The sequence below is a fragment of the Rhamphochromis longiceps genome, linkage group LG23, assembly GCF_057381845.1.
Source record: "Rhamphochromis longiceps isolate RC_006_pf linkage group LG23, R_longiceps_female_GT1.1, whole genome shotgun sequence".
Taxonomy (NCBI): domain Eukaryota; kingdom Metazoa; phylum Chordata; class Actinopteri; order Cichliformes; family Cichlidae; genus Rhamphochromis; species Rhamphochromis longiceps.
The window spans coordinates 20,026,247-20,148,142 of record NC_140578.1 but is presented as its reverse complement, the minus strand read 5'-3'; the positions used below and the strand labels follow the sequence as shown (position 1 = coordinate 20,148,142).

At 40.4% G+C, this 121,896-nt stretch overlaps 8 protein-coding genes across 11 annotated transcripts in view; 4 read left to right on the top strand and 4 right to left on the bottom strand.

The window, feature by feature from the left end:
• The first annotated feature begins 1,884 nt into the window (after positions 1 to 1,884).
• Positions 1,885 to 10,587, top strand: bco1l (beta-carotene oxygenase 1, like). The gene is made up of 11 exons (XM_085399724.1): positions 1,885 to 2,010; positions 3,123 to 3,251; positions 3,350 to 3,479; positions 4,115 to 4,262; positions 4,460 to 4,607; positions 5,042 to 5,262; positions 7,769 to 8,035; positions 8,115 to 8,220; positions 8,292 to 8,386; positions 9,627 to 9,738; positions 9,848 to 10,587. Exons 1-11 carry the CDS (start codon positions 1,947 to 1,949, stop codon positions 10,006 to 10,008), a joined length of 1,581 nt encoding a protein of 526 aa, XP_085255850.1. The 5' UTR covers positions 1,885 to 1,946; the 3' UTR covers positions 10,009 to 10,587.
• Positions 10,588 to 15,850: 5,263 nt separating this feature from the next.
• eif5b (eukaryotic translation initiation factor 5B) lies at positions 15,851 to 30,370 on the bottom strand. The gene is made up of 26 exons (XM_085399691.1): positions 30,224 to 30,370; positions 28,300 to 28,407; positions 28,151 to 28,214; positions 27,888 to 28,055; positions 27,294 to 27,798; positions 27,081 to 27,220; positions 26,919 to 26,996; positions 26,664 to 26,814; positions 26,487 to 26,582; positions 26,310 to 26,396; positions 26,157 to 26,216; positions 23,104 to 23,387; positions 22,911 to 23,018; positions 22,707 to 22,817; positions 22,562 to 22,629; positions 22,343 to 22,484; positions 22,113 to 22,244; positions 21,409 to 21,591; positions 21,162 to 21,323; positions 18,907 to 19,038; positions 18,677 to 18,808; positions 18,497 to 18,573; positions 18,068 to 18,232; positions 17,451 to 17,589; positions 17,206 to 17,367; positions 15,851 to 16,700 (listed from the first exon to the last, which is right to left on the bottom strand). The coding sequence occupies exons 1-26, from the start codon at positions 30,256 to 30,258 to the stop codon at positions 16,593 to 16,595; spliced, it is 3,597 nt and encodes a 1,198-aa protein (XP_085255817.1). The 5' UTR covers positions 30,259 to 30,370; the 3' UTR covers positions 15,851 to 16,592.
• A 1,374-nt stretch (positions 30,371 to 31,744) lies between these two features.
• lipt1 (lipoyltransferase 1) lies at positions 31,745 to 34,390 on the bottom strand. 3 transcript variants are annotated; one of them, XM_085399732.1, is made up of 4 exons: positions 34,311 to 34,390; positions 33,202 to 33,736; positions 32,414 to 32,635; positions 31,745 to 32,332 (listed from the first exon to the last, which is right to left on the bottom strand). In XM_085399732.1, exons 2-4 carry the CDS (start codon positions 33,707 to 33,709, stop codon positions 31,920 to 31,922), a joined length of 1,143 nt encoding a protein of 380 aa, XP_085255858.1. In that variant the 5' UTR covers positions 33,710 to 33,736; positions 34,311 to 34,390; the 3' UTR covers positions 31,745 to 31,919. The 3 variants fall into 3 exon arrangements, with proteins under 3 accessions (XP_085255858.1, XP_085255857.1, XP_085255859.1); XM_085399731.1 differs by having other exon boundaries at positions 34,223 to 34,371; XM_085399733.1 differs by lacking the exon at positions 34,311 to 34,390 and adding an exon at positions 34,162 to 34,303.
• A 4,326-nt stretch (positions 34,391 to 38,716) lies between these two features.
• On the top strand, positions 38,717 to 46,507 carry LOC146641801 (uncharacterized). Its single transcript, XM_085399751.1, has 13 exons — positions 38,717 to 38,927; positions 39,043 to 39,459; positions 39,544 to 40,281; positions 40,552 to 40,589; positions 40,684 to 40,786; positions 41,051 to 41,399; positions 41,599 to 41,674; positions 41,760 to 41,899; positions 41,991 to 42,094; positions 42,943 to 43,000; positions 43,093 to 43,178; positions 43,318 to 43,431; positions 46,097 to 46,507. The coding sequence occupies exons 1-13, from the start codon at positions 38,802 to 38,804 to the stop codon at positions 46,130 to 46,132; spliced, it is 2,385 nt and encodes a 794-aa protein (XP_085255877.1). The 5' UTR covers positions 38,717 to 38,801; the 3' UTR covers positions 46,133 to 46,507.
• Positions 46,508 to 49,730: 3,223 nt separating this feature from the next.
• Positions 49,731 to 55,168, top strand: LOC146641800 (required for drug-induced death protein 1). The gene is made up of 2 exons (XM_085399744.1): positions 49,731 to 49,973; positions 54,359 to 55,168. Exons 1-2 carry the CDS (start codon positions 49,761 to 49,763, stop codon positions 54,497 to 54,499), a joined length of 354 nt encoding a protein of 117 aa, XP_085255870.1. The 5' UTR covers positions 49,731 to 49,760; the 3' UTR covers positions 54,500 to 55,168.
• Positions 55,169 to 56,288: 1,120 nt separating this feature from the next.
• LOC146641799 (solute carrier family 22 member 6) lies at positions 56,289 to 70,392 on the top strand. Its single transcript, XM_085399723.1, has 10 exons — positions 56,289 to 56,623; positions 58,341 to 58,438; positions 59,476 to 59,630; positions 60,931 to 61,099; positions 61,182 to 61,284; positions 64,117 to 64,262; positions 65,905 to 66,116; positions 66,493 to 66,601; positions 67,532 to 67,783; positions 68,012 to 70,392. Exons 1-10 carry the CDS (start codon positions 56,327 to 56,329, stop codon positions 68,091 to 68,093), a joined length of 1,623 nt encoding a protein of 540 aa, XP_085255849.1. The 5' UTR covers positions 56,289 to 56,326; the 3' UTR covers positions 68,094 to 70,392.
• On the bottom strand, positions 69,853 to 81,954 carry sh3yl1 (SH3 and SYLF domain containing 1). Of its 2 annotated transcripts, XM_085399734.1 has the most exons (11): positions 81,796 to 81,954; positions 77,951 to 78,061; positions 77,690 to 77,803; positions 75,880 to 75,944; positions 75,529 to 75,641; positions 74,194 to 74,322; positions 73,944 to 74,088; positions 73,442 to 73,523; positions 73,270 to 73,335; positions 72,052 to 72,084; positions 69,864 to 70,992 (listed from the first exon to the last, which is right to left on the bottom strand). In XM_085399734.1, coding segments are annotated over exons 1-11 (1,068 nt in total). In that variant the 5' UTR covers positions 81,797 to 81,954; the 3' UTR covers positions 69,864 to 70,783. The 2 variants fall into 2 exon arrangements, with proteins under 2 accessions (XP_085255862.1, XP_085255860.1); XM_085399736.1 differs by lacking the exon at positions 73,270 to 73,335 and having other exon boundaries at positions 69,853 to 70,992; positions 73,415 to 73,523.
• A 25,624-nt stretch (positions 81,955 to 107,578) lies between these two features.
• LOC146641797 (ALK and LTK ligand 2-like) overlaps positions 107,579 to 121,896 on the bottom strand; it is a 23,790-nt gene continuing 9,472 nt past the window's right edge. The window contains exons 3-6 of the mRNA XM_085399741.1: positions 119,980 to 120,033; positions 116,963 to 117,043; positions 114,554 to 114,629; positions 107,579 to 108,195 (exon numbers count right to left, since the gene is read on the bottom strand). Coding sequence (XP_085255867.1) covers positions 114,565 to 114,629; positions 116,963 to 117,043; positions 119,980 to 120,033 — 200 coding nt within the window. The 3' untranslated portion in view covers positions 107,579 to 108,195; positions 114,554 to 114,564. The remainder of the gene's footprint in view (positions 108,196 to 114,553; positions 114,630 to 116,962; positions 117,044 to 119,979; positions 120,034 to 121,896) is intronic.

Here is a 121,896-nt window from a genome sequence, read left to right as displayed (position 1 = left end):
AGGGTTTGAAGATCTAGGAGCCAGGATTCCCACTGTGTGCTGAGATCATTTGAGAGTGGCTCGTCCCATCCAACTTTCTCTTGACATAACTGTTGCAGGATTTGCTTTCCTCTTAGGATGAACGGTGCCACAAATCCCAGTGGGTCATACACTGATGCTATTGTGCGCAGAATTCCTCTTCTTGTCATTGGGTGCTCTTTTACAGTTATTCTGAACTGAAATTCATCAGCAGAAACGCACCACTGAACACCAAGAGCCCTTTCCATTAATGGCTCTCCAAGTGCCAAATCTAAATCCTTAATACTTTCTGCACACTCTTCTCTCGGCAATGACTTTATCACATTTTCACTGTTTGATATGAACTTGTGTAATCTTAGTTTACCTGTGCTACACAGTTCTCTTGCCTCTTGGACTAGTTTTATGGCTTCTGACTCTGACATAACACTAACAAGTCCATCATCTACATAAAAGTTCCTTTGAATGAACCTTACAGTGTTTGGAGTGAACTTTCCCTCACCTTGCGTGGCTAGATGTTTTAACCCAAAGTTGGCACAGCCAGGAGAAGAAGCAGCGCCAAAGAGATGAACCTTCATTCGAAAGACTGTCATTCATTATATAACAATCAAATGCTGAGTCAAAGCTTCTAATAGGTGTTAGACTATGATGTATTATTCTAGGTTGAGTAATTTCTAGGACACAGTGCCAGGACACACTCTGACCTGGAGAAATATCCCGATAAGAGCATTTGTAAAGTTGTAAACTGATTTAAATGGTAAATGGTAAATGGCCTGTATTTGTATAGCGCTTTTACTAGTCCCTAAGGACCCCAAAGCGCTTTACACAATCAGTCATCCACCCATTCACGCACACATTCACACACTGGTGATGGCAGCTACATTGTAGCTACAGCCACCCTGGGGCGCACTGACAGAGGCGAGGCTGCCGGACACTGGCGCCACCGGGCCCTCTGGCCACCATCAGTAGGCAACGGGTGAAGTGTCTTGCCCAAGGACACAACAACCGAGACTGTCCAAGCTGGGGCTCGAACCGGCAACCTTCCGATTACAAGGCGAACTCCCAACTCTTGAGCCACGATCGCCCACATCTGTTACTTTACATTACACGCAGGTGGAGGTGATAAACAGGATGTGTTGGACTTTTTATAGTGTACAAAGTCAAAATGTGTTTCAGCTGGATTATGATGATTAGTGCTGCAATGATTTAATTAGCACCCAATGCTGTAATCAACTGTAAACAATTATTGTTTCTAAACCAAAAAGATCCAAATGTTTGCTGTTAGTCAAAGTCATGCCTCTTAGTAAACTGTAAAAGTGAAATATATATTTCTAGCTATAAAGCTAGACATAACTATTGAACAACACAGCAATTTACAGTTCATATTTAGATAATGAGAATTCTTATCACTGGCTTACAGATTATCAATCAGACCTGAGCTTAAAGATTCATCCAGCTACAATGCAAAAGAAAAATTGGCAATAAGACAGTTTAGAGATGCAGTGATAGTATAAAACATTCAAATAAGTTTGGATTTTTAAATTAAAAAAAATATGTTGTTTCAATTGAATTTTGTGTAAAAACAAAAAAGTGACAGAGCCTATAGATCAAATTAAATAAAAATGTAAAATATAGTTAAAAATTATGTTTTAGTTCTTTTGATTTGTCTGATTTGATGAATGTAATGTAGCTGTGGACAACATAAGCCCAGTTATTAACATCTAAATGGTGCTTGAAGTAAGCCAACAGGCAGACTTTTATTATGAAAAGCCGAGTAAAGTCCATTCCAGCTTACTTACATAATCAGCTGCACTTATGTTTCCTGAAGCCTGCAAGTATCACGTAGTCAGCTGCTGTCTGTGTTTTCAATCAGAGGTGGGACTCAATCGGAGCAGTGCACTCTGGGAGGCTTGTAGCTCAGGAAGAAAAGCATGCAGTCAATTATTTCAAGAAATGGATGTGAAACTCCAGAGCCAGTGAAAACCGAAGTGAAAGGTGAGTTTGAACCATTAAAGAGTTTGTAAAATGTTGAGTCTGTTGGTTTAAAGAGTCATTAATAAATTCAGCTTGCTCTTTTGGAAGGTTTCCACCTGAACAAACAAAAAGAAAACACACAGCTCAAAAGGTTAGAATAGGCTTAAATAGACTGTCTGCTGACATTACCAACATATTCTATTGCAGCAAGTAGAATGTGACACCGATAAATGCATAGCAAACAGGGAGCAGTGCCAAACTCTGAAGACTTGAACCTCCACTTGTTGCAAGTGTAGGTTTAAGTCTCTGTAGAATAAAGTATTTTCTAGCATCTGCCTCCAGAGTTATAATGTTCATTTGTTGTTATGTTTTGTTTATGTTAAATTAGAAACTTTGCAGCTTTTATTGGTCATATAGAGGAAATCCTGAGTAGATGTTTGTTGTATGTGCTTTGCATGTGTCAGACTGAATGGATGACTCAAGTCATAAGCTCTGTATTTATTATTATTATTATTATTATTATTATTATTATTATTATTATTATTATTATTATTATTATTATTATTATTTACCTGTTGTGTGGCACTGGAGTTGCTGACCATTTAATGATTATAATCATGGAGTAGTTTATTAGTAGTTACATTTCATTATCCTCCAAAATTACCTCACAGTGAAAATTCTTCAATACAAATGTTCCTTTATATCAATACCTTAACCAGAACCATTTTCCCATTTTATATATAAGAATCATGACTGTGGTATCTTTAAAACATGGATTTATGGAGATATTTAAAGGACACATGGGGCTTTAATTTTGCATAAATTAATTTCTGGTGGATCTGACTTTGCTTCAGTTATCACTGAAATTAGGATTGTGGCCCTCTATCACTTATTTTTACTGAGCTCTTCAGGTTAACAGTTCTTTCTTAGCCTAACGTCCATTAAAATTTCAAGTTAGGAGTTTACAACCTTTTGATCACTTCACAGTAATCCAAACCCCAAATGTGTAGTAAGATAAAAAAGTTCCACAACTCCACAATGGACCTTTTGGTTAGATTGCTGTCACAAAGCTTCTGTGTTAAGAATGGATTTAAAGCCCATTAACAGTGGTGTTTGTAACCTTTGACCTGCAGGATCTGTCCCTTCCTGGCTGCAGGGCACCCTGCTGAGGAACGGGCCTGGGCTTTTCTCTGTAGGTAACTCTGAGTACAACCACTGGTTTGACGGCTTGTCGCTCATCCACAGCTTCACCTTCAGCAATGGTCAGACTTTGATAAACCTTCAGCATCATTTAACTGTTGACTGTCAGTTGTCCATCTAACTGCTGAATATGTTCAATGTTCTGATATTGCTATTTCAGGTGAGGTGACTTACAGAAGTAAGTTTCTGAAGAGCGACACCTATAAGAGAAACATCAAGGCAAACAAGATTGTTGTCTCTGAGTTTGGCACCATGATCTACCCTGATCCTTGCAAAAACATCTTCTCCAGGTAAAGCCCATCCAGATCATGATCTTACAGAATATATAATACTCAGATTTCAGATCTTTCTAGTTTCAGTCCAGAACAGACTTAAAAAGCTCAAGTTCAGCCCATTCAGCTTTTGTCCACTCTAGCTTTCTATGTTTAGTAGACATAAGAGATTTTAAATCTGGAACCGAATAGTGTAGTACATCTAAAGTCTCTGCTTCAATTTATCATGGATGGATATCACAGTTCTGTGTTAGTTTACCTAGCATACAACAAGAGCTAAATGGATGGATGGACTGATGGACGGATGGATGAAAATAGAAATCTGAATCAAACCTTACAAGTCTTGTGTTATTGGTCCATTTGGGGTTTGATGATTTCAGATATGTACAGACCACTTTAAGTAAACTGGGACAGACTAACCAAGACACTTGAGGTTTTTCTGATGTTTATTTTTTTTAATCAGAATATCTGCTTCAATTCATCAGTTCATGAAAGTGCAAAATGCAATTCTCTGGGTTAGTAAGAGGTTTACTTGCATAACCATTACCTAAAGACGTTTGGTTGATTGGATATTTGTTTTCTTAGGAATGTATACCAATACTGAATTATTTCAGCTGTGTGCCCCAAAAAACCCTTCCACGCTCTCTCACCAGGGCATTCACACACCTCCAGAATGTCATTTCTGACTTTACTGACAACAACTTGATCAACATAATTCGTTATGGTCAGGACTACTACGCTTCCTCCGAGGTCAACTACATAAATCAGATTGACCCTAACACCCTGGAAACTATCGGCAGGGTAAGTTAGTCTGCACATTCTGCCTGGGAACATTTTAAAAAGGTTCAGGTTTTCGTTAAATGGTCCACTGTTGAATACCCAAAGGTAAAGAGTAACTATATGAGTTTCGTTTAGCACCACAGTTGGATATAATGGCAACAAGCATCTCTGTGAAAGATTTGTCCTTCCTCAAATGTACTGCCCTGTATTAATTTCAGAAAAACTACAGGAACCACATTGCCTTGAACCTAGCAACGGCTCATCCACACTACGATGAGGAGGGCAATACGTACAATATGGGAACTGCTATTATTGGTTTTGGCCAGCCAAAATATATGATCTTCAAAGTCCCAGCTGATGCCTCAGGTGTCTGCAGTAATTCATTCTGTCCTGTTTATTTCTGTTCCTAAACTTTAAATCCTCAAGATAAATTATTTAGCAGTAATTAGATATCATTCTGAGAATATAGTAAACCTACGCACAGCAGTAAAGTTACTTATTTGCCATTGTGTGCTCCATGAGCCACGTATTCATTTGATTACAACTTAGGTTTAATTGATTTATGACACCACAATCAGACCTCTCAAAGATGACAGTTGATATGAACTGTTACACTATCATTTACAAAGTGTGTGTCACAGTAGCTCACTTTATTTTCATTTGCTTCATTTACTTTCATTTACTTCATTAATGATTTTTAAATTATTGGTTCTCCCTTTTTAAAATCAAGAAATGAAGACAAGTGAACAGAGTAACAAGCAATTAAAGTGAAGCTTACAACACTGTGTTGACTGTTTCAGATAAAAATCACAAAAAGTCAGCGCTGAGGAAAGTGCAGCAGATCTGTTCAGTCCCTTTTCGCTCCTCACTTTTTCCAAGCTACTTCCACAGCTTTGGCATGACTGAGAACTACATTGTGTTTGTGGAGCAACCTTTCAAACTGGATATTGTCAAACTTGCCACTGCCTACTTCAGGGGGGTCAACTGGGGAGGCTGCCTCAAATTTGATCAAGATGATATGGTAAGTCTTCCACATTTTTATCAACTCCTAATAGTGAAATTATATATAAGTTGTCATTTAAGCTATTAAGAAAAAATCTACTCAGAGAAAAACAATGTTCCCTCTAATTTTTCACGTGTCTAAACGAACACACTAACTCCCTGAGCGGTCCCTTGGACCACTGTGAGCAACAGCAGACGTGTGCACTGTGGTCACACATGGTTTATTAAAATAATTACGGTACGATCTTGTCACTGAAGTGGACGCGCAACGGGACATCATAGCGTGGCTCAAGCATGTTCATCATAGTTTAAACCCCTTGTTTTGCACAAGGGAATATGACCTCCCGTCTGCAGCTAAACACCCCAGTAGCTTTTGTAATAGCTTTAGCCTGGTCGGATTGGACAGCAAAGGGCTGCTTAAATGCCGCAAACTCCTCTGCTCCTCCACCTGGACCGCTAGCACTGATCATAACTATGGCTTGACAGACTGACCACCCACACTATACACATACTTTTTTTCCTTCTTTTTCGAATCTTCATATCACGTGCGTGTCGAACCGTGGAGTGGGATCGGTTCGGATTATGGATCAACCGTGATCCGTTACACCACTAGTTAAAAATAACTTGAACTCCAATTTTGAAAATACAACTTTCTTTTCTTTATAAAGCTCTGACTTGTGTATTATAAGTATGAGTCTGTGGTCTGGGAGAGAGTCCTGTAACTCTGTCTGCAAAATACAGTGTATAATGACCAATGTTGGGCAATTAATTATATAGTTGTTTTCAAAAAAGTAACTGAGTTTTGCAAACAACAAAGGTTTTTGCAGCTGTTTACCTAAAAAAGCAGCCAAGGCGGTTTTTTAAATAAACATTTCAAACTATTTACAGAACAATCAGCTGTTCTGCATCAAATTTGATGCCACACAAATTATTTGTGCCACTCCAAAAATAATTTCTGTCCACTATGAGCTAAAGGAGAAAAACAGCCTGATACCTGCAGGCCTGACAACAGGAGATGTATCACTCCTGTATCACCTGTAACATTCAGCAGTCGCCTCATTGTTCTGACACACACAACAAAAACTACACTACACACTAACTACACAAGATTTGCGCTAAACGTCACAAATATCTCACATATCAAAACACCGCCGTCACTCCTAAAACTTCCCCCTTCCTAAACAATAAATGCCATGTTGCCATATTATTTTTTTGATTGGTGACATGGTACATTTTTCCACCAACAGGAAAGGGTGGGGATTTTTTGGTTTTGTTTTTGCTCACAGGCGGAGAGTGCTTTCGAGCGTTTTACTTATAAAACGCTGTTTTTACTGTTTCTTCCCACAGTAAATATAAACAACGACAGTATTCAGGAAGAAAACCAAACATTGCATATACTTTTATCATAACTCTGATTTTACGTGGCCTATCAACACGATTTAAAAACTGGTGTAAAGTCCACACTTTCTCCGTCAATTGTTCCGTCTGTCCTGCTCACATCTCCAATTGTTGTACATGTTGTCATTAACGTGGCTTCACTCCACATCAGCCACGCCGCTTTGCTCGCTAAAACACCGGTGTCGCACATAAGGACGCTGTCATAGCCTGTCAACAACGTTGATTAGCTGCATATGAATGTAAATCGCATTATTGGCTGGACTATGGGATAAGGTGGCATTGTTGTAATCCCATACGGGAGCAGCCAGTCACTCACTGACTAACACTGCAAAACAGAATTGTTAAAGTCTTAATTTTAATTTCAATTCAGGTAGATTTTTTTTTTTTTTGGTGCGCAATGCAGATTTTCTGTGCGCAGAGACCGTGTCAGCAGTGCGCAATTGCGAATGCGCGCAGCTTAGAGGAACATTGGAGAAAAACTACACCGACAGTATATACTGATTATTTGTGGGATTCCACCTGGCTCTCTCCTTGGCCCTTCACATTTGTAGTTTAAGGTGCAATGTTGGTTCTCTGTGCCACTGTGGGCACCAGAACAAATTGAAAAACATGAAATGTTACATACCATCACTCTGTTAAAGCATGCTGCCTCCTTAAAACCAAGCAGAAACGTCTGGGCTGAAAAATGAAGCCAGTGGTGAAGTACCAAAAATTGCAGATCTTCTTTTTGCAGATCTATTCTAGCCTGAACAAATGCCAGGAAACCAACCAAATAATTGCATGCACTGCCATCAAAAATAGAACAGGCAACAGTGTACTACAAAAGTACACTGCACAAAAGCACCACTAACATAGTATAAAATTATTTATACAAATTTAAATCATCTTAAGATATGAAATAACACAGAATAGAAGCGATACTGCAAATACCGAGTTTGTCATTTTCTATTTTGCTGGATTTACTTATTATGTAAAACTAGACTCTGATTTAAATTTTCCACAACAAGAAATTGCTCATTGCTGATTTGAAGTCTCCCAAGAAACCAAAAAACAATGGATTAGTACATTTCTGGTTATAACAGGTATTTGAGGTTTTCCGTAATACTGTTACCTGTTTTCTTTTCCAGACTTTTTTTCATATCATCAATAGAAAAACAGGAAAGGAAATCTCCACATGTTTTCATGCCGATGCCCTGGTGGTTTTTCACCACATCAACGCCTATGAGGATGACGGCCATGTGGTGTTTGACCTGATCAGCTACAAGGACAGCAACCTGTACAACATGTTCTACCTGGAGAACATCAAAAAAGAGACTAGCAACTTCATCCAGAGCCATAAGAGCTTCTCCCCACCATCCTGCCAAAGATTTGTTATTCCGCTCAACATCAACAAGGTATAGTTAGTATTTAGTGAAGATTCACTCACACTTACATTCTATTTCATCAATAAATAACAATGTACCTGTTCTTCAGGAGTCTCCCAGGGGATCTAATCTGGTGACTCTGACTGACACAACGGCTCAGGCAATTTTGCAGGAGGACGGATCAATCTATTGTCAGCCAGACACCCTTTTTATAGGTTAGTCATCCACAAAGTGACTGTCATTAAACGCTGTCTGATCCACCTAACGAGTCTGATTCCTCTTGAAGGTTTGGAGCTGCCTGGGATCAACTACAAATTCAACGCTAAAAAGTACAGATATTTCTATGGGTCCAGGCTAGAGTGGTCTCCTCATCCCAACAAGGTGAAGCAACATTATTGATTATCGATTTATTAAATCGCTTTTGATTGCTTTTGGGGTGAACAATTATACATACATGAACCACATTTCCATGTAGTTAACATTGGACACCAAATGTGATTTTTTTCCTAAACATTTATCCTTCTATCTTCTGCTTCTTATTGGGGCCTGGGTCATAAGGGTAGGAGTCTAAGCAGTTGAGCTCTCGCTCTACTGGCCACTACCTTCATCCTTCCTAGGGGGAATATCAAGCTTTTTCCACACCAGCTGAGAGAAATATTCTCTCCAGCACGACCTGGTTCTGCCTGCTGGTCTATTCCAAGTTGGGCATGCACCTAGAAGCTTTTTTGCCCAGGATGCATGACTAAACCACCTCAATTAGTTCCTTTTAATGTGGGCATCCAAGCTCCCCACTCTTTCTGGAGGTGAGCTCAGTTGTCACTTGGAGGAAGCTCATTTCAAATAATCAAGCTTTTAAATTGTCAAAATGCATCCATAAAGCATCTGAAAATGAAATTTCATGGTAATAATGAAGCAGCTAGTCTAAGACATGAACCCCAAAGTCCTGAGTTTGACCAGTTTTACGCCTGAAAAAATAATGGTCTGGATTTTGTTTTTAAGTAGGATTCCCTTAAGATCAACTTGCGTAAAATGCAAAGCCAGAGACAAAGCATTAACCAGCTCCTTCTTCCAGCCTTAAATGACCTATATGCAAGCAGGACAAGACAAGCAAAACATTTTAATAAGCATTCAAATGAATTAAAGCAAGGTCCCTCCAATTTAAATGTACCCAATTTCATGGATTAATTATGGTCCAGGCCTCCATTTCAACATCGGAAACAGGGGGATGGGGGTGGGGGCAGCTTTGGGTAAAGTTTTGTAAGTTTTGTAGGAAAATTGAATTGAATATCAGTCAGTAACGCAAATTCTGTTTCTTTACATGAAAACGACAATAGGTATCTTCAAGTGCTAGAAACAACTACGACGCTGGCTGTATTTTATGCACTATAACTTCCACAGATGCACATATGAGGATGAACAATCTTAATCTTAATCTTAGACTAATCAAGCTAAATCATTCAGTCAGCATTTTCAAACAAATAAAGTGAAAACGTCAGTTACTGTTGGCCTAGTATGGTGCTGAATACTCAAATCTGTGAGGACAGTGAATGCCTGAACCAAAATTAGGATGATCTATTCTAAGGTTGTTGAGGTCTGCTACTTTAACACTATGACCCAACAGATCGCCAAGTTTGACATTGTTGAAAGGAAACACGTTGAATGGGTGCAGAAAGACTGCTATCCTTCAGAGCCAGTGTTCGTCGCATCTCCCGGAGCTGTGGAGGAAGATGATGGTGAGAGCTACGCTGTCAAGCACACAAACTTATATATTTAGAAACCACAATAATGGTTGATGTGCATAGAGCAAAATGTGTATTTCCATTGTATCTTTTCCTTATCCAGGAGTCATCCTGTCATCCATTGTTTCTGCGGATCCCAGCATTTCTCCGTTCATGCTCGTGCTCGATGCCAAAACGTTTAAGGAGATCGCCCGAGCCTCCATCCCCACCACTGTCCACATGGACCTCCACGGACTTTTCATTCCCGCTGCTGATTCATCATAGAATTGAATCTTTTAAGTAAAGTAGACAATGAAGTCAAACTTATTTTTAAAAAACCTTTTAAGCAATGTCCAGTGTTAACAGTGGACACAAAAAATCTACTGTTACTCGCTTTACCTTTGCTAATCTTAAAGCACTTTAAAAGACAGGTTTAGGGGAATGTATAGCATTAAAAATGCAAATGAAGTGAGATCAGCAATGTTTGAAAATCTCATTATAGCTGCACAAAGTTTCCACCTCAGTCACGTGTAGAAACTTTTATGGTAAGTTAACATTTCTTTTTATTTCCAGAGATTTTATTTTGTAACATAAAAATGTTGAGAAATTAAGCATAAAACACAATTACTTTAATACATAAAAGCTCTAACTACTCAACTTTTAGACTGAGATATGTCTTCTCATGCAAACAACAAACTTACTGTTTGCTGCCCTAATTTAAAACCTAATGACCTGAGGGGTCTCAAGAGAAAATGGCTACTGTGTGTTATGTTGTTATGATGTCCCAAATGAACCAACACGAGATACTCGTCAGACCCCAAATATTGCCCTGTGGTTGGGTGCCCCCACCAATCAGTCAAGTTTTCCTCCATGTTTCCTTTTGAGGTGTTATTTCCTATTCTTCGTCGAAATCAAGAGTCTAAGGATGGAGGCTTTTGTTGGCTGTACAGATTTGTATTTTGTGATACAGAGCTATATAAATAAACTAATCTGACTTAAATGTAAGTTATTTTGTCTTTTTTTCCTTCTGCTGTGTTTCCATATTATTTATGCATGACCATATTTTGATATTATAGTCACAACAGCACCTGATGCTTCATTTATTGATAATGTGGTGAACTGTACAATAGAGATGCTTCAAACAAAATTCCAGTCAGGAGCTCGGCACAATTTCAAACTGGTAGAGAAATCAGCTCCTGAGTTATGGTGCAGATTGATATCAAGGATGGTAGAACGGATTCATCCTTGAGTTTGACATAAGAACTAAATTACTCACTATTCACTATATAATGGACTATTTAGTGACTTTGACATTTTGTGGTACTGCCTGAATATAAAGAGAGTTTTACTATAGTTTATATCCAACGATCACTTTAGGGGAGAGCGGGGTAAGTTGTCACACGGGTAAGTTGTCACACTGTTCATAACTCCAACACTAGAGGCTCTATCTCAAAAATGAAATAGCCACTTTGTGTGACTTCTTCTTCTATAGTCAACCTCCTGTTCACATGTAGTCAAGACTGCTCTAATCTGAGGTGAGCACATCTTTTTTATTTTTTTGACCTAAAAGGAAAAATAAATCACTTTAAATTTTCGTCAGTACAACTTTGTTAGGTATAGATGTTACAAATTATTATTTTACACAAAATAGAGGAGACATTAACGTGTCTTTTGATACTTCAGCTGATGTGCTATGTTGAGCTAACCCTGACATTTAGCCAAAATTAGCATAAATGTCAGTTTGGGGCAAGTTGTCTCATTAACTTTGGGGCAAGTCGTCACATGTGACAACTTGCCCCAGTACAAATAAATGCTCCAAAAAATTGATATTGTAATTCATTTGTATTTGTAATAAGGTTTTTGAAGAAAGGAAGGAGAGGCAGGAATTAAGGAAGGAAGGAAGAAAGTAAGATGGTTCGAAATTATCAACGAAAGACAGAGCGTGGCAGAACACCACCTGACATTATGTTAAAGGCAGTCAGGCAGGTAAAGATGCAGAACAAATCAATCAGAAGTACAGCAAAGGATTTTGACATAAATTACCGTACTCTAACTCGGTATTGTCAAAAGATTACCAGAGAAGAAATTGAAAGTCAGACAGCCATGCCAACAACAATGGTTGGTTATACAACGCCAAGGAAGATTTTTTCCCCTGATTTGGAAAAGCAGCTTGTTGAATATATTACTAGGTCAGCTGACATTTATTTTGGTCTGTCACCAAGTGAGGTCAGAAAGCTTGCCTACCAGTTTGCTGTGGCACACGAACTGAAGTTTGTGCCTTTGTGGGCAGAAAAAGAAAAGGCCAGCAAAGAGTGGTTTACAGGCTTTTTAAAGCAGCATACAACATTGTCACTGAGAAAGCCAGAAGCAACTAGCCTTGCCAGGGCAAGTAGCTTCAACAGAGAGAATGTCAATGCTTTCTTTGACAACTTAGAGAAAGTGTTATGCAAATATGAGTTTGGACCAGGAGACATTTGGAATGTTGATGAAACTGGGGTCACCACTGTACATAAACCAGACAAAGTGTTGGCCAGACGTGGATTCAAACAAGTAGGGTCATTGACCTCTGCTGAAAGGGGAACCCTTGTCACACTGGCCTGTGCTGTCTCAGCCATAGGGAATAGTTTACCTCCATACTTTATTTTCCCACGTGTCCACTTCCATGACCATTTCCTGATCAACGGGCCACCCGGCAGCAAAGGAGGGGCAAATTCCTCTGGATGGATGAAAGACACACACTTTGTTGACTTCCTGCAACATTTCAATGAACAGCCGAGTTTGCACCATCCTACATCACAGATCGCCCTATTCCGGACCCTGCCCTGCCAGGCTCCAGCACCAACTCTGCACTGCCAGGCCCCAGCACCAACTCTGACCTGCCAGGCCCCAGCACTACCTCTGCACTGCCAGGCCCCAGCACTACCTCTGCACTGCCAGGCCCCAGCACCAACTCTGCACTGCTAGGCCCCAGCACCAACTCTGAACTGCCAAGCTCCAGCACCATCTCTATCACGAGCTCACCCTTACCCAGCACTGCAATTACTGACAGCGGACTACCAACTCCAGAGGACATCCGGCCATATCCAAAAGCTGGCCGCCGAAAACCATCCAGCAAAGGAAGAAAACAACGCAAATCAGCAATTCTAACCGACACGCCAGTGAAGCAGCAACTAGAAAAAGAAAAGAATAAGGCTGAATCTAGCAAAAAGCTGTTTCAAAAGAGAGGGACGCGAGGGGGGAAAACATCTGGACCTATGAAGAACAACGCAGCTAAAAGAAGAAAAATAATTCAAGAGTCATCATCAGATGATGAAGAGTGCTTCTGCCTTGTCTGTGTGGAGCCATTTTCAAACAGTTGTCCAAAAGAGACCTGGGTAAAATGCGTAAAATGCAACTAATGGGCCCATGATGCTTGCACCTCAGGCCAGGCAATTTATGTGTGCCAGAATTGTGACTCTGAAGTTGAGTCTGATTAATCAGAAATAGGGCATCTGTTTTGTTCAGAGGATAAACATGTTAAGTAAAGCAAGTTATTTGCAGCATTCCATTCATTTATGATGGATTTATGTGCAAGCCAGAGAACATTTGAGTTTAAAGTTCAAACTAAAGTTTTCTTTCTACTTAATGTTTTGATTAAAATGTGTATTGGATTGAAATAATTGTTTTTTTTCCAAATTCTCTTGGCATAATTGTTCAAATTTCCAGTTTTGGTTTGAATTTAACAATTAAAATCAATAATCACAATTAAGTATTTGTGTTCTTATTTTAAGATAATCTAGTGTGACAACTTACCTGCCGATGGGGCAAATTGTCACAAGTACACATTCTCCATTCAACAGTCTACAACTCCGTAATGAGATAAGATATGAAAATGTAATGAATACATCATATGTGCCCGAGACTTCCTTCTTTCATTTGGTGAAACATTTATTACGTTGTGATGTATGGTGCTCAGTAAGAGTTAGTCAGTGTGAAAAGTGTGACAACTTACCCCGCTCTCCCCTACTTGGTGTACTGCAGTTGCTGCAGATTTTTTTCAGCTGTTCATCCATGATGCAAATCTCCCGTTCCAACACATCCCAAAGATGCTCTGATGGTTGTAGAGGCCATTTAAGTAGAATGAAGTCCTTGTCGTGTTCAAGAAACCAGTTTGAGATGATTTGAGCTTTGTGCTATCATGCTGGAAGAAGCCATACAGGGATGGTCAGCAAAAAATATTCACGTAGGCTGTGGTGTTTAGAAAAAGTGCCAAGGAAATAACCCCATGCCATTATACCACCACCAGTCTGAACCTTTGATATAAGGAAGGACGGATCCATGCTTCCATATTGCTCAAATTCTAACCCTGCCATCTGAATCTCACAGCAGCGTGTCTCATCAGAGCAGGCAACAGTTTTTCCAGTTTTCCCGGTCTGGATGGGCCTGGGCCCCCTTTCCCTGGGGGGTCGCGGAGTATGGGGGTGCCTACTGGGGTCAGGGAAGGAAGGGAGGGGAGCTGGCCCCAGGGAGGGGTCACTTGCCCCTCCCTTCCTTCCCTCCCCATCTCCAGCTGCCTCCCTCTTCCCGCTCCACCACAACCACCCACACATGCAGGACCTTGGAGTAGGGGTATGTCACCAGGGTGCAGAGGAGGCTACCCCCCCCTCTGTCCCCTTCTGGCTGCCTCTGCCTCAATTTTATCCCACAACTTAGACATTCACATTACTCACACTCTCATTACACATACATATAGGATCTTGGGGGTGGGCACGATACACGGAGTCCAAATTACCATCAGGGTGTACACCTCACCCCTGGCATCGTTGCCCACCTCTCAATTTTAAATACACGTAGACATTGAGGGCTAGCAGGAGGGACCATGCGCTTACCTGCTGCTCTCTGGCAGGTAGCTCCATGCCCTCCTGGGTTTTAAATGCACCTTAGAACACACATGCATCAACATTACAATGAGCGGGTGGAGGGAGGTTTGGAGTCTTCTCTCACCCCCATTCTCTGCGACCTGCTGGAGCGGGGGGGCTAGGAGGAGGAGTTGGCCGTCCGACTGCGGTCTGGAGTGTGGGGCCTCCCTGCTGCTGCGGAGCATGAGGGTGGGAATGGATGTTTGTGTCTGTGTGTGCCTATTATAAATAGATTGTAAACATTAATTTTGATTCTTTCATTAGCACACTTACTTGTTTAAGAGTACAACATTAGAAGTGTTTTAATTGAACAGGACGAGCCCTGATTTAGACATGGTGGCCTGCCCTGTTACAAGCATTCATGCTTCCATTGGTTCATTATGTGTTAATTCTTTTGGTCATCTCTGGGTGTTTTATATGCGGTGGCAGCTGAAACAAATAAAATGCAGGGACTTTTTTCCCCTCCTGGGTGCTTTGTCTTTGTTATGGTCAGTTTTTCCTTCAGAGGTAGATATTTTTATTTTCATTCCCTCACCTTCATTTCAAGTTTCAGCAATTGCTCTCCAGGAATTTGACAGTTTTGAATCCTTATTTTGATGCTATAATTGTTACTCTATATGCTGGAGAATGATTGATCCTCTCACTGATCAATTCAAAAACTGCAGTAAAAAAAAAAAAAAAGGAAATGCAAAGAAGACAGATGGCACTGAACAGGTGTATAGTTACATTTTCAGGAAGGTGCACATCAGGTTATACCATGAGGTTTCAGAGGGGTTCCCAGTTATGACATCGCTACAATGTACATTTCCTGCTGAAGCATAAACCCTCAGTAACTCACTGGAAATGTGACTGCTTGGCTAGCAGCACAAGATTGTAAATGTTTTCAACCATTCAATCCTCTGACCACTTGTGAGGCTAATAAGTCACCATCTACAATGAAAACAATCACACATAAAACACAAAACAGTGCAACAATAATTTCAATACCTGATAAAGATCAGCTGCTTTTAGTTAGCTAGCACTGAGTTAGTTCCGACACCACTGGTACTAATTAAGCGTCCACTCCAAGATAAAGACCACTGAAGTAGGATGTACACCAGCCTTCATGCAACTTTTTAACCATTAGTTAGAATATACGATCAGAAAAGTCCCACGTATCAAACTTGTACACTTATATTAAGAATGTTCTGCAAACAATACAGCATCATTTTGAAAGGAAAACAACAGTATTTTTAATTCTAATAATTATTTTTAATTACTTTATTTTGGCATCAGCAGACTTCCATATAGACAGATTTGTATCTTTAGTGTTTGTGGCACACATGAACCGAAAACTCTGCATGTTTCGTCAGAATCATGGGAATTTATTACATCAGCAGTTGCAGCAAAAACAGTTTAAAATCTGTCATTCACCCCATCATCCCACGCCACCCTGGCCTCCCAACATGGCCGCCGAGCAGGACAGCAAAGAGAAAGTCAACTCTTCAATGTCTGTAAAGTCGGCGCCGTCCTCACTGATGCTGAAAGAAGAAACAGAAAAACTGTTTCCCTTTTGAGGCCTGGCGCTGCACAGCACAATCCCACAATGCACCTGTTCAGGTGGCACATCAGCCTCATTAAGCTCGTGAGCCTCAGTCTGGGTAAGAAGGGGCGGAGCCTGGGTACGAAGCAGCAGCCACATATCAGAGCAGACAACAAGAAGGAAAAAAAACCAAAAACGTTGATGCTGAAGAACAGGCACGTTGGAATACTGTGTGTGTGTGTGCGTGTGTGTGTGTATTATGTCTAAACTATCACTGTTTACAACAGTGGAAAAAACTGTTCGTTTCTCACAGAAAAACACTGTCACGTCTTTTATCTGCTTTTTTTTTCTCTTTTCAATTTTTTCTCTTTGTTCCTCCGTTGGTCGCTGCCGCTGCCTTGTCGTCTAATGGAGGAAGAGCGAGTGTGTGTCTTTGTAGTTCAGGTCCCTCAGATGATCTCAAAGGTCTTCTTCAGCTCCATGATCAACTGCCAATCAGATTTCTGCATCTCGTCTCTGAACCAGTTCTTCAGAGCGTCGATGGACGCCCGTGTGATCTGAAACAAAAACAAAGAGGTTGTTAAAATAACCAGAAACAGCCTTTCATTCTTTGCTCTAAAAGCTCTGAGCCCACATTTAAGTTTGCCTGCTGCTACAACCATTTTTTGACAGTAAAACCAAACAGAAATTAAAGTGAACACAACGTAAAACTAGTTTAAACACAGTTGAAAAACAGCACCAGGTTTTATTTCACTGTCTGGACGTCTCTGCTTTTGTTGTACAGAAAACAGAAAGACTACATGAAATTCTTGGCCTGACTAACTCGAAAGACACGAAGATATTCTTACCCTTCCTCTCCTTCTTTCCCCTTATTTAGCCTCTATTTAGGCTCGTTATTTCTTCCTTGCTTTTCTGTCTCCTCTTCCTAACACTGCTACCTGGACACTGACTGAAATCGACCTTTTAGCGGCGGAGTGAACAGCAGTGTTCACGGTAATTGTGATTTTTGTGAAGCCTCTCGTCTAACGTTCTTCTGTTCCTCCTTTAAGGGCGTGTCCTCACCTTGCTGACGATGATGTCTGTGGCTTCAAAATGGCGCCCGTACATCTTTGGCGACTCTCCTGGGATTGGCTCAATCTTGATGCAGATCTCCTGGCCCTTCTTCGCACTGTCAACGGGCTTGTGATTTATCTCGATGCTGGTGACCACACCGATGTCCACAAACTGACATGTGAACACAAAGGGTTAGTTTACAGTTCATTTTATAATTCACACAAACATCCACAGAGACTGTAAGCGGGTCTTACCGCTTTGCTGGGGACGCAGAGGGGCGTTCCCTGTTTCAGGACTCCAGCCTCCACTGTGACCCCCATCACGATGGGATCTCGGGAGTTAAAGATGAACTGAGGAAGAACTCGCAGCTTCACTGGGAACACGGCAACATGCCTGATGACACAGATAAAAAACACATTAACCTTCGAACAACCCATAAGTTAAATTAATCGATCACAGTCACATTGTTACTGAAGCCTAATTATCACACTGATCTGCTCCATTTTCAGCGGCACGCTGGAAGAATGTGAAAATAAATCAAGAGCATCATCTGCATATAAACTGACTTTTACAACCAATAATAACAAATAGAATCATCTACAAATGTATTATAGATCATTAAAAACACATAACAAAACACAGGGTTAGTTAAACAGAAGTTATTCTGTGAAAGGACACCATCATATATTTGCATATATACAAAAAAGGCTTATTAGCTGCAATGGACAAATAAAAGCCTTTTGGACTCCATCAACTATTTAATTAGAGTTTTTCACTATGTTATAGTATGTTGCTTGTTATTCCAGTCAATAAAAAGTCAAAAACACCCAAAGAAATCTGAACAATTAACACAAACGTGAGCTTTTCTTACCTAAACTCGTCCTGTTTGGCCTTCTTGTAGTCTTCTCTGTACTTGGTGAAAGCATCAAATAGGTGGTAGATGATTTCAGCAGAGAAGATGCGAACTCCCAGACTGTCAGCCATCTCCTGACTCTCCCGCTCCACCTTCACATCGAAGGCCAGGATCACAGCGTACCTGCCAACACCAACCCCCCAAAACTCTGTCACATCTACAGGTTCTACACCAGTGCTCCACCAGTACTAATTTCAACAGAGATACAAGGACGTCTGTGAAATGTATTCAGATTTTTTTTTTTGGATCATAAAATATTTTAATAGTTGTCCCAAATATTTTTAAATTAAAATTAGCCAGATATTTGTGGGTGCAGATTCTACAGTGTTTCTGCACTAACTAACTTGTGTTCATTTTGGCTGAGTGTGTGTTTATACTGTGACGTACTGCGGGTCGTGCTCCAACATGGTTGACGCCTTCATCACATCCTTCTTATGAACTGGGCCAATGTTAATGCCAGCGTACTGCAGGGACACACACACAGAGTTCAAAGGTCAAGGACTGTTAGTTTCTACTTCCTGTAGATTTTCAAAATAAGAGCTCTCAGCTGTACTGTCAGGTACTTACAGGGACTTTGGATGTCCGCAGGAACTCGAGCAGAGCCTCCAGCGATCCCAGCGTCGATGCCTGGACGTAAACACCTTTCTCCTCCAGTTTGATGGAGCTCAGAGTCTGCTTAAGCTCTCGCACCAGTTCATCCTGAAAACCAGCACGTGTAAGCAAACCGGGAGTCTTACAGGACCAGTTCAGTCCTAGTCTTGGAGTTTAACTTGGACTAAAGGGAAAAGCACTGTTACCCTTAGGACGGGGATCTCGTCATCCTTGTGAGCCACCAGCAGGGGGAGCCCGGCCAACGTCTTCTCCAAGTCTTTCCCCAGAATCTTCACTCCCTGAGCCGTCGACACTTCCTTGTGCTTCTCGTACTGGTTCTGCACACGACAACCAATCAACACGTCAACCACATTTATGAAGTCCAAAAAGCAGAGACTATGGCCATGAAAATGCATCTTTTCTTCTCAGTTTTGTCCTCCCGTCCACACGGCGTTTTCAAATATTTTGAAAATGCTCTCCAAAGCGGAACATTTGAAAACGCCGTTTTGGACAGCGAACCCGGAGCCTTTTCGAAAATGATGACACATTTTAGTCATGTGACCAATTACGCTAAGATAGCGGAGGGCATTATACAGCAGTTGTTTTGTTTGCTCTGAATCTTGACAGCCCTATTAAAGATTAATATCAGTCTGTACATGCTCCAGATGGCTTTTCTTCAAATTCTTTAACTCTCACTCGCTTTTGCAACTTTGTACTTTTGTGTTACTCGCAGAAACAACTCCACCTCATTGTTAGTCCATTTAAAAAACTCAACATTCTGCTGCAACGTTTCAAAGAACCAGAAAGTAAAGAAACGGCAGACAGAAATGAGGCAGGTCGAATCTTCTTGCGCTTCACGCATGCGCAGTACAGGAACGTAAGCGTGTTCGGGCGTTTCAATGTGGACGCACAACTCTGTGAAAACAACTGAAAACGCTTTTTCAGATAAAAACGCCGTTTTCAAATCTATCCGGGCTGGTGTGGACGTAGCCTATGAGTAGAAGTGAATTCATGTCTAATGATAAAGTGCACTTCTCCATCATTCACCACCACTAAAGCTTGATCTTGTTTCTTCACACATAGTCCCTCATGCTGAGTTTGGTAAACCTGAGTGCTTAAAAACATTAATAAGAACAATGAAGTGTAAAAACAATTAAAACCAGGATGGTTTTTTGGATTGCAGAACATACTTGACTTGTCTTTTTTTTTTTTTTAGACAAATGTCAAAAACACATGTTTATGCTGAAAAACAATGCATATGTACAAGAAGTTAGAGCTCCATAATGAAATCCTCGAGCTTCGGCCGCTCTTGTTTTTCTTTCTTCTCTTTCATTTTTTGTTTAAATAAATAATTAAAAGTGATTAAAACTCTCAATGTGAGAGAATAAACAAAGCTCTGCTGGAAATTTACAGCACAGTCTTATTTCTGACAGGAAAAGGCCGCAGGCTGACTTAGATGAACAAGCCTTCAATGAGAGGGATTTGATGCACTTGGAAAAACAACAACAGTGTGTATAGTTGGTCTTCTGCAGTAAAGGCAAAGACTGTGTGACCTAATCTGACATATGACGTGTGTGTATGCAGTCATTAAAAACCATTTCATAACAAAAGTGTGCATTTTGCATGAGTTAATGTGACCCCATTAGTAAAACTCACCATATAACTCACTTTAAAAGCATCATTTTAGAAAATTCAAAGTAAAGTCTTCTCATTCCTCAATCTTTTAGATTTAGAGGAAAATATAACAACTATTATTGTGGGCAATTTTATTTAGGATTAGTCTGTACAGGATAACGTTTTTAAATCAGCGTTAAGTTTTTGTTTTAAAGAAAAATCTTTTACGAACGCCAAACAATTTTTTGTGCGTTTAGTTTTATATCAAATATGAAAAATAATCACACAAAGACTGAACAAATGCGGAGAAACAAATGTATAATGTGCCAGCAGGGGGAGCCCCATCATCATATATCAAAGGAATCCACATTCTATTCATGGTTTGTACTGGTCAATGAAAACAAAGAAATAAAAATAAAAAGTCCTAAATCTGAGGAATAAATCAAATAAGGACAAAGCAGGCCCTTCATAAAAATGACCCAGTCGAACCACACATCTTTTCTAAAGCCGACATTTTTCCCCAGTTTTTATTTATTTATTTATTTATTTTTTAAACGTTGACTGTGTTACTTAAATTCCTTTTTTAATGCTTTTAATATAAAGCGCTTTGTCTGGGAAAGTGTCACACAAATCGTTATCTGCTAAATAATTAACTACAGTCACCTCCCTCATATACACGTGAGGGAAGCTGCATGAAACAGATACAAGCAGCTCTTTTTGTTGAACTGACTGCTTTAAACACCATGAGTAATTTAACTCAAAGCCATTATAGTAAAAAATCTTCCCGCTACATCTGAGCCAGATACATGTTTAAAAGCTGCTCTAACAAAATTTTAGACATGTTTACCTTCACTCGGAGTTCCTTCAGTGGAGGTGGCAGCAACAACCCCCTGATCTGCGTGACGATGGGCCCTTCCACCCCTGGTACGATGATGGTCTCTCCTTCCCGCAGACGACCGTTAATCAGGATGACATCTATCGTTGTTCCCATACCGGGCAGCGCTTTTACCTAAACACACAAAGATCACATGAAGTTAGTGTCTGGACGGTGGAGGAATGGAAAAAGTAGAGACAACAGATAAAATTGAACTCACCTCCATGACCTGAGCTCGCAGCTCGTCACAGTGCGCTAACCGCCGGGCCAACATTGTTTGGGTGAGCTCGACCAGAAGGGCGATGAGGTTCCCCATACCATCACCACTGTGGGCTGACGTAGGAACCAACGATACAAATGTACGGGGGTCCTTATTCTCATAAAACAAGGCGGCGTTAAGACCCTGAGGACAAACAGCACACAGAAAACAAAGTTCAGGGAAACTGAGCTTGATGTCGTCTTTGGTGTTCCTCAAGCCTCAATGCTGGATGCTCTAAACTACAAAATGTTATTTCAGACTGTGAAAAAGATTACTATATAATGCAGCTTCTGAACTTTTTAGGGAGACTTTATAATATAATAAAACTTGCTGAGAAGCTTATTTTGTTGAATAAAAACAGTAAAAATCTTTTGTTTTACCCATTTGAATAACATTTTGATTATATTTAATTATAAGTAGGATAATATTCTAAGTAGTGAGTATATATTACATACAGTATATACATAAATACAAAATAGATACTAAGTACATTATGTATTTTCTTGTCTAACTCACGCTCTTTAATGAAACATTAGAAAAACTTGCTATTGGACTGTTATCATCTGAAATTGAATGGAAGTAAATGGCACAATGACCATAATGAATAAGTATTTCTCATTGTTGTGCTGTGATTGGCTGATAAATGATGATGTAATGCTCAACACCTGTTGTGCGAACTCCACAATGATGGCCTTGGCTCTTTCGTCAAACTCGTCTTTTGTGTTCTTCTTCTGCTTCTTTAGTGTAGCCACGACATCGGTTTCTGGACTCTTCTTCCAGTCGTAGAGGCGGTCGATCTGGTAACGGCAATAAAAAAAAAATTTTAAAAATCAATCTCAGAAAATTTGCAAGAGAAGAAGAAAAAGGTGAGGCTGATGTCGAGGAGCTGGCAGACCTTGTTGAGGGCAACGATGAAGGGGCACTTCTTCTCCTTCAGCAGGTTGATGGACTCCAGCGTCTGAGGCTCCAAGCCGTGCATGATGTCCACCACCAGGATGGCGATGTCGCACAGTGAACTGCCTCTGTTCCTCAGGTTACTGCAGTGAGAGAGGTCAGTTAGTGACAGACAGAATCAGGTGAGTGAGACAGGCAAGTCAGGAGAGACGGGCGTTACCTAAAGGACTCGTGTCCAGGTGTGTCGATGATCAGCATGCCAGGGATTTTGATGCTTTCTTTGTTGAACTGCACAAACATCACAGGGGTTAATACACAGTAACCATAAACACAGTTTATTCATCGTTCAGAGTGAGATGGCATACGTTTTTAGCCATCTTTGTCTGCTCCTCGATGGTCTCCTTCGGGACGTTTGTGGCGCCGATCTGCTGAGTGATTCCTCCGGCCTCGCCATCCTGAACGTGGGTGTGTCGGAGCTGCACGCAAACAACAAAACAAACAACAATAAGTAAACGTTGTAACGTCAGTAACAGTTGGTAAAAATTCTGTAAGCAGAGAGTAAACGTCACCTTGTCCAGGATCTTGGTCTTGCCGGTGTCGACGTGTCCGAGCACACACACCACTGGTGCCCTCAGCGTTTCCAAGTCGATGTTCTTCATGTTCTCCGCTCGGCGTTTCTAAGGAGACAAACAGAACCTGTCAGTCAGAGATGGGTATAGAGAGAGATCCTGTCACTCCCCCTGATTTTGCAGTGTCTCTCACCTCTATCCTCCTCTTGGCGCGGTCGTACAGTCGCTCCTCTTTCGTCCTGCCATCATCGTCCTCGCTCTCGCTGCTTTCATCCTCGCTCGGCGCCCTCCTCTTACCCTGGCTTGCGACCGTTGGCTTCTCCACTTCAGCTTCTTCCTCACTGTCCTCATCGTCTTCATCTTCCTCCTCGTCATCATCATCCTCATCCTCTTCTTCCTCCTCCTCTTCATCCTCACTAGCAGCAGGCTGAGGAGCAGCAATGTCCTCCTTCACCTCAATGTGGACTTTTTTCAGCTCTGAAAGGTGACAGATGGAAGTTTTAATTCTACTGCTATAACATTTAATGCTTCAGTTCGGTTTTGTCTTAAATTTAACATGTTTGTCTAAAATGAATGTTGTCATAGTGAAACAGACCGAGCTCTACCATCACGTGACTAGTCAATGCCAGCAAACGCCCCCCCCCCCCAAAAAAAACAACAACACAGGCCTTGCCCATACAGTGGGGCAAAAAAGTATTTAGTCAGCCACCGATTGTGCAAGTTCCCCCACCTAAAATGATGACAGAGGTCAGTAATTTGCACCAGAGGTACACTTCAACTGTGAGAGACAGAATGTGAAAAAAAAAAATCCATGAATCCACATGGTAGGATTTATAAAGAATTTATTCGTAAATCAGGGTGGAAAATAAGTATTTGGTCAATAACAAAAATACAACTCAATACTTTGTAACACAACCTTTGTTGGCAATAACAGAGGTCAAACGTTTACTATAGGTCTTTACCAGGTTTGCACACACAGTAGCTGGTATTTTGGCCCATTCCTCCATGCAGATCTTCTCGAGAGCAGTGATGTTTTGGGGCTGTCGCCGAGCAACACGGACTTTCAACTCCCGCCACAGATTTTCTATGGGGTTGAGGTCTGGAGACTGGCTAGGCCACTCCAGGACTTTCAAATGCTTCTTACGGAGCCACTCCTTTGTTGCCCGGGCGGTGTGTTTTGGATCATTGACATGTTGGAAGACTCAGCCTCGTTTCATCTTCAAAGTTCTCACTGATGGAAGGAGGTTTTGGCTCAAAATCTCACGATACATGGCCCCATTCATTCTGTCCTTAACACGGATCAGTCGTCCTGTCCCCTTGGCAGAAAAACAGCCCCATAGCATGATGTTTCCACCCCCATGCTTCACAGTAGGTATGGTGTTCTTGGGATGCAACTCAGTATTCTTCTTCCTCCAAACACGACGAGTTGAGTTTATACCAAAAAGTTCTACTTTGGTTTCATCTGACCACTTGACATTCTCCCAATCCTCTGCTGTATCATCCATGTGCTCTCTGGCAAACTTCAGACGGGCCTGGACATGCACTGGCTTCAGCAGCGGAACACGTCTGGCACTGCGGGATTTGATTCCCTGCCATTGTAGTGTGTTACTGATGGTGACCTTTGTTACTTTGGTCCCAGCTCTCTGCAGGTCATTCACCAGGTCCCCCCGTGTGGTTCTGGGATCTTTGCTCACCGTTCTCATGATCATTTTGACCCCACGGGATGAGATCTTGCGTGGAGCCCCAGATCGAGGGAGATTATCAGTGGTCTTGTATGTCTTCCATTTTCTGATGATTGCTCCCACAGTTGATTTTTTCACACCAAGCTGCTTGCCTATTGTAGATTCACTCTTCCCAGTCTGGTGCAGGTCTACAATACTTTTCCTGGTGTCCTTCGAAAGCTCTTTGGTCTTGGCCATGGCGGAGTTTGGAGTCTGACTGTTTGAGGCTGTGGACAGGTGTCTTTTATACAGATGATGAGTTCAAACAGGTGCCATTCATACAGGTAACGAGTGGGGGACAGAAAAGCTTCTTACAGAAGACGTTGCAGGTCTGTGAGAGCCAGAGATTTTCCATGTTTGAGGTGACCAAATACTTATTTTCCACCCTGATTTACGAATAAATTCTTTACAAATCCTACCATGTGAATTCATGGATTTTTTTTTCACATTCTGTCTCTCACAGTTGAAGTGTACCTCTGGTGCAAATTACTGACCTCTGTCATCATTTTAAGTGGGGGAACTTGCACAATCGGTGGCTGACTAAATACTTTTTTGCCCCACTGTATGTTTTTAATATTGAAAGTCTTAAGTCCAAAAAGCCTAGTGCATAAAAATAAAAGAACTCTCAGTCTAGTCAGTACCTAAAAACAAACAAAAAAATAAAGAAGGCTAGTCTGTGCCAATGAAAGTACATCCTTAGTTTAATCAGTACCAAACAACAGTACTTGCCTCGGTTAGTTGGTAATGAGCAGAAAGAACTTGTCTAAGTCTGGTCAGTACCAAACAGAAACACCTCAATCAGTAAGTGCTGATAAAAGTATACACGATTCTCTCCAAGTCTATTCAATACCAAAGCACCTCAGGCTTAGTCTAGCCATAAGTAGGAAAAAACACACAATTAGTCTAGCCTTTCCAAAAAAAACCAAAAAAACAACACACACACACAAAAAGGGGGGATACTAAGTCTCTACCAAAAGAGCCTGTTTTAGTACGACCATTTTTGCTACTGAAAAACATCACACATGCCTAACCCATACTATAAAACAGCTTGCACATGCTTTGTGATACCAAAAGGGCACACCTAACACACACCAAGCTTAGACCTACTTTGATGTTTAAGAAACACATATGTGACATGCCTAGTTGGTACTAAAACAAGCACAAATCTAAGCCATGCCTTTCGGGTACTAAAACAAGCATTTGCCTGCACAGCACAGTTTCAGTACCTGCTTCTCGTCGTGTCCTGCTGAGCCCCATTTTCCTTTCTTTTTATTCATGAAATAAAAGCAACATATAAAGAATTTAGGTCCCTCAAAGCCAACAGTCACACATGCTACAGCTGCTTTTTGGACTTCAGTATATCCTGCCACGGACATTTTAACTCAAAAGGCTGGGAATCGAACCACCGACCCTCTGACTGGAGGTGAAACTGTCTTTTTTTCCCTGCAGTGTTTTTCTCCCCTTCTTTATTAGATGTGAAAACAGAGGAAAGAATCTAATCATTTCAGGTGACCAAGGCTCTCACCTTTCTCCTCGTCACTGGCAATGGCCTCCCAGTTATCCACAGCAGCTTCTGGCTTCACCTCTAAACACAGAGACAGAACAGAAACAAGTTAACTTCTGTTCAGCGCAATAAAACACCACCCTGATACCTCCACTTCACACCTGCAGCTCTTACCTGGTTCTGCAGGCGGTGCCTCAGCCTCTGTTTCCATTGCAACTGGCTCTGGAGTCTCTGAAGTCGGCGAGGTCACTTCTGATGTTTCTGGGAAGGGGAATGACAAAATTATTTTTATTATATGACCAGCAGGAGGACTGTAGCGTCTCTCGGCTGGTGCGAGCAGCAGCGCTGTACCTTCAGGAGTCTGGGTGGCGGGCTTCTTCCTCCTCTTGTCTCCATAAACAGGTTTCTTCTTTTGCACCTCTTTGTCTCTGGATGGCACATCAACACCTGCACACACAGAATCATATTAGCTGTACAGAGCTGACTGTACTGGAATGACTGCATTATACTTCTGCTCATAGCACCCACCCTGAGCCTGCAGCAACATGAGCGTGGCCTCAGCACGAGCTCGAGCTTCCTTCTGGGCCTTCGTCAGCAGCTTCCCCTCCTTCTTCAGGCGCTCCTTCCTCTCCTTCTCCTTCTGCTTCTTCTTCTCCTTGCGCTCCTGCTCCAGGCGCTCCTACAAGGGCAGCAAAACCGATGCCACAGCGATTCGCGATGAGACGACAGGAAAGACAAAAGTGAAGAAGAACAAGAAGGAGGTGGTGGAGCTTTGTGTTTTACCTTTTCCTGCCTCTCCTTCTCCAGCTCCTCCAGCCTCCTCTGCCGCTCCTCCTCCTCTTTCTTGGCTCGCTCCTCCTCCTGCAAAAACAGTTTAATCATTTTCAGATATCAAGCACCCATCCCATCATGATCTCCATGACTACGTCTCCCACAATGCCCCACCTCCTTCATCTTGGCCAGGGCCTCCTGCATGGCCTTCACTGTGGCCTTGCTAGGTCCCTTCTTCTTCTTGTCTTCATCCTTGTCTTTCTCTCCTTTCTTCTTCTTCTTGTCTTTCTTCTTTTTGTCGCCCTCTGGCTCCTCTGCAGAAGGAGAAGAAACCCGTCACACTGAATGGCATCACACGATTTCTTGTTTTTCCTGATAATAACTTACCCTCTGCTGCTGGCTCTGCCCCTTCCTGTTCTTCCAACACTGCTGCAGGAGGCGCATTTTGTGGAGGCGCGGACTCAGTCTTCTTCTCTGGCTCTTTCTTTGGCTCCACGCTGCCCTCCTTCTCCTTCTGCTTCTTCTGCTTCATCCTCTCCTCCTCTTTCTTTTTCCTCTCCCTCTCCTTCTTCTCTGCTTTCTTCTGTGCAGCCGTCTTGATTTTGAAGGTGCCATCGTCCTCCTGCTGCTCCTCCTCGTCTTCGCTCTCGGCCTTCAAAGGCTTCCCTTTCTTCTTCTTCTTGTCTCTCCTGGAGGTGAACTCCTCATCGTCTTCGGAGTCATCCTTTCCAACGCTGCCTCCTTCTTCTCCTTTCCTCATACCTTTGTCCTGGTCCTCCTCCTCGTCGGACACTGAAGGTTTTTTGCCTCCTTTCTTTCCTCCTTTGGTCTTCAGGCGAGACTGTGAGCTGCTGTCATCGTCAGATTCTGAAGCAGGAGTAGGAGGTGGGGCCTGGAGGAGCAAAGAATAGAAATTTAGACACTTTCTAAAGAGTCTGTGCTCTTATTTCTATGATATGACGTTTATGTTCATTATTTCACCTTCTTCTTCTCCTTTTGTTCTCCATTCCTTTCTCCATCAACATGACCTTCAGCATCATCACCCTCCTCATCCTCGGGGCTGGCTCCGCCCTTCTTTCCTTTTCTGGTCTTCTTCTTCTCCGGTTTAGGGGGCTCGAAACTCTCTACTTCTTCTGTGATGTCTGTTTTCTGCACAGAGAGAGATTCTTTGTATCAGAACAAATCTTCAATCTCTCTGACTGAAAAAGCATTTTTTAGCTGAAGTGCCCCTCGGATGCGTTTACCTTCCCCTTTCCTCCTGTGCTCTCGAGCGATAACTCCTCGAGCTCCTTCATGATGTCATCCTCACTGGAAGAGGAGGAAAGAACTGTTTTAGGAAATTTCAAAGCAGTAAGCTTGATTAAAATAAAAACGATCAGGAAGAATGTCTCACTCAAAGTCATCTTTCTTCCCTGCTTTCTTCTTCTTCTTTCCCTTTGGCTCTTTGGAAGCTCCGGCTCCTTCGATCTCCGCCGCCAGAGCGTCGATGTCATCTTTGGCACTGAGCACAGATTTGAAAAACGGTCAGAGCACGAGAGTGACACCCGACTAAAACCTGGTCAGACACTGAGAACACGGGCTGCGAGAGGAGACCGAGTTAGACTGTGTTTCTCTTTGTGTCAGAAGAATGTGAATGTGAAGAGCTGCTGACTCCTCATTTCCTTTCATTTCCCATCAGCCCTCTGAGGCACAGCGAGCACAGAGCGACAGCAGTGCTGTAACCACGGATTGCGTTCCCTCAAGTCACTGTAGATCAAATATCATCTGGCTTCAGACTCACAAAGGAAGACATCTAATCTGCTCTGTGAAACTGAAGATGAAGTATGGCAACAGCAAACCGCTGATTTATCAATTACATCTGAGATTTTCTGGCATTTTAGATCAAACTTTCAAAGTTTAAATTCATCTACAAAGTGAGCTGGAGGCACATTTGGATTACTGAGTAGGCCTCAAAAAGCTGCACACAGACTGTTAATATGTTGTGAGGGAAAACCTTAGAAGAGAGTTCATAAAGAGACTAAGTGTGCAGAAAAAGATGCACAGATGCACAAAAAGGTAAAACAAAAATTACAAAGGAACCAAACGTTAAATGCAAAGTTTAAAATAAAGAAAAAAAAAACCTCCTCAAGAATGAAGAAAAATGGAAAAAGTTATGACGAGAAACTTTAAGGAAAAACTAGAAAAAATGAAGTATAAAAAAATAATGGTAACGTGCACAAATAGCGAGTAAAGAGTCATAAACAAAGACGAAACACAAACAAATAAAACGAAACAAACAAACATAAAACCTGCAAAGGTGTAAGGAGAAGTTCAAAAACACAGACAGACAGTAAAAATCAGCAGACAAGAAACTACAAATGAATTTAATATAAGTTTTTGCTAGAAGCGGCATTACTACCTCAATACGCTTTAACACAGAAAACAATAATATTAAAACCCAACATCTGGCAGGAGTTTCATGCTCCATCTGTGACGTCAGTGTTTGCATCATCACTCCCGTTATATCTATATTTGAGTTAAATGTTTATTTCAGCTAATTAGTGTGAGTTTCCCTCCCTGAGCCGTTTAATCTGATCAGAGCGTTTCTCGTGCAACGGTGTCCATGGAGGGTTAAAACTAGTTTGAAGCCTCTCGACTATTATTAGTGCATTATTAGTATTGATTATAAATGAAAGATTAGGTGATCGGGTTCATCAGCGTACCAAAACCCGATTAAACTTTCCTTTCACAAGCAGGTGATCGCTCCCAGACTGTGGCGTGTCTGTACCTGCCTGCTCTGTTTATATTTACTATAATCACGTTTTAGAGTTTACTCGTCAATAAAGGAGCAACAGCAGCACATCTGTGCTGTACCTGGGGATAGCCGTGACCGCAGCGGCTCAGGTGATTCAGCCAGGCTTGCGTCATCGAGCAGGTCTTTGCTCACAGGTGATGTGTCTCCGTTACAGCAACTGCAGGCCGCCTCTTAGAGCAGCCGGCTCTGAGGCGGCTAACGCGGACACATGTGGCTCCCGTGAGCCCCGCAGCTGGCGGCGGGAGGCCCACCCAGGCCTAGGGTAACCCGGATTCGCCCGTGTCAGCCCGCCTGCTGTTCTGTAATTCTCCTTAAGCCACATTCAGGCTGTTTAAAGCTTCGCTGCCTCACTCCCTCACAGACTCGTGGTTAGCATCCGCTAGCATGGCTAGCCATTAAGCTAACAGTGTAAGCAGCGGGAAAACGGGCCAGTCTGGGGGTGTTCACGGGCCGGGAGAGCCCCGATGGGGCTCGGTGTCAGTGCGGACCAGTGATGTTTATCGGTAGCCGGTGCGCTCCCTACCTGTCCTCTCCGGATTTCTTCTGTTTCTTCCCCATCTTGAAGCTTCAGGTCTCCGCTTACTTTGCTCTGTGTTGGCCGACGTACACGACGACTCACAGCGGGCAAAGATCTCCTATTGACCGCGAAGAGGGGCCACTCCGCTCCTCCACCTCTAATGCCATACATCCTAGGGTGACCAACCGTCCTCTTTTTGCACTTGTTGACTTGTAAAAGCTTATATGACATTTTTTATTTCACCTTTTATTAACCGCACAGAGAAGGCATCGTTTAAATATGTTAAAGTTTTCTTTAAGCAAACAGTAAGTTCTCCATGTCTGGGCCAAGTGTCCTCTTTTTTGGAAATCAAAATATGGTCACCCTAGTGACACATTTCCACAAGAGTTTGGGTTTATTTTCCACAGTTAATGATTTAATTAACTTTTACTATCAAAGTTGGAAAATGTCAAAACGTCTAAATACTTAAAGTGGCGAATAAAAGTGATGTATAAATGCCATTCCTCTCCATACAACAAAGATTTAATTACGCTATTATCAGTTTCTATTGCTTATCTTATTATTTTATTTAATACCTGCTTCTCTCCTAAATAATGATATCACGTGACCGTCTGTTCACGGAGAAATTGTCAGAGTGACACCTCCTGTTATATTCCCCTCCAGTGATTGGTCAGCACGCGTGGCTGAATCGGTACTTTTGCGCATGCGTTGTACGCCTTCGGTCTGACGACTTACAATAAAACTGTATTATTGATGATGCATTCGTTTCCTTCAGCCACATGCTTTTCATCATTATTAACTTTGTCCCACAGACATTTATTTTGAAAGTCTGATCATATTTTTGTGCTTGAATTGATATTGGTTCAAATACATGTAATGATATGGTGTTTTAGGCTGATTTTTACCCGACAGTATACACATCAACTTGCATTTAAATATTTATTTAAGAAAATGAATATATACGATAACAGTGCTGGCACATTTATCGGGAGAGTTAGGTGTTATTTTACAGTACATGCTTAATAAAATAATAATAATAAAATAATTAAAGTTAACGGAGAAGGTTACAGTAAATTCATTTTTACCTGTATGTTTTGATTTGTGTGCTTAAAAACTGTTTGATTTATTGTTTTTGTGAATTTCCTAAAACAATTGTGTTTTCGTCTAAATATTTAGATGTTAAATACTAAAGTTATGTTAAAGTTAAATGTTTAGGCCTCTTTTAGATCTTGTTTTGCTGTATGAAAACCTTTTCAAATGTAGTTTTATGCATTTATAAAGAAAAAAGCATTAGCTGATGAGAAAAATGAAGGCGATAATAACATATGAGTTTTTGTATTTTTGTTGTAGTTGTTTTTGTATTTTACCAAATAAAATATAGAAAATAATAACCTGTGTGAATTTTCATGAACAGTTTTCACAGCTGTGACTAAATTACAGCAGCTCCTTTCAAGCATTTCAAATGAAGTGAAAAAGCAGCTCTGTTCACTCAAGAGGGTAAAAAATGAAAACTCAGATGTCCGTAAATGTCTGTTCCAGGAAAACCTCTCAGCTGTGACGATCATTTCCTTTATTAATTGATTAGTTTTTTGGCTCAGATGATCTGCCCATCAGACATACAGACATCTCCTCCATTTCTAAGGTTTTAACCGGCTGTAATGTGGCCTGCAGCCTCTCACTTGTGTTTCATATTTGCCTCGTCTCAGCCCATCACAGTGAGCATGGCATCACACAGGCGGTGCAGTCGTGTGTGCGTTGCCCCACTCTCTGAGCGTAGCAGTGCGCTGAAGGCAGCGGCGGCTCGATGTGGACAGAACCTCTCTCCAATCAGCACACTGCTTAGCTCGCTGCTTAGCCGCACGGGGACCCACTCCACAGGGACGTCCAAGTGGCAGCTCTCGATTTGCCCGTTCTTCACCTCCATTTGCAAGCGAGCAGAGCAGCGAGCGGGCGGCTGCTCATTCGTCAGCTCCAGCTGCGTCTCCATGGTGAACTTAGGCGTCTTCCCAAATGTCCAGTCCCAGCTCCGCAGCTCCATCTCCATCTCACCGACACCAGGAAACATGGACTCGTTAGTTGGGTCTATGACGGTCAACGCAGAGTGCAGGCCAAACTCTGAAACAAGACAAAAATAAATAAAGCAGAAACGTTTGAATACAGACAGAGCGTATCCTTTGGGGTGCAGGAAGACCGTACCTGTGTTATACTGCTGCACCAGAGCACCCAGGAGCTCCTCCCATTGCAGGGAGGGGGCATGGTCTAGGAGGTTGGCAACAGGCGAGGGGACGCTGGGAGTGGCATTGCTTTGGATGCCGGGGCAGGAAGGGCGGAGCACAGAGGAGAGGGCGGAGCGATCGGCAGAGTGAAGCAGTGTGCAGTGATGGTACGACGACTTCCTGCTCAGTCTGGATGCGGTGCCTGAAAGTAAACAAAATAACAAATAAAAAAAAATAAAAATCAGAAACATGAATGTAAACATCAAAGCTACACAAAAATAAACAGAGAATAGGCAACAAACATGAACAGTAACAAACACAGTAACAATTCTGGATTCTGAATTTGCTATGAAAGAGGAAGAGCTAGCAGCATGTGACCAATCAGAAACATGGAAACATCTACTTTTAGTTTTTATTAATCCAGCTGCAGAGTCGGTGTGTTTAATAGTCTGAGAGCAGATAAAGAAAAATATATTAAAACAACATTTAAAAACAGATATAAAAAAATATGAAGGAATACAGTTGCGTCAATAATCTTTATTTATTGCTCATCAGGCAAACATGAAGACTTTAGACCCTCCAGCTCTCTACACTGTAATAACCACCACCATTGGGTGCTGCCAATGAAGTGTTGATTACAGTAGACCAGGGGTTTCAAAATCATTTATCATTAATTAGTCTGTATGTCTTTTATTTCTACTGTAATTAATTAATCTTCTTCCCTTTTTTGCTTTCTTGTGCTTTGATTCACTCCCTCTAGCCTCGTACCTGAGATCTTGTATCGTCCGTTTAGTAAGATGTCAAACCTGTCGGTGGCCTGGACGTCCAGTCCGGGCCGGAGGCGCCTCAGTGTGTCTGTGACCACCTTCAGGTTCCTCTGCCGATCGTACGCCTTCTTGGAAGTGAAAAAGGTCAGGTTGAGGTTGCCCAGGTCATGGAAGACCGTCCCACCGCCGCTCCGCCTGCGAGCCAGAGGGATGCCCGCTCTCCTCATGACCGGCAGGTTGCACTCGGTCCAAGGGTTCTGGTGGCGCCCGATGACAACGGCGGGCCGATTCCTCCATAGCAGCAAGATGCCACGCCCCTGCAGTTCTACGTTGGCGTCAATCCAGTCCTCCAGAGCCAGATTCTGGTACACATCGGTGGAGTGAGACTGGAGGACCAATCCTGCACTGTCAGAGTCTGTGAAGAAGCTGGAGCTGGATCTGGAGCAGGCTCGCTGGTTTAAAAGAGAAAACGTCCTTTTGATCTGTGACATCATTGTGCTTTCTGACATCACTTCATGTCAGGAGGTCAGGAACATCTAAAATGTCAAAATAAAAGCAACAGGAAATGAATTTTTGTCTTTTTGTGTGTGCACTTTTTCCATCATAGATATTATTGTCAACGTTTCAGGTGGAAGGACAAAAAATAAAAAAACTGATGGAAAACTCACTTAGCTTAAAATAGCTATCATCTGTAACATTTCACTAATATCTCAATATTTTTTATATTTTACTCAGAAAAGGAATATGAAATATATTTCTGGTAATTGATTAACTGTTTGAACCTTGTCATTTGGCAGAAATGGAGCTCTTAAACCTTTTTCTTTAATAACTTTGAGACATTTCCTTTTAAATTTGGAAACAAAGTTATTTTAATGACAAAAACCATAAAGGACCAGAAGCAGCAACATAAACAGACACTTTGTATCATTGTTTTTTAAACTGCACCACGTTCACGACGTACAACGTAACGTCTGACGACACAGACCCCTGCTTCTCCGAACGTCCTGTAGCTGTTAGCTTACCACTAACTCCTCGCGCTGTTTTTAAAACGCGAGCTGCAGCTGTAAGTCATTTCACGTGCACAAACAGCCACTCACAGACCGTGCTTACCGGGATTGAAAGCGGATGCTGGTCTCCGCAGACCCGGACCGGAGATGAGCTCCTGGTACGGACACGAACTGCAACCAACTTCAGCTTCGAACTTTCAAAGTAAAACTACGCAAAGCCTTACACAGATTTTTATACACCTTATTTTATTGTCACAGTATATATTTGGTTTTATCCTTAAACAACAAGAACAACGAAATAAACAACAAACAATATGAATAATCATAACAAAAACTAATTAAAAATACATAATTGATATTTAATAATAGTAAATAAATAACTGAATAAATAAATATATAACTTAAAACAATAATTACAAATTTAAATATCTGTGACAACAAGGAAAAAAACACAATCACAAAATAATTCATTTAACTGGTTATGAATTTGCATGTCCTCCATAATTTAATATTAGGGAAGTTCCTGGCAACTAATTTCTTAGTCGACTAAATGAGAACAAAACGCAGAGTAAAACTAAGGAACACTCAGATATTAAGCAAAATTAGGTCTAACAGGTTTAGACATGAATTGAACACAAATTCCACTTATGTCTGTTTAACATTTTATTAAGAGAAAATACTAACTTGAATGTAACTAATGCATTTATGAAATGAAAGTTTTGATCTGACTGACTTTTATCACGTAACAAAAAACTAAGACAAAGGACTTCGCATCCTACTGCGAAAAAAAAAAAGCCTTGCCACAAACTGTCAAAAGGGTAGCAAGGAAACTAATATAGTTACGAAATCTAAATCTAATTTCTTTTAAAAAAAAAACTTTTATAAATGTGTTTATACGTGATGTTCTAACACTTAAAAATTGCTGACAGAAAGAAGCTGAATAACTGCTTTTATTTTGGAAATACAAAGCGTTCAGATTTATGTATTTCCGCCTTTCCTGAGACTTGACTTGAACTCAGTCCTTCACTGAGAAAGCGGCCGTGCTGCACTGCAACATAGCTGACAACAGTTCCACCGAAAGTTTAGTATTCTGTTTATTTATTATCTTCATTTTCCCGAATTAAAATGTACTTTATGTGCTTTAACTCTAATTAACACAGACGTAGATAGTAGAATACAGACAACTGAGGTCTTGTTTTATAACACAGAACTATATATACGTGTATATATTTTTTTTTAAATGCCATTATTAACAAAAATTGCATATGCAAAAATATAAATATAAATGTTCTGAGTGCTTGATTATTCTCAAAGTAAACTTCAGATTAGAATAATCTGTGCAGTTTTACTGTCTTTCTTTAATCTGGACTCAGACGTTTCAGGAAGCACCAACATGGTCAACAAAGCCGCCAAAAAACAAAGTGTTTCGAACATCTGCAGCAACATCTGCTGAGATTATAAAATTATTTTACCCACTTTGTTGTAATAGAATAAAGTTGTTAACCACATCGATTCAGTCAGCATTAAGATTGAAAAATCTTCATTTATTCACATATTTTGCGCTCTTTAAGATTCTCATTTGATAGTTTTTGTGTCTTACATTTCCTTCTTTGAACGCGTTGGTCTCCTCGGGCCTCTAAACTCGTAATCATGAGGAAGAAGCGCAGAGTATGAAGAATCGACCAAAGAGAGGAAGAGAGTGTGACCACATCCTGACACACACATACACACACACACGGTCAGAGTCAGTCAGTCTGAGTGGATGATGTTTCAGGTGAGCGCTCATTTTTGCATTTCAAACAAAATGTTTGCTGTCATTCTTCTTGATTTTTACTTTCCGTTTGTTCGTTTGTAATATTTACTGTTGTGCATCTGTCACATTAACCTTTTCAGCATAGACGTTTTCGCTCTAAATGATGCATAGGTTTACAGTTAAGGTGGAAACTCTCTGTCTCTATATAAAAATGTACATGTTTTAAAAGGCTTCATTATCTTTTCTGAAAAAAAAAACATTAAAAAAAACCCTAAAATCCAGATGTGAAAACAGAAGAAAAAGAATGAAATACAATGTTGGTGTTGACCTTCATGTAAAACTTGGAGGTGTCACTTTAAGAAAGGATGAATTTTAATCATCTCTGGGTGTGAATTCTTAGAAGTGTTATCACACATTCACACTTAGTCATATAGGCACCGTGTGGTCTACTTAGTAATGACAGGTCTACTTTGAGTTTAGTTGAATCTTCCATTGCACAGTATAGGTCAGCAGAGCCTTTCTACGCACACTAACAGTGCTTAAACACAGTTATTTCTGACTGCTAACTTTCTTTTCGTACAGGGTTTCAGCCATTGAAGAGGCAGCATTTCTTAACAAGAGCTATATTTGTTAAAATTAGGAAGCTATAGTGTGACCTGATGACGGCAACAGCTAAAATGCTCAACACGTGCCCTATACCATAACAACAAAGAAGTTAGAAATAAGGATTTTCACTTGAAACATGCAATTCTAATTGGACCATAATTTCCAAAGTAAGCTTAAAGTTTGATTATACTGAAAAGAAGACTTGATGGAGTGGACTTGAAAGTAAGACTGACATATAAACTCATTGGAAAAGTGTTCACTAAGCTCAGAGACCAAGTGAGCTGTAGACTAATTTTTCATACACGTCTATAAAATCAGGCTTGTGCTGGAAAACAAAGTTGTCACATTTTTTTCTGAGGTCCTCAGAATATCACCCAGAAAAAATTATTAGATCCAGTCTGGGAGAGATGAATGAGTTCATGGAGTATCTAAATGGGTGTACATACCCACCAAGCACTGGACCTCTACTGATGATGTTTTCAGGGCCAAATTTAGGTAGCATTTGTGCAGCCCAAAAGTAATTGGAAATTGGGCTGTGTTTAGTACATCTGATTTGAACCAAATTTCAATCAAGGTGGTCATATTATGTGGGCATTTTCAGGTTGTTGTAAAGACTCTTAGAAAATGATGTCTTGCAGCTACAAGGGCTTTGAATCTGTTGATGAACTGGGGACTTTCTTGTTGGAATTTGTGGAGGTGTTGCAATGTTAAAAGATTTGTCTGCTTGCGTGGGTTAGTGGTGTAAAGTAACACAAATAAGCCACAGTCTACAAGTTGCAAAGGTGAAGGCACAACAAATCTCAACCCCTACATGGATACTTGTGGTGGGCACTTAGCCAATGATTCAACTAGCCATGTTTTCTGCTCTGCTAAAGTAAAAAACTATCCTGATGGGTCCTATAGAGTTCAACCACTTTAATCTTGCAAGGTCTTAGCATTGCTTATCCAAACTAATAGAGAAACAAACAAACAAACAAATAGAGAACTAATGTTGTGTTCTAACATCAAAGGTACAAAACAAGTTTAAGTCATCATCCAAAGACAACAACATCTTGTGTGAAACTCCTCACAATCTTGGCGCTCAAGAAAAACAATTAAAATGAGTTTAGGCTTCAGCAAATGCAAGCTAAGTTGACCACTGGCAAGTTCAAAAGCTCTAACCTTACCAACTGGTTTGAATATCCCGGATGAGACCCCATATACCAGAAACTGGCTCTAGGTATATGGCAAAGAGTGCTTTACTTAAAATAGAATTTATCAGAAATAAACTTCCTTCCTTCCATGTCAGCCAGTTATCAGGAACTGTAAGCCAGGACCACCTGCAATACAGTAGGACTGCATTGGACTGTGTGGAAAGGCTTTATTACTAAGAAGAAGATGGATGGAAGGGCAGACCTTTCTCTTTTCTTGATATCTTTTTAGTGTAAAGAGGAAATGCCTTCTCACGTTTAAAAGTTGTTGAGTTGTTGCTCCTGATGTTTTTGCTTTGTGGGATGGAATCATACATTCAAGGCTATATTAGGGCTCCAAAAACACATCAATCTTTGTCTAAATTTGAACTAAACTAAATACTGCCCAGTTTTCAGTGACTGTTTTACAGTTAAATAAAGGCTAACCAGATGTTGCCCCACATCTGGTTTTTAGTATGTCTGTGTGCCTACACAAACTCTCATTAATCATTCATTATCACTTCAACTTAATGTTATTTGACTTCAAAATTTATTTCAATGACAGAAACATTTCATTCTGACCAAAAACTTTTGAACATTAGTATAGCTGCATTTCGAACTCAGCAGACAACCCCTATCAAGACAGATTCAGATCTACTGTAACAGTAAAGGTTTTCAATTGATATTGTGACTAATAAACAACAATCTAGATGTAAAAAAAGCAAAAGAAATGAATTAAATCTTTTTTTTTTTAACCTCTATTATATATTCTCAAAATAAGACCACACACACTCACAGAAAAATAGACATCAAAAGAGTTTGCTAATAGAGTTTTTTGAGATTTTCCACAAAACAGTAAGCAAATTTTCCTCTTCCTTATCTTTTCTAAGAACACATCTGCATTCATTCTCTGCACAGAACCCAGAGTGTCACTAACCAGGCTTCAATTGCATCACTGCAGATTCTCATGAAGATGCCATCCAGATAAAGCACCATCTACTGACCACAATCATGCACAGAAACACACACACATTCAGGTCAAACAAGTGTGCATGCGCATGACATCATGTCTGACTGTTGGACATATTCTTCATCATCTACCCCTCCTATCACCTACCACCCCTCCCAGACCCCACCTTCCCTCTCCTCCCCCCACTCATTCAGGAACCATGGAAATCCTCCACACGCCAAGGTCATCATTTTTATTTTTTCTTTCCTTATTTAGATAATAATTATTACTGTTAAAAAAATCATCTTACTAACTTCTACTCATCAATTTACTCATTTATTGATTTCCTCATCTTCAGGTTACGTCCCCTCACCTCTTCCCCCAGCAGCAGGGATCCTCTTCCCCTTTCTTCCATCAGCCTCAGATAAACTCCCCTCAGACTCCATCCCCTCACCTCCCTCCTCCCCAGCTGACCTCCCCTCAGTTTGCTTATCCTCCTGTCACCTCTCCCCACCTTATACCCCATGCTCAGGTGACATCCCCTCATCCTGAACAACAGCCACTGATAACCTCCCCTCACCTCCTCTCCCCAACTCAGCACGCCCTTTATCCTGAACTGCAGCCACAGATATCCTCCCCTCACCTCTTCTCCTCATCTCAGCACAACTTCTTCTGCCAGAATCCCGATCCAGACTTGGATCATTCAAACTGGGCCAAATGCGAATCCAACTCTGAACTTTCCTGCCTTCTTAATGGCAACAGTTTCTCCTACCAGGTAAGAAAACAGAAACGGAACTATTTTCTCTCATCCTGAACACAGATTGATCAATAACCTCTCTCTATTTCTGATCTAAAACAGAACCAAACCTCAGCTCATCTGGATTTTCAGAACCAGAACCAGTTCAGTTCTGGTTTACCTCAACATGAAGATTCCTTGGAGAACACACATAGATCTTACGATGCTCAAACGCTTCTTTTCAGTGGTGTGTGCACACATAGTGACACGTCTAATCCAGGTGAGGACAGCTGGAGGCACCTGGAGCCAACCGTTTCCCAACTTCAGTGTGCCGCATTGGACTCCATATCTGCAGGAGCCCATCAAGCTGATCCATCTCCCCACAGGCTCTCTGTGGGAGGGTGGAGTGCCACAGAGCTCAACCCGGCTGAAGACTTCTCCAGCACCCAGTTTTTCCAGGATGGCTACCTGAATGCTCCGCAGCCTTTCTGTAGCCCCACAACTCCTGGTCCAAGTCCTCATTACCCCCAAACCCCAGCAGTCTCCAGCCCCAGTCCTCAAATGCACCCCAGGACGGAGAGAACAGGTTTTCACACCCAGATAAACAGTGATCAGACCTCTGATCCAAGTCAGTACCACCAGCGCCTCCTCTCAAGCCAAACAGAGCAGATGCAGAACCTGACAGGCCTACTTCACACTGCTGGCACGTCTGAGACCAGCTTGTCCACACCAAGACGGGGCCAGCATGTCAGGAATGCTGCCCAGTCTATGAGCCTCTCTACTGGGCTGAACTGGACAGAGGAGTGTGGAGGAGGGAAAGGAGGGAAAGGAGGAGATGATAGTCATGCAGACTGGAACTGGGTATGTTGTTATGCTAATTTAATTTATATTAAAGATTATAGTAAATATGGAAGTATGTACAGTAAATATCAATTTGCTGAAGACAGTAGGTAAATAAATCTCTGTAACTAATATGGGTAAAACAGTCAAGTAACAGACACCAACTATATAAAAAAATATAAAGTTAATTTTAAAAAAGTAGGTGTTTAAAAGTAGAAACAATCAAGAAATAAATAATAATGTCACCATACCTTTATTCTGTTGTTTTATTTTTCTTCTGTTAATTTTTAGATGCAAAAAGAGCATACCGCTGAGAGTCTTGACACCAGGTAACCCCAATCCCTATCAATAATAAGCATGTTTATAGTTTTAAATCTTTATTTATACATTTTAATGTCAATGATTCCAATATGTGTGTCACAGGCTGCTGTGTATGGTGTGTAAGCGTGACTTCAGGAGCCTGCCAGCATTAAATGGTCACATGCGTTCACACAGTGGATTCAGATCATCTACATGCTTGAAAAAGGTCCTCAGTAACATCTAAAAAAATAAATGAAACAAATCAAATCTATAAATCATATATAGAAAAGATACCAACAAGTTAACCAAGTCATAATTCTGAAATCTAATTATTTATTTTATCGGGACAAGAGAGTCAGGTCCCCACACTGCCATCTATACATTGTCATCTAGGCTGCCCCTAGTGGGCTCTTCATGCAAAACAATACAAAGTAAGTCTTTAATATTTATGGATGGATTATTTATTAATTTCTTTGTTACATTTGTTTAGGACTCTGCCCCATCGGTTCAGCGCCCATTCACCATGGTGCTGCCTGTATCTGTCCCAGTGAAATCACGAAGTGTGTCAAAGGCAAGTAGGGGTGGTCAGACAAGAAGCAGCCGCCTCCCTCCAGCTACTGGAAGCACTGCACTCTTCCGCAGCCTGATGCGCCCGCAAGATGAGGAAGATGCTGCCAAAGGCATTAAAGATGGTGAAAAAAGAGTTGCTTCTGCACCTAACAAAGGCACCCGTCACTACACCCCTCCACCCATGCTGTGTCCTCAGAGGGCGGGGCCAGGGTTGTACTGCTCCCTTACCACCAGGAGGCAGCAGAGAGTGCAGACTGTTCAGCTCCACAGTAAGTCATAAAATCGCATTGACGAGCACCTGAAATCTATAACCATCTAATTTTAGCCCATTTCAGCCTCCAAACACTCAACAGTTACGATAAAAACAAAAGCATCGCACTCATCCTGAGTCGATGAAAAAACAAACAATGAGCAGTATGATTGGATGATTGTCATGACACAATGCTAAAGTTAGCATCTGACTGGCAGATGGAGCCAGGGACCTTGGTGCCAAAGAGACTGCCTTTCTTCCTCCTGGAACACTAACATCAGGAATCGTTAAGCCGTACGTAATGTTTGCTTCTTACCAAAAGATCTTTGTTATTGTTCTATCTACTGATTGTCTGGTAACCTGGTACTGTCTATCACAGGCAGATCAATTTAGGGCGGGGCTTCCAAGCTGAGATCCCACCGCTTCAAGACCAAAAATATGCCCACTCTGACTCCCACAATGCACTGCTACAGTGGACTCCATGGGATGATCTAGAGCGTCCCGTCAATCAGCACAGAGGTACACAAACACATAGAATGCACAGAAATCTTGCTGTTGTTTTTAGATGATCTTGGAACTAATCTTAGAAATGGAACCACTTTTCAAACAGTGGAAACTCTGCTTATGATGGCTCGATCCAGCGTGGTCCCAGGGGGTGGAGCCAGCGCAGAGTACACTCTCCAAGTCTTATCAGAGTGCAAAGGAGACTTTCTGGTAAAATCTCTTTGACTATTTGGTTCTTCAGTGTGGGCTACATAAAAATGTGTTATTATTGTTTAGAATATTAACATGAAAAATACAACATTCTGAATAGATTACAGAATGGGCCTTTTTTTCTACAGCACCAGGTGAACCAAAATGCTCAGATACACAACAAAAGCCTAAAAGCTTCAAAAAACATCACAATGAAGGTGAAAATAAAACATGCTCAGGAAGAACAAGAAACAACGTAATTGGAAACCCTGCAAAGAAACAAGAAGACCACAAAGAAACAAAAAATACACAAAAATGTCAACAAAGTCATAGAAATAATCACAAAATACAACAAGACACCAGAGTCTAGATTCTACCACAAAGACACAAACATGATCGCATATACATAATTAAAACCACACCACGAGACAGAAAACAACCACAAGATACATAAAGCTCCTACAAAATGACAAAAAAAATCCCCACAAAGAGACAAAAACATCAGAGAGCCACAAAAAGCAGTTACTAAGACAAAAAAGTGACAACAAAGACATATAATCCAACTGCAAAGAGGCAAGAAACAAGAGACAAAAAAACAGACAAAATCCACCACAAGGACACCAAAAAGAGGCAAAAACAACCTTAAAGACACAAACAGCTACTGTAAAACAAAACAAAACAAAACAAACACACAAAAAAAAGACCCAAATAGACTCAAATAACACCAAAAAGACAAAATCCACAAACCAAAAAACTATTTAAAAAAAGTATATCTGAAAAAGCAAAAATATTAATGGGACTATAAAAATCTACTTAATCTTACCATGTCAGGCATGACTAAAATGACATCACTTTATTATGTCTTTCAGCTGACGGTAGAGAAGCTGCTATCGACTCCTGAACCCAACAACCACCGTCACCACACAGGTCAGCTGTTGTTCCATCTAACCACAGACTCAGAAATTCACAGATATAAAAAACACAGCACATTTTAATTAATATCCCTATTTATACTGTAGGTGTGAGCTGGAGTGCAGCAGAGAAAAGGTCACTGGTGAAATCTCTGCAGCTCCATCAGAAAGACTTCAGTAGCATCCAGAAAACTGTGAGTTCCTGCTAACTAGTGTTAATGTCTTTCTGCAGTGCCACCAGTGGGTGAACCAAAAGTGACAAATTTTGTAAATTACAATTGCTGTTTGTCTGTAACAAGTAATGATGTATCTCCATGATGTTTGTATCCTCAGGTTCAAACAAAGTCCCTCTCTGAGTGTGTTGAGTTTTATTATCTCTGGAAGAAGAAGCTGAGTCTGAGCACCAAGACATCAACTAGCCTGACAGTCTCTTTGCCCAACACAAATGTAAGGAACAAAAAGTCTTTTTTTTTTTAATGATTTAAATCAGAAGGGTTATCATAGCTGTAGTGGCCCTTTTAGTATATCTGAGTTACTGAAATGGACTGCTGTGACCCAGAAGTCTTTTCATTCCCCTAAACTTTATGGACAAACCAATGACTGTCTGCCACTGGTTTGTAAAGTCCAATTTTTAAATTCCAACTTTAACATATTGTGAACCCTTTGATCCCATTAAGGAAAGTGAAGTCATACGTTATTAGCTTATGCTAGCAAGACACATACGCAGATATCCGCTAAGTGTTAAAATCTATTTGAATGTTACTTTACTCATCACAACTGGGACACTTCTGGATGGTCTCTTAGTAAAATAAACTGCAAAGCAAGACATATTATTGGTTAGATAAGTACATTAACAAGTCTGATCATCTTAAGCTATTGCTATATGCTGATAATGTGATTCTTTATATTCCAGAATTACACAAATCAGTTCAAACAGAAGAACCAGTTCAGTTGTTGGCATAATAAGATATGAGGGTGGATGAATGGGTTGATTAAAACATTGGGCTTTAACATTGATGACTGCAGTTTGTTTGACCCGTTTTTCAGAATTAACAATTCAGCTTTTAAACCTTACTTCTCTAAATCAAACAGTAATGTAGCAGGACGTCTACCCTCATTCAAGTACTTATTTTATACCAATTTATCTTTTGTGTCTTTGGGAATTGACTCAGGACTTACTGGTATTTAGCCTGATTAGGGATTTGTGATGTTTTCATGGGACTAGAATTAGGACTAATTTAGACTTTTAAGCTGGACTTTATTGGAGTTAGCTATGCTGTCTTTTAATTGCTCTAAAGTTCTCTCTGTTTGTGTGTGGGGGTTTTTTATAATCAAGTATGGAAAAGAGTCCTTTTGTAAAGATTTGGGCTTTCAAAGTTTACTTAAATCTTTAACCAGGCCCTTTCTGTAATCTTAGTGATCAGTCAGTAAAATGTCAGGTGCAGTTCCTGTAGAGTCAGTCGCCTCAGAGTTTCAGGTCAGTGAACAGATATGAAACTAAAGGCTGTGCGAATAAAAACCACAGAAACCAAATTCCTGTTATCACTCCACACACACACTGCAGCACAAAACACACACAAAAACACACACCGGACAGCCACTTCCTGTCAAGAGCCGTCACGTTTGTGAACACACTGTGACATGACATTTCAAATAGCCACCGTGTGAGTGTGGTCAGAGCTCAGCAAGTTTCCATTGGTGTCATTTAGAGTTTTATCATCGGCTTCGTGTTTTAGATTTCCATCAGTTTGATTCATTTCAGCTTCCTGTAGGTACACTGTGGTTTTAGTCTGTTTCATGAATCTGTAAATGTGTCTTTACTTTGTTCCATGTTACTCAGGAGGCTGATCTTTTGAACACACACAGTGACATCTTGTTCAGAATCCAAGTCTACAGGCAGCACCTGAGCTGTGTGAAGTTTCTACAGGATGTTTTTGGAGATGAAAGACTGCACACTTTACAGCTACAGATATTTGAAGTTGGCAGGCCACTAGTCAGAGTCATGATAGATAATTAATATGCCCCATACAGCCTTCTACTAGGTCTGCCTCATTGTAGCTTGATTATTTACCATGATGATTTATAAATATCAGCTGGTTATTGAATATAAAAATATATGTTTGTAAAGGGGATTTCCTACAACTACAAATATAATTCTAATTTAAAAAGTGGTGAGACTGGCGTGGGGCAATTGGTCATGTGATATGGAGTTACGATCTGACTGGGGGTCTTTTTCTTATCATAATGCCAATCTAATGAGTGCTCTAGTGGAATCTATGCAGTCCTATGAAAAACTATCTACACCTGAAGATTCAGTACCTCTAAGAGCCATCTTTAGCTGCAGCAATTCGCAGTAATCATTTTCTGTATAACTTTAACAATTTCTTACATCATTATCAAGAAACACAATCATGACTGCAGCTTTTTACAATGGTGCTTCATGCAGTTATCGAAGCTTGTGGGCATTTGTTTACGCACGGCTCTCTTAAGGTCCCACCACAACATTTAAATCAGATTCAGATCTAGACTTCGACTCAGACCATTGCGACATCTTGAATCTTTTCTTTTTCAGCCATTCTGTTGTAGATTTGAAGCTGTGCTTGGGATCACTGCCCTGCTGCATGACCCAATTTCAGCCAAGCATCAGCTGTGAATGACCTGGTTCTGTGGATGCAAAACAAGTCCAGTTCATCATGTCAAATCACTATTGTCAAATGTCTCCACTTTGCTCTTGCATGTCCAAAAGACATTTCTCCAGGAGTCTTGTGGTTTATTTAGTTGCAACTTTGATAACCTAAGCTCTGCTACCATGTTCTTTTTAGAGAAAAGACACCTTCTCCTGGCAACCCTTCCAAACAAGCCAAACTTGTTCAGCCTTTTTCTAATTAAACTATCATGAACTTAAACATTTAACATGCTAACCGAGGCCTGTAGAATCTGAAATGTAGCTCTTGGGTGTTTTGCACTTTGTCTGAGCATTACATGGTCTCACCTTGCAGTGAATTTGCTGGGACATCAACTCCTTGGAAGACTGTTGCATTGTGTTAACACACTCATTTTGGTGATAACAAGTATCACCTTCTTTTCTAACTTCCTCTTTTTATTTATGCAGGGTCAAAGGTCGTCAAGATCTCAGGCTGCTTCATGAACTGTTGGACCATCGCCCTCTGGAGCTACACACTACTTACCAACACAAGTCTTGAACCAAAACAGCTAAACTGTGTCTGGCTTACTTGTTCACAAAATCACAAGGCATGCTCCTAATTTGATAAAAACCATCTCTAAATCACTAAATGAGCTGAAAAGGAAAACTCCACCAGGACAACCTTTCACCTTGGGTGTTCTGGTGGACACAACAACAGTCGCCTTGAGGTGTATAAATTAAATTGAATTGAATTGAAATCGAATTGAAAGCTTTACAATCCGTTTTGCAAACTGTAGCTTTTCTTTTTTCTGTTATGTCCTTTGACTGTACAATATGGTATTTTAAATGTAAATGTGTTTGTGTGTGTGTTTTAAATTACTGTCAGTTAATAAACCCACAAACTAAGAAAAGCCAAGAGTCTTACTTGAGAGCACCTCCAGACTTAAGCTCAGGCATGTTGGGATATTGTTTTTCTTCCTTAATCCTGTCAGTCTTCTGCCTCTGGGCCTCTGATGCTCAGTAGAGCTCCACTTATTACCACACCAGGGAACAACAAAGAGACAAAGCAGAAAAGTAAACACATGGGGCCGCAGGCTTTCTGTGTGAGTACAGCTCTTCACATCAATGTCCTCTTTTTCAACATCAGAGGAACATGCTAAAAATAAGTGGATGATAATAAGCCTGAGTAACAAGGTGTCAGACACATTGGTGAGGTTTTACCCTCACTATTGTGTCAGAGGTTATCCCAAAAGCTGTTTTCACACATTCACTGCAGACCTGAGATTTTTCTACACAAGACTAGACAAAGGTGCATGTATGAATGCAAACGTAGCATCAAAACCAACAGTTAGGTTAGGTTAGGGTTAGTCAGAGTTATATGCAAGTCAGCCCAAAATCAAATACTGAGTCAAGGCTAAAAAGTTCCTTGTTGAAACCTACAAGTCCCAGGTGAAGATATAAATCAAGACATGTCAAGAGCAACAAGTCAGGTCAAAAGAATAAAACCAAAAAATCGTACTTGACCTGTGACCAGCAATAAATTCCATGTAGACTGGTCTTCCACACCATAGTGGGACAACCCATTCTTTATGTAGCAGGTTTAATATATAATAATATATAAGACCAAAATATTTACAAGCTGTTACCACAAAGTTGTGTGAAATGGCATGTCATGCCAAAGCATTGTGTGACAGGTCACATGACAACAACCAGTGACAGTAATATCCAATCAGAACCATGTCTTACACAGGTCAATAAATCTGAGTAATACACACTGTGTTGTCATAAATGTGAAAATTAGTGCCTAGAAAGACAAAAAGAAAACTTACAAGAACAAGTAAATAAAGGATGATATCTCTACAAACCTGGAAACATATAGAAGGAAAGATATGCATGATGTTTAATCCAAGATGTAACAAACAATAATTATATGCAGTTGATTAGAAAAATATCAAACTTCCATTCATTCATTCTCTTCCGCTTATCCTTATCAGGGTCACTGAGGACCTAAGTCTAGCTACCACAGAGCAAGAGGCCTGGACAGGTCGCTGATGCAGGGCTAACAGAGAGAGAGAGAAAGAACCATTCACACTCACGTTCTCACCTTTATCAGACTTACTCACCTAATTAACCACAATATGTCACATTCAGTATACACTATGCAAGAAATAGGTCAGTCATGAAACACAACATACAGTGTAAGCAGACCAAGCAGAAAAGAATATACAGGTGTAATCATAAAAAAAAGGATTTTATTATTCTGCAGAAAGGACAAAATCATTACAAAAATTCAGAATGACAAAAATGAGCTATTTTAGGAACCAAGTGGACCCATAGAAGAGGACAACTTAAGAACTTCTACTTAAAAACCACTTCACAAACCATAACTCTGCAAACTGACCTGCCTAACTGAGAGACAGCTCCAGTTATATAGCAATTGAATGAACTATTGTATACACCAAAGGTGAAAACTACAGAGATAATAGCTAACCATAATACAAGAATGACCCTATTCCCCCCCTGCGTGGTCACAACAGATGGTTAAGTCCATTCAATTGGCCTCTGCATTTAAACTAGCTCCACCCTCAGCCTCCTCTTTTACTCAAAAAAAGGAAGGACTGGAGCGGCAGCCAGGTAACTCAAAAAGAACAGAAAAGAATCCATATAGCGTGTACCAATGGTACCATAACAAACAATACAAAACAAATTCTGTGCCATCATTTGGACTATAGCTTATTGCTGGCATGGATTAGAAACTAACTCAAAATTTTGAATTGGTTAACTTATAATAACTGAAGCTTTACAGCCCGAAGTAAAATTAAGACAGTAAAAGTTAACATGAATATTACCCGAGTATTTCAGTTGTGCAGTTGTGCAGCCATCGCACAATGTTACTGACATTGTGCGATGGCTGCGATATTTGACAATATACATCATGTTATATGCCATCAGGTCAGTCTATCATCGAGACTAAAGCAGGAAATATCCAAGCTAAAGTTTGTATAGGGACTCAGTCATCGTAGTCTAAGGCGCTTGGAAAGAAAAGCGTCTGGACTTCTTTAAGTTTTCTTGAAGATGTTTCACCTCTCATCCGAGAAGCTTCTTCAGTTCTAAGCTCAACCGGTGGAGAGTCCCAGATCTCAATACATAAATGATAGTGTTGGACTAGGTTTCACTATGGGTTCACCTGAAACCTTGGCTGATTGTGACCAGAACCTGCTTTCACACCTTGGCTCATGTGTTTAGGTAGAGGATCTATAGGGGGTCCATGACCCTCTTGTGGACACTCCCATAGGGCTTAAAATCTGGGACTCTCCACCAATTGCACTTAGAACTGAAGAAGCTTCTTGGATGAGAGGTGAAATGTCTTCAAGAAACGTAAAGAAGTCCAGACGCTTTCCTTTCCAAGCTCTTTAGATCCAAGCTAAAGGTTTTCAGAGTGCACAGTGATGTCCATGTATCTAGGAGGGCTTGTTCTTCATGAATGTTTGAGTACATCTGCCTTTTTTTCCCTTTAAGACTTCAATTCCATAAAAGTTGTTTTGTCTGAGATTACTATAAAGCACTTTCTTCTACTCAATTTGAGCACTTAGTTTATCTCCTTTTGAGATAAAGTGGAAATGTTTTGTGTTTTTCAAACTAACGACTGAAGTCCGCTCAGCTGTTTGAGCTTTCTTCCTTTTCCTTCCTCTTATTTATTTACTTAATTGCTTAAAATAAAACTCACAAAAGTCAGTGTTTCCAGTGTGTCTGTGAAGGTTCTCAGTCATCCAGGTCATCGTAGTCAAAGGAGAGGAGTGTTTCCAGTATTTTCCCATTTAGAAATCTGCCTCTCAGCCATGTTACACTTTCATCTGTTTTTCTTGTTCTGTTTTTTTTTTTTTGTTGACCTAAAACAAACAGCAGATAAGCAAACAGGGAGGAACCGCTGCTGTGCACAAAACTTCAGATAACTTCAGCCTCAAAACTGAGGAACCTCCACATTCTTCTTCTAATCCTGATTTTATGTCAAAGCTCAGAGTTTCCTGTCTGCGCTGAGCTTGGGGCCACTAATAAAGTTTGACTCCTCCTTGCTCCAAAGGTCTCCCTGCCCGAAAGCAGGAGAAGAAAGTCAGACGACAGAGAGGAAGGGATGGGAGCACAGGAGAGGGAGGAGGAAGACGCTTCTTCAGTGGGGAGAAAGTTGCAGAAAACCAGCAAGGAGGTTTATTTCAGCGTCCTGCCAGATAAATATGAACCTCTGATTGAGGATGATGAAGAGAGAGAGGAGACTGCAGAGGAGAAGAAGAGGAAGAAAGAGGCGAGGAAAAAGAAAAGGAAAAATACATGCAAGAAGTACAGAAAGGTAAGAAGTCATGACCTTTGACCTGTGTATGAAAGATCCCTCTACACAGCAGTGGCATGTTGATGAAATCATGGCTTAGAACAGACTGTTAAAGACTAATAAGTACAATCAAGTTCAATTACATTCAGAAAATACATATAGTTCATATAGTTTACATAGAAATAAAAACATGATGCATTATGATGTAAATAAACGATCTAACTTAATAAAATACAGAACTAAAAAACAGCTCACCAGATATAGGTAGTTAAATGAGTTATATGAAACCTTTACCAGTTTTGTAACCTATATTTAAAATTAAAAACATGTATTACTGTAATTGAAATTTCATTAAATCACTTCTATCAAACAAAACAAAAAAGAAAAGGAAAAAAAACAAATATGTATCTTTAAATAAATATATAAATAAGGAAATGAACAAAAATATTATTCAATACCAGATTAAAAGAGAATTAAAATTGTATTATATTAAATGCCAAGTTTAAAAATGACTGCTATATTATGCTGTCATGGGAATGAATTTCAGACAGTGGTGGCAGAGTGGTTTTGTCGAAATTGATGGAATTATGAACTCTTGAGCTAGTATTAGTATCAGACTTTGATCCACCATGCAGTACCATCTGGAAAGCATGTGATTGGCAATAGCTTTTTTTTTCAACATGACCATGATCCCAAACACACTGGCAATGCAGTAACAGCATACCTGGATAGATAAATGGTAAATGGTAAATGGCCTGTATTTGTATAGCGCTTTTACTAGTCCTGCCTAGGGATCCCAAAGCGCTTTACACACCCAGTCATCCACCCATTCACACACACACATTCACACACTGGTGGAGGCAAGCTACAGTTGTAGCCACAGCTGCCCTGGGGCAGACTGACAGAAGCGAGGCTGCCATATTGCGCCATCGGCCCTTCTGGCCAACACCAGTAGGCGGTGGGTGAAGTGTCTTGCCCAAGGACACAACGACCGAGACCGAGATAAACACACTAACAGTGTTTGGCCTCCCCAGTATTGACTTTGAAGCTCATTAGAATTGTACAAACTCCATTTCTGCTTCTTATACTGTTTCCATGAGCACTTACATGTTTCAATGAATTACTGCACCTATTTTCAATTTTCCTAGTAAAATATAAAAAAAATGAAGGGTGGCTCAAAACATTTACTCACTACTGTGTACAATATAAATAAAGTACATAAGAATACGCAAAATAAATTGAATTTAAAATGAATAAATGAATTAAAGTAAGCCTGGTACAAATAAAAATAAAGAAAATTAAAGATTAACATTTAAGATTTATAAGATATATAAGAGTTTATATAAAACATGACATCATACAAAGTAGCTTAGGCAGTAACCACACATGGAGTTGTTTGCCTGCAGTGCAAAGGTGTTTAGTCTCAGCTCTCTGCAGTTAATTATTGACTTTTCAGCGTCACTACACAGTTCTGGCCTTTGGCCCCCAAAATAATGTGCTGTGATGATTGTATCCCTCTGAGAACAGACAAACATGGAAGTCGTAAAACAGAACTTTTACTATCACAAACACCTTCATTCAGCCTCAGAATGAAGAGTTGAAATGATAAATAACACTATTGAGTCCACACTGAAGCAGAGGACCACAAGCAGTCATTAGATTCATTATTTTCACATCCTCTTTATTTATTTAAAAAGAGTCTAAAACTCTCCAAAATTTACTAAAACCATCTAAAGAAGTTGAAGTTGGGCCAGGCTGTACTTTCATTATTACCACTTTGTACTCATGACATTACAGTCAGTGAGCATATCCTGGTAAATCCTCCTTTCAAATTCTTTGAATGACCAAAATTGACAAAATAGGACCTGAAAGGATTGACCTAGTTCATTATCTCAGCAGGAAAGTGTTTACGATATAGAGGTCAGAGCCGAGGGGCATATGAATTTCTTAAGGACCAAAAGACTCAAAGACAGACTCAAAAATAGTTTCTTCCCAAAAGCCATAATCACCCTGAACTCCCACACGCACTGACAACACAGTACCACCCCCATCCCAAGGACTTCCCTCTATAAACAGACTACACAACTACCATAACCACTGTGCAATACTTAATTTTACACGCAATAACCTACACTGTAAATACACAACACTATTTGTTTACTTATTTATCTTTTTTATTTTGTTTTCCCAGATTTGTATATTTATACATTTTATTTATGTTTTTTCTTTTCTAAATACTGTTCATATGTATATAGAGCTGCAGAAACTGTGCATCTCACCACCTTTATTCTCCCACATGTTTGCACTGTGTAGGAGATGCTCTGTATCTCATTGTACATCTGTAGAGTGACAATAAAGGCATTCTATTCTATATCTTTTTGCAACTACAGTGGTTACCCCCTAGTGGCTACCATGCAGAATGCAGGTTTAGGGCACTTCCGCTTTATTACCAAACTCAGAGGTTATCTGTGTTTTACACTGGCTTTGAGTAAGGCTAAAAAGACATTTTTCACCAATATTAAAGAATGTTACTGTTAATGTCTGGAAACATCTCACAAGTTAAACGTTGCCTCCTGGTGATAAAAGAACTAGTTCAAGCATTTATTACTTCTCGGCTAGACAGCTGTAATTCGTTATTATCAGGATGTCCCAAAACCTCAGAGAAGTTATCAACAGATCCAAAATGCTGCACTGAGACTACTGTTCAAGATCCTGCTCCTCACATACAAGGTCTTCAATAATCACCATCTTCTCTTAATGACCTCATAGCGTGGTATCACCAAAATAGAGCACTTTGCTCTCAGACTGCAGGCTTATTGTTCTTTGTAGAGCATTTAAAAGTAGAGCCTTCAGCTTTCCGGCCCCTCTTCTGTGGAACCATCTTTAAGTTTGGATTTGGGAGACAAACACTATCTCTACTTTTATAATTTAGATTAAAACGTTACTTTTTGCTAAAGCATATAGTTAGGGCTGTGTCAGGTGAGCCCTTAGTTAAGCTGCAATGAGCAGTGTAATTAAAGCTTCTTACTATTAAAAAGTTTTTCCTTCCCACTGTTGCCACATGCTTGCTCATAGGGGGTCATCTGATTGTTGGGCTTTTCTCTGTATTATTTTAGGGTTTACCTTACAATATGAAGTGCCTTCAGGCAAGAATGGTTGTGATTTGGCGCTATGTGAATAAAATTGAATTGAACTGAACTGAAAGTTTGTTATATTTTGCAGACAGTAAAGCAGAAAGTTGACGTCCCAGCAAAACCACAAAATTTCAATTTCGATAAATTTATAAATGTATATATCTCAAATATTGTGGAAAATGTTTTACCCTCTGAACCTTAACATTTTCACAAACTAGGGACAAATTTTTCATTGTAATATAAAGTAATGGACATCTATGGGAAGAGAACTACCAGTGTTAAGCAGAGAAATAACTTGAAAATATCTCATCAGCTGAAATGAAGTTCTTCTTTTATAAATCTGTAGGTCTGTGGTTTGTCAGTCAAACAATAATAGACAACAACTCAGTATGATGATGGTTTACGGAGCTGAGGTTGTTTGGTAATAACTGAAGAGTTGATACTAAAACTGGAACAGAGTAGCTTTCTGTTCTTATGCTCCACACCCTTCCCTTTCTTAACCCCATTTGTTCATTGTCCTTTCTCACCAGACGCTAACCTTTTTTGCCTGTTCTGTTCTTCTCTATCAATAGCAGAGATAAAGGGGATTTTTGCCCCTGTCTTAAATCTATAAACCTTGCAACTTAACCTGGTATCCACCTCCTTGAAATGTAACGACATGTTGCATCAAATTGTCTCGCTCAGTATCTTTCTCTCCTTCTAAACATTTCCAGCCACTACTTCTGTTATGTCATCATGTAGCTGGTCAGTCCTGCAGTAAAATCCATATTCCAAATATATAAACTCTATTCTAATCTACAGGTCACAAAGCCACCGCCTTTAGTATTTACCCAACACAACAAATGAGCCTTTGTTGTGCTGGGTAAATATGAAATAAATAGCTGCTTTGTTTACATATTTGGTTCAGCACTACTAATTTTGCTTCAGTAGGCAACACATTTAAAAAAAAAAAAAGGTGCAACTTTTACCCTCATAGTGGTCTTTGCACATGTTTGCTGATGAACAATATGCATCTGCATTAGCATAACGAGTACAACAAAACAGGAAATGACCATAAACTAGTATTACTCATTATACAACTTCAACAACGGCAAGCTGTGGCTAAAAAAAAAAAAAAAAAACTGCCCAAGCTGACAAAGACCAATGCTAGAGACAGTTCCTGTATATTACAAGATAGTTTTTAATCTAGTTGTAATTGACCTTAATACCCGTGGTGGGTACAGAAAAAACAAAATTAAAGCACTAATGTTCTTCTTCTCTGGTCTGTTGCAGAATGTGGGGAAAGCACTACGCTTCAGCTGGCGCTGCCTGGTAACTGGTCTGCAGAGCATGGCGTCCGTGTACTCCACACCTCTCTCAGCTGTGGCCACCGTGGTAACAAATGTTCACCAAGCCAGTGGCAGCAAGACATGATGGGACTCGGAGGGACCAGGAGTGTAGCCCCTTATTCCTTGTGTTCAAGCTGACTTTGAATTCATCACCTCTGTTGTGCCTGTTTTGTTTTTATTCTATTTCTGAGATATAAACTGTATATTTACTCGATTTATGAAAACCATTGATACCTGTCACATTTATGGCCTTAGTTTTCAAATTTGAATCGAACCCTGCTGTTGTGTTAAATTAAACAATAGTCTTTCATGTTTCAAAATTCACCTCAAGCAGACCCTTCAGAACACTTTGGGTTTATTTACAGTGTTAAGAAGCTTTCTGTTCCGTGTGGGCTTTGGTAACCACTGGCAACCAAACAACTAGCAATGTCTGTGTACAAATCTCAACGATAACAAAGGAAGCTCCACCTTGTGGTGCTTCTCCACAACTGCACTTTAGAAACTCATTGACAGAGATAAATTTTCGAGGTTCTGGAGCACTAAACGGATATATTCTTCCAGTCAACCAACCATATTTGGATGAAGTAAAGATGCTCTAACAGGACGCTGACACACTCCTCTCCTTTCTGCTCTTTTATGTTTTTATCAAGGTTAGGAGAGTTAGTAAATGCTGTTAAAATAATCAGAATGAACAAAAAAAAAAACTAACTAATTTGTCTTTCATGATGTTTGTTTACATAATCAAAGGTCAGGTACTTTTTGTGCATTTCACAAGTGCTTATTGAAAAATAAATGTAAATATGACAAAAGTGTGAGGACATTTGTTTTTAAGTGGGCATATTTGTTGATAAGTTATCTGTAATACAACGCAGGAGGTGTAGCACACGCTTTTCCATAGCTGTGGACGATGCAGGGAATAAAAAAGCTTCTACAGCAGCTACACAAAAGAGAGTAGAGCTTTCACATCATCATATATGACAGAGTAAAAACGAAAAAATGTATTTTTCCCCCCCACGCATTGCTGCTTGCGTGTTTCTACATGGACACCCCTTAAAGCTTGTATAATTAAACTTTGGTGCTTTTAGGCACTAGAGTTGTAAAAGGCTATTTTAGGTAACTGCATCCCTCTCAAAACATGAGCTGATATCGATTAGATTTTCTCAGCCATGTTTCGGGTGTAGGATGCCACATTAGCTCTTTAAATGGGCCTCTAGATGCTTAAACACCATTGCTGGCAAGCTGCATTTGACCTGTGGTCAGCTAGTCAAATACTGATAATATTAACTATCAGCAGCCTGGTATGACATCTATGATGCCTATCTATGATGCCTATCCAACATGCCTCACCTGTGGACTCTCAGGGTGTCGGACATTAACTGAAGAGTTAATACTAAAACTGGAACGGAGCAGTCTTATGCTCCACAGTAAGTGTTACATCATCTTTCCCTTTTTATTTAAACTCCATCTTTCATCATCCTTTTTTCTATTTAAACATCACCCCTTGTCTTGGTTCTTTTTTTCTCCAGCATCCATATCCTCCTTTACTTTTACAAAACCCCTCATTTCCTTCTTCAGTAATTTTCTCCACTGTCTGCAGAGCTTAATTTATTTTCTTTCATTGCCTCTGGCTGTACCTTCTCTTTTCCAGTACAGGTGGTCCTGGTGCCGGACCGCACATGACCTCCGGGTGTCGCTGTACTGAAAATAGTCCCCGCTGTCGGGCCTTATGGAGAAAAGAAGGCGTAATAAAGTTGGCCCTGAATATAAGCCGCCTCCTGCTTGACAGGTCAACCACTTTCTTGTGACAGCAGCAGCTGTTCAGACCTGACCGGCACGCGCTGCTCAGAGGTCTGCTGGAACAACATGTGGAGCTCCTGAAGAGTTCAAAGTTGTGAGTTTTGAAGTTTCCAGCATGGTAAAGGTCAGGATGAATCAGCTTGTGGGAGACCAGACAGGCCCGCTCATGTCCCCGCTGCAGCTCTCCGTCTACTGGCGCCTCGCTCTAATCTTCTTCTTCACGGCTTTCCTCTTTTTTCTGGACATTTTCACCACCGCTGTGGTCGCTGAGACATGTCGCCATGGCAATGATACTGGCACGTTTGCTTCGTGGCTTGAAAAGTTGGCACCGAACAAGGAGGAAAACCAATCAGCGCTCAGCAAGGTTTTAAAGGACGACGCCGATTGGAGGACAGAGAGCGGGATCCGAGACGTGAGTGAAGATTATTTTCATTGAGAGGTCTGAAGTTGTAACACAGTCATGAATACTGTGATGATGCAACACCTGGGGATATTTTTAAGTGCGTGTTTCTTATTCCCTTTACTGTTATAGTTATCTCATGGTTTAAAGTGTAGGCCTAAATATAGTTTCAGACACATTAGAAATGAACTGTAATGAAATGAAAAACGTGCAATTAATAAACTTTAGATTTTCTAGTTATATAACTTTCAGTTTTTGACACCACTGAAAGGCCAGCTTGGGGCCTCTTTCACCAAACATTGTTTCAACATTAAATGATCGGTTTAAAGTCTCAGCCAACATGCTAACTGGACAGTAATCTGCATTACATAACAGCAACTCTAGAGATTAACATGGTGTTAATGATCAACTTGAAGCTGTTAATGAACCATTTCTGAGGGTAAAGTAAAAAAAGCTAATTTTCTGTAAATCGTCTGTCATTAATCGTAACTGAATTTAGCCATGCTTAGCATAAGCACGTGTTGTAATCTTTTTAACTCGTTATAGACATTTGTAGTCATGTCTGGACCTCTATCTAGGAAATCCAAGAAAGGTTTCAGTATTTTTCAAGCACAGAATCAAAAATTTGCTAGTTCCGTCTTCCAAATGCACCTGTTCAACTGCTTATTAAAGCAAATTTCTGATCAACCAGTGGCAGCAACTCAATGCATTTACGCATGTAGACATGGTCCAGACAACTTGCTGGGCCAGCACCAAACTATGCATCACAATCGAAAAGAAAGGGTGATTTAAGTGAATTTGAATGTGGTTGTTGTGTTGTGCTCTTCTGGGATTTTCCCCCTCAACCATTTCTAGGCTTTACAGAGAATGGTCTGAAAAACACTGCAGTTTTCTAGGTGAAGAGGAAGATCTTGGAATGTACAGCATGTAGGTGCATTCCTGAATATGTTAGAAGTCACAAATTCTGAGTTTGCAATTGGAATTTTTTTTATGAAATGCCCCTTTAACTTGCATTTCCCACTCGGAAATCCAAAGCAGACCAACATACCACGGATTACTAACCCGGCTGAATAGGGCTGTGCGATATGACCAAAATCTCATATCCTGATAAGGCATTTATCGTCCTGATAACGATATAAATCACAAAAATTTAACATTCTCTGTAAATTCTGTGAATCTCGGGCAGCTCGACTTGCGTGAAGTGTTTCCAGCTGGGCGTCGTGTACCTAGAGTCCAGTGTTTTAACCGATGCATGAAACTATACATTTTAGACATAAGTTTTAACGGCTGCCGTTTTCTTTGTGAGTATTATTACACAGCGTGCTGCGGGGAAAAGCCTGTTCTAACGTTTGAGTCTAAGGTTTATTTTTTAGCACCTGACGGCTCTTTTTTGCTTTTCATCAGTAAATATTCTGCATCTTCCACGTGATTCAGTTTATTTTGAAAAGTCTCAACAGGATAAAAGGATTTTTGATTCAGTTCTTATTCAACTAGTAAAACACATCCAAACACATCCAAACTGATTATGGCCAAGTTAATAAACCCCCACAGCTACACATACACGTCATGTCTCTCATTGTAAACAGAAAAGTTAATCTTTGTGAAACTTGTTTCATTGCATCTTATATTTTGGTTCTCTGAGTGTATTCTGGACTTGAACATCTATATTTGCCTGTGTGTGTGTGTGTGTGTGTGTGTGTGTGTGTGTGTGTGTGTGTGTGTGTGTCAGTCAGTGTGTGGTTGGACAGACTGGTTGTCTTATGGTCAGATGCTCTTCATGACTGGTCTGCTGCTGGGATCTCTGTTTGGAGGAGCCATATCTGACCGGTACAACACAACACTTGACAGTCTGTAATACACTACTGGTCAAAAGTTTGGACCTTATATTTTAGATTCCTCAAAGTAGCTACCCTTTGCTTTATTGACAGCGCTGCAAACCCTTGGCTTTCTGTCAATAAGCTTCATGATGTAGTCACACTTCACAGGTGTGCCTTGTCAGGGTTCATTTGTGGAATTTATTGCCTTCTTAATGAGGTTGGTACCATCAGTGTTGTGTAGAAGTCAGGTTGGTACACAACTGGCAGCCTAATTTGACAACTGTTAGCATTCATATTATGGTAAGAACCAATCAGCTAAGTAAAGCGAAACAACAGTCTATCATCACTTACTAAAGGTCAGTGGGTCCAAAAATTTGCTAAAACTTTAAATGTGCTTTGCAAAAGCCATCAAGCGCTACAATGAAACTGGCTTACATGAGGACCGCCCCAAGAAAGCTGCTGAGGTTAAATTCATCCAAGTCACCAGCCTCAGAAATCACAAGTTAACAGCACCTGTGTAAGGGCTATTTGACCAAGAAGAGAGTGATGGAGTGCTACACCAGTTGGCATGGCCTCCACAGTCACTTGATCTAAACCCAATAGAGATGGTATGGGATGAGGTGGACCGCAGAATGAAGGCAAAAGGGCCAACAAATGCTCAGCATCTCTGGGAACTCCTTCAAGACTGTTGGAAAACCATTTCAGGTGACTAACTCATGAAGTTCATCAAGAGAATGCCAAGAGTGTGCAAAGCGGTAATCAAAGCAAAGGTTGGCTATTTTGAAGAATCTAAACTATAAAACATGTTTTGAGTTATTTCACACGTCTTTGTTCACTACATAATTCCATATGTGTTTATTCATAGTTTGACGCCTTCAGTGAGAATCTACAATGTAAATAGTCATGAAAATAAAGAAAAAACATAAAAAATTAGAAGGTGTGTCCAAACTTTTGACTTGTAGTGTATATGTCAAGTTTAAGTTAAAACAAACATTAGTCATCACTCATCTTCAAACAAGAAAAATCTCGCTGATGGTTTCTGTGCAGATACGGAAAGCGTCCAGTACTGCTGATTTCCATGTGCGTGCACGCCGTGTGTGGCCTCGTTCCTGCTGTCTTTCCTCAACCACTCCTCTTCCTTATTCTTCGCTGCCTGACTGGAATCTGCTGCTGCTGCATCAACATCTGCGCCTTCAGTTTAGGTAACACAAGAAACCTAAAAGCATGATTAAAATGTCGTATCACAGATCTACTTTCATCCCGTTATATTGAGCTGTGGTCTTCATTGGACATTTTCTGACCATTAATAAGTTAATTAAAGAAAGTCAGTTAAATGTATGAGTATCCAACTTCAAAATGTTTTTAGAAGTGTCTCACAAAGTATGTTGGGGAGCCTGCAGTGTTTTGTGCAAGCTGGAAGGTGGTTCGTTATCAGACAGCCCTCAGTGGGCTTTGGGTCACTGGCTGGATGGTGACTTTAATTGGACCGTGGTGGGACATACTTACATAAGGCTGATAAAAAGCACGTGTTCCAGATAAAGCCATCTTGACCAGGTTGAGGCCTAATGAAGCAGGATTGCTTCCAGCAGCTTCCTAACCTTTGACCCCTACAGTGTTATGTGCAGACTGGAGGAAGCAGTCTATTCCTTCAGCTTTGATTTAATTTAGCAGCTAGCCTTTACATAGTAAGTCATGGACCCAAAGTGTAGGAAGACTCAGGGTCTTATAATTTAGCTAATTCAATATTTATTGTATTTATTGTATTATATTTCTATCCATTGCTTCAGCATTTATTGTCAGTTCTGACCTCCCAGCCCATTGTTCCTTCAGTGGGCTGGTTTCAGTCATTATGCAAATGTACTGTTTATAAGTTTGGGGAAACCTGCAGTCAGCTGAGACTGAAGAAGTCACTTGGATGAGTGACGAAACGTTTCTCCCACAAAATGCTACGTCCAGATGAACAGAATCAACTTTTGGAGGGGTACCTTTAACACCTTTTCTTTTTGAAATGATCACATTTTGTAAGTGGTGTTGTGGGTCAAAGAAACAAATACACACAGACAGAGATTTGGTTTATTATTCATTGTTTATTATTATTATCAGTTAATTTTATCTAACTCTAATTACCTTAGCTAACTAAGGTAAGTCATTATGTTTAAAGATGACTCTATGGAGACTTTTTATTATAGATTTATTATCTTTTTCCTTATGCATGTTATCTGACAGTGCTGTGTGCTAAAGATGAGTTTTAAATTATGAGATAAATGTATGTATATTTAAGTTGGCCAATCAGAAGGAAGTGGGCATTTAGGGACTGGAGCTAAAACAGTTGGGCTTCAGCAAGGTTCAGTATAACATAAAGAAGGGTAGTTTTTAAATAATAAATCAGGTAAAGCTACTCTAATAAATCTTAGAAGCTTTGGAGAGCAAGTTCACATTGAAGATAGCACTGAAACCTGCAGAATTTAAATTGTAGACTGTTTTAAACTGTTTGCGTTGCAGCAGTGGAGTGGACTCCCCCTGATTCTCGGCTGTGGCCGCCGGCTTTCCTGCCATTCTGCTTCAGCCTGGGGACAATGGGTGGAGCTCCTTTGGCCTGGCTCAACCCTACCTGGACACGTCTGCACCTGTCACTGGCTCTGCCTCAGATCATTTGTCTGCCACTCTACCTGTAGGCCAACACACCTGTTCACCTGTGGTAGCCTCATTTAGACCGTTAATAAAGGAAGCAATAACAGTTTTTCTCCTTCAAGTTCAATCCCAGAGTCTCCCCGATGGCTGTTGTTAAAGAAGAGGACAGATATCCTGGACCGTTACCGGAGCAACAGCCCTGCAGATAACCAGCGCTTGGACCTGGTAAACAAACATTTGCCTCATTTCAAATCATAAATGTCTTGTGTTAACAAGTAGGATTATTCCTTATTATAACCCAGCTCCTCTTTGTGTTAGTTTGATAATGTTTAACTGCAAGATATAAAGAAACAGATGGTCTTCTAAAATAAGTTGGAAAATGGTCAACAATAGATGGAAAGGTTATGTAATGAGAAAGGTGCATTAAAACTTCTGCCGTCACTCTTTACGATGCTCTTAAAAGAACATCTCAAGGAAACTAACTCTATCAGAGGTAAACTGGAGAGGGGTCGACCACTGTTTATGAATTCTGTCATCTGTGGTCTGTAAAAAGGCTGTAGAGCTTTGGTGTCTATGACGTCTTGTAGCACTAATGTGCAGGAACACTGCTTAAAACCATTGTTTGATGGATTGAGGCTGACCTGACAACCACCCTCTGGTCTGACCAGAATCTGAGATTCTCTTTGGAAATTATGGTCTTCTGGGACCATACTGCTTATTATCAGCACACAGTTTAAATCACTGATGATAGGGGAGTGAGTGGGTGGGTGGGGGTGTTAGTATCACATGACAGCTGTCTGAATGACAGCCTGAACATGCTGTCATTCAGACATGCCTATTTGAGCAAAGGCCTTGCTTTCTTCAGGAAGACAAAACCACATCGTACTCGTACTCCAGCAGCGAAGAGTCCAGATGTTAAACTAGCTGAACCCTGAAAACATTTGAAGAATTTTTCTACTGAAAACTACAAAAAACAACAGGCTCCAAACTCATGCAGGGGGGAAAAAATTGCAGCTGCTTTTCGGCACAGCTATTACATAACAGGGGATTCAGTGTGGTGAAAAACATTCCCTGTATCAGCATTTTTGAATGTGTTGGCATCAGAAACACAGACTAACAAATCGATTGTTCTCATGGGAGTTTTTTCTTTCAAACATTAGGTCAAAAAACAAACAAACAGTTTTGAATCAACAGCTGGATCATTTGTAAGTGCTTCCAAGCTGATAGCCACCGAATCAGTGATTTTTGTACAGTAACTTAAAATTCAAAAATTTACAGCTGGTTCAGTCTGGATCAGGTGAGATATATATATATATTAGGGGTGCAACGATACACAAAATTCACGGTTCGGTTCGGTTCGATACTTTGGTGTCACGGTTCGATATTTTTTCAATACAAAAAAATGTTCAAGCATTTTTAATTTGTCATTTATTAAAATTATAAATATATATTTTAACTCAAAAGTACAGTTTTTAAATTTAACCCTAACCCTTGTGCATGTTTTTTATTTTGACAGCGAATGCACACCTGCGGACCACTTATGTGCAGCCCTGGTTATTTAGCTCGTCATATTGCAGCCACAGAAATTATTTTGTCCATGAAACCATAAAGCTGCACTTTCTTTTTGCCTTATAGTCTGATTTGTCATAACTTCCCCGTTTTGTGGTAAGCTTTTCTTTGGCTGTCACTTCTTCACCCTGACCTATCTTATTTGGCTCAGCAGAACTGAAATGCTTTTACACATGCACTCACATAAGCTCAGCGATTCTCTGCGCGATCAACCTCTCACATGTTTAAGCTGCGGGAGATTTCACTTGTCATGTTTCCATAGTAAGCTAACGATTAATAAGACGATGTCAGAGGAATTGGTGCACAAATTATCATCACTCACAGATCAGTGCTGTCGCTCTCTATACACAGTTCGCACGATTGCAAAGTGAAAGCAAAAAAACAAGCGCAAATTCAAACGCGACTTCAATATGTCACATATTGACAGTGGCTCACCGATGCCAATGACATAATTACCCAGCTACATTTCTGAAAGAATGCAAAAGCATTGACATATATTTTTCCTACAATAGCCCGACGGGCAGGGAAGAGATAGAATTTTGGTAGCCCGTCTGAAAAAAATCGCTAGCTCCGGGACGTCGGGCTAGCGATATTGCAAGCCCTGTATCTGATTGAGGAATCACTCATCTTTGGAAAAGAGAGTTTATTACAGAGAAATGTCTCTTTCCAAAATAAAAGCTATACTATCCGCTTCTTCTGGGCTATATTCTCAGCAGCATAAGGAGAATCATGTGCTAACAGCTGTCTAAATGACTCGGCTAAAGTTAGTAGCATGCTTGCTTTTTTTTGTCTGCTTCCACTTGTCTTTGCACTAGGATGATGTCGGCGTAAATGTGCAGTCATATTCGTTGTGTTCCCACTAGTGCTTTCAGGTTAATCTCGTTGAAATGACCTTAACGCCACAACACGGCAAATCTCCGTTAACGAGCTACCGCCGATCGCCCCGTGCATGGGGCTAGACGGCCAACACGTTAACGAGCTAACTGCGCTAACATACTAGTTCACACCAATGTAATTGAGCATTGCATGGCACATCCAACATACTGTTTTACTTTAGTCCATGTTTCGCTTACCTTCAGGGTCATACGTCACATGAAAACCAAAATAATTCCAAACGCCAGATCTGAATGAGAGTGGGGGAGGTCCATGTTAAAAGGAGAGCTTAACTTCTGTCTCGCTAGCTTGCCCTGCGCTCTTCCTTCTGACTATGCTGTCTGTGTTGAGCGCTCAGTGGATCTGCGCTGGACAGTGCAGCCTAGGCGGAGTAGTCGAACACAGATTCACTGAGCGCTCAACACAGACAGCATCGTCAGAAGGAAAATTGATAAAATAAATTACAAATGTTGTATTGTTCGATACATATGCGTACCGAACCGAAAGCACTGTATCGAACGGTTCAATATCGATACGAATATCGTTGCACCCCTAATATATATGTGTGTATATGAATAAACATATATAAAATAATCCAGCTGTGTTTGTGTGCAGCTGTTGGACTCCGCCTGGTCAGACTTGCAGAAAGCCACCGAAGCTCAGAGAGAAGACCCTGTGACTGGAGATCATGCCTCCAGTGACATAATCCACTTGAAGCACCCAACTGTCCTGATGCGATTGTTTGTCATGAGCTGTGTGAGGTACCTACTGCACACGCTCCATATGGGACACAGCCCTTTATAACAAAGATAAATAAACATATGAATATTTTCACATCAAATTATTAGATTTAAAGTCACAATATTTGGATAATTATATCTCATATTAAATATATGAGATAAAATTATTAACTATTTGTAATATAGTTGTATAATAGAAGGCAATTAACCAATTAACGTGGTACGACAAAATGCCCGTGTAACGAAATCCGTTTGCGAAATGTGTTTCGCTGTTCCACGTGAAAGACGTATTGTTGTTGCAGTGCGCTATTTCGTGTGCTTTTTGTTTGCAATTAGCATTTTGTTCATTCATAATGGGGCCGGCATGAGGCATAAATATGAGTGAGTTTAAAAAAATGTTAAAAAAAATATCATTGCACAGTGTACATACTGTACGTACATTAATTAACGTAAATGTAAGTTTTAGTTTTTAGTGTTTAGAATTAAATTCCATACCGTTATTTACATGTACACGTACGTATGTGTGCATGCAAACGTATGCTTTCTTCAGCCTCCACCAAGAACTTTGTCTTCAGCCAGCATCGCCTCACTCAAAAGGCGAAGGAAAAAGGTGCTTCGACTTACGAAAATTTTGACTTACAAAAGAAACGAATTAATTTCGTAAGTCGGGGTTCCACTGTATATATATGTATGTGTGTGGATGGATGGATGGATGGATGGATGGATGGATGGATGGATGGATGGATGGATGGATGGATGGATGGATAGATAGATAGATAGATAGATAGATAGATAGATAGATAGATAGATAGATAGATAGATAGATAGATAGATGAATCTTTTAGTATTGCATGCAGAATAATTTGTAAAACTGGAATAAGGGAGTTTAAGGAACGAGAATAGACTGTTCTCAATAAGTCTGAGCCTCCTCTTGTTTGTGGCCAAAGGTAACAGGGTTATATAATACATAAACAACCGGTGTGAAGTAACAGCATTTCGTCATCAGGGAGCTTTGGTTTGTGTGAGTTATAACACCAGGCACACAGGAACCTTAAGCTGATATCATTAAAAGTCCTACACTTGAGTGAGTGTTTGATGGATAAAAGGCTGCTGAGGGTAAATTTGTATTTACTAATTTCTATTTATACGGAAAACTGTGAAACAAAATGGAGGAAGTGTAATACTCTGTGTGCAGTACAACCAAACTGTGGTTAAGTTTGAGCAACAAAAAAACCCCTTCAATATGCTGAGTTAAACTTTTACAGGTTTATGTCAAACAAACCTTAATCAGAAACGTTGTCACAGTTTTGTTTTAAAATTCATCATTGTTTAAAGTGTTCACTTACAAGTCCAGAGGAAACCTTGATAGATAAATAAATAAATAAATAAATTAATTAATTAATAAGTTGAAAGTGAAATAAAAAAAGAAGAAAATTCACAAAACAAAATACTGGTAAAATAAATACAATAAAATAAATAAATAAGGTGAAATAAATAAAATAAATGCAAATCCATCAAACAAAATAAAGGAAAATAAAATAAAAGGAAAATAAATAATAATAAAAATGCAAAAATTAAAATTCACAAAACAAAATATTGGTAAATTAAAAACATAATAAAATAAATGAATAAATACATAAATAAATGTCCTGTCATCCTCCAGTGCGGCATCAGCTTTGACATACTATGGAATTTGTTTGAACATCGGCTCATTCGGTGTTGGCGTTTACTCCGCCCAGTTCTTTTCCGGGCTATCAGAAGCTCCCTGCTTGCTTGTCCCATTGGTTCGTCTGGGACGCCGGCCAATGAGCATGCTCGCTCTGTTCCTCAGTGGAGCTGCCTGCTTCGTGTCGTTACTCCTGTCCAGGTACAATGGTGAGTCCTCCGCATTTTCAGTATTTTAGGTTAGTTCATAATCACTTTTAAGAGACATTAAATATTAAATTAAATTAAACTAAAATGAACACAACATTAAATAAAAACATTAGAAAAGCATCTGTTCTTAGGATTCTATTCTTGAACGCCACAATAGGAGACTGTGTTAAAAGCTCTTGATGACAGTTGCTCTTTGTCCCAGGCAGTCGATTTATTTAATCTATTTAATCAATATTTTTAGTGGGAGAAAATACTGGTATTTAATATTGGTAGAAAAAACATAACATTAGTGGGAGTAGGTGGAATCATTCTATATGCAGTTTGCAGCCTCCAATCAAATCTGACCACCATCTCTGAGACTGGTACTCTGATGCAGGTACGCCGATGCTGGTTATGAGTCTGGCTCTGTTGGGGAAACTCTGCGTCCTGGCTGCCATCTTTATCTCCACTCTGTACAGCATTGAACTGTTCCCCACTGTGGTCAGGTAGAAAACAACACAACACTCTTTAATGCAGGTTTTCCACAAGCAGACATTCCTCTAATGTTCACTTGAGCCTGGCTTCAAACTTAAAATGTCCAGATTTACTGCAAAATAAACATGTTTATAACCTGTTTAATTTACCTCTTTCTAACATCCTTATGGGGGTGGAGGTACATGTCTTATAACGCTTGTATTAAAAATTTGCTGTTTTTTAAAAATAGGGGCGTGGCCTCTTTGACTGACAAGTAGGTAAAGACACAGACAGCTGTAACTGCTAGCTGTCTGCTAAACTTCACTTAAGCTAAGCAGTCTCTGGACTGGACCCCTGGACCAAGGATGGATCAAGGATGGTAACCGGTTCTGCTGTTACAAAGTGTTTGTGTTATGAGCCACGGCAGATGTTGTCCTTACCAAAGCGAAAATATCAGTCAGATTATAGTTTTCTGTTTTTTGGCAATTTGGTTACTAAATAGTTGTGAACTGAAATCTACCCATCATCTTTTTCACGTACACAGACGAGCAGTTTCTGGAAACGAAACATCAGTTTAACAACATGTATCTTCTGTATGAAACTTCTCTTTTGTTGCATGGTGAACCAAGGGCACCATAAACCCCGTCCAGTTGTACACATTAGTTAGCCTATAGAGGTATGATTTAACTTGAAAGCAAAAGTTGTAAGGTTGGTTTACTCTCATTAAGCATATATTTCCACACCATCTGCTTCTTACTTCCAATACTTAGTTGAGCGATTTGTTTATGTATGATCTTCTAGCTGATATTGAAGTCTTGCAAATTTAATTGGTCCTATTGGTTTTTGAGCTACTTTTCATCTGAGATTAGATGTTGAGATGTCGGGGCAATTAAACAGCATAGCAGAAATCTTCTCTAGCCATTGTTCAATAAGAGTATATATTTTTTTGTTTTTAAATCCAGGCAACGCTGTTTATCACTGGTCAACCTGTCTTTCCGGCTCGGTTGCCTGGTCAACACCCTCGTCCCCGCAAACCCTGACGGAGCAATCTCCTTGGCTGCTATGGTTATCTACAGCAGTGGACCAATCATATGCTGTGGACTGTGCCTGCTGCTGCCGGAAACCAGTGGTGTCCCACTTCCTGACTCTGTGGCGGACTGCAACAGGCAGCTACAGCCCCACCAACCTACCATGGATGCGCTCTGGAGGACAGAGTGAGTTTTGGTCGTTTTGGTGGCAATAACTTTCTTTAACGTTCTTATTTTTTTAAGTAGTTTACAAAAACCAGTAATAATGGCTGTAAAACCCAGAGATGTACATTTGTTTTTCAGAAAAACAGCTACATTTGTAAAATACAAAGAAATATAAAGAAATAAAATATATGACATCACATGTGAGTTGCCTGGCTCGTTCACAGCATCTCCTGCTGTGTGATTTTTCAGGACACTGGTGAGCAGCCAAACCAGCAAAGTGGAAACGTTCCCTGTGGAGAAAGTCAGCACAATTTCAGCACTGCTGATATGAATGCAGCCGGCAGCTTTCAGTTACTGCTTTGATATTAATTAGACCAAAAACAAACATGAGTTCATGTTAGAGAAACTTCATACCTTGAAAACACCAGCCGGCAGGTTGAAATTATTCCCTCTTAGAGGATGTTGGAGGATTTCCAAGACTTGAAAGGCAGTGTGTTTTATTCTTATGCTGTTTTTTTTTCCTATTTGTTACCACTTTGCGTTTTTATTATTGTGAAAATAAATTGAACCAAATGCTGATTTCCTTTTATGTTTGTTAATCAGCAGTTTTGGGTTCATTCATTGTTTTATGAGTGTAAAAAGACATTTTAAGTTAGAGTTTTGAAATAAGTATGCTTGAGCCAGTGCTGTGCATAATCATAATCTCTATTTAATGAGAATCGTTTAGATTTGGTTTTTACAGGGATTTCTCTGACTCTTTTAACAATGTTACAAACTGTAAATGACAACATCCAGAAAAACTCATCCATCTCTTTATTTCATTCTTATCCTGTTTTTGTACTCAATTAAGGGGAAAAAAGGACATATTTGAAAAATGGTCATATTTAGTGGTTTCCTTGTTCTCTTTTTGTTAGCTTTATGTAGCGTTTCCAGTCTTTTTTTTTGCCACTATCCCAGTTTTACATGTTGTCTGATTTTGAGTTTGATACTTACAATATATTTATGGCCAAAGACCACAAATATATGCTTGTATACACAAAAAGACAATACTTAGTTCCACACTACCAAGTGTACAAATGCAGGTTTGAGCTTCCACTAATGGATTCTGCTGCATCCCATTGGGCCATTGAGTACCATAGATGTGCTGAGTACACAAACTGTAGTAACTAGTTGTTGTTACAAGTATATTCTCTATGTTATCCACTATTCCAGGAGATGCCACTATTTTCCCATGTTTCATTTGTTGGTCCTGTCCCAGACATGTGAATGTCACATGCTTTGTAGGAACACATTTTGGTTTGCTTGGAGTTTTCTCAAAGAAACAAAGAGAGACAGAAGCAGGGTGTTATGAAGTGGAAACAATAAACAGCTGAAATGTGAAGCTGCCAATAAAGTTTAAAATAAAAAATAAAAAAGCTGTTTCATGTTAAAGGAGCCACAAGGGTAACAAGTAGGTTTAGAGTATCTTCATCATCTCTAGTATCAGTTTCTCTTAGATTTAAAACTAAAAACAGACAAAAACAACAAAAATGTTGATTTCAGATGTAATTAAATGTTTTTAACAACTGCAGGTATGTTACAGTATTGTGCCTTTGTTGTGGGTGTTAATCTTTAAATGTGTTTTTTTTAAATAAATTTGTGCAAATATAATATAATTGACCATAACAGGAGCAGACACTATGACACTATGTATTATTATACACAGTAACAAAATCATAATAGTAAAAATTATTGTATTACTGTAAACAAGTTTGTGATAAAAAAAATAAATATTGTTTTTACTTTGATGTCATTGACAATGACTTTAAATAAATGTGACTATTTGTGATGATGTGAGGGATTTCAGTAATGTAATGTTTTTCTGTGAGATTAAGCAGGAAATATTCAAATGTCAGCCCAGTTAGCTTTTTAAAAAAAATTTCTGTTGTTCTCTCTGCATAAAAACAAGCGCATATTTTAGAACACATAAGGTTTATTAACATTTGCATAGGATCCAAACAGTACATTGTACTGCAGCTATGAAAAAGCCCCCCCCCCAAAAAGAATACCCACCCACACCACAATTATTAATCTGAAGACATTGTTAAGATTAAAACATTAGCAGATCCCTAAACTCATACTTTAAATGTCATTTTAAAAAAGTGCAAAGTGAAGAAAAACAAAATATTTAAACTGATATGCATATATTAAACTCCTTAAAAATTCCTTCATCCACCTTGTAACCCGCTCCATTTAACATTATTACAACATCATGCATAACCATATTTACATGCAGAAAAAAAAAAGAACAAGGGTGCAGCAAAGTCAGTATAACCATCTCCACGATAATTGTAACACATTGACTTAAAGAGCTAAAGAAAGTGCCTAACAGTTGGTGTTGAAATTTACAGCCCCTTAAAGTTCCCTGATCACAGCAGCTGACAGTTAAATTTCAACTTTTTGTTCAATTTTTAGACTTTACAGCAGTTTTGGTGGTGCCACTGATCTTAAAATATCAAGACTTTAAACTATAAAAGAAACTAAAGTAAACTAAAAGAAAAACAAACAAACAAACAAATGCTTCTGTTGGCAGCCAGCCTTTAGGCAACCAGCCTAAAGTTCCCAATCAATTTCAAACTAAATGTAAATAATAATAATTATGATGATGAAACTAATAATCACAATAATAATGGAATAGTTGATTTCATTTAATCCAAGTGGTTGTCTTTTTGTGATTCAAATTTGTACCAAGAAACAACCAAACAGTGGTACTTCAATATTAAATGTGAAACATTTGAAATGGTTAAAAATGCCAGTTAAAATATTTTTGTGAAATATGTCAAAATGTATTTTGTCTGACAAATGTTTCAAAATTTCCAATATTACATTTACTATGTGAAAAACCGAAGGATTATTAATTCATTTACAAGTATATTCATGCAGTGGAGTGTTTACGCCTAACAGAACAACCACGTTCCAAACTCATTTTACCCAATATTGGTTCTTTCAGATGTTTTTCTGTCAGACACCCAGAGAGTAGTATCAATATGTAACAAAGTTTGCAGGAAAGATCCCAACCCGACCATCTTCCAGTTGCCCCTCCCACCAATCATACTGGGAGTCTGTCTTCGTGATGACAGTGATACGGTCGCCTGGAACAAAGCTGAGGTCACCTGGCTGCTCCCCTGCAAAGGGATGTGTCGCTGTGACAACCATCAGCCCAGTGGCTCCACCCTCTGATGATCCCCAATCTACAATTAACAAAAACAAAGAAAGTAAAACAGAAACAAAACAAACATTTGACAAAAGCAGATTTAATTTACTGCAAATTCACTGTTTAACATAGGTCTGATATATTTATGTTGTACAATTCAGAATATTAATATTTATTTACAATAACACATAGAAAACAGATGTTGAAACAGACATTTTACTATTTCATGAAAAAAAGCTACTTTTGAATTAGTTACGAAAGAAATAGTAAGGGTTACTAAAAAAAAAAAAAAAAAACAGCTGGAGGCACATTTTTCATCTAATTAGATCATGAGAAAATCTCATTCTCTAAATTACATAAAAACATCAAAAGCTTAAGAGAATCTGGGAAAAAATTAAGGGACAAGGCTGAAAATCAATATTGGATGCCTATGATCTTCAGGCCCTCAGGTGGCAGTGCTGTCATGGAAATCACTGCAAGGACTAAGGAACACTCACTGTGCCATCCACAAATCTGAACATAATCCATGTCTTGTCTAGACCAAAGTTAAATTAAAGGGGATCGAGGCAGAGTAGAAAACTGTTTTGTGGTCAGACGAATCCAAATTTGAAATTCTTGAAATTCTAGTATATGGGCACTACAACCTGGGAACTTAAGAGAACTTTGATAAACAGGCTCCTTATCACTATTTAGTCCAAGAGGTATGGGGGTACATGAGTGCCTTTGGAACCGGCAACTTGCACATGTGGAAAGGCACCATCAGTGCTGAAGGTATCTAAAAGTTTTAAAGCAACATATATTTTTACACATTTTATCTAGACAATGCTAAACCTTGGGGGGAAAAAAGACTCAGCACTACTGAGCAGCTAGAATCTTCTACCAGGCAATACATTGCCACAATTTCTAGTTTTATGGACTACTGTTAAATGAAGAGGTGCTGCCATCAAATATAAAATGTGCTTATGTTTTTTTTTTTTTCAGTTTAAACATTTGATGTGTTTTTTATGCTTTATTGTGAATAAAATATGGGTTTATGAAATTTGCAGATCATTTCATTTGACTTTTATTTAAATTTTGCACAGTCAAATATTCATACCGTTCATCTGAGAGTTTCTGGAGGCAAACTTACCTGAAAGAGAAACAAAACATCAATTTGAGTCACGGCTAATGAATCTGGAGAAAATTAATCTACAGCTGTGAAAACATTAATAAAAATAAGTTCTCAAACAAGAAATATGAAAGACTAATGCTCTTTTTCCATCTTCCTCCATTAAAATTTATTCATTAGTGTTTAAATAAAGAGCTTATTTAAAATAAATAGCGCTGCAGTTTAAGTTGCAGATATGTGCTGTGAACACTAGAGAGAGCTGCAGCCCCAAAGTTGATAACAATATATTAATGTGTTTATCACTGCACAAGCAATCATACTGACTTACATTAATTTGCTGAAGACTCACTGACCTTAAACCACGTCTTCACCATAAAATTAATCATTTACCTTGGAGGACTCTTTTATCAACACAAAGGGGTCAGGTCCCCGCAACGTACCTGTTTGAACAGGTGTGTGTCGCCGAAGTATGCACACGCACATACGTACATACACAAAACACTAGGATTATTAATGGGTTTTGGTACTGGCTGCATCAAGGTCGTGGGTTAATAACAGACTTGAATACACGGTGTGCCATGTGACCACATGAAGATACAAAACAAGGTAAATACAAATGGGAGACAAAATGACTGAAAACGATGCTAAACAACCACATGGAGAGTTGACAAACTGAAAGAAAAGGGATACAAAATGAGCACGAACAACTTTTGTTCTTTTTGTTTTGCATCAGTTTAACCATTTCTCGAGCAAAAAAACCCCAGGATGTTGTTAAGCCGTCCATTACAACCACAATGCCGTGCTAAACAATTATGAAGGGACACAAACTGACCACAGAAACACAATACGGCCACAAAAGGCATGGAAATCTGCCTGAAATGGGACGCAAAATGGTTTAAAACAAAATGACAACAAAAAGGATAAAAAAAAAGAAAAAGAAAAATGACAAATTCTGACTATAATAAGATGCAAGCAAAAACCCAAAGAAAAGAAAAATATGTTTGTACTAATTGGTTGATTTGAATTCTCCAGACCCAAAACCAGTTACTAACATGGGCAACAAAACCAAGTCAGAGGCCTCTGAGTTTGAAAGTGAGCTCAAGGAGTCACAGCGGTCCTCACAAAATGACAATGAAAAAAAAAAAAAAAAAAAAAAAAAAGAATAGCTGGTAAGGAGTAAATAATGAAAGTTAATGTAAAACTCACTTGAGGTTTCAGATTTATAGACAGAGACACTTGGGTAGAGAGTGTTTTTAGTCCTTACTCCAGCTCCTGTACTCAGACACATAGATGCAAAAACACACAGACACACACCCCATTACAGACAATTTCGTCCATAAATTAATAGCACCTGAACAGTTGTATTTCTGAGCTTTACCGGCACTGGCTGCTGACACCTCGGAGTAGCTTGGTGGCTTTGACTGGATCGGAGCTGGTGGTCTGGCTGGGCGAACGGATGACTGGAGACAAACACAAATGTACACTTTATGTACTGCATATTAGATAAAGGCAAAAAATAAATAAATTTAAAAAAAAAAAATCACATGACATTCAGTATAACAGTCACTGAGCTACACTTAATTTGTGTCTCCATTGTTTGTTTGTTAGGCAAATGCATAAACCACTACACTATTGAACCACTATGTAAAAAATAAAGCACAGTAATTGTCAGGGTATTTTAGATGGATGCTAAACTGCATACTGCCTCTATTCCAACAGCATGGCTTTGTATTAGAAAAATCTGTGTGCTGAACTGAGCTGCCTGCACTCACCTACCCTTTAGTGAGCACACTGGAAACTATTTAGGGCATCATTTGAAACCATCCTCACTTCACACATAGCTGCCTTTCCTTTTTGAGTTAAGCTTTTGGTTTGCGTACCCTAGTTTGCAAGTTCTTGCTTGTCCAGTCGGTGGTGTAGGCCTCAGTGTAGACATCTAGGATGTGGTAGAGGTCATAGCACTCTGACGGCGGTTCCACATCACCATTCAAAATGGCAGATGCGCGGATGTCTTGGGAGTAGAATCTGCAACAACACTACTGGATTAAAGACAAGCACTTGTTTGGAAAAGAGAGAACTAGTTAAACTTCTGACATGCAGCAGATTGATTCGTGTTTTTTTCCCCCATACTTGCGGTTGGTTTCTTTGCGTTCAATGAGGCAGGATCCCTCCAGAGAAATACCTGCAAACAAACCTCTGGACCTGCAGTAGGTGTACACAGCTGCAGTACTCCGCAGAGCCACATCAGCCTCCACGTTCCTAACAAGCAGAATTTATTCTATTGATCAAACTGGCAAAGGTGAAGTTTAAATGGTCAAGTAAAATTTCAGAATTTGAAAGCATTAACACCTAATGACCGGTTAATTAGCACTAGTGATATGTTTCACAGAACATGATCCTGGGTCCTATGCTCTTTTTAATTTTAAAAACATTTTTTCTGCACAAAAATAAATAAATAAATGTTTTTCCAAGCACAGATTTGTTTTACTGGATGAAAAAAAACAAAAAACAAACAATAAATAAATAAAAACAAAAACCAAACAAACCAAGCTGCAAGTTGGTTCATAACTACCCCCCCCCCAAAAAAAAAAAACAAAAAAAACAAAAAACACAATCAAATAGCAAAATAAAAAAAACTGCAAAACTTGCTTCAATGACCAATAAATCTGTGTTCCAGCTTTTGTGAGTGAAGCTATAGCTTTTTATTGGCTGTTATGACTATTTAGCAGTTTGTACCTCTGTAATGTAGCTTGCTAGTACAGTTAGCTGGCGCTAGTTGATACCTTAGCTTTTCAATCTCTCATCCAAAGATGGCCACTTCTGGCTACAAAACCCCAGCATAGTATAGGGGAATGAATTTTATATATATATATATATATATATATATATATATATAAAAATCACAGTCCTTGGTTTCTCCAAGGACCTGCAGTCTTCTTTAGGTTTATTTCCTGCTGTGTCTGTAAAACTATAGCTGGTTGCGGGTTATTCAATCACTGTGTATGTGACTAATTTCATAGTACCATATACACTCACACATAAACTAACTGTAACAACTGACCATCTTCTTCAAACTAATTCAGCTCTGGCTACCATTTGTTGTCTGTCTGTAACATTTATTGAGAATGAACCGACTGACATGTAACTCGCCACGCCCACAAACACCTGCCAATACATGAGCACCAAAACCGGTTAACCCACCCTGAAACCACCTTATTCTAAAATTAACCTCAACATCTTAATTGGCCTCTAAAGTAAATCACGGGTGATTTTTTTCCCCCACCTCAGACAGTTTGGCTATCTGCTTCAGGCCTCAAAACACAAACTGTCATTAAATGTCTCATAAATCTCTAAGCAGAATAGGACAATCAAACCTAAGCTGTAATTTACATAAACAGAAAGCATTCAAGGCAATTAAAAGACAGACAGACAGATTGTGTTAGGAGAGGTGGGGAGTAGACTCACCTTCCAACAGGTCCCACGGCGACAGTGGCGTTCCCGCCAAGCGTCAAGTTCCCACCCTTTGTGAAGGCTTCGACGGCCCTCCGGTAATTCAGGATGATCACCAAGTCTGACACCTGAGGGGGGACCAGAAAATTAGCTTTTACTTCTGCTTTCCAAAAAGGGATGTGGTGCATTAAAGGACAAATTGACATCTCAGTGATGCAAACCGCTGCATTCACAACCTTTAAAAACACTATTGATACATTTATGGCAATTATTGTGAACCCCTAAATTCAACACAAATACAAATGTTTCGTCTTGGAACGCAAATCAGAAATCAAATAAATTAAATTATAAGATTTGGGATTATACCTCCACCCCGATTTCGAAGCCTCCACCCAGACCAGCGATGCCAATAGCTGAAGGTGCTGACCAGCCTGCAGACACAAAAACACACAGAATAAAGCTCAAGCATGGATAATATTTATGGCTGAAGCCAGGATGGATTATTCACACTGCTGGTGCTAGTGTTTTCAGATGTGGTGAACTGCTCCTTTAATGTGAAAATCCAGAAAACCAACAAAAGAGCCTGAAGAAGAAGAGCAGGGGTGGTGGCACCACTCAGTAAGGCCCGTGTGACCCTCGGTGGGTTCTGGCACCACGGCAAACTCAAACATCCGCCACCGCCGGACCAGTTCACTGACATCAAACGCTTGATGTGTCAGATGACTACAGCACACTCCCAACACTGCAGGGAGGCCTGGTTTTTAACCGCAGGAGCCCAAAATGTCACAAGACAAAACAAAACAACAAAAGGATTATTGAGAGACTCAGGAAGATCAAAAACAGCAAAAACTGAACCAAATAAGAAGAAAAAACAGGACAACAGGCAAACAGCAGCAAATCACAAGAATTGCTTCGTAGACTGCGGCTAAATCCATGATTAAAAAACAGCTATTATTTCCTCCTCCAACATGACACCTCTGCTGTTGAACTCTCTTTACCTTACTAATAAAGAGTACAGACTTTCTAGAACACATAAAAAAAAAATGTGTACTCATCTTATACTTTGTGACAATCAAATAACAGAGGAATAATAATTCAGTCACTCAGATCAATCATGCAGATAAATTCCAGAAGCAACATGTTTCTACAAACATACAAAGACTTTACTTGGAAGGGTAATAAAAGTATACTACTGTCAAAATGCCATCTACAATTGATTACAATCTTTTTTTTTTGAAGTTCAGTTGCTTTGTACAACTGTTACATCACACAGACACATGCTAAGAGATAAGAGCATATAAATTCCAAGAATTCCACTACAGTTTTAGCACAGAGTTCTTGGACTGTCCTCGTAGTACTGCACAGCAAGTAATTTTCCTCAGATATTTGGATTCAAAATGCCCCCAAAAGGTGCCAACAGTACAAACATAGACTAGGGTTTAATTGGACTCCAATTAGCTAACATGAAGCCTAGCAGACAGCTAGTAGCTACAGCCACTGTGCCACTATCAATCTTTCAAAGAACATAATGGCATAAAATGTGAACTTTAAGCCTTTATACAATTTAAACTGGTGATTTTATAATTCACAGCACTAAAATTGTATAAAGGGGGGAATTAGCTATAAAAACCAAATCTACTTTTTGAAGCAAGCTGTAAAAATGTTAAATTCTGTTGTAAAATGTCTTCAATTTCTCCAGACTTTTGGTGCTTATATCCTTCAGACAAATACAAGCTTGCAAAACCATATTTATTTTGTGTAGAAAAACAAACTGTTATATCCACAAGTAAAAACAAACAATAGAGGACTCAGAATCGTGCTTTGCGGAACACCATGCTAGTACTGCTGATGCCTCAATCGCATTTAATTTTTTTTTCTGGAATAGCTTAATTTCTCAGGACTGGAGTTTGATGCTTGTGAGTGAATCATTTTATTTGTCAATGAGGCTGAAGTGCTGGTTGGAAGGAGCAAAACAATTGTGGCTTGATCGAGCACGGCTTTGTTCTATCTGACAGATGAAAAAAAGAAAGACAACATAAGTCTCCACATATTTTGGCATCTGGTGACTTACCTGAGCAGCCTTCTTAATTAAAGTTTATATTTTTTGAAACACACCGACAGTTGCCTGTGCAAAATTCCAAACCTTTACAGAGCATGGAAGGAGTGGTGATCTTACGTTTGTCAGGAAGCCTGGCGATTACTACTCCGCTGCCTCCTCTGGCTGTGATCATGAAGCCTGCCTTGATGACAGAGATGATGGCCAGACCCTCAGCCTTCGCTATTACGTGAGCTACAACAAAAATATGGTAGAGTACACACTTTTAGCTACACTACAGTAAAATACTTCACATTTTAAAATATATTAGAAAACCCAAGTATTTAAAGAGCACTGGACTAGCCCTCAGTATATAAAGCTGACAATATGACAGGTTGTTACCGGGGATGAGTTTGTCTGGCCCATTTCTGCTGGAGATCTCGGTGAAGTCTCTCAGGATCTTGGCAGCTTTCTTGGCCTCAGACTTCAGGTTGGATGGGATTGGGTTACTCACTGCAAACACCCAAATTACATGGCTCATTAAAGGCATCAGCAGCTCATTCAAAGCTGCCCCCTTCCACCCTACCTTCCTCAACAGCTTGAAAAGTTATCATCCTGGCAACAAACCGAAGAGTAACATTCATCAATGAGCTCACTGTTCACTTTAATTGATCTTATCTTATCTCCATCTGCAGCAAACAAACTTCCCATTACGCTTTCACTGTGAGGCTCAAAAGCTCATTTATGCTGATAACTGGCACGTTATTTTAAGGGACAGGTTTACTTATTAGAAAAAAAAAAACAATCATTTTGCTCACGGCTGAAACGAGCTGAAGAGGAACATTCAGTCCAGAACAAGAAGAAATAAGGACAGATATGAGCTTTTCTGTGACATAAAAGGAATTCCCTTTTTACGCAGCTTCCTGGCCAATAACTAATCCATTAGTGTAATGTCAGCAACACTTATGTGCATATCCAAATAAATTTCCATTAAGGAGGACTACCCAATTAATGCACTGAATATTTTTTTGCCCCTACTTTCTATATTTGGATTTATTTACCTTAAAATAGAAAACAGACAAAACTTCTGTAACTGCAGTGGTAAAAGCAAATTTTGTTTTTTAGAAACTTTTGCCAATACAAACAAATTTTTTAGAACATAAATATTTGTGTAGTTAAACCCTCTAATTTTTACATTTGTGTGTAACATTTATAAAATGTGATTTTCACAATATCAAAATTAAGTCTATTATTTAAATATATAAATTTTAAACTACTAAATTTGTTCACAGACAAAAAAAAGAGAACATATCTGAAATATAAAGAGATTTAAATAAAAACAATATTAATAATTTTTTCTAGTATTTAAAGAGATTTAAAACAAGTCTTAAAACTTATTACTCTTAAAACATTAAAGTCTAAAATATATTAAGTATGAAATAAAATATAATTAAAATATTAAATACATTAATAAAAAGTCAAAAATGTTTTAATTATCTCAGAGAAAATAAATATAACAAAATATCTGAAAATAGAATCTTTCTCATATATAGTATAACACACACACACACACACACACACACACACACACACACACACACACACACACACACACACACACACACACACACACACACACACACACACCTCTAATGATTTATCATAATATTAATTGATGGATGTCTAAACCTGTAGATGATAACACATATGACACATAAGTCTGCAGGTGCAGGACCTTTTCATTCTTTTCCAGAAAGAATTAAATGAATCATTCACACACATATATCATTATGATCGTGTTTTATTCTCTACCAAGTCATGGGGATTCTTTGAACTCTTATTTGAAAACAGCAGCTCAGTGTTCACATTTAAAAAATATATTTTTAAAAGTTAATACCAGAAAATGAATTTGTATTTCTGCTTTTGAAAACAGTAAGAGATTCATTTTCTTCCCATTTTCTCTGTATTTGATTTTTAAGATTAGATGACTCTTCTTCAGGTCACATGTCATAAGACTTTCCAGGAAATCTCTGCAGTGAGAGTCAGAGAGCTGTGACCAGTCTGCCGACATGCTAAAATGCACTCCTGCTGCAGCAGCAAATTCCTGACACATGACACAGCCTGAACAGCACATCCAAACGTGCCGCTGACCAACAACACGCCAACATGGCCAAGTGCTCCTGCAGCATCGCCTAGACTCCATCACAGCCTGCAGCACTGATGGAGAAAACACTGACTCCGAGAAACCGCCCAATCCTCCATTCTGAACGTGAATCCAGTGGCTTCAGTTAGACTCCACAGGGCTAGCACTGAGGTGGTGTTAGTTATAGCCATCTTTCAGACAGAATCTACCTGTGTATGGAAGTTCTATTGCTCTTTTTAGACAATTCTAGTCAATCATGCAAGTTTAATTAGTGTCTAAGGAGGTTGAAACATTCCTTTATGTTCTAGTTGTTGGTCAGAAGTTCTGGTAATTAGACTGTGATCATCTACATAGAAGTTTGACTCATCTTTGGAGCGGTTATACAGGATTTTAATTGTTTTTTTGGTTGGCTATGGGTGTTCCTTATGCCTGCAACAATGTTCCTTTGGACTTTAAGATGGTACAGTTTGTTAAAGAGATGTCTAAATAGGTCACTAGGGAGGGTTCCAAAGTCACTGCATGTCAACTGATGATCTGTGATTTCCCTGTGATTTGCTCATAAAAACGTTGAAGGGGTAATTTCAAGTCTTTTCAAGCCTTTCAATTGAGCTATTTTTTAAATAGCTATATCTAGAGAACTATTTAACCTATGTCATTCAAATTTTTAATCAAAATATTTATTACTATGACCTCAGGAATATGGCATTTTGAAAATGTAGCTGAAGTCCAACATAAAATTCTAAGACCTTGGATTAGTATATGGCTTACAGGAAGCTTAAATTCCACCATGTGTGTCATGAACTAGATCGTGTTATATATAAATTTATCATATTTTAATAGGTTCTGCATTACTTTTGATATACTTGACAAAAAAAAAATAGCAAAACAACAGCTTTGTAATTAAGTTTAGTTTTGGTGTTATTTATAATGGTCATTGCAACATTTATCCACAAACCTATCTAGTGAGATAGGTATGTGGATTAGCTTGATTAATACAATGAGAGAGGCTACAGTTACCACAAGTGGGCGTAGGTATACAAGGAGCATGACATCACAACTGCTCACAACAACAAGGTAAATAGCTTAATGTGAACACGATGGTTTGATGTAGGATAGTAAAACACAGTTATGATGGTCAAGCTGGGAATGTTTCTTGGTTTGGTCAGTTCTCTGGCTGTTCTTGATGATGGAGTTCCTCTTAGTAGTTTCTAGTGGTTTATGGTTTTGATCCATGCTATAGTCATCAGACAGGATTAACTTGTCTTGGTTAGTTAGTCATTAATAAGAACAGTCAGATTTTTGGCAGAAGTCCTTTAGGTTTTAGTTATTTAGGAGCTGGGTTGTCTTTAAAGAGGTTTTAGATGTAAATGAGGAGCTTTTGCTAGAAATTAGCACAGATTTCTTGCTTCTGTTACCTCCACAACGAAGTGCTGATTATTTTTCATAAGATTCTGGTCACATATGACTAGGTCCAATGGCAATAAACTAGTATAATTAATCTTATTAATTTCAGACGTAACATAAACCCAGCAGCACAGAGAAGCAGTCACTCACAGCTGATTAACAGCTAACGATAGCCCATTAACACTAATTAGATGTCACAGATTCTCCACAACATGAGCAACCCTACCCAACCCAATCTAACCCTATGGCCAAGGCCAAAATAGGCAGCATGTAAGTTTAATTATATATATATATATATATATATATATATATATATATATATATATATATATAGAAAAATATCTTAAAAAAAACAAAAACCCGAACAAACTGTCAGATGTCTTGTAAAGTATTTTTTTTTTTTGTGTACACATATTTTAATAAACAAATATTTATTCCCCTAACCCACATATCCCTCTGCCCGTGACCCTCTGGGGGGTCCTACTCTTCAGTTTGGGAGCCAGAAAAAATAAAACTGCCGTTTATAAGGGAGTAAACATTAAACTGTAAGAACGTTTCCTGGTAAAACTGGTCTTCTTTTACTAAACCTAACCCTGTAGGTGTCCAGGTAGAGCAGACAGGTAGAACAGACCGGAAACAGCAGGCACACACATAAAACAACTCCTTGTGTACTTAAATTACTTTTTTATCTTTAACTTACTTTTTTTCCCTTGTTTCTTCTCTGTCAGTTTGACTGACGACAGGTAAGCAGTACAAGCCTCTTCACTTCACTTCCGCTTCACCTGACGCTTCTCACAGCCGGAAACTGCGCGCGCAAAAACTACGTAAAGGAGAAGCTCTAAGCGGAGGCACGTGGTTAGGTGAGGGCAGTTGGAACTGTGTCGGTTTGCTGTGTGAAGGCTGGTGCTCTCTATCAACTAGGCGCGCTCTCGCGTGTCTGCAAGGTAGCTCGACCGGGCGGCTTTTCCCCTGATTTCAGACTCTCAGGTGCGCGGTTAATGTGGAGGCTTTTAATTTGGTACTCAGATGTTTTTGTTTCTCAGGTATATTGATATCTGACAGTAAAAATACTGCATCCAGATAATGAGTTTTACCTCTGGTAGTTGCACATTGAATTGATTGATTGTATATATTATTACAATATCTAAAAAAAAGTCTATATATATAAATATACTGAAGATATTAAAAAATATGTTATTTTTATCAATAATAAACAATAAAAATGTAATAAAAGTGTCCATTGATATATAAAGCATCCATCCATCCATTCGCTTCCGCTTATCCTCTGGAGCCTATCCCAGCTGTCATAGGGCGAGAGGCAGGGTACGCCCTGGGCAGGTCGCCAGTCTGTCGCAGGGCTAACACACAGGGACAGACAACCATTCGCACTCACATTCACTCCCGCATTCACACCTATGGACAATTTAGATTTTAAAACTTTTTTTAAAAGTATTTAAATAAAAAAAAGTATTTACTATTTAGTAAGTAAACTATCTCGACAACAATAACAGAGCTACTATTAGACCAATATAAAACAGAAAAATTATAAATAGAATTATTAAAATATCAGATATTCATATATACTGAATGAAGAATTTTTTGTATTTTGTTAGCAAAATGGAAAATAGGTGCAGGGTTTTATTGAGACATGTGCAGGAAAAAAATAATGCCATTTTTAGCCACTCTATTAATCATATTCACAAGAGCTCACAGCAGATAGCTCCACATGCTTTTTTGTGGAATGTTTACAGGAAATGCTCTACCTCACACAACCCCAAAGGAATTTGTGTATTTTTTTGCTTGTTAGGCAAATGTGTAAACCACTACACTATGGAGCGGCTACTTAAACGTGTTCAAACATACATGGAAGTAGTCATGCATGCCTCTCCTCTTTGCCTTTTCTTTCTGTAGTTTCTCTCTTTCTTTCTCTCTCACTCTCACGTGGAATTGTGGCCGGTGTTTCCTTGCTGATGGGTGGATGATATGGCATGTTTCTGGCTAAGAGTTTTTTGTGGAAAAACACAAAATTATGTCTGTTAAGCTGTGTTATCATTGCTGTTTTTTTTAATTGAAGAAATTATGTGCGTTTGTGGTAATCTGCAGTAACAAAGTGCCTAAAGATATATTTAAAATTGTAGGCGTCTTTAGGCATCTGTAAATCAACACTGGTTGATATCTTTAGTTGTGCCTGTTTTGCCTGAATGTCTTGTTGGTCACTGTTAACTGGTTCAACAAACAAACAAACAAACAAACAAACAAACACAGAAACAAATATTCCTCTGAAAGTGGTCAGGTACAAGGACTGGACTGAAAACAAGTGGAAAATCTGCCAATGTCCAAAGAAATATTTTAAAAGATCTTCAGAAAGTGTGGAGAACGACTGCTGAAGATCACTTTGAAAAACTATAAGAGTGCCTGGTTCATTGGAAGCAAAAGATAAAGAAAGAAGCAGTGGCTCAAGACTTTTGCCAAGTAGTCGCCTTGAGGTGACTGCTGTTGTGATTTGGCACTATATAAATAAAACTGAATTGAACTGAATTGAATAATATCCACCACTGATACTACTTGTAGTCTCGAACTGATTATAGTGGATGATTTGCTTCTGACTCTTAAGGCATTTTTACACTTAGCTGAATTTTTAAATTATATTATTATGTTTTTTAAATTTTTAAATAATGACATTTGAATGGGAAAAGTTTAAATTCTACAAATGTAGAAAACAAGATAAAGGTTTCCAGAGGCAGTGACTTCCTGACTGGAGATAAATATGCTTTTCTGGCATCTTTAGCTGGACTTAATGTTAGTTGCCAGCATCGCTGTGGCTGATATAACAAATCACACAGTTATATCACTCAGTAGTAGTAATGTTGTGTAACCTGTAAGTTCACGACTCCATCTACTGCTGAGAAAATGCAGCGCGTAAATATTTAGAGAAGGGAGCTTATTGAATTTAGACATAGCTGATCTTGAACCACCCAGTTTACCAAAAACTTGTTTTTGGACAGTTTCATACCTTATTTACCTGTATTTACCTGTATACCTTACCATACCTGTATTTTCATACATTTTAATGCATATTTTGTAGGAATCATTTAGACTTTTTAAACTATTTTATTGTAATATTTGCATTTTGTTTTTTTAGTATTTCCTAATACTTTATTCTGACATTTGATATGTTGCAATGATTCCATTAATATATTTCTTCTTCTTCTTCTTTTTATTTTTTTATATTTATTTTTATTTTACATTTGCTGATGTTTAATTCTGACATTTTAGTTTAAAAAAATGTAATATCAGTTTTGGACACTAATATTTTGCTAATATTTTCTGGTATTTGTGAACAAACTCAAAACAGGTTTTGATAAAGTATTAATGAGGGGTTTTTTTTCATTTGTGCATAATTTTATGATGGTTTAAGATGCTTGATGATTGAAAATGTTACCAATAATTCACTAAATTAAATATTCATTAACTTTTATCAATAATTTCCAATCAGGCTGACCTGTAAAACTGGCATGTTTACATTAATTAATGAACATTGTCCCTTTCAAATAAATGTAAACATGAACAAAATCATATATTCTAAAGTTTGCTTTAATCTAGCATTTTACTTAAAAAAATGTAAATTAAACATTCATCAATCTTCCTCTCTTTATCCAATTAAGTGTTGCAAAGAGACTGGATCCTATCCCAGCTACCACAGGCAGGAGACAGAGTATACCCTGGACAGGATGCCAGTCTGTGAGTGTGAATGGAAAGACAACCATTCACACCTATGGGCCACGACCAAATTAACCTAACCCACTAACTACACTTGGACTGTGGACAGAAGCCGGAGTACCTGGACATTAGATTTGGATGGAGGACGTTCTTGATGTGAAACAACAGTGACAAGCACTGGGCCACTGTACTGCCCCATAAAATTAAACAGAATGATCAATGAAATGCATAAAAAGATTTAAATAGCGAAACAAATCATTAATGCCCTTCCTTATCCATGTTTTCCTTTTTCTCAGCCTTGATCTCTCATTTCCTCTCATCCCACCATCTTTATCTTTTTCCACAATCGCTTCTCTTTAAATAGCCTGCTGGATAAACATCTGTCTGACTGCAGCCATTTGTCTTCCTAATGTGTTTCCACTCAGTGTGTATGCGTGAGGCCACCCAGTCTCTACAAGACAATTCAGGGCTCCCACTCCTCCAATCCTCTACAGGCCTCCTCAAAAATCATTTTTCAAGTCCTGCAGTCATGATCTGTCTTCTTTAAGACTTTCAGTTACTCTTCACGTCCACATAATTCAGTCTTTAAGTTCTCTTAGACATCTGCAGATCACCCTCACCCCCAACCTCCAGGTTCAGATCTCTTTCCAAATCATCCACAAATCATTCTCCCAGGCCTTCAATTCAAGGAATCCAAAATCCTTGTAAGTTCTTGAATCTATCTGATGTTATCCTATGGTAAAATGAGTCTTTAATCCTTAGTGGTCTTAAAAGTCAATAAAGCCTTCTCCAAGTTTCCCAGTTCTCAGTGATTGCTAGTTCTGGACCATTTTCCCACTCTTTCAGTTGTTTGTTCTCTATTCAGCCTCTTTTCTATTAGTCCCCCCAAAAGTCTCTTTCAAAGTTGTCTTTTACCCTTTGTGTCATTTCCAGTTTCCAAGCACTCCAATACCCAAGTAACGTAATGCCTTTTTTATATCTCCATTCCAGTCATCTTAATCTTGTTAATTTACTATGAGTACACCTCTAAAGTCACAGATGAATTTTTGAGTTCTTCCCTGGGTCTTTTAGCCTTTTCAAGTCATCTTCTAGTCTTTGAGTTCTTCAGATGTTCCTTTCAGGCCTCTTCTCCCCATAAAAGGTTGAATTTACTTTAAAGTTGTTTTTCTCTAGTCCAACGTAATGCATAAACTTCAGAGTCCTCAGTTTCCACAGATATCCTCTAAGTTGCCAAATCCTCTAGTCTTCTAGTCCCTTCTAAGTCCTATTGTCCATTAATGGTCATCCTCCCAGTTCTGCACTCCCCTAATAGGAATCTTGTATTAAGCCTTGACATTTGTCTTGTCCTTACCAAGTCCTCTCACAAGTACTACAGTTTCATACCATCTCTTCTAGATTTAACATAGTCTATGCGGAAGTCGATTCAATTTTCTAAGCTTCTAAAATCCATCTTAAGTTCTAGAAATAGACAGAAATGTGTTGAACATTTCACCCAAAAACACCCTCAGTGGGCAAATCAGGACACAACTGCTTTTACATCTGTGACAATTAGTGACAGACTGTTAACGAACCTTCCTCACACGCACAGAAACCACAATGTTACCTAGTCATGCTGACCACGCCCCCAGGCTGTCAGTCAAACATCCCCTCCCAGGAATGTAAGATGCACAGTGTGTGTGTGTGTGCGCACACTCAAGTCTACAAACGCAACAACTACAAGAATGTGTTTATTTAAAGTATGTGAGTGTGTGTGTGCGTGTTTGTGTGTTGGGATGCAGACAGTAGCAGTGCAGTTCTGGCAGACGTTAAGGAGTAATTCATCACAGATTAGTCATTACCTGCTTCAGTTGTTAGTCACCTCATTTCACCGCTCCTGCTGTATAGCCTCTGTTGTTTTTACAACTATTTCAAATAACTACCCCAAAACAGCAACCATTTTATGTTTAACTGTTTATTCTAATACGTTTTTAAAGTGCTGTTTAGATTTTCACCACATACAATGGAGTTTTTTCAGTTTTTTACAGGTTAGATTAATCTTTAAAAGTTAAATTATACAATTTCTTCACTGATCCACACACATTGTAAAAATAGAAACAGGCTTTGGTACGTTCTGTGCATGTAATAACAGTAAAATACTGAAATTTAAATGAAACATAAACTTCTCAATTAAAACTTTAGAAATCTTTTTTTTTTGACAGGAACTGCCTCAGGTATTCTTGAGACTGATCCTTCAAGATTCCCCATCTTCTCGGAACTTGATTGTTGTTTAAATCTCACCAGTGTTGCTGTGTTCAGTTCAGGCCTGGGCTTTACGAGTTTTCTATTAGAGAGTTAAATTTCTTTGCTGCATGGATGATTTGGATCATTGTGTTGGTTAAATATAAACAAAGCATGACAAAGCATGTAATAAACACACTGGTCCACTGTGTCCATTCCATGCTTTGCCTCTTCAAAATGTGAAATGTACACACATGCAGAAGTTGCAGTAACAGCAGAGATATTTTATTTTAAGCAAATATTAACAGATTTACATGTAAATACACATTAGCCGCCTAGCCTAATAATTTCTGACGATTAAGGACCCTGGAATATTTTTGCTCACTGCTTTAAATATATTATCTCCTCCTGCTGGTAAGACAATTTCTCCATGCAGTAAAGCAATTTCTGCATGCATGTCCATTTCGCTTTTTGGAGAGGCAAAACACAAAGTGGACACGGTGGACCAACATGTCTATTACACTTTTTACTGTGATACTGGGTTGGAGCATCCAACCCGGCCGATTTATTTCATATTTTGTCTGGATATTTCAGTCTTTAACTCATGATGAAGTTTTCTATTGCTGGTTTAGAAGATTGTTAACTAACTTTCCAACTCTTCCAGCAACAAATCTAATAAAATCCTTTTACATTATTTGTTCTTTCAAATTTCATCTACAGTCAACCTTCAGTCAAAAATAGACAACTGGGACAAGTGTAAGATCGATGACATAATATAAATAGGAAATCCACTGGATGGCAATTTGGTGCAAGGAGAGGCCTGTGTGCAATCATGTGGACTGTGGCAAGTCAGAATTTATTATGCTGATATCATGTGAAACCAAACCTCTTGTGAACTCTGCCACACAGAGACACAGTCATCCGCAGATCAGCTGCCTCCATCTGAACAGATGGGAGCTGGTAAAAAGTATCAAAGAGAGAAATGAAGAGAGTTTACTCAAACTCAGAGCAACAAAGCAGCCCTCTCCAAGTCCACAAAAGCCATGGTTGGACAAACTCAAATATCCTCAAGAGGATAAAGAGTTGGTCCAAAGATCTGTGAAAGGACAAAAAAAAAAAAAAAAAATCAGATTGTTCTTCCTGAATCCAAGGTTTGACTAATGGACAGATTCTCCACTCTCAAACCTTGGAATAGACCTTCCTAGGGAGGCTGAGGAGTGATTCCTAGGAAGGAGTAATCCCTCTGTAACTACAGCTCACCATCCAGCTCTCCTTCTTCAAAACAGGAATCACCATTCAAATCTGCCAAGACTAATCTTTGTGTTGGTGCTGCCTTAAACTTCCTCACGATGTTGCAAAGGAATATTAATCAAAACAGAGCTGCAACATCTGACTAACCGGAACTGTGGGTGACTATCTGCCTTAATGATGTCACTCCTAGTGATAGGCAAGTCATCTTCCTCATCCCCAGACTCTGCTTCATTTATGGAAGCCATGTCATTGAGGAGGTCCCCAAAGAATTCCTTCCACAGCCCAAATATATCCTCAGTTGAAGTGAGTAGCACCCCTGGCCCAGGCACTTATCCTTGGGCTTATCTTCATTGCTGTTTGTCTGGCCCCTCACCCAAGACCAATTTGCCTTGCGACACCCTACAAGAGGAAAAAGCCCACGACAACACAGTTCCTGGGATTTTTGGGAAACATAAACTTTGCCAATGCAAAAACGCAGCATTTCAGAGAGGGATCCTTTAAACTTTGATGTTAATGTTTTTCGCCTTGTGAGACTCTACCAGAGGAAAGAGCCCATGACAACATAGCTCCTGGGGTATAAACAAAAAACCTGTAAACAAAAAATGTTCACATCAAATATTAATGAATAATAATGACCACGTGCTTTAATGTCTTTTTAATTTCATATTCTCTCTCCAAAATTTCACAAGTACCTTGGAGCTAAACCAAACAGTTAATCAACTTTTTACGCTTTTCTGTTTCATCATTTAAGTTTTTTTTTTTTTTTTTTTTAGAAGAACAAGCTTCTAAACAGTTAATATCACCCTGTTTTCTTTGACGCTAAATAGGGGATTTACGGGGATTTTTTTGACTCGTTGGTCTGGCAAAACAAGATAATTAAATATGTTGATTTGGGTTTCACTGAATAATGGTGGCTATTTTCAACATGAGAAGAAATTCATTACACATTGGAAAAGTTTGGCTTTAAGGCATTGTGCCAGACAGGTTTTATAAAAGAGGCTAAACATTGTAAAAAGGTTTAAAATTTAAACCCAAAGTAGTTTCTTGTTTATTAAAAAGTAAAAACTGAAACAAAATACCTATTTTGGTAGATAACCTTCACATTCCATGTCTTGATAGGATGTTTCTAATTTTTCAGATATTGTGCTAATGCAAGAAAGCAGTCCCACATAGTTTTTTAATATCCACATTGAAAGACATATCCTGGTCAAAATTGACTTGAAGATTCCTCACAGCGTTGCTGGAGTCAAAGGTAATGCTATCTAGAAGAAGTATCTGGTTTGAAGCCATGTTTCTAAGATTTTTAGGGCTGAATAAAATAACTTCAGTTTTATTTGAATTTAGAAGAAGGAAATTAGAGGTCATCCAGGTCTTTATGTCTTTAGGACAGTCCTCAAGTAATTGATGTGTCTAGTAAGGCTTCATTGACTGATAAATTGAGGTATCATCTGCATGCCTTTGCTTGACACTGCCTAAGGGAACCATGTATAATAAGCCTATTCAAATGGCGGCCCGCGGGCCACATGCAGCCCAGAAGCAACTGCGAGTGGCCCTGCCTGTGGTCCTGGCAGAAACACAGAGAAAACGCAAAAAAGTAATTGATTAATTTTTTTTAAATTCAAAATTCCTACAGCGTAGTGTAGACTGTGAATGCAACACTCCTAGTAGCCTAGCAATATTTAACCCACAATGCACCGTGATGTAAACATATTAAACTATTGTAAAGTGTAGAAGTAAATTTATATCTAATTTGATATACAAAGAGGTGTTTACAAGGGTTATAGATCTAGTTATGTAGCTATTTGGTGGTTACGTGTTTTGATATTTACATGTTTACACATTTGAATGTTTACACATGCATGTTCAAAGCATTAATATGTATGTGTTATATCTACCTAGTTGTTTTCCCTGCACTGAGCTGAGTATAAGAGTAAGGAGGCTGCTAAAAAACGTTATCCATCTCCATCTTGCTGTTCCTAATCATTCAGAGAGATTCCAAACCATCTAGTGAACCCTCACGTTACACCAGACCTTCCCAAAGTTTGGGGCCCGCCGAGCCATTGCAGGGGGGGCACGGTATGAAAAGGGGGAAAAAAAACCAAAACGCTTGGACACTGCTAGCACAGGGCGCCCACACAAACGCAAAGCAGGAGATGAAGCATCGCTGAATATGTTTCCAAACCAACTTCATTCCAAGCCAAAGACTAGAAAATATGGTGAAACATATCTTCCATTTGGTTTCACCTGCACAAGTGCCAGGTAGGTCTTCCCTGCAGAATTTGTTTTTCCTTCGTGGGGAGCACGCGTTGGGCTCTCCAAATCACGGACAAACAGTATCCCACATTCTTGATTTTTAGTTCACAAACACTTCTTGTATTGACTAACTCCTCCTGACATTTTGGAGATGTTAGCTCTTTATACAGTAAAGTTACAGTGGGATACAAATAACATCAGGCTGATCCTGCCACAATTTGTTCCCTGGGTTCAAATCCCGGACAAACAGTATCCCACAGTTGTTTATGTTCTTGAACCCATTTTGCACAGAGAGGCATTTTTTGAAAAATGTATTGATAGCAATGTTGAATATTATTACACAGGAAAAAAACAACTACACACCGTGACGCCTCTGCCGTTCTAAATGGAGGGACAGTAACTGCGTGTCTGTATGTAAGCGTGTAAAACCTGCAGATGGTAAGATTAACAGTAAACAATAACGTGGCGCACAGCGTGACGTCAAAAAAGGCATATACCTTTGACGTTGCGTGACAAACTCTGTATTCCTCGTCCACACGTAAACGCAAAAAATGGGTTTTAAAAAAAATCTCTGTTTTCGGTGATTTGAAATGCCGTTTACGTGAAAGGCCCAAATGCATAGAAACAGCTGCGTTTTCAAAAACCCGTGTAGGTGTGGACGTAGCGTAAAAGAGTTAGTAGTGTATTTTATTACTACCTGTAATTTATTGCAGTTTACTTGTATTTGCTTAATTGTTTACTAAATGTTTGAGGTGTGAAATAAACCGCAATGGAGCAAAATATGGGTGTGTGTGGTTGGAGGGTGTGTGCACAAACACATTTTTCTTGTAAAACAAAGGGGAGCCTAGCAAAAAAAGTTGGGGAACCACTGAATTGATAATAAAAACCGTCGGTTTAACCCTGCCTGTACTGACAAATACTTTTTTCCGCCAAAATCCAAATGCCAAACCTATGTGTTTAATTTGCAGTGAGTGTGTTGCGGTACTTATGAAGGCACCACAATGACAAACACCAGACTTCCTGCTCAAACTTTCCAGAGAAATCTCAGGAGAGGGCTGCAAAAGTACAGTTTAATTGCGAGTTTAGTAATCTCACAACCGGAGTTGTACTACCATGATGAGGGTCCTGAACAGCCCAAGAGAGAGCTGCAGCTTCCTTTCTTGTTTGCTGGATCTTGGCGAAGAAGAAAAGGCCTTTCACAGTGTGGCGGAGGTGTGGTCCCGGGCGCGGCTGCAGGGGAGGAGTGGGGCGATGAGCTCAACGGGGCGGTGCTGGAGACGCAGGTGAGAACAGCTGATGGCGTTTTGGACTGATGATGGTTTCCTTCCCTTTTATAGTGAGATGTATAGTGAGACGGGAGAGGAGCGGGAGATCAGCTGAGACCAACAGCTGTTAGACTGTGGCCGGTCATAACACAGGACACTATAAATAAATGTGGCATCTGGAGACAAAGACCTGTGCGTGTGTGTCCCTGTGTGTAGTGCATTTCACACCAGTGATGCCCAAACCCAGCCGGCGTGGGGATGTCTGACCCACAGGCTGCGCCGCCCGCCCAGCCTTTGCAGTTCCTGGCGCAGATGCTGGCGGAGGTGGCGAAGATGAGCCAAGACCAGGCAGCGGCCCAGCGAGCTCACCTGGCTAAGCTGCAGGAGCAGGCGGACCGGCAGACCCAGGTTCTGTAGCGGCTGGTTGGGGCCGCTGCTCTGCCGAAGCCCCCCCCCCCCCCGCTGTCGGTGGCGATGCCCCGGATGGGTGACGGGGACGACCCCCAGGTTTTCATGGAGACTTTTCGTGCCATGGCGGAGGCCTGCCAGTGGCCGCAGGTGGAGTGGACTCCGCGTTTGCTTCCTCTGCTGTCGGGGGAGGCTCAGACGGCGGCCCTGAGTCTGCCGCCGACCTCGAGGGGCAGCTTCCAGGACGTGAGCCGGGCGGTGGTGGACAGGATGGGACTCACCCCTGAGGCTGGCCACGGAGGATCAGCCGTTTGCTTGGGCCTGGAAGCTGCACGACGCAGCGGTGCGGTGGCTGCAGCCGGGATCATCAGAGGGAGAGAAGCTGCTGGTGGACAAGGTGGTGCTGGAGCAGTTCGTGGAAGGGTTGCCTGCGGAGACGGCGAGATGAGTCCGGTGCCACCTTCCCGCGAGTCTGGAGGTCGCGGTAACGTTGGCGGAGGACCACCTTGCCGCTAGAGCGGGGAGCCCGGGGACGGCGGCCAGAGACCGAGCAAACAAGCCCCAGTGCCGGCACCGAGGCGCCGGGTACCTGCGCCAGGGCAGGCAGAGCGGGCGCCGGCGCTGAGCCCCACTAATCCGTTTGCTTCGTTTGTGCCTTCCCAGGGATCAGAAATGAGTGGTGCCGCCCCTGAGCCACGGAGAGCAGCACAGACGCCGGGGCAGGAGTGCTGGAAGTGCAGGCAACCGGGACACCTGAGGAGAGACTGTCCTCTGATGGAAGTGGGGCAGGTGTTCTGCGTCGCCGGTGCCCCAGCACCCTCTCCCGGTCCAGGAGGGACGTACAGCATTCCGGTAAGGACTCGAGGGGGTATACGCCATGCTTTGGTGGACACGGGCTGTACGCAGACCCTCGTGCACCAAAGCTTGGTTCGCCCCGGGGCATTGCTGGAGGCAGAATGGGTGGAGGTGAAGTGTGTTCATGGTGATGTTCACAGGTATCCCATAGTGCCGCTGTTATTAAAGTATAAGGGCAAAACGCATAGAGTAACGGCTGCGGTTAGCCCGCGCCTGTCGCATCCCCTAATTCTGGGCACGAATTGGCAGGGGTTTCATCACCTGTTAGGGCAGTATGCGGGGATGCAATCACGACCGTTAGTAGCGTGTAGTGTCTGGGATACGAAAAAACTCTGGAGCGAATAACGGCCCGATTTTATTGGCTGGGCATCCGAGCGGATGTGCGCCGCTGGTGCGCGTCCTGCCCGGACTGCCAACTTGTTAATCAGCCGGCCATATCAAAAGCGCCTTTGCGCCCGCTCCCACTCAGAGAGGTCCCGTTTGAGCGCATTGGTATGGACCTCATCGGGCCGTTTCATCGGAGTGCACGCGGCTACCGCTTTGTATTAGTCCTGGTGGATTATGCAACGCGGGACCCAGAAGCAGTCCCGCTGCGCAACATCTCTGCAAAGAGTGTGGCGCAGGCACTGTTTCAGGTCATCTCCTGAGTCGGAATCCCGAAAGAGATACTGACTGACCAGGGCACGTCGTTCATGTGTCGCACACTGCGGGAACTGTACGAATTACTGGGCATTAAATCTATTCGGACCAGCGTCTACCACCCTCAGACGGATGGGCTGGTGGAGCGGCTGAATAAGACTTTAAAGTCCATGATTCGTAAGTTCATTACAGAAGATGAACGCAATTGGGATCGCTAGCTAGACCCTCTGTTATTTGCAGTGCGGGAGGTGCCCCAGGCCTCCACGGGATTTTCTCCCTTTGAACTGCTGTTCGGCAGGAAGGCGCGTGGGGTGCTCAACCTGATTAAAGAAAGCTGGGAGGAAGGTCCGAGCCCCGCCAAGAATGAGATTCAGTACGTGTTGGACCTGAGAGCAAAACTCCACACTTTGGGGAGGTTGTCACGGGAGAATTTGCTCCAGGCTCAGCAGCGTCAGCAACGCCTGTATGACAGAGGGGCTAGACTGAGGCAATTTTCACCGGGAGAAAAAGTGCTTGTATTACTCCCTTCTTCTAGCTCAAAGTTGCTCGCCAAGTGGCAAGGACCCTTTGTGGTCACACGGCGAGTTGGGGGCGTTGACTATGAGGTCGCTCGGTCGGACAGGGGAGGGGCCACGCAGATTTATCACCTCAATCTCCTTAAAGGGTAGAGAGAGGCTGAAACCGCTTCTCTGGTGAGCCTGGTTAAGGAGAGAGATGAGTTGGGGCCGGAGGTACCAAATTCCATCATCCCCGCCTCCCTCCCTTGTGATGACCATCTCACACAGGCCCAGAGAGCGGACGTTGTCGCGTTACAACAGTGTTTTGCTGATGTGTTCTCCCCCCTGCCCGGCTGAACGTCTCTCACTGAGCATCATTTTGAAACGCAGCCTGGCGTGACGGTGCGTTCATGGCCCTACAGGCTTCCTGAGCATAAACGGCAAACCGTACAGAGGGAATTGGCTGAAATGCTGAAAATGGGAGTGATAGAAGAGTTGCACAGTGCCTGGTGTAGCCCCATCGTTCTTGTGGTGAAGAAGGATGGGTATATACGGTTCTGTGTCAACTATCGCAAGGTGAATGAAGTGTCACGCTTTGATGCTTATCCCATGCCCCGGGTTGACGAGCTCCTGGATCGGTTGGGCACGGCCCATTTTATCACGACACTGGATTTAACCAAGGGCTACTGGCAGATTCCCTTGTCTGCCGAGTCCAAGGAGAAAACGGCCTTCTCCACTCCGTACGGTTTGTACCAATTCGTTACGCTTCCGTTCGGCTTGTTCGGAGCCCCTGCCACCTTTCAGCGCCTCATGGACCGGGTGCTGCATCCGCACTCTGCGTATGCTGCTGCCTATCTGGATGACGTGATCATCCACAGCGACACCTGGGCGGAGCATGTGCAGCGGGTGGCCGTGGTTCTGGAGTCCCTGAGGAGGGCGTGGCTCACGGCCAACCCGAAGAAGTGTGCGGTTGGACGGAGGGAGGTGCAGTATCTGGGGTACCACTTGGGGGGCGGGCAGGTGCGTCCACAGGTGGAGAAGACGGCAGCTATCGCATCTTGCTCGCGCCCCAAGACTAAAAAGGAGGTGAGACGGTTTCTGGGGCTGGCAGGTTACTACTGCCGTTTCGTGCCGGGGTTTGCGCAGCTGACCAGCCCCTTGACCGATCTCACCCGAAAGGGTGCTCCAGATCTGGTTCAGTGGACGGGGCCGTGCCAGGCGGCGTTTGTGCAGGTGAAAAAGTCTCTCTGTGGGAAGCCGCTGCTTCACACTCCTAACTTTTCCCTCCCTTTTGTTCTGCAGACTGACGCCTCGAACAGAGGGCTGGGGGCCGTTTTGTCCCGTTCTTTACATCAGCCGGAAGCTGGCAGAGCGTGAAAGACGGTACAGCATTGTGGAGAAGGAGTGCTTGGCTATCTGGTGGGCGGTCGACTCCCTCTGCTATTACCTCCCGGGGCGCTCATTCACCCTCTGCTCGGACCACGCCCCGCTGCAGTGGCTCCACCGCATGAAGGATGCCAACGCCCGGTTCGGCCGGACGGCTTCCCGGCCTCAGTCGGGTGGTGGGGGTGTGTGGCGGAGGTGTGGTCCCGGGCGCGGCTGCAGGGGAGGAGTGGTGCGGTGCTGGAGACGCAGGTGAGAACAGCTGATGGCGTTTTGGACTGATGATGGTTTCCTTCCCTTTTATAGTGAGACGGGAGAGGAGCGGGAGATCAGCTGAGACCGACAGCTGTCAGACTGTGGCCGGTCATAACAAAGGACGCTATAAATAAATGTGGCATCTGGAGACAAAGACCTGTGCGTGTGTGTCCCTGTGTGTAGTGCATTTCACACACAGATTGTGAAACAGTGAAATACTGCATGCTGGTCATGGTGGATGCAGTGATAAGTGACGAAAAAATTTAAGTAAGAGTGACATCTGCTATTAATAACGTACCCCTGTCAGACAGTTTCAAATATTCGTTGAGTTGAAGTTCTGGCTTTAGACGAGTTTGAAATGCTGTTAGATGATCTGAAGAAAACTGATGTAATGTCTATAGCAGAAGATGGGTTCACAGACAGAACTGATAATGCACATTTGTGCATATATGTCCGTTTTTTGGATGGCAAATTGCTCGGCTTATTACCGTTAGGGGGACACACAGCTGGCGAAATAATGTTTTAGAAGATTTCAGCTTTTTTGAGGAAATGGTCTGGAAATGAAGTGTGTCTGTATACTTGTATACTCCATCCATGGCAGAAAAAGTGAGTGGCCAGCAAAATATTTATTTTAATTTGAAAGGGAATTATCAAAATGTTTTTTGTTATTATTTGAAATGTGCAAAAACAAAAAAAAGGTTTGGTTATAGCTCCCTTTTTTTAAATGGACCTTTTGATGTGCATTTGTGAGAGGTCACCAGATTTACAGGGGGAAAAAGAATAAAAAAAATACTTGTTTTTCAATACAGTTGTGTGAGTTTGAAATTGATCATGATCTGGCCCAGATAAATTCCTCGGTTTGAAAATCTGGTCCAACTAAATTTTTAGTTGAGTAGCCATGATGTATAATATAATGCAAAATTGGTCCTAGGACAGAACCCTGTAGAACTCCATAAATAAACGTTGTATGTGAAGAGGAATCTCCATTTACATGAAGAAACTGGAGTTTCTTAGGTATACAGTGGGGCAAAAAAGTATTTAGTCAGCCACCGATTGTGCAAGTTCCCCCACTTAAAATGATCAGCTGATGCAAATTACTGACCTCTGTCATCATTTTAGGTGGGGGAACTTGCACAATCGGTGGCTGACTAAATACTTTTTTGCCCCACTGTATATGAATCAAACCATTACAGGGCAAAGCTTTTAATTTCTATGGCATACTCTAATCATTTTTAACTTTCACTAATGCTCTGTTCTATGATGAGTTCTGAAACCTGACTGAAATTCTGCAAATGAAATACTTCTCTGCAGACGGTCAGTTAGCTATTTTACAACTACTCTTTAACCCTTTAAGACCTACCATAGAACCAAGGCCGCCAGAGCTTTATATTTTTACATGCTCTAGAGCCATTTTTGGGAGCATTTCAAGTTGCTATACATCAATACAACTGTTATAGCCCATATTTTATGTATACATTAAGTCCATAGTAACTACATAAATTGCAAAAAAGTGCAATAAACTACAAAAAATCTTTTTTTTGTTTGTTTGTTTTTTTTTTTTTTTTACATATATTTCTACTTGGACAAATTTAAGAGGTTTATCCCTCAAAACTTTAAATACAAAAAAGTTGCAAAAAATAGTTTACAACAGGAAATTTATTTTGAGTGTCTTTATAGTTTTATTTTTGAGATACATCAATTTTTATATACTGCAGGAAAAACGAAAAACAACCCTATGATGCAAATTTGCAAAGAAAACAGCATGTGCATCAAAATAAACTATTTCCAGCAGTGCAATTCGAGTTCTAAGCATCCCAGAAACTATTCAGGAAAGCATAAAGTCAAACATGACTTATAAAAACACCAGTATACACTTTTAAGGCCTACAAGTAAAAAACTACATTTTCCGCGAAAATGACGTCACTTCCGGTTTCGGGCAGGTAATGGCGGACATGCGATCGTGCTGATGTCTGTTTCAATGTAGGAAGTGTTATGAACAGCTGATCGGATCGGCAAAGCGTGTTTCTGGAATATTATGTTTTTGTTCCTGCAAGCACTTTTTATACAGTTTTTGCAAAATTATATGTGGAAGGAAACCGTGACCTAGGACAAGCTGATGGCATAAAATGTAAGTACAACTCCTCCGGTTTCATATGCAAAAGAAATTATTGCGCTAGCTTACGTGGTTCCGGTTCTACAGGGATTTAAAAATATTTACGCAAAACGGAGCGTGCTGCTCTGACCGGCTTTAAAGGGTTAAATAATTCTTGAGGTTTTGCTTCCAACGACTCCTGGGTTTCACTAGATGACTTGGGTTTTGAAATACAACCATGCTTCTGTGACCCATAAAGCTAACCTAGTTAGCAAGTAGTTTCTACCCATTTGGGAGCCTCAACTTCCAATTTGTCTAACCCCTGCAAAATCTCTTATTTACAGATGCTTGACTTTAAACGCACGTGTTCACTGAAAGAATTTGGAGAGGTTTTTTTCTTAGTATTATCTTAGTGCTTTTTTGGTTTTAGGAAATAAAGTTGAATTTGGGCCCAGAAATGGTTAATAATATCAGATTTAATAAGCAGACATATCAGTGAAGTATTTCTCACTAAATAACATTTGCATTGTATTTACAGTCATTAAAAACATAACTGTCACAAGCTTAGTAACTGTTTATTTGATCAAAACTCACATGCAAACAAATTGAAACAGAGTCAGCTTGGAAACAGAAGTCCATATGGTCTCTGAAGTCTTGGTATGTAACAGATTTGATTGTTGACCTTCGTACAAGCCTCAGTTAAGCAAAGCAAATGGAAAAACAGCTCAGTTCAAGCTCAGAACAAGATAATGGAAATGGTTGCCAAAACTGCAGTAGAGCTGGTTGAACTACAACCACACACACACACATTTGACAGTTTGCCTAATTATTATAAAATTTCTTGAAGTAATATTTTGGGAACATCAAGCTAAAAGCAAACAGGCAGACAGACAGATCATTACCTTGTTAAAGGACTTGTGCCATTTCTATTATTACTCCAGCTGTGCGTTATTGAACAGTCAGGAGAAATTCCTGCAGCTGCAGGCAGGTTTGTGTGAGTTTTTTTCTTTTTTGAACAGGATAAACAAAAGATTCAAATACCTGAAGTTTTAACAGTTTTTAAATATTCTATGGTTATTCAAAAGTTCAGTCACGCACGTGTTTATGAGTGGTTTGTTGGCACTAAAGTTGAAAATAAAGACGTGTGCGTGTTGTGTGAAAAGGTCAGAGACATTAGTCAGATTGGCTCAGAGACAAGAGAGGAAATATTCCCTTCAAACATGAAACCGTGCAGCAGCCAAAGTCAACAGTTCTGCTATGTTGTTCACCCTGTCAGAGACAAACGACTCCTCCAATGGCAAGTCACACATTCACATCCAAGCTCACCAAGAGCATGATTTACCTCTGATCTACTGAACAAGACGACAGGACAAAGGATCCTTAAAGCCACTGGCTATAAAACACCCTCAAAGAGATTAAAAAATGATAACGAATGATAAAAATTACTTTCAAATTTAAATAGAGTTGCAGTAAGTAACCACAAACTGATATATAATGAACATATAATGATAAAACTTATTGTACCTTCATAGGTACAATGGCTTTGTGACTGGGACGGTAACTTCTAAAGAACTGCTGTTATACACTTGACTCGGTACTTACTATATGTTGTTTACATTTGTTGTTTGTACCTTCTAGAGACCAATCTTGAAAAAGGATAGAAAGAAATACACTTAGTTGAGTCTTGGCTAACAAAATACTAATCTCAGCTTGCCCTAAGGCTTTACAGGGTTGATTAACAAAAACCAATGAACCACTTGCAATTTCCACACAAGCACCCACAAAACAACAACAAAACTAAAAGGAGTACTGTTGTCTACAATCATAGGAAGAGTAAGATGACAAAAATATCCTCAGCTCCAAATATAATTACATATTAATATAATGTGTCACTCAACATGCCTCTCCCATCAGAGCACTCATTAATTTCAGAGCACTACCAAAAGGAATTCCTTTGATGTCATTTTGATGAAACCCTGCAAAGAAATGACGCTTCTTCAGTGCGCAGTCCAGCACAAGCACGTCAGAATACTGTGCAAATCATTAAAAGCCCATTTTAATTGAAAATAATACAAAAGCAATATGTTGAATGTTTGGTTTTTGGAAAAAAAAAAAAAAGGTTATTTTGAGTTTGATGCCAACAACACATTCCCAAAAAGACAAGAGTAGCTAAAAAACTGTATTATGGTATTATGGTTTGACCAATCAGAATCTGAGATTCTGTTTGGAAATGATGGTCACTGTATCTTCTGGGCTAAAGAATCTAGTTATCTAGTTTCTGGTTAACACACTGTTTAAACCCAGCATTGGTGGTGGTATAGGGTATTAGTATACATAGCACTGGTAACTTGAATATTGTAAAAGTACTACAGGGAGTGCAGAATTATTAGGCAAATGAGTATTTTGTCCACATCATCCTCTTCATGCATGTTGTCTTACTCCAAGCTGTATAGGCTCGAAAGCCTACTACCAATTAAGCATATTAGGTGATGTGCATCTCTGTACTGAGAAGGGGTGTGGTCTAATGACATCAACACCCTATATCAGGTGTGCATAATTATTAGGCAACGTCCTTTCCTTTGGCAAAATGGGTCAAAAGAAGGACTTGACAGGCTCAGAAAAGTCAAAAATAGTGAGATATCTTGCAGAGGGATGCAGCAGTCTCAAAATTGCAAAGCTTCTGAAGCGTGATCATCGAACAATCAAGCGTTTCATTCAAAATAGTCAACAGGGTCACAAGAAGCGTGTGCCCAAAAGCACAAGGTGTGCAATACTCAGAGACATGGCCAAGGTAAGAAAGGCTGAAAGACGACCACCACTGAACAAGACACACAAGCTGAAACGTCAAGACTGGGCCAAGAAATATCTCAAGACTGGTTTTTCTAAGGTTTTATGGACTGATGAAATGAGAGTGAGTCTTGATGGGCCAGATGGATGGGCCCGTGGCTGGATTGGTAAAGGGCAGAGAGCTCCAGTCCGACTCAGACGCCAGCAAGGTGGAGGTGGAGTACTGGTTTGGGCTGGTATCATCAAAGATGAGCTTGTGGGGCCTTTTCGGGTTGCGGATGGAGTCAAGCTCAACTCCCAGTCCTACTGCCAGTTTCTGGAAGACACCTTCAAGCAGTGGTACAGGAAGAAGTCTGCATCCTTCAAGAAAAACATGATTTTCATGCAGGACAATGCTCCATCACACGCGTCCAAGTATTCCACAGCGTGGCTGGCAAGAAAGGGTATAAAAGAAGAAAAACTAATGACATGGCCACCTTGTTCACCTGATCTGAACCCCATTGAGAACCTGTGGTCCATCATCAAATGTGAGATTTACAAGGAGGGAAAACAGTACACCTCTCTGAACAGTGTCTGGGAGGCTGTGGTTGCTGCTGCACGCAATCTTGATGGTGAACAGATCAAAACACTGACAGAATCCATGGATGGCAGGCTTTTGAGTGTCCTTGCAAAGAAAGGTGGCTATATTGGTCGCTGATTTGTTTTTGTTTTGTTTTTGAATGTCAGAAATGTATATTTGTGAATGTGGAGATGTTATATTGGTTTCACTGGTAAAAATAAATAATTGAAATGGGAATATATTGGTTTTTTGTTAAGTTGCCTAATAATTATGCACAGTAATAGTCACCTGCACACACAGATATCCCCCTAAAATAGCTAAAACTAAAAACAAACTAAAAACTACTTCCAAAAACATTCAGCTTTGATATTAATGAGTTTTTTGGGTTCATTGAGAACATGGTTGTTGTTCAATGATAAAATTATTCCTCAAAAATACAACTTGCCTAATAATTCTGCACCCCCTGTATTAATGGTGAACCACAGTTATGGGTTTAGGGGCAAAACATGCTGCCAACCAAGTAGGGATTGGAACCAGTTCTCTACAAGAAACAAGTTCCCAGTAGTTCAGTTCCTTAGAATTGTTAGCCTGCTTGCCTATCATTCCCACTTATCAGTTCTATTTGCAGTTGCTCTACAATCAGCTGATTTTAGTCTGTGCGCTGGAGGAGGAAAATATTTGCACAGTCTGCAGGGTGGATATGGACAATACCTTTATTTTTATTCTATAAAAGGATAAAAGTGTGATAGTAAAGTGTATACTGCATCCAAGACAGAAACATCTGCATTGTGATGCTACAACTTTGTATCAAGCATCTGCACAGACAGCATGCTAACACTAAGGCTACGTTCACACTGCAGGTCTTAATGCTCAATTCCGATTTTTTGATCAAATACGATTTTTTTGTCTGCTTGTTCACGCTACAAATAAAATGCGACAGCAAACGCGCTCTAGTGTGAACCCTCAAAGCGGCCCACATACGCAAAAGAAGACGTCACACACAACGCACTCTGTTTAGACCCAGAGCAAACAATATTGTTTGACTGATGGCCCTTAATATAAAGACTTCGGACTTTACGTTTCCCAATTTTTTGCTTTAAGTTATTTTGTTATTTACATAATAATGTATATAACCTAATAATTATCCTTATTGCTGTTTTAGAGAGGAGCGGTGCTTCAAAGGATAGTTGCAGATTTCTGTCAGAATCTGCAGATTATACAGTATAAAATCTCCAACGTTGTCTTCCCAACAGTTTCACTGACATCTACGCTGGATGGCCAGGAAGCGTTCACTATGTCTTCTCGGGCGCGTCTCTGGCACTGATAATTGGCGTCTGTCTTGTGTTAGTGATGTAAAAGACGGATTTAATGCGACATGACCGTTCAAACAGCAGTCGCTTTCTAAAACATCGGAAATGTATCGGATTCAGTACCACATACGAAAGTGAGTCAGATCGGATTTGAAAATATCGGATCTGAGCTGTTCACACTGTCATACCATGATCGGATATGGGTCGCATAGGGTCAAAAAAATCAGATTTGATGCGCTTTCACCTGCAGTGGGAACGTAGCCTAAGCCACCCAAGAACCCAAAGTGATGTTAAAGCTGAGTGAATGATGACCCCAGACAAGGAGTCATCTGTTTGTTGCCTGAACTTTAATAGGCAACAGATGTTTGACTGCAAACAGTTTTGACCTGTTCATGTTTCTAAAGGAGAATCACTGCAGTGGTCACTGATCACAAGTCTTTTTGTGGTGTTTTTTCATCTTTGCTTTGTGCTGTCTGCTTTGTGTTTATACCTAAATACCTAGTGAAAAATCTTATGTGTGTCCTCATTAGGATAGGAATTTGTGTTGGTGTATAAGAAAATAGTCTGCAGATTTATATGGTTTATTGGCAATTATGAGACAAAGACATTTCAGGTAATTTTAAGGAGAAACACTGAAGTAATGTTACGAGTAGTGCAAAGAATTACTTTCTCTTTGGGAATAATTAAGTAACATACTGCTTTACTTTTAAGAAAAGTCTAATTTTGTAATACATTATAAACAGTTGACCACACAGCATTGAATTAATTTGTATGAATGTGATTTCTTTTATGTGCTGGTTAGAAAGACACTGCAATAGAACCCCTAATAAGAGAATCGAGATGAACTGATAAGTGGTATCAATAATGGAATCCCAATTGCTAAATTCTTGTCCAGTCCCATCCTTAAATCCAAGCTATGTGTTTTTTTTAGGGAAGGTCTTGCTTATTCAGTGAGACTACACCAAACACCATTCTGCAATGATCTAAACACTCATGATCTTGATTGCTTGCATTTTGGACATATCCAGATCTCACAACCATAAGTTCAGGCTGGAATAAAGGTGAACTGGTAAATTGAAGAATCTCTCTTCACCACTGTATTGCTGCTGAAGCCACACCAATACTCCAATCCATCACATACTCAATCTTTCTACCATATGTGAATAAGAACCAAACATACTCGAACTCCCTTGTGAGGAACTCCCTCGCTTGGGGGAGCCCTCTCCTCCAACCCGAGGAAGCATTCCACCATTTTCCAGAACTCCCATAGTCTCAGACTTGGAGATGCTGACTCTGATCAGAGCTGGTACTAGGCAAAGGGCTCCAGTGCATGCTGGAGGTCTTGCTCTGATTAAAAACCAATAGAATCACATGATCTGTAAGAAGCAGGGATGCTATCCTGAGGTTTCCAAAATGGATTCTCTCCATATGTCAGCTATGCTATCAAATCCTGTCCATGAATATGAAGCTTATGCATAATTTCAATAAAGATCTGTAATCACTCATCTGCCTGCTTTTCTTGGATGTTAGGCTGCTTTTCTGTTCTAACACTGACCTCTCCTTATTTAAATCACAAACAGGAGATGAGCGACAAGCATGGAGGAGTCCAGCATCCACTGAAAACATGCTTGACTTTGTGTGAAGGATGTGGAAACAGCTCTCTCTTTGGTTATACAGGGTGGTCCATTTATATGGATACACCGTAATAACATGGGAATGGTTGGTGATATTAAAGTCCTGTTTGTGGCACATTAGTATATGTGGGGGGCAAACTCCTCAAGATGGGTGGTGACCATGGTGGCCATTTAGAAGTCGGCCATCTTGGATACAACTTTTGTTTTTTCAATAGGAAGAGGGCCATGTGACACATCAAATTTATTGGGAATGTCACAAAAAGAACAATGGTGTGCTTGGTTTCAATGTAACTTTATTCTTTCATAAGTTATTTACAAGTTTCTGACCACTTATAAATTGGGTTCAATGTGCTGCCCATTGTGTTGGATTGTCAATGCAACCCTCTTCTCTCACTCTTCACACACTGATAGCAACACCGCAGGAGAAATGCCAGCACAGGCATCCAGTATCCGTAGTTTCAGGTGCTGCACATCTCGTATCTTCACACCATAGACAATTGCCTTCAGATGACCCCAAAGATAAAAGTCTAAGGGGGCGAGATCGGGAGACCTTGGGGGCCATTCAACTGGCCCACGATGACCAATCCACTTTCCAGGAAACTGTTCATCTAGGAATGCTCGGACCTGGCACCCATAATGTGGTGGTGCACCAGCTTGCTGGAAAAACTCAGGGAACTTGCCAGCTTCAGTGCATAAAGAGGGAAAAACATCATTATGTAGCAATTTCAAATATCCAGTGGCCTTGAGGTTACCACTGATGAAGAATGGACCCACTATCGTTGTACCCATATACCACACCAAACCATCACTTTTGTTGTTCCAACAGTCTTGGAGGGATCCATCCAAGGTGGGTTAGTGTCAGACCAATTGTTAGATTTGTATTGTTGATTGTCATTTATGCTTAGAAATATCTACTCATATACGCTTAGAGTTTTATAATCAATGTCATGTTGGTAGAGGTTTGATCCTTAGTAGTCTGTGGAGACTCTGTGTGCCTCCCAGAGCACTTTGGCATGCACACGCAACTTAAGGTCATGAGAGAGGTTATATCTGCTCTTTCTGATTTATGGTATAGAAGGACACCTACTCTGTATCTGGTTAAGTACAAGAGCCTTTTGTTTAGATGGACCGCTAGACTCCTGGCACCAGCTTTGGGGAGTCTTCACGGGGTCACATCTTGACCCCCCCCCCCACACACACACACACACAAACACACACATACTTACACGACACACACAGACAAGGTATTCTTTGTCCACATGTATACCTATATGAAACGTCATATGTTAATGAACCTATACACATTCATGTAACCACAATAAAAGGAGTGCTATGGGGAACCTGGCTGAGAGTCTGACGGAGGTCAAGTGGGTGGAACGACACTTGGCTCCAGGCAGGCCTCCCTCATGCATGAGTAACACAAAGAACTTTGCCTACTTGTGTCTTGCTTTTGCTGTGTAGTAAATTGTCTTGAACGTTCCAGCGAATAGGTTTATGCTACAAACCTATCACCAATAGCAGTGGTTTTGTTTGTTTGTTAAACATAAAAGTTTGCCTCATCGCTGAACAAAATCTTCTGCGTGAACTGAGGGTCCTGTTCCAATTTTTGTTTTGCCCATTCTGCAAATTCTGTGTGCCGGCCTGGGTTATCCTCGTTGAGATGCTGGAGTTTGTAAGGGTGCCATTTGTGAGTAGCAAATATCAGCCGAAGGGATGTTCGACTAATGCCACTCTCCAGTGACATGCGCCAAGTGCTACGCTGTGGGCTCTTGCTGAATGAAGCTAGGACAGCCACTGATGTTTCTTCATTAGTGACAGTTTTCTTGCGTCCACATTTTGGCAAATTGAAGGCTTCAGAGGGGCTTTTAATAAATTTAAGGGTCCTAGAGGAACCCTTTGAGGGAGGAGGTGTTACGTCCCTCTGCAGCCCCTAATCATCTCAATGTCTTCAGTTGGTGCTAATTGGCCACACCTAGTCAGGTGTGGATAAAAGCATACCTGAGGCAAGCTTCCCAGGGAGCTCACTAGTCTTTGCCTTGGTGGCACTAGCCATTTTAGCCAACCTGATAGTCCATTTTAAGGTAAAACCTCGTTTCACCTACACTCTGGTATTCGTCTCCTTTTTTTATGTTGCGGCTTTTGAGCCGGGTCGTAACACAAATCCAACACTGAACCAGTTTCACGAAACTTAGCAAGCAGTTTGCTAACTGTAGCATGGGAGATGGGTGGTCTCGTAGGGTGTCTTGCATTGAAATCTGCTGCAATGACTCAGTTACTGCGTTCACTAGATATAAACACAATTTCGATCTGCTCCTCATGTGTTAACCTCTTCGACATGTCAATGGCTGTGAACAAAGAGAAACTTGTAAATAACTCATGAAAGAATAAAGTTACGTTGAAACCAAGCACACCATTGTTTTTCTTGTGACATTACCAATAAGTTTGATGTGTCACATGGCCCTCTTCCTATTGAAAAAACAAAAGTTGTATCCAAGATGGCCGACTTCTAAATGGCCACCATGGTCACCCCCCATCTTGAGGAGTTTGCCCCCTCACATATACAAATGTGCCACAAACAGGACTTTAATATCACCAACCAGTCCCATTTTATTACGGTGTATCCATATAAATGGACCACCCTGTATATTGACAATGGACGCAAGACCCACACTCCTGCAGTACACCCTATAGGTGTCCTCTTGCAAACCAATTGTAAGCCTTCTCCAATGCCATAAGTTCATGCAGATTGTATGGTCAAATTCCCATGATCCCTCCAGATGTTGTGCATGGCTGAACATCTGGTCCACTGTCCCATGGCCAGGATGGATTCCACATTGTACCGCCTGAACACAAAGTTCAAGAATTCATCTTTCCCCAACAACATGAAATAAACTTTCCTGGGGAAGCTGAGCAGGGTGATACTCCAATAATTGACACACATGCTCCAACTCTCTAGTTCCCCTTTTTAAAAAATGAGAACTAATTTCATGATCTACCACTCCATTGCTGCTGTCCAGGATCGAGGGGGTTTAAGGGGTGTGTCAACTAAGTCACCCTCACAAAATACTGGACACTAACCAAACTTAATTTAATGGTAGTGTAATAGTATTCATGGCCGTCGGGTCTATAGGTGAATTTTTTTTTTTTTAATTGCATTATTTTTATTTTATATTTAATATAGGCTACCAGCATTTTATGAAACTCTTCATTCAGCTTTTCCCCCTCTAAGAATAAAAAGATGGACTTTACAGATTCAAAAACAAAAAATGAAGCAAAAATGAAATCTCACACGAGCATGGATATATATCAAATGATTATCTTTAATCCTTTTTCTGTATTTACATATTGCACACTGGGCTGCAGCTTTAACAATATAAATATATGGAATATTATTACTTTAATTATAAGTAATTATTATGTATGATGTCACATAAAACACATTCAGCATCCACTCAGAGGTTTAGTCCATTTTGTTTCCCCCTGCGTCTTCAAATAGAAGGTCAAACCTTGGCCCTTTGTCCAAAAAAAGTCCCCAAACACTGAAGAAGACATTTTGTCCCAGGTAAGTTTTGTCTCTCAGTTCCATGTCCAAATAGCTCTGTTATAAACCAGTAGAGTGTCTGAGGTTGTCCAGTACAGCAGGAATCGACCAAAGAACAGAGTAGAGGTAAAAAAGGCAAAAATGATTCGACGAATGCCGAGATGAGTCTACACAAAGTTGAACAAAACTCAAGTTTTTGCTCGAAAAAGTCCAAAAATCCTGTCATACAAGGTGAATGGTTGTTGGAGATAAACAGCTGAATCGAATAAAATAGAAAACAATCATTTTGATTTCCAATTGTGGATCAAGTCGGCTGAGCTCACTGGCTCCAGCAGATTTTCAGAGGTTTGTTTATAACTTTTCCTGCTGCTGGTCAACAGAGAGGATGAACCTTCTTGCTGCACCCTGTTATGCCAAAACTTCATGTCCAGAGCCTGTGGAAGAAAGACACGAAAAAACTTTTGCTAAGATGAAGACTGAAGAAGAGGATTCAGAATAAGCACAGATAAAAGGTACTTGTGATGGCTGCATGTACAGCCACACAGTGGTAATATCCACCATGTTAGTGTAGAGGCTTATATATTGCATTCACATTTGTCTTTAAATAGGACTTAATTTACAGGACAACAAATAACTGGTTTTGGTTTAGAATTAATTCACATGTCCACATAACAGTGCATTCTATAAGAAGTGCGCACATTTTAGTTTACACTGTTATGTATGATTTAATCTTTGTTTTCTGAGTTACCGTAGTTGCAGCTGCTCCAGTCCCTTGATTGAGGACCCAAGAGGTGGAAAAGGGGTGGAGCGGGCTTTGATGGAAGACTGCAAATTAGCTCATTCCATAACTCGGGGCCATGGGGGGGAATTGGAGTTCATTATGTTAGTTCCAGTTAGGTTTTGTGTGTTTTACCCCTCTGTGTTTTTGTGGGCTGATCAGCCACTATTTAAGTTTCCCCTTTGTCTCGTTAAGTGAGGTCAGTTTGTTTGAGTTATCAGTATGGTTTGTTAACTTTGAGTTCTGTTATTTTAACCTCTTTTATGGGCCCAAGATTTTGATTCTTTTTGCATGATTTAACCAATTATGTTTTTGGATTAAATAAAAATCATTTTTTTGGACTTTAACCTGTGCCTAAGTTTCCTTCGCTGCTCAGTCCATCACAGTACTGCAAATTGTTTTTCAGGGGCTCACGGTTGTTACATGTTCAAGTAACTGTACTATATTGACTTTATAAATTAAACAAAGGGGGAAAAAATATCCAGGCTTTTAGTTTTTAGTATGAGTCAGTTAGACAGGCTCTGTAGAACTTGTGGTTCTGTGTGGTCTATAGTACAAGTACAGGTCGTACAGGCTCCAAATAATATCTTGCTGGTTATACAGGTTCCACACGTTACAAAAGATTTTTTAATTCAAGTTTTACAGGTTCTGCTTGATTTTATTAGATGTAGATATTAAACTTAGCAGATTCTACTTACTCAAAACTATAACAATTTTATGAGAAAAGTCTGAAAACGTCACATTTAACAGGTTCTACAGGCCCTTTCTGACACTGGGCTTTACAGGTATTATTGTAGGGTGCACCTACAGGCTTTACAGACTGGTTCTACCATAAAGGAGATCAATAAGCCAAGGGAGTCATTGGCTTATTTTCTCATAGACTTCTAAACAATAATAGTACTTTTGCAACCAGAGTTGCATTTTTCACTAATTATCCATTAGTGAAAAATATGCCTGTCAATGAATATTTTAATTTTGTTAAGACAAATTAATATTTTATTCAAAAGGAACATTTGATTCTGAAAATTAATCAACACTACCAGTAGCTCACTTTTTCCTGAGTGGTACAAATTGTTAAGCTTTTCCATTTGTTAGAACCAACACTGTTGGTGTGTTAACAAATCACCATGAGCTATTTGGCATCAGCTGATATAAAAGTCTCACTGCCTAAGGCACTGCTGCCATTGAAAGGAGAGAGCCATAAAGATTGGGCCTAATGAAATATTTGAATAGTGTGATATTAAGTATGATTTTTTGAATGAATAACTTAATAAATTTGATTGCTCAGGTAGAGTAGAAAAGTGCTAAATGAGTACCTGTTCATTTACCTTAAGTATCAGCATTGGAGACAAATGGTTTCCGTCTGGTCCCGTCACCATAAAGCCTTGCAATGATATCTGTCTTACTTTAATGTTCTACAATCAATACAAAGATACACTGGATCTCAATACTGGTCACTAAATTCTTGTTTAGATGATTCCCTAAGGTCTTATGCCTGACTACTTACATGGTTACCATAGATGATGGTTTCAAAGGACTGCTTTAAAACGTATTATCCTTTTTGATTCTAATTGGCCTCCGTCAGTTCTAACGTTTTACATAAAAGGACATAATTAAAACATCTAGCCCTTGCTAAGTCATCAAATTAGCTACAGTGGGGCAAAAGAGTATTTAGTCAGCCACCGATTGTGCAAGTTCCCCCACTTAAAATGATGACAGAGGTCAGTAATTTGCACCAGAGGTACACTTCAACTGTGAGAGACAGAATGTGAAAAAAAAATCCATGAATCCACATGGTAGGATTTGTAAAGAATTTATTCGTAAACCAGGGTGGAAAATAAGTATTTGGTCACCTCAAACAAGGAAAATCTCTGGCTCTCACAGACCTGTAACGTCTTCTGTAAGAAGCTTTTCTGTCCCCCACTCGTTACCTGTATGAATGGCACCTGTTTGAACTCATCATCTGTATAAAAGACACCAGTCCACAGCCTCAAACAGTCAGACTCCAAACTCCGCCATGGCCAAGACCAAAGAGCTTTCGAAGGACACCAGGAAAAGTATTGTAGACCTGCACCAGACTGGGAAGAGTGAATCTACAATAGGCAAGCAGCTTGGTGTGAAAAAATCAACTGTGGGAGCAATCATCAGAAAATGGAAGACATACAAGACCACTGATAATCTCCCTCGATCTGGGGCTCCACGCAAGATCTCATCCCGTGGGGTCAAAATGATCATGAGAACGGTGAGCAAAGATCCCAGAACCACACGGGGGGACCTGGTGAATGACCTGCAGAGAGCTGGGACCACAGTAACAAAGGTCACCATCAGTAACACACTACAACGGCAGGGAATCAAATCCCGCAGTGCCAGACGTGTTCCGCTGCTGAAGCCAGTGCATGTCCAGGCCCGTCTGAAGTTTGCCAGAGAGCACATGGATGATACAGCAGAGGATTGGGAGAATGTCATATGGTCAGATGAAACCAAAGTAGAACTTTTTGGTATAAACTCAACTCGTCGTGTTTGGAGGAAGAAGAATACTGAGTTGCATCCCAAGAACACCATACCTACTGTGAAGCATGGGGGTGGAAACATCATGCTATGGGGCTGTTTTTCTGCCAAGGGGACAGGACGACTGATCCGTGTTAAGGACAGAATGAATGGGGCCGTGTATCGTGAGATTTTGAGCCAAAACCTCCTTCCATCAGTGAGAACTTTGAAGATGAAACGAGGCTGGGTCTTCCAACATGACAATGATCCAAAACACACCGCCCGGGCAACAAAGGAGTGGCTCCGTAAGAAGCATTTGAAAGTCCTGGAGTGGCCTAGCCAGTCTCCAGACCTCAACCCCATAGAAAATCTGTGGCGGGAGTTGAAAGTCCGTGTTGCTCGGCGACAGCCCCAAAACATCACTGCTCTCGAGAAGATCTGCATGGAGGAATGGGCCAAAATACCAGCTACTGTGTGTGCAAACCTGGGGCCTGTTCTTCGTACCTCGCTAAGTAAGTTAGCCGGATTAGATTGTTGACGATTTCGCGTGATCCTGGATCGTTCGGTTCCCCGAAGCTCATCCGGGACTTGCTGTCATAGCAACAGAGCCGTAAGCGTAAACCTGCTCGGGAGCAGGTTTACTTTATGTAAACAGGATTAGATCGCGGCCACGCAGGTATGTCCGCTTCATTTATACGAAAGCAACAGCGATATTCCACCACTGTTTCACCATAAATAAATAACATCAATGTAACTAAAGATAATGCAGCACTTGATCCTTTTATTGATGTCACACAGATACATACAGGTCATTTCCTAAAAAAGGGAAATGAACTATTAACATTCTATTACATGTATGTGATTATTACAGATGTAATTCATATTTCAGAGTAGTAATTGTAAATTACTTCGTGTAATCAAGATGAGAGACCACGGCTATAAAAGCGAAGGTGGATTTGGGAAGCCTGTCGCAGCCATGTCCTGTCCGTATACGCGACCAACCCATTGCGGAAGGTGCAAGATTGATAAGGAGAGTCCTCAGAATTCAGCGTATATTGCGGGATAGACAGGATCCTTTAGCTCAGCGCGACAGTGTGCTCATTGAGAGATATCGATATTCCCGTGAGGATATTATTTACTTAACCAACTTGTTGACGAGGGGGTGCAGGACCACCACCTGTCTTTTTTTCCTCTGCCCTTTTCTTGGTTGCTGTTATGAACAAACTAACAGAGTATTACAGGCCAGTATTACCTTGCCAAGAGACGCAAAGCAATCTAAGAGATAAATATTACCATTCTGTAGAATACTCCTGTATTCCACTTTTACTTGTTCCCATGTTCTTGTGGGTCCTGTTGTGGCTCTAATGTGAAAGGGGATATAATATAACATATTATAATATAATATAATGCCATATGATATTGGACAATATAGTGTCATATGATAGATCTACCCTACCGCCTACTGGTGTTGGCCAGAGGGGCCGATGGCGCGATATGGCAGCCTGGCTACAACCGTAGCTGCCTCCACCAGTGTGTGAATGTGGGAGTGAATGAATAGTGGTATCGTAAAACGCTTTGGGTGCCTTGAAAAGCGCTATATCAATCCAATCCATTATTATTGTTATTATTAAATTACTTACGAGTTTAATTTGTCAGCAACTTTCTGCCAGCCCTCTCTCCTTGCTTTTGCAGCCTTTGCAGTGTTCTCTTGCGTTTTAATTAAACTCTGAAACTCCTGAAATCCCTCACTCATGAGTTCTTGCTCTGCTGCCGGAAAATACCGAGCATACCCCTTCGACATTTTCGCCGACCAATCAGCGGGTTGCGATCAATGTTTCTACTATCGATGCGTAGCCCCTTTTACGACACCCAGTGATGTCACATTCCTGCGTCCAGCTGTACTAATCGTCAACAGCAGGTGTGTTCGGGGAACCGGATTAGCGAGCTCACGGTTAGCGCGATGGTTTGGTCTTGGATGTGTCATTTGATCTTGGATGTAGTAAGCGACGTACGAAGAACAGGCCCCTGGTAAAGACCTATAGTAAACGTTTGACCTCTGTTATTGCCAACAAAGGTTATGTTACAAAGTATTGAGTTGTATTTTTGTTATTGACCAAATACTTATTTTCCACCCTGATTTACGAATAAATTCTTTACAAATCCTACCATGTGGATTCATGGATTTTTTTTTCACATTCTGTCTCTCACAGTTGAAGTGTACCTCTGGTGCAAATTACTGACCTCTGTCATCATTTTAAGTGGGGGAACTTGCACAATCGGTGGCTGACTAAATACTTTTTTGCCCCACTGTAAATAGAACCTCACTAACTGATCGTCAGCAAGTGTAACCAGTATGCAGGTCTGTGCTATAAGTTCTACTGTCTATACAGTAATGATTTCCAACTTGTAGTCACAACGCCATTAACATGTGGTTGTTTAATTGAAATCTATTTTTAAACAACTTCTTGTTTTCCTTGATTGTCTCTGTTTTTAATACTTTACATTTTGTCTTATCCATATTTACCAGTTCTATAGCTCTCAGGGCTCTGAAATATTACCATCTGATCAAAGTTCTCTTATTTTAAGGCTTCTTAACGATTTTTTAGGTTCTCTTGATTCCTCATATTCTACAGACTTCTGCTAGTCTCAGGGTCATTTTGTGTTAAACTCTGTCTGAACTTATCTCTGTAGTTATTTGGGTGCTAGATATAAGCCTAACAATGGTCACATTGTGTTGGGGCTGTTTATGTTCTTCTTCTGTGGTCTTGTGGTCTGCACTGAAATGGATGCTCACTGGAAGCTTGCCCGGTGCTTTGCACCCTTAGTGATTTCACATAATGCTGTTAATACTGCGTTTTAGTCTGTCTTCTTGAGTGCATCAACAAACAACAAACATTTTCTCTTTCTTTAGCCTTGGGAACGATCAGCTTCCCTGGTAGGTTTCTGTCATCAGACTTTAACCTCACGGTTCATCAATAACATCTATTCATTACTGCTTCTACCAGCTTTAAACTTTGACCTGTATATATTTCCTCTAACTGCTATTTCCTGCCTTTGGGGTTCAGATTGAAATGTAAGAAAAGGAGTATTGACAATTTAAACATTTATCATGAGGCATAGCTGCAAGAAAAAAAAGTTTATGAACGCTTTATTTCCTGATCAAATGAGATCTGACCTTCATCTAAGTCAACTATAGATCAAAATGTCATTAATGACAATAGTCCAGTATGCAAAAAGAAAGTGAAGCCCTTTTTAATTAGAAAGTTACTTCAAGGCAGGTGTTCAAGCAAAGGAAAATAAGATTAGAAGTGGAAGGCTGATGCTTTGCCATAGCTAAAGTTATACTTTGATCATAAAAACTTAATCCTACAGAAATCACATCATGAGCACAATCGTGACAGAGGTAAAGAAAAACCCCAGAAGTAACACATTTTCCTGTTATTTAATTGCTTTTCTGTTAGTTGATTACTGTGGTGTAGTATGAATAGCCATAAAAGTTAAAAAATCTATGCAGTTGTCGGTCTTACCATTTGTCTGTTTATCTCTCTGAACAGCGAGGGCTCTTGGCCAGTTGAATCAGGAGACGAGCACATCTTTTATAGTCTGCAGAGAAGCAAAACAACACACTGTGTTTAACTGCTGCTTGAAAAAATCAATTTACTAAATTTCCAAAACCAAACACGACCTGCAGCTGCAGTGTCACGAGATGTTTAGCCTAGATGAGTGAGAAGACTGGTAACAAGAGGAACTGTTAGCTAGAAGCCATCCGATCTGACTAATCCTGGGGATAGCAGTAATTGATCATACATCACCAAAATGTAACTATTAATAAAGTGAAAAACTTGTTCTACTTGGACTTGTCATGAACAAAAGTGTTTAAATACTCTGTGAGAAAACTGCCCTTTTAAAAATGAATGGTTTTCCACACATGACTAATTTCCTAATTGATTTAACTTAAATGTGAGTTTGTATGTGCTTGCTCAAACATTTTATTTATAGACATAATTACAAAGCAGTGACATCAAAAGTTTGGGTAGTAAATAAACTACTGTCTTGAAAGCAATCTACTATATTATATATTATTATACATAAATGTAGGACTATCAAGGTGTAACCTCTGATGTATTTAGTTGTATTTATTGTGTTTAGTTCAGTACAAAACTCTCCCCATACATCCTTTGATTGCCCTAGTAATGTATCTGCTTGTTAACCTTGAAAGTCTGCAACGAGAAGACATAAACCTTCCCTCTTGAACAAACCAGGTCAAAAACTCAATATTTTAGGCAACACAAAAAATTCTTCTATAACCTCTGTAACCAAGACGGTGCCCATAACTAAAGTATGGGCACCTTCTTGGTTGCACTGTTTGTATATTTCTAATTTCCAAAGTCACCACCATGAATTCACAATGACATCAACTTCAGATGTGAATGAGATAAGAAACTTGAACTTAGATAAATATTTTTTCTTCTCTGTCATCTGACAAACATCCAGCCGATAAACCGACGGATTTACTGTGTAAACAGCCTCTGAACAAGTTTGAACCTCCACAGCTCCTGTAGTGCTCACCTTTAACATGCCTGACACTGCCGCCACACAAATGCATACACACACAAACACATTCACATTTTTAGCTGTGTCTCTGTGAAAACCTTTGTTCAGATACTTTAATCCAAGGAGATTTCAGCTACTACAGCTCACTGGTTTAAACTTTATTGTAAAACAACAAAAAGTTCCAGGTAGGCATCAAATGAAAGTGGGAAAAGTGCACCTGTACAAATAAAGTATATGACTAATGATTCATCTAATGGTTCAGGGCAATAAGAAAAAGAGAATATTCTAATCAATGTGGGTATTAAATGAGAATTATTATGGATGTACGCTACATGTCTGAGTGTCCTCACAATTAATAAATCAGGCTCAATCACGAGCCTTAAATTTCACAGCGGTCCTCACAAACTTGCTTGGGCACACATATTTCTATCCACACATACACTCACTCTCTCCAAGAAAAACAAAAAGCTACATGCATGATTTAATATCATAAGAGCTGATGCTGTTCTGACATGATTACACTGATAACAGTGTAACACAGTGTGGTTGTGTGTTAAAACACGTCTTATCCTGTTTTTTCAATCTCAACAAACTCCTGCAGCAACACATCACTGTGACACACACACACTAACAAGAAGGAATCTAACCAGCAATCATTGGTATGACTCTCAAATCATTCGGTGCCTTTGTGTGGATGAATTCCTGTTTAAAGATGAGACGTTGTTTTTGCCTACATCACTACTCTACAGATCTTTTCTAGCGTTCAGACTATTTTAGACTTCATGTTTAAAGTTCTGTGGGCTGAGAATGCCTCATAAAAGCACGAGTCTTCATAAGAAGGAAAAACCAACATTTTTTTTGTGTGTGTGTGTGTGTGTGTGTGTGTGTGTGTGTGTGTGTGTGTGTGTGTGTGTGTGTGTGTGTGTGTGTGTGTGTGTTAAAAACAGGCGCTAAATTTCAAGAAACTTGGCAGAGAAGCAAAGCATGACCAAAGGAAGAATCTATTTTATTTTGCTACTGAATCATTTTTCTTTAACGTGGGGAAAAAGGACGTTGACCTTGGTGGAGGATTTGCTCTTTCAATCCAATCCTACTTTTCTGCAACAGGAAATATGCTTTGAAGCAAAATATGACAGGATCCAGACATAACTTCTAAGATATTTCTTGAATTTATTTACATATTTGACATATTTTCCTTTTCCCCAAGTATTCAGTCCTGGACACTCGTACATTCCTCAGTCTACTTCGGAAACCTGTTTGTTTTTTCTTTCTGTAAAATTTTGCCAGAGAAATGAGAGGGTGAAATGAACAAATAGCTAGTGCAAGTAATTCCACTACTTCAGCTTTCATGTTTTTCAGGATAAGATAATTAAAAGACTCACAGGCTGGCTCTGTGCAGTCCCTGGTTTTGTGGTACAGTCGGTGGAACTGTTTTCGGCACTTTGGGCTGAAGTATAGAGGACCTGAGGAGAGAAAGAAAAGTGGTAAGTCAGGCATAAAAAGTCAACACAATGATGAGCTTTGTTTGTAGAAAGAGCTATGAGTCCTTTAAGAAAGGCAGTGTTGGTGGTCTTGCAACCACAACTAGTTCTGGCTGCAAATGAAAAATTTAGCAGCCAAGCATCCAATAAACTTTGAGCTACTAAAATTTGGACTTTATTTGATAAAGTACTGTAGCCCACAAACACTTTTCTGTTCAATGCTGTTTCAAAAACAAAAAAAGTTGGGAATCAGAATGCAATATTTTGTAAATAAAGAGAATACAGCGATCTGCAAATCAGAGAAAGCCTATATTTAAATGAGAAATCTTTTAAATCTCTCATTTAAATAAACACACAAATATATGTATAAAAAAAACACCCAGCACGCCCCTGCGGGCGGTTTATCCTTCAAGCTCGGGTCCTCTACCAGAGGCCTGGGAGCTTGAGGGTCCTGCGCAGTATCTTAGCTGTTCCCAGGACTGCGCTCTTCTGGACAGAGATCTCCGATGTTGTTCCCGGGATCTGCTGGAGCCACTCGCCTAGCTTGGGAGTCACCGCACCTAGTGCTCCGATTACCACGGGGACCACCGTTACCTTCACCCTCCACATCCTCTCGAGCTCTTCTCTGAGCCCTTGGTATTTCTCCAGCTTCTCGTGTTCCTTCTTCCTGATATTGCTGTCATTGGGAACCGCTACATCGATCACTACGGCCGTCTTCTTCTGTTTGTCTACCACCACTATGTCCGGTTGGTTAGCCACCACCATTTTGTCCGTCTGTATCTGGAAGTCCCACAGGATCTTAGCTCGGTCATTCTCCACCACCCTTGGGGGCATCTCCCATTTTGACCTCGGGACTTCTAGGTTATACTCGGCACAGATGTTCCTGTACACTATACCGGCCACTTGGTTATGGCGTTCCATGTATGCCTTGCCTGCTAGCATCTTGCACCCTGCTGTTATGTGCTGGATTGTCTCTGGGGCATCTTTACACAGCCTGCACCTGGGGTCTTGCCTGGTGTGATAGACCCCAGCCTCTATGGATCTTGTACTCAGAGCTTGTTCTTGTGCTGCCATGATTAGTGCCTCTGTGCTGTCTTTCAGTCCAGCTTTGTCCAGCCACTGGTAGGATTTCTGGATATCAGCCACCTCCTCTATCTGCCGGTGGTACATACCGTGCAGGGGCCTGTCCTTCCATGATGGTTCCTCGTCTCCCTCCTCTTTCTTGGGTTTCTGCTGCCTGAGGTATTCACTGAGCACTCGGTCAGTTGGGGCCATCTTCCCAATGTATTCTTGGATGTTCCTTGTCTCATCCTGGACTATGGTGCTGACACTCACCAGTCCCCGGCCCCCTTCCTTCCGCTTAGCGTACAGCCTCAGGGTGCTGGACTTGGGGTGAAACCCTCCATGCATGGTCAGGAGCTTTCTTGTCTTTATGTCAGTGGCTTCTATCTCCTCCTTTGGCCAGCCTATTACCCCAGCAGGGTACCTGATCACGGGCAGGGCGTATGTGTTGATGGCCCGGATCTTGTTCTTACCATTCAGCTGACTCCTCAGGACTTGCCTGACCCTCTGCAGGTACTTGGTGGTTGCAGCCTTTCTAGCGGCCTCTTCATGGTTCCCATTTGCCTGCGGGATCCCCAGGTACTTGTAACTGTCCTCTATGTCTGCAATGTTGCCTTCTGGTAGTTCAATCCCCTCAGTTCTGACTACCTTCCCTCTCTTTGTTACCATCCGACTACACTTCTCCAGTCCGAACGACATTCCAATGTCATTGCTGTATAGCCTGGTAGTGTGGATCAGTGAATCGATGTCTCGTTCACTCTTGGCATACAGCTTGATGTCATCCATGTACAGGAGGTGGCTGACAACTGCTCCGTTCCGTAGTCGGTATCCGTAGCCAGTCTTGTTAATGATCTCACTGAGGGGGTTCAGGCCTATGCAGAACAGCAGTGGGGACAGAGCATCTCCTTGGTAGATCCCGCACTTGATGGTAACTTGTGCTATGGGCTTGGAGTTGGCCTCTAGTGTTGTACGCCACATCCCCATTGAGTTCCTGATGAAGGCTCTTAGGGTCCCATTGATCTTGTACAATTCTAGGCATTCCAGTATCCAGCTGTGGGGCATTGAGTCATAGGCCTTCTTGTAATCAATCCAGGCAGTGCACAGGTTGGTCAGTCTGGTCTTGCAGTCTCGGCTGATTGTTCTGTCTACCAGTAGCTGGTGTTTTGCACCTCTGGTATTCTTGCCAATTCCTTTCTGTGTCCCGCTCATGTATTGACCCATGTGCCTGTTCATCTTAGCCGATATGATGCCTGACAGGAGCTTCCATGTAGTACTGAGGCAGGTTATTGGTCGGTAGTTGGAGGGGACCGGTCCCTTCTTGGGGTCCTTGGGGATCAGGACCGTCCGGCCTTCAGTTAGCCATTCCGGGTGTCTCTCGTTAACTAGCAGCTGGTTCATAAAAAGTCACAGCACAAATGAACCAGCTGCTAGTATATATATATATATATATATATATATATATATATATATATATATATATATATAAGTGTCATTTAAATTTAAAATTTGATGCAGCATCATTTTTAAAAGAGTTAGAATATGAGTAAAAAGTGTTTTAATACTAAACTAAAAAGGTTATTCGTAGCATTACTGGATATAAAAAGTGAATCCTACAGAGGCTGAGTGAGAGGCTGAATGTCAGCACTGAATTAAAAACAAATATTAGTGCACATGTCAGGAGTCACTGTGAAGGCATCATTAATGCTAAGTGATATAAGCAGGTTTAGGAGCAATGACGATGCGTCTAAACCTCCACATTGTGTCTTTTCCAGCGGAGGCCTCACCTCATTCATCAAGAGGATGCCAAATGACATTGTATAACTCTCCAAACACCTGTGGTCTTATGGTTTTCATACCTGTCAGGTGTATGATGAAATTTTGCTTGCTGTGTGGGTCTTTGGGATGAGCCTCTGAAAAACAAATAAAAATCTATGATAACAAAACAACACTGCAGTCACTATAATAGCAGCAGTATATAATGGTATAGACAAATACTGGAGTCTGTTTATGCCACAATTTGATTTAATATGTTTTTTCCAGACACATAACATATTTAGACCAAGTGGGAATGGGCCTAAATGTTCACAGTGCTGTACTTACTACAAGGGTGTAAAATGGTCAAGGAGGCCTTTTTTTTTTTTATCCTCTAAGCGCATTTGGTTGTACAGAAATCAGACAACTATGAAGGAAATGGTTATGAATAACCAATAAATATACCATACCCACAGGCCCGGAGATCAGTCAGCGATCCCCTAGGAACCATCACTTTTGGGGAAAAAAAAATATTTTCTCTAACCGGCTGTTGAGTGGTTGCCGGGCAGTCACTTGGTGAAATTGGTTACAAAGACGTATAATGTATCACACAGTAAATGTCTTGCAATTGCTTTGATCACTGGCAGGTTACCGGTGTTGCTTGCAGTTTGCATGGAAGATTGTCTGCACACACTTGCCAACTACTTATACTGAAGAGGTCCTGAAGCTGTGAAAATGACAAAAGACAAAAACTGAACCTGCACGCCTTCAAAGTACTCTTCAGTTTCACTTGTGGACAGCCAACAATTTTCAGCAACCATTCTCCAACCAACAGGGGAATAGACAGACCTGTGGTTTCAAGGAGGTTGTATGACTGAGCCTTAGATAAGGTGTGAGTGGGCCTTCTTCAAAGTCCTCATCTCATATAAGGAAGTTCAAGGTAATACCTGAAATTTAGGGAGGTTGAACGTCTGGTGTCCTGGTGCAGCCACAACAACCTGGTGCTAAATGCCCAGAAGACAGTGGAGATTATTGTGGACTTCAGGAAGCACACAGCCCCACTCCCCCCATCATCCTGACTGACACCCCCATCACCTCTGTGGACTCATTCCGCTTCCTGGGTACCACTATCACCCAGGACCTGAAGTGGGAGCCCACCATCACCTCCGTCATTAAGAAAGCCCAGCAGAGGATGTACTTCCTGAGGCAGCTGAAGAAATTCAACCTGCCAACGATGATGCAATTCTACACCGCAATCATCAAGTCCATCCTCACCTCCTCCATCACCGTGTGGTACGCTGGAGCCACTATCAGGGACAAACAGAGACTGCAGCGTGTTGTGCGCTCTGCTGAGAAGGTGATTGGCTGCAGACTCCCATCTCTGCAGGACCTGTACACCTCCAGGACACTGGGGCGTGCAGCTCGGATCTCAGCTGACCCTTCTCACCCTGGACACAGTCTGTTTGACCTGCTCCCCTCAGGCAGGAGGCTCCGGTCCATTCGCACCAGAACCTCTCGCCATAAGAACAGTTTCTTCCCCTCTGCTGTTGGACACATGAACAATAACCATATGACTGTTCCCACCCCTAACACATGACCCTACGCCGTGTTCACGGCATCATTCCATGTTTGGCACTGATCACCACCTGCACTCATGTATATATCTATCTACTTAGCACTTTTAATTTTTATTCTTATTTTTATTTTAATGTCTATTTTAGCGTAATTTATGACAGTATGTTTGCACTGAAGCACCGCAGCAATTTCCTAATGTTGTAAACCTGCTCAACATTTGGCAATAAAACACTTTCTGATTCTGATTCTGAAATGTTGCTGCACACTTTGACTATACTTTTCTGTCTATTTTTGTTTTTTATGTTCAGTAACTTGTATCATCAGAAAAAATGAGAATGTAAGAACAATTGTTCTCATAAAAGCCATCAACACAAAAATCCCCCATAAAGATTTTGATAAACGTGTATGCACTGGTGAGCTTTTCTATAGACAGTATTCACATGACA

Bases quoted from the DNA above. Each gene is read 5' to 3' on its own strand.
- bco1l (XM_085399724.1), top strand. From the start codon at position 1,947: ATGCAGTCAATTATTTCAAGAAATGGATGTGAAACTCCAGAGCCAGTG. The intron at 4,263-4,459 runs GTAAGTTAGTCT...TATTAATTTCAG, and splicing joins CCCTGGAAACTATCGGCAGG to AAAAACTACAGGAACCACAT. The intron at 4,608-5,041 runs GTGTCTGCAGTA...TGACTGTTTCAG, and splicing joins AGTCCCAGCTGATGCCTCAG to ATAAAAATCACAAAAAGTCA.
- eif5b (XM_085399691.1), bottom strand. From the start codon at position 30,258: ATGGGGAAGAAACAGAAGAAATCCGGAGAGGACAG. The intron at 22,485-22,561 runs GTAACGCCCGTC...CTCTCACTGCAG, and splicing joins CCTGGACACGAGTCCTTTAG to TAACCTGAGGAACAGAGGCA. The intron at 18,233-18,496 runs GTACGTCACAGT...TGGTGTTGGCAG, and splicing joins ATGTTGGAGCACGACCCGCA to GTACGCTGTGATCCTGGCCT.
- lipt1 (XM_085399732.1), bottom strand. From the start codon at position 33,709: ATGTCAGAAAGCACAATGATGTCACAGATCAAAAGGACGTTTTCTCTT. The intron at 32,636-33,201 runs GTACGAGGCTAG...GTTTACTTTCAG, and splicing joins CGGACGATACAAGATCTCAG to GCACCGCATCCAGACTGAGC. The intron at 32,333-32,413 runs GTACGGTCTTCC...GTCTTGTTTCAG, and splicing joins GGTGCAGCAGTATAACACAG to AGTTTGGCCTGCACTCTGCG.
- LOC146641801 (XM_085399751.1), top strand. From the start codon at position 38,802: ATGTCTGACTGTTGGACATATTCTTCATCATCTACCCCTCCTATCACC. The intron at 41,400-41,598 runs GTAAGTCATAAA...TCTGACTGGCAG, and splicing joins GCAGACTGTTCAGCTCCACA to ATGGAGCCAGGGACCTTGGT. The intron at 41,675-41,759 runs GTACGTAATGTT...TGTCTATCACAG, and splicing joins ACATCAGGAATCGTTAAGCC to GCAGATCAATTTAGGGCGGG.
- LOC146641800 (XM_085399744.1), top strand. From the start codon at position 49,761: ATGGGAGCACAGGAGAGGGAGGAGGAAGACGCTTCTTCAGTGGGGAGA. The intron at 49,974-54,358 runs GTAAGAAGTCAT...GGTCTGTTGCAG, and splicing joins CATGCAAGAAGTACAGAAAG to AATGTGGGGAAAGCACTACG.
- LOC146641799 (XM_085399723.1), top strand. From the start codon at position 56,327: ATGGTAAAGGTCAGGATGAATCAGCTTGTGGGAGACCAGACAGGCCCG. The intron at 58,439-59,475 runs GTACAACACAAC...GTTTCTGTGCAG, and splicing joins GGAGGAGCCATATCTGACCG to ATACGGAAAGCGTCCAGTAC. The intron at 66,602-67,531 runs GTAGAAAACAAC...TTTTAAATCCAG, and splicing joins CTGTTCCCCACTGTGGTCAG to GCAACGCTGTTTATCACTGG.
- sh3yl1 (XM_085399734.1), bottom strand. The intron at 77,804-77,950 runs GTAACAACCTGT...TTTTTGTTGTAG, and splicing joins GCCAGACAAACTCATCCCCG to CTCACGTAATAGCGAAGGCT. The intron at 70,993-72,051 runs GTATGAATATTT...TGTTAATTGTAG, and splicing joins CAGAAACTCTCAGATGAACG to ATTGGGGATCATCAGAGGGT.